The sequence below is a fragment of the Gymnoscopelus braueri genome, assembly GCF_963280865.1.
Source record: "Gymnoscopelus braueri genome assembly, chromosome: 8".
NCBI lineage: Eukaryota > Metazoa > Chordata > Actinopteri > Myctophiformes > Myctophidae > Gymnoscopelus > Gymnoscopelus braueri.
The window spans coordinates 4,002,186-4,146,364 of record NC_137609.1 but is presented as its reverse complement, the minus strand read 5'-3'; the positions used below and the strand labels follow the sequence as shown (position 1 = coordinate 4,146,364).

The window sequence follows — 144,179 nt, the reverse complement described above, 5'->3', positions numbered from 1 at the left end:
AGTAACATATTATAATACCAGCCTGTAGGGGGAGGTAGAGAGTAACATAGTATAATACCAGTCTGTAGGGGGAGGTAGAGAGTAACATATTATAATACCAGCCTGTAGAGGGAGGTAGAGCATAACATATTATAATACTAGCCTGTAGGGGGAGGTAGAGAGTAACATATTATAATACCAGCCTGTAGGGGGAGGTAGAGAGTCACATATTATAATACCAACCTGTAGGGGGAGGTAGAGAGTAACATATTATAATACCAGCCTGTAGGGGGAGGTAGAGAGTCACATATTATAATACCAGCCTGTAGGGGGAGGTAGAGAGTCACATATTATAATACCAGCCTGTAGGGGGAGGTAGAGAGTCACATATTATAATACCAGCCTGTAGGGGGAGGTAGAGAGTAACATATTATAATACCAGCCTGTAGGGGGAGGTAGAGTCACATATTATAATACCAGCCTGTAGGGGAGGTAGAGAGTAACATATTATAATACCAGCCTGTAGGGGGAGGTAGAGAGTAACAAATTATAATACCAGCCTGTAGGGGGAGGTACAGAGTAACATATTATAATACCAGCCTGTAGGGGGAGGTAGAGAGTAACATATTATAGTACCAGCCTGTAGGGGGAGGTAGAGAGTCACATATTATAATACCAGCCTGTAGGGGAGGTAGAGAGTAACCTATTATAATACCAGCCTGTAGGGGGAGGTAGAGAGTCACATTTTATAATACCAGCCTGTAGGGGAAAATGTCACCAAAGTGCTTATCTCAGCCCAAAAATGCTATTTTGAGCCACGATTTTTTAAAGAAAGTGGGTGTCAGTTTTGTCTGAAGGAAGGCATTAGGGCTCATGTATTTTGTGTTGGGCTCCTAAAACCCACTTTTAGAGACCTCACAAAGTCAGCAGCCACTTAGAATGTACTGGGAACAAGTTACAGGAAAATGTCACCAAAGTGATTATCTCAGTCTGAAAATGCTATTTTGACCCAAGATTTTTTAAAGAAAGTGGGTGTCAGTTTTGTCTGAAGGAAGGCATTAGGGCTCATGTATTTTGTGTTGGGCTCCTAAAACCCACTTTTACAGACCTCACAAAGTCAGCAGCCACTTAAAATGTACTGGGAACAAGTTACAGGAAAATGTCACCAAAGTGCTTATCTCAGCCCAAAAATGCTATTTTGAGCCACGATTTTTTAAGGAAAGTGGGTGTCAGTTTTGTCTGAAGGAAGGCATTAGGGCTCATGTATTTTGTGTTGGGCTCCTAAAACCCACTTTTAGAGACCTCACAAAGTCAGCAGCCACTTAGAATGTACTGGGAACAAGTTACAGGAAAATGTCACCAAAGTGCTTATCTCAGTCTAAAAATGCTATTTTGACCCAAGATTTTTTAAAGAAAGTGGGTGTCAGTTTTGTCTGAAAGAAGGCATTAGGGCTCATGTATTTTGTGTTGGGCTCCTAAAACCCACTTTTACAGACATCACAAAGTCAGCAGCCACTTAAAATGTACTGGGAACAAGTTACAGGAAAATGTCACCAAAGTGCTTATCTCAGCCCAAAAATGCTATTTTGAGCCACGATTTTTTAAAGAAAGTGGGTGTCAGTTTTGTCTGAAGGAAGGCATTAGGGCTCATGTATTTTGTGTTGGGCTCCTAAAACCCACTTTTAGAGACCTCACAAAGTCAGCAGCCACTTAGAATGTACTGGGAACAAGTTACAGGAAAATGTCACCAAAGTGCTTATCTCAGTCTAAAAATGCTATTTTGACCCAAGATTTTTTTAAGAAAGTGGGTGTCAGTTTTGTCTGAAAGAAGGCATTAGGGCTCATGTATTTTGTGTTGGGCTCCTAAAACCCACTTTTAGAGACCTCACAAAGTCAGCAGCCACTTAGAATGTACTGGGAACAAGTTACAGGAAAATGTCACCAAAGTGATTATCTCAGTCTAAAAATGCTATTTTGACCCAAGATTTTTTAAAGAAAGTGGGTGTCAGTTTTGTCTGAAGGAAGGCATTAGGGCTCATGTATTTTGTGTTGGGCTCCTAAAACCCAATTTTACAGACCTCACAAAGTCAGCAGCCACTTAAAATGTACTGGGAACAAGTTACAGGAAAATGTCACCAAAGTGCTTATCTCAGCCCAAAAATGCTATTTTGAACCACGATTTTTTAAAGAAAGTGGGTGTCAGTTTTGTCTGAAGGAAGGCATTAGGGCTCATGTATTTTGTGTTGGGCTCCTAAAACCCACTTTTAGAGACCTCACAAAGTCAGCAGCTACTTAGAATGTACTGGGAACAAGTTACAGGAAAATGTCACCAAAGTGCTTATCTCAGTCTAAAAATGCTATTTTGACCCAAGATTTTTTTAAGAAAGTGGGTGTCAGTTTTGTCTGAAGGAAGGCATTAGGGCTCATGTATTTTGTGTTGGGCTCCTAAAACCCACTTTACAGACCTCACAAAGTCAGCAGCCACTTAAAATGTACTGGGAACAAGTTACAGGAAAATGTGACCAAAGTGCTTATCTCAGCCCAAAAATGCCATTTTGAGCCACGATTTTTTAAAGAAAGTGGGTGTCAGTTTTGTCTGAAGGAAGGCATTGGGGCTCATGTATTTTGTGTTGGGCTCCTAAAACCCACTTTTAGAGACCTCACAAAGTCAGCAGCCACTTAGAATGTACTGGGAACAAGTTACAGGAAAATGTCAAAATAGCATTTTTAGGCTGAGATAAGCACTTTGGTGACACTTTCCTGTAACTTGTTCCCAGTACATTCTAAGTGGCTGCTGACTTTGTGAGGTCTCTAAAAGTGGGTTTTAGGAGCCCAACACAAAATACATGAGCCCTAATGCCTTCCTTCAGACAAAACTGACACCCACTTTCTTAAAAAAATCGTGGGTCAAAATAGAATTTCTAGGCTGAGATAAGCACTTTGGTGACATTTTCCCCTACAGGCTGGTATTATAATACGTGACTCTCTACCTCCCCCTACAGGCTGGTATTATAATATGTTACTCTCTACCTCCCCTTACAGGCTGGTATTATAATATGTGACTCTCTACCTCCCCCTACAGGCTGGTATTATAATATGTTACTCTCTACCTCCCCCTACAGGCTGGTATTATAATATGTGACTCTCTACCTCCCCCTACAGGCTGGTATTATAATATGTTACTCTCTACCTCCCCCTACAGGCTGGTATTATAATATGTTACTCTCTACCTCCCTCTACAGGCTGGTATTATAATATGTTACTCTCTACCTCCCCCTACAGGCTGGTATTATAATATGTGACTCTCTACCTCCCCCTACAGGCTGGTATTATACTATGTTACTTTCTACCTCCCCTACAGGCTGGTATTATAATATGTTACTCTCTACCTCCCCCTACAGGCTGGTATTATAATATGTTACTCTATACCTCCCCCTACAGGCTGGTATTATAATATGTTACTCTCTACCTCCCCCTACAGGCTGGTATTATACTATGTTACTCTCTACCTCCCCCTAAAGGCTGGTATTATAATATGTTACTCTCTACCTCCCCCTACAGGATGGTATAATAATATGTTACTCTCTACCAATCGATTGATCAATCGGTCGAACAATTAACCCCGGCCCCTCCCCCAGCCACTATGTGGGCGTGGCATATCACCTTGGGGGTGTGGTTTCGAGCCGGGGGTGTGGCCTATTGGTGAGGGGGGAGTGGTTTGGAGCTGTGGGCTTGGCCTATCACCAAGGGGGTGTGGTTTGGAGCTATGGGCGTGGCCTATCGCCAAGGGGGTGTGGTTTAAGGCTAGGGGCGTGGCCTATCGACATGGGGGCGTGGTTTGGAGCTGGGGGCGTGGCCTGTCGGCTTGGGGCGAAGGGCTGTGGTTTGAAGCTGGGGGCGTGGCCTATCGCCATCGGGGCGTGGTTTGGAGCGGGGGGCGTGGCCTGTCGGCTTGGGGGCGTGGTTTACAGCAGTGGGACTCAAAAATAGCAGATCTACAAGCTCGTAGATCATAGCTCTACGAGCTTGTAGATCTGATATCGGCTGGGGTTGGGCGTGGCCTATCACCCCGGGGGGTGGGGTCTGAAGCTGTGGGCGGGGCCTGTCGGCTTGGAGGCGTGGTTTGAAGCTGGGGGCGTGGCTTATCGGCTTGGGGGCGTGGTTTACAGCAGTGGGACTCAAAAATAGCGGATCTACAAGCTCGTAGATCATAGCTCTACGAGCTTGTAGATCTGATATCGGCTGGGGGTGGGCGTGGGCGTGGCCTATCACCCCGGGGGGTGGGGTCTGAAGCTGTGGGCGGGGCCTATACGCTTGGGGGCGTGGTTTCAAGCCGGGGGCGTGGCTTTTCCCCTTGGATTGGGGTCTTAAGCCGTGTGCTTGTCCTCTATCGGCGAGGGGTGTGTGGTTTGAAGCTGGGGGCGTGGCCTATCGCCATGGGGGCGTGGTTTGGAGCTGGGGGCGTGGCCTTTTGGCTTGGGGGCGTGGTATACAGCAGTGGGACTCAAAAATAGCAGATCTACAAGCTCGTAGAGCATAGCTCTACGAGCTTGTAGATCTGATATCGGCTGGGGTTGGGCGTGGCCTATCACCCCGGGGGGTGGGGTTTGAAGCTGTGGGATGGGGCCTGTCGGCTTGGAGGCGTGGTTTGAAGCTGGGGGCGTGGCTTATCGGCTTGGGGGCGTGGTTTACAGCAGTGGGACTCAAAAATAGCGGATCTACAAGCTCGTAGATCATAGCTCTACGAGCTTGTAGATCTGATATCGGCTGGGGGTGGGCGTGGCCTATCACCCCGGGGGGTGGGGTCTGAAGCTGTGGGCGGGGCCTATTGGCTTGGGGGCGTGGTTTCAAGCCGGGGGCGTGGCCTTTCCCCTTGGATTGGGGTTTTAAGCCGTGTGCTTGTCCTCTATCGGCGAGGGGGCTGTGGTTTGAAGCTGGGGGCGTGGCCTATCACCATGGGGGCGTGGTTTGGAGCTGGGGGCGTGGCCTGTTGGCTTGGGGGCGTGGTATAAAGCAGTGGGACTCAAAAATAGCAGATCTACAAGCTCGTAGAGCATAGCTCTACGAGCTTGTAGATCTGATATCGGCTGGGGGTGGGCGTGGTCTATCACCCCGGGGGGTGGGGTATGAAGGTGTGGGCGGGGGCCTGTCGGCTTGGAGGCGTGGTTTGAAGCTGGGGGCGTGGCTTATCGGCTTGGAGGCGTGGTTTACAGCAGTGGGACTCAAAAATAGCAGATCTACAAGCTCGTAGATCATAGCTCTACGAGCTTGTAGATCTGATATCGGCTGGGGGTGGGCGTGGCCTATCACCCCGGGGGGTGGGGTATGAAGCTGTGGGCGGGGCCTGTCGGCTTGGGGGCGTGGTTTCAAGCCGGGGGCGTGGCCTTTCCCTTTGGATTGGGGTTTTAAGCCGTGTGCTTGTCCTCTATCGGCGAGGGGGCTATGGTTTGAAGCTGGGGGCGTGGCCTATCGCCATGGGGGCGTGGTTTGGAGCGGGTGGCGGGGCGGGGCCTATCGGCTTGGGGGCGTGGCCTTTCCCCTTGGATTGGGGTCTTAAGCCGTGTGCTTTTCCTCTATCGGTGAGGGGGGTGTGGTTTGAAGCTGGGGGCGTGGCCTATCACCTTTTTTTTCTCTATTTCCTCAAAATGGTTAAAAATGAGGAACGCTTCACGAATTTGCGTGTCATCCTTGCGCCCTTGGCTAATTTGCATCTCCTCCGTGAACGGGCGAGGGGAGGGCTCCCTCCGCTGTAACGTTCCAATACCTCAACCTGACGTATCGTTCCATTATCCCGCGGGGATAATGGGGAAAAATACTCCCCGTGATCCCCCGGCCCCGCGGCGCCGGGGGTGGGCCCCGGGGGCCGGCGGCGCCAAAAGCACCGCCTGCCAAAAGCACCGGCCTGCGGTCGGGCGCGCGGGGTTTTATCCACACGCGGCGTGGAGAAGATTGGCCACCACCTTATTCCTATGGTGGGTCCCAATCTTCTCTGTATCGTTCCAATTTGTGTCCTATTTGTCCTATTTGCCTGATCTTCTCTGTATCGCTCCAATTTCCGCTCGCGCAAGGATGACACGCAAATTCGTGAAGCGTTCCTCATTTTTAACTATTTTGAGGAAATAGAGAAAAAAAAATATTTTAGATTTTTTAAAATTATTTTTCGACATTTTTTAATGCTTCAAAGTCCCCCCAAGTGGCCCCCGAGGTGATAGGCCACGCCCACAGCTCCAAACCACGCCCCCATGGTGATAGGCCACGCCCCCAGCTTCAAACCACACCCCCCTCGCCGATAGAGGACAAGCACACGGCTTTAAACCACAATCCAAGGTGATAGGCCACGCCCCCAGGCCGATAAGCCCCGCCCACAGCTCCACAACACGCCCCCATGGTGATAGGCCACGCCCCCAGCTTCAAACCACACCCCGCTCGCCGAGAGAGGACAAGCACACGGCTTTAAACCACAATCCAAGGTGATAGGCCACGCCCCCAGGCCGATAAGCCACGCCCACAGCTCCAAAACACGCCCCATGGTGATAGGCCACGCCCCCAGCTTCAAACCACACCCCCCTCGCCGAGAGAGGACAAGCACACGGCTTAAAACCACAATCCAAGGTGATAGGCCACGCCCCCAGGCTGATAAGCCACGCCCATGGCTCCAAAACACGCCCCCATGGTGATAGGCCACGCCCCCAGCTTCAAACCACACCCCCCTCGCCGAGAGAGGACAAGCACACGGCTTAAAACCCCAATCCAAGGTGATAGGCCACGCCCCCAGGCCGATAAGCCACGCCCACGGCTCCAAAACACGCCCCCATGGTGATAGGCCACGCCCCCAGCTTCAAACCACACCCCCCTCGCCGAGAGAGGACAAGCACACGGCTTAAAACCCCAGTCCAAGGTGATAGGCCACGCCCCCAGGCCGATAAGCCACGCCCACAGCTGCAAAACACGCCCCCATGGTGATAGGCCACGCCCCCAGCTTCAAACCACACCCCCCTCGCCGATAGAGGACAAGCACACGGCTTTAAACCACAATCCAAGGTGATAGGCCACGCCCCCAAGCCGAGAGGCCACGCCCACAGCTCCAAACCACCCCCCCCCCCGGGTGATAGGACACGCCCACAGCTCCAAACCACTCCCTCCTCACCGATAGGCCACGCCCCCGGCTTCAAACCACACCCCCCGAAGCGATAGGCCACGCCCACAGAGCGGGTAGGGGAGGGCCCGGGGGGCGGGGTTAAGTGTTCGACCGATCAAACCGATCAATCGATCGATCGATCGATCAGTGCAGCCTCTATGGCTTGGATTGTGGAAAAATCTCTCCAAATGACTATGTCCAGAAGTCAAAATCTGTGAAAATGACTATGTCCAGAAGTCAAAACGGCGAAAGATGGGGTTTTGCCCGGCTCTCCACGCGGCCCCGGGGAGCCTCCGGCCCCCACCGGGGTGCCCAGCCAGAGCCCAGCTAAGTCCTCTACCTGGCTCTCCATCCGAACCCGGGGACCCACTCTTAAGCACCCCCCCCGGAGTCTGGACCCACAGCCGCGGGCGCTAGTTGCCCGGGGACAGGGGAGTATAAGCCAATTTCGGCCCGGGGACAGGGGGGTACAAATCCATTTATATCCCTGAATTCTTCTAAGTCGAAACTGCAGAAGATGCAGTTTTGCGGGGGCCCCCACGCCAAACCGAGGCCCCTTAAGAGGACAGCACTCTGCCAGGTGTAACCAAAGTCATGCCTAGTTCCGTGTTCCGCAGCCCACCTGAGCTTTCTACGCTGTAGCGCCCCCTGGTGCTTCTCCAAAGTGTCCGATATTTCACTTTTTTTTTTTTTTTTTTTTTTTTAAGGATGCTTTCCTTAGGGGGGGGAAAAAAAAAAAAAAAAAAAAAACGGGTGAGATCACAACCAGATGCACATAAGAGCACTCACTTTGTGAACATTTGAACGAGGCCTGCTCCCCCTATTTCTAAGATAATGAATAACCTGACTCAGAGAGGGGGGGGATATTGCCATGTTGCCAGAAAGCTAAGAGCGTGCGCCGCTAAATGGTTGATCGGCGTGGCTGGCGCCTTTGCCGGCCACGGCGGTGAGAGGTCAGAATTACTCGGGTCTCTCTTCATGACGAATAAGCCTTTCGCCTTTTACTAAAGACTTCCGTGGAGAGGGACATTTATGAGTTATGCATATTTTTGGAGGGCCTTGCCCTTTGGACAAGGCCAACTCAGCTGTTGAAGGAAATGACAAGGAGAGCAGTGGGTATGTGGGCACGTTTGAGGTCAAGGTAGGCGTGAGCGCATTTGTGTCACTCTGTGGCCTTAACGTCTCGTTGTAGCTACTTTACAGTAGCTGACAAAGTATGATTTGCCGCAGGAAGGCAAGCAGGGAAGATATCAGATCTGCGAGCCACGCCCACAGCTTCGAACCACACTTATGTCTATGAAAATAATTCAAGGACCCCAACGGAAACAAGTCCGCAAGGACTTTTTTGGTCGGACCTTTTGGACAAAAGCATTATAAATGTAACTGTGTTGTTTTACATTCTTTTGCCTAATAAAAATGTCAATCAATCAATCAATCAAACACCCCTGGGTGATAGGCCACGCCCGCAGCTGTAAACCACGCCCCCGAGCCGATAGGCCACGCCCACAGCTTCATGAGGCCAAAAGGAGGGGACTAGTGGGTGTCAGGCCGGGTGAGGATGGAATCAGCGGAGATTGCGATCGTTCAGGCAGTCAGTTGAGGGGTTATCGCTTCTCGGCCTTTTGGCTAAGATCAAGTGGCCGAGTGGTGGATGTATCTGGAAGTTGAACAGAGTAAAATCAAGACGCGAAAATGTGGTCCCCGAAGAATGCAATAAAGGACACGGCGAGATTTATTTGGGTGAACAAAGAGGTACCGCTGATGGAGAGGAAAAAGTTTGGGGAGGATATACTGGTCAAGGCTCTCGGACTGAAAGTGGAAGAGATTTTTTGTCTGCAGGACAATCCGGTGGAGAATGGCTACGACGTCACTTTTTGTGCACCAGGAATGGTCCGGAAGGTGGATACGATTTGGAACCGGGCGAAAGGTGAGGAGCCCATGAAGAGCTTTTCTGTACAGAATTTGGACCAGATGGATTATAGGCTGGTGACTGTGCACTTGTACAATCCACACGTGTCTGTAGAGATGATTAAGGATTTTTTGGAAAGGTATGCAATTGTGTATGTGGACTCAGCCACAAAATTGTTGGACGTGTCTGGATATTGGACAGGAAAGAGGACTTTCCAAGTGCGTTTGAGGAAAGATGCGACAGGATATGACGGACTAGTCCACCCCCCTGCCTTCTTTGCAATAGGTGCTGATAGAGGCTATCTGCATTATTATCGGCAGCCACCTTTTTGCAAGAAGTGCAGGGGGAATGGGCACAAGGAGGAGACGTGTGATTACGGAACAAGGTGCAGATTCTGCCTGGCTAAAGATCACGTGGCAAAGAACTGTCCACGACCCAAGGCGTGCCACACCTGCGCGTCCAGGGACCACCTGTCCAAGGACTGCCCCGGGAGGGGTAAAGCAGGTGGTGGCGGGCCTGGGGGAGAAGGGAAAGGCCCACAGAAAGGTGGGGGGCAGGAGGCCTCACCAAAGGCCTCTGCGGATTTGGAAAAAGGAAAGGGAGGAGCGAGGACGGGCTCTGAAGCTTTCAACAGGGCAGGGGGCTTGACTCGGGTAGTCATTGAAAAGAAACAGAAGAAGGACGGAGTGCGAATGGAGGAGATGGACTCTCAAGGGAGTGGAAATTAAATGACTGGTGGGGGGATGGATCGGACAGAGGGGGAGGCGGTGGCGGCATTAAGTTTCGCCTCTGGCCTGCCCGTCTGCCTTTTCGGCCCTGTGGCGCCGGACTCTGAAAATCGGACGCCCACATGGGCAGAGAGAGTGGAGAATGGAGGTCCGAAATAATTAGTGTATGTGTATTGAAATGGACTCAAGTTTTTTTGACTGAAAAATGTATGATTTGACATGTTTTTTGAGGCATTTGTTATTGATGTTTTGAAGATCTATGTTTTTGAAGAAAGAATGTAAAATGTATTATTTCTGAAGTTTATAATAAAAAAATAAAAAAAAATCTGTTCTTATCAGTTTAATATCTGATATGTCCCCTATATATTAGGGATATTAAACGGATTTTTGAACTCGGGAGTTGAAACAGGGGCTTGCTCCGTTCACTCCACGCATTGACCCGGCACTGCAGTGCCGCCGGGAACGGTGCACCTATCGCCTTGTCGAAAGAACACGTGAGTAAATAACCACACTTTGCTCCTGGTATAGAGGTGGGTGACACATTGTTTTTCAAAGTGTTTCTTAAGTACAGGATTCCACTTCCAAAAAACAATGCATGTACAAGTCAAAATGTAGCCCATTTCCTCCAACCCAACAATCAACAGCTATCATCAACGAGGTTCATAAAATGTGTGTACGTTAACATAGTAGTGTGTGGTTGAGCGTGTGTTGTATGAACCGTCGAGTTGACGTGTACCTGTGTGGGTACTTGCCTCCACGCCACGCGATGGCGAGGCATACTTACCTGGCAGGGGAGACACCATGATCACGAAGGTGGTTCACCCACGGCGAGGCTCAGCCATTGCACTCCGTGCTTTGCTGACCCGTGCGAATTCCCCAAATGTGGGAATCTCGACTGCATAATTTCTTGTAGTGGGGGACTGCGTTCGCGCTCTCCCCCGATGAAGTGTTGAAAATCAAATACCTGCGAGTGAGTTTTGTACAAGCTGTGGCCTTAACGTGTTGTTGTAGCTACTTTACAGAAGCCGACATAGCATGATTTGGCGTGGCCTATTTGCCTGATCTTCTCTGTATCGCTCCAATTTCCGCTCATTCCTATGGTGGGTCCCAATCTTCTCTGTATCGTTCCAATTTGTGTCCTATTTGTCCTATTTGCCTGATCTTCTCTGTATCGCTCCAATTTCCGCTCATTCCTATGGTTGGTCCCAATCTCTTCTCCGGGAACCATCATCTTACCGTGGTGGAGAGGTTTGTGCGTCCCTATGACCCAGAGAGCTATGTTGTCTGGAGCCTTGTGCTCCTGGTAGGGTCTCCCATAGCAAACTGGTCTCTGGCGAGGGGCCAGACGAAGAATGGTTCAGAGCAGGTCAGCAGGCCCTAAGGGGGCAGCCCCCCCAGCTGGCTATCTGGCTGTGGGCTAACAACCCACTCCAGAGAAACCCTTTGTTACGAAACCAATTAGAAATAACCAGACTGACCCATGGAATCGACCCCCGCCCGCCCCTGACCAACGATCCATCAATCTCCAACATCCCTTCCGTGTTGCTGCATGGAATGTGCAAACACTTCGACGCACAGGACACGCCACTCTTCTATCTCGTGAACTGTCTCGATACAACATCTCGATTGCAGGAATCTGCGAATCACGCTGGCGCGCAAGTGGTGAGAAAGTAGAAGGCGACCACACCTACATCTGGAGCGGCCCAAATGACAACAGAGGGCTGTTTGGCGTCGCCCTGGCAATGCCATGCCATATTAGAAAATCTCTTATTGGATGGACCCCAGTCAGCGAACGACTGTTGACCGCCCGTTTCCACCATCAACACGGCAAACTGACAGTCGTTGTTGTACGCTCCAACAGAGGTCGCAGATGACCAGGCAAAGAACGCTTTCTATGATAAACTACATCTGGTCCTCCAGCAGATACCCCCGCATGACATCACTATTGTGCTGGCAGATTTCAACGCCACTGTCTCCCCCGCCTCTCGGGACGCGCAGACCAAAACCATCATTGGCCCAGAATCCCCAGATCCCATCACCAACAACAACGGAGACCGCCTCCTGCATTTATGTAATGCAGGGGGTCTATCTATGGTGGACACGTGGTTCCCCAGGAAGAACATACACAAATGGACATGGTACAGCAATGATGGCAAAACCCGTAAGGCCCTTGATCATATCATCATCTCCAGTCGCTGGAAATCCAGTGTTACCAACTGTCGTGTGTACCGTGGAGCCCAGCTAGGCAACACGGACCACCACTTACTGGTAGCCCAGCTGAGACTGAAATTAAAGGCTGTTCCATCACCACAGGCCCCACCTCGACTGAGATCTTCTCATCTCCAGGACCCCACCATCACCGCAGTGTTTACCCGCTCCATCTCCAACAGGTATAATGCCCTGGCGAAGGAAGAACTCGCCAATTGGAACCTTTTCGTGTCCGCAATAAACCAGGCAACTGCTGACTCCATCCGACGCACCCACCATACACCTAGGCGTCCCTGGATATCACCAAGAACGCTAGAAATCATAGAGCTCCGCAGAGCAGATTCTGGCAGATTCTGGCAAGCAGATTCTGGCAAGGAGAAGCAGAATACCTGGAGTCTGCCGCAGAGAACAATAACTTCACCCAAGTCTATAGAACACTGCGGCGACTAAAAACATGCCCCCACCAGAGGACAGCCCTGGTAAAGGACTCTCAGGGTAACATACTTAACTCCGAGGATGAATGTATCAGCCGCTGGAAGGAGCGCTTCAGTGAGCTATTGCATCATCCTCCACCACAAACAGACCCCACTCTCACCGTGTCATCTGAAAATGCCAGTGCAAATCCCAACTGCAGCGTAGACCCTGTGACTAAAGAAGAGGTCGTGAAAACCCTGTCTAAACTGCGAAATGACAGGGCCCCTGGTATCTGTAACATCACAGCAGAAATGATGAAATTGGGCGGTGACAATACCATCGAGTGGCTAACCCACATTATTAACCAGGCCTGGATAACTGAGTGCCCCCCGAAAGACTGGACCCGGGGTATCATCCTCCCCTTCTGGAAACAAAAGGGTGACAAATTGGTCTGCAATAACCACAGAGGAATCACACTCCTTTCCATCCAAGGAAAGATTTTTACCCGTATACTTCTCACCCGGGCCCTTCCGGCCATTAGAAGTAAAAGACGCCCCCAACAGGCTGGCTTCATGCCAAATCGATCCACAACGGACCAGATATCTGCCCTCCGCCTCATCATTGAGAAGGCACATGAGTTCCGCCGAGACAGACACCTCTATATTGCCTTTCTCGATCTCAAGGCTGCTTTTGACACTGTTGACCACGCATCTCTTTGGAAGATCCTAACCATCCTTGGAGCCCCAAGAAAAATCATCCATCTCTTTCAAAAGCTTTACAGCGATGCCGAAAGTTGTGTGCGGGTCAACAGCAAGAACTCCACCTGGTTCTCAATCAACAGCGGAGTGAGACAGGGATGCGTAGCGGCACCAGACCTGTTTAACTGCATCATCGACCATCTGATGGAACGGATCTGTGCTCGTATTTCCGGGGTTCAACTAGGCAGTTACCCACTCACAGATCTGGAATATGCAGATGACACCTCACTATTCTGCTCCACACTAGATCAGCTAAGATAAGCCTTGGAGATCTACGAAGAGGAAGCCAATAAACTGGGTCTAAAGGTCAGTTGGGCTAAAACCAAACTCATGCACATCGGAGGCGAAGCTACCCCCCCGCTGCACATCAGTGGGGAAGAAGTTGAGTTTGTGACCTCCTTTAATTACCTCGGGTCCATTGTCACTAACAACGGCAACATAGCAACCAAGATAAATCGGAGACGTGCCCTGGCAGCCAGTGCCATGAAAACTCTCTGGAGGCCGCTGTAGAGACACCATTCCATAACGAGATAGACCAAATTACGGATCTATAACACCTCAGTTCTCTCCATTCTTCTTTATGGAGCAGAAACTTGGCCTCTCAACAAGACCCTGGCGGACAGAATTGACGGCTTTGACACCAGAGCGCTGCGCACAATAGAGAGGATAAAATGGCAAGATCGAGTCTCCAACATCAGGCTGCGGGAACGTACCAAACAGCCCCCCGCATCCCGCCTGGCAGCACAGCGCCGGATGCGCTGGTACGGCCACGTCAAAAGACTCCCTCCTGAACACCCTACATCCGCTATCCTCCACTTCGATCCAAAATCCGCCGGCTGGAAACGCCCCCGCGGTGCGCCCCGCACACGCTGGATTGATGCCATCACCAGGGACTTACAACAAATGGGCTTGTCGCTAGCTGAAGCCGAGCCCCTAGCACAGGACCGACCCAAATGGAGAAGACTGGTGAAGCTGATTGGCTCTACGCATGGCGACGCCCCCGTCGTCGAGCAAGAGACCTGATGATGATGTTCCAATCTTCTCTGTATCGTTCCAATTTGTGTCCTATTTGTCCTATTTGCCTGATCTTCTCTGTATCGTTCCAATTTCCGCTCATACCTATGGTTGGTCCCAATCTTCTCTGTATCGTTCCAATTTGTGTCCTATTTGTCCTGGGTTATAGTGGTGGGAAAAACAGTTCATTTCGGTGAACGAACGATTTCGTTCACGTTCACGGCAAAGATTCGTTCAAATGATTCGTTCACGTTCTCGTTCAGTAGCGCTTCCGGTCCCGGCGGAGCGTATGCGATGCGCTACGCTAACTGCATGCAACTGTGTGCATCTGATCCCACTGATATGACTGCACAGTCTGTACAGAAACACAGCACTGTCATTCACGATCTAATTGCACCATCTTCTTTGTAATATGATGTTTAGAAGTAATACATTACTGCAATGTATAATGTAAAGTTATTTTTATTTGTCGATAATTATTTATAATAACAATAATAATTTTATACAAAGCAGCCCAAGTCAGTACACTCACATGACTATCGATTCCCAACCATGTCTTTAACTACTATTAACTTCATGAATAGTAGCTGTAGCATACTATTTGCATCTTCTACTCAAACTAAAACGTGTTAATTGACCTATCTGTCCTTTGTCTAGGAATATGCATATTTATTTATTTTGATACTTAAATGTGGTGCTAACACTATCTGTCTTTTGTCCAGGAACAACAGTAGGCTACCTTTTATTTCAATTCAAATAGCAATACGCATGCAGGTCTATACTGGAAAACTCTACAGCACAGCTTTCTGTCTGTCTGATGGTCTGTCTGTCGCGGGAGGAATAACAGCCCGCCCGTCGTGTGTGCGGTGTGCGGGGGAGGGGGAGGGGGGGCATGAACGAAATCGTGAACATAACAGTTTCGAGTCATGAACGTGTTCGTTCACGCTCACGGCAAAGAACTAGTTCTTATGAACGAATCGATCATGACCGACACATCACTACTGGGTTAGGGTTTAAGTCTCACGTTGTTGTGATGTTGTATATGCTGTTCTCCTGAAAGCTAGAAAGTAAAGTGAAGTTCTCTGGCAAACTGTGTCATGGCCTGATCATTCTCTAACACAACACCGTCCTTGGTTCTGGTGACTCACCCTGCCCTCCTAATACGTGAGGGGGCCGTGCTTTTTCGATTACTTTTTTTAAAAAAAAATTAAATTTTTTTATTGCATTTTTATTTATTTTTTTCCAAAAAAATATTCTAATAAATGAAAAAAGTAATTGAAAAAACACGGTCTCCTCATGTATTACACTCTTAAAAATGCAGGGTTAAAAACAACCCAATCTGGGTAGTTTCCCAACCCAGCGCTGGCTAAATATTGGACAGAACACATGCTGGGTTCACTTAACCCAATAATAGGTTGTTTATATAACCCAATTGGGTTGTTTATATAACCCAATTAAGGGTTCTTTAAACCCAGCAAGTTGGGTTGTTGGGTTGGTTCACTTAACCCAACAATAGGTTGTTTATATAAGCCAATTAAGAGTTCTTTAAACCCAGCAAGTCAGGTTGTTAATGTATTATTATTTATTATTACTAATTATAATGGGTTGTTCCCTTTTATAATTGACATTTCATTGGCACAACTGATGGTCATCAATTTAACAAATCACATTATCACAATTGTGTGATACATCTTTTTGGCATTTACTCACCTCTGATCCTTGTTTTCTTGATCAAATATATTCTCACACTAATATAACAATAATGATTTATTAAAATTCAAGTCACAGAATTCAACACATCAAAATATAAAATTCCCATAAAATGTCACATTTCTCCCCTTTTAAACAGCTTCAAAACATTAGCTTTCCATTTCACGGACATAAAATGTAATGACACTAAACGGTCACATAAAATTCCACAACATTTCTCCTCTTTGTAACAACTCCAAAACATCAGCTTTCACTGACGAAATGTATTAGAGATTAGAGAATGACCATTGGCGTTTGTAAACACTTATGTATGAACAACAACCGTTATGTATGAACAAATGAAAAACGTCTTATCTCTGAAAGGAGAAGACAGAGTGCACAGTGCTCTAGGTGAACGGAGCCTGCCATTCTTCACAATATGTAACTGGAATCATGGCAACTATAGTTGTAGCAATGTATCAAGCCTCGAATAATCAACAAGGTCTTGAATTAGGACTGCGCCAGACACATTTCTCATTTTTCTGCCACCAAATCACCACAGGAATTCACTGGCACTGGACAACATCTGGCTGATAAGTTAGCAATTCAAGTGGACCCTTTCTAAAGTTACCAAGGATGTGAAGCAGAGCAGCAACAATCTCCCAAGAACGTAATGTGCCTTTAAATAGATTTACCTTTATCAAAAAACATTGTTTTAATCCTTTCAAAATAAAGAATCATTTCAGAACGGGGGAAAAAACACAAGACCACTGCCCTGTTATTTATAGATGCAACCTTCCTTCTTCAAAAATCTGAAACAAGCTGACAGATATGAGAGAGAGTGATAGAAAGAACAAAAGGGAGAGGAGAGAGAAAGGAAGAGATGGTGGGGGGATCCAGGTCAGTCTACTTGCAAGCAAGTATTTGAGTTTTCAGGAACTTCACTGCTGGGGGAACAGTTCCCTCGAGTTCATAAACCACATCCTGGAAGAATTGCCAAGTAGGCAAACACTGACATGTATATTGTATGTCAAAGACATAAAAACTCTTGAAGCAGGTATCCACAGCTGCGAGAGCCGTCTCAGTCTCAATCGCCTTGCCTGAGATCACAACAAAGGCTTGAGAGCACAGCATCCCATCCGCAAGCAGTAGCACGAACGGGCACGACCTGGACGATTTGGCTTGCTCCAAATACTCCACCATGTTAGTTCCGACCAATGATGAGAAAGAAAAGAAAAAAGATAAGTATTTCTACCGGTGCAGAGCAATTGTCATCAGCTCTCTACTGAAGCTCTTTCAACCCCCTCCCACCCCCATCAGCTGATTTAATAGAGCTCTATAAGAAAGGCTGACGGCCCTAAATTCAATGGCGTGGTCTTAAAACAATTTATTCTGGGTGCGTGGCCAGTCTACTTATGTGTGGTCTGTGGTTTATAAATGAGTATTCTGACAAATGTTAAGCTGTGTCACTCATTCCACGAATACAATCTTTACAAGTTGCACCTCGTTGTAAAGCGGAATCAGGCTTTCCAACAGTGTAAAAGAACAATTGCAGTCATTTCACTATGAATTTATATTTTAATTTCTGTTCAAAGGTAAATTACTTACAGGCTTCTCTTTGATTCTTCCACACTGGCGCGGACCACTTTTCTGCCCTGTTTATAAACAGGCGGAGGGAGCATGACAGGCAGCAGCATCAGGGCCACTTCTCCCCTGGCATCTGTAGGAGGACAATTATGGGTGTCAATATAGACTCGAATAGCCATATAATACAATATACTAATATGTCCCCCTCTGTTGATGTTGCCCCGTGTCAGAAATCAGCCGCCCAGTTGCTCACTCACTCCCACTCCAGAGAACACATCACTCCAATGCTCTGTCAACTTAACTGGTTACCCAAACAGCAACGCATCAACTTCAAAATCACCCTCATCACCTACAAAGCCCTGAACAACCTTGCCCCCTTATACCTGACTGATCTCCACCGCCACTCCCTCATTCGCCGCCTCTGCAGACGCCAACCCACTCACCCCTACCACCAAGCAAGTACCACACCCTGGGGCACAAAGCCATCGCCAGCCATTGCCGTCCATAACTCTTGACTCCCCTCCTGCAAAAGTCAACTCAAATCCCATCAAGATAACCTACATCTGACAATCCTCCTCTGCCATCACCCTCTCTCCTCTTCTAATGTGTTTTCCTTTTGCAGTTTGCTTTACTTGACTTTCTTGTTTGAATGTTTTTTTTGTAAGTTAAGTTCTTATGTAAAGTGCATTTGAGTACCCAGAAAAGCATGATATAAAACCAAACTCATTATTAGTAAGGTATTCTTTACATTTGCTAAGTTTGTTATAAAATAACTATTTTACCCAGATTGATCTGTTCCTCTGGCACTGAGTTTCCCTTCGCGTTTCGCCAGACGAATGATCTTGTCAGCGTAAAGAGGAACCCACGTTTCGAAGAGTTTAGGTGCAGCCTATGCGAAGAGGATCGAAAAATCTTGTGCAATCTAAAAGATGGAGACAAATTGAGAAGCAAGGTCATTTAGACAATATACTCACATATTCCTACTGCATAATAAAAATATTACTAGTGCATAATTCAAAAGTACATTTTAATGACCATAAAGTGATTAAGTTTTAAATACAGGACAAATAAAGATATTAACATCATTTGGGCAAGTTGACAAGACCTATGATGGCTGAGCTCCAATAAAAGAAGCAAGGTTAATAAAAGGAAGGCTAGGATGCATGACCAAGATTTAGCCTGTAGGAATCCAAACTCACGAGTAGTGACAATGCATAAGATAATGTGCACAAGCTACTGTATGTGCACAAGAATTATATGCACCAACTCTACTACTTCTGAAAAGAAGTGGGCTTTATACAGCATGTCCTGTGTATACTATTGCCCAAAACGACTTTCTTACCTTTAAAAGTATTCCTCAGGTCCCCAAAAACATGGTCCAGGTTATTTTTTTTAAAAGAAGCAATATTCCATTTTGTGTCGTTCTGTCCTAATTCTCCTTTAAAGGGTAAGACCACTTGGTAGAGGTTTGGGTTGTGTAGTTACCTTGCCATGATGTAACTCCAAAGGTGGGCAAGAAATCTAAAATAATTGTTCCATTGATTAGAAATTGATAATTCAAAATATGCTCCTCATTGACTTACATTGTACGGTAAAACGGCTCTCAAAGTCACTCTTTTAGCCCATAAATGAACCCAAACATAGCTGATTCAGACAATATAGAGCATCACCAAAGCCAGTACTGTTTGTTTTTTTTATAAAAATGTCAACTTCCTGTTGATTTTACCATTTAAAGATCTGGATCCGGATCCGCGGATCCAGTCCAGGTTTTCTACTTATTAAAAATGGCAAAATCAACAGGAAGTTGACATTTTTATTTTAGCAATTATTTTTGATTTCTTGCCCACCTGTGGAGTTACATCATGGCAAGGTAACTACACAACCCAAACCTCTACCAAAGTGGTCTTGCCCTTTAAGCAATGAGGCCGTTTCCATTCTCACAAAATGGCTAAACGCGTCTCCTCCTGGAGGAGAGCCTGGCTTCTATTTACCAAACTGCTCTAGCAAACAGGCGCCAGGATACTATACATATATTTGAGTTTTGACATACCATGCCTGGAGTAGTAAGACGAGGGAACATGGCCAGAACTTCGGGAATGGACTTCGAGTTGTCGGCCCGTATCCATCCTGCCCTGTACTGGCAGCTGTCGCGCATATATGCCTCCACCTGGGCGAGGGGCTGCGAGTTATTCTTCAGCCATTCTGCAAACTGCACAGCTCGCTCTTCGGATACGGTGGCTGCTGTAAAATACAAAAGATCACACGGTTGTCAAATATAAATATTACATCAGGCCATGCGACCCCGGTGATCTCTCAATGTGCTATACACTATTTTCTTATGTCACTGATATGACAGGGTTCCACAAGTTTGAAGTGAGTGCCAACTTCCTGGTATATTTAAAAGTAGCGAAATCCTCTGAGACAACATTGATGCAGCAATTGAGGCAGTTTCACAGAAGAACACAATTAATGGAATAACAGCTCTAAAGCCAGAGCAGAATTCTGCACTGAGATTTAAGATGCAGCATTACAGGCTGCGTAACAAATGTGACGCCATAGAGAATACTTTGTTGCAGAGCTGTCTGTCAGATTACAAATACCACTCTAAACCAGAGGCAAATCTGGGACAGACATTATACCTGGTATGACTATCCTGCTGGGCACAGTCTCTTGTTCCCGCGCGAGCTTCTCCTCAACAGCTTCCTGATATTACGGAGTCTTTCTTCTAGGAACCCGATTGCTGGGTGGTGGGATCGCCCCTTGGCATACCATGAATCCTGACAAGATATTAAAATAATCCCCATATAAGCCCATGAGCCTAAAATGTCTACTTGACCCTGTGCATATACATTCCATTTTCACAAAAGATCAATCTTTTTTTAGATAGTATTTAGTTTCACAAAAAGTACTCACAAAACCACTGCCACTGTCATCGTTTAAGCAGGGGAATGCATTAACCAAAGCGGAAGCCAGAGCAATTTTCATCCCCGCGGTAGGTCTGAAAATGGCCAACACGTACAGATCATTAGACAATAAAACAGTCGTCATACTGTAAAAACACTCTAAATGTCAACAAGACAAGTAACAGTATTTGAGAATATTGTGGTCTTAGGCCAGGAGCCCATCTCCTGTGTATGTTGCGTCAGACAGCTTGATGTACAAGTACAATCTTAGGACATAGGTCTAATGCCGGTATGTCACAGGGAATTACCCTTGATACTGAAAGCCAAGCAGGGAGGCATCGGTTACCAATTTGAACAGCATTTGATATGACTTGGTTGGGGATCGAACTCATGACCTTTCAAAGTCAGGGCGGACAGTAATCTAAAAAATAAATCCTTCTGTACATTTTTACTCACGTTTCTCCACATTTTTCAATGAGGTGAGACACCAAAATCCGCACCATGGCCATTCTTTCCTTTCTTGTGATCAGTTGGTCTGTGTCCAGGCTCTCCACTATAGACCTGCCCTCAGGCACGGCAGAAAGAACAGCGCGGATATCCTGAAAGAATACATACAAAAAGGCAAATAAACTACATGCATTGCTGTTGTCCAGCTCCAGCACTTCTTGGAGAAAGCTCACACAAAGGTTTCCTGCCAAACACTATTGGATGATGTGATTGATAAGCTGTGCTGCAGCAAACCTGTGATTCACGCGAGAGCAAAAGCATTTTTTCAGAATGGAAGCGGGTCTGAGCCAGGCAAGCCTTGCGAATCTATGGGGCATATCACAACCGAGAGATGAGGCAATAACAACATGTTTGTAATTAGTGTTGGGGCACATCACAACCGAGAGAGGTGGTGCAGGGCTTAGTGGGGAAAAAATCCTATGCAAGAAACTTTTTAGAGGCTGACGGCAGGGACAGGAGTATAGTAGCCTCGATCTCCAGGCTTTTATTGTTTAGTTTTGCTAAAAAATAAAAGCCTGGACCAGCGCGTCGGTGTACCCGGTATCAAGATATATTTAAAGAAGGTAGGGTCATCTACGTCATTTTCGCTATCATGCAATTCCAGCCGGCAGATTCGTCGCACCATGGGAGCCAGACTGCAGCCGTGAGTTCAGTGGAATGCATTGGAGTTAATGAGAGCCCGGTGGATCAGCTCATGAACAAAATATATTTCTGAATGACTGAGACCTTTGTAAAGTAATTGCTTCTGGAAAATAAAAGAAGACATATCACACATTGTTTTCTGCTGTGTTGCTTTTCGATGTGTCCACTGCATAAGTTTATTGAGCTATCTAAAGAGCACAAAGTAGGCAATACTGCCGAGACAGAAACCAGTGTTGCCATGTCCACTTATTATAAGCGGCTTTGGGCTTATTTTTCTGTGAAGTTGCTTGTAAATATTGGTAGTTGCTCGGGTTGCGGTTTTATGGGCTTTTTTCTAAAGTGTAGTTGATTATTTGGACTTGGGCTTCACAATTTAAAAATTTATTTTAACCAGTGGTTCTTAATTATGTTTATGTCATGGACCCTCAAATTAATATGTAGGCTATTTGTCCTAAACCCCCATCTGAAATGTTTTGTGCCAGGGAGCCCCGTACCAGATTTGTGTTGTTAGTGTAAAAATCCTCAATATTTCACATTTTACTTCAAGATTTTTTTAAAATAGCATATCTACAAGCTCACAGCGCGTTGTGAGCTTGTAGATCGGCTATTTTCAATGTATACAGTAAAGGTTTAAAGTGCTCATAATGGCCTAGTGCAAGTCTTCAACAGGGGTCCGCAACGCCTAGGGGGTCCACGAGGTACTGCAAGGGGTCCGCGAAATTGTTGCTTGATTAGACAATAAAAATAAATTATATATAGATATATATACAAATATTTTATATATATATATATATATATATATATATGTTTTTAAATATCCATTTGTCTTCATATATTTTTTAAAAACATTTTCCACATTTATGTATTAAATAAATGATGATATCTATAAATGATTCTGTCCATTTTGAATAGCTTGTATACATGATTATTGTGCAATTGACAGATTGTTGTTCTCGGTTAATAAGGTATGTTTATAAATGGCAGTGCGGCCACCCTACTCACTGTACCCTGTACATGTATGTTTAAAATAAAAGCATGAATATATTAATCTGTCTATTATTTTTAATAGCTTAGTATTGATGCACAATAACATGTATGTTTATGAAACACAATTGTATACATAATTATACAATATATGGGGTCGAGGTAAGGTAGGGGGTCCCTGCTCCATCTCCCCATCAGTTTGGGGAAACGTTGAAGACCCCTGGCCCCCGGTGCTTCTTTTGGGCCTGTTTTCCTAGACCTGGTTGCTTATTTCTCTCACACAATCTGGCAACACTGCCAGAGACGATTTTTATACAGTCTATGGACGATACATGCCGCTGTTTAGATGCCTCAATAAAATTATACAGTGTGCTAAAAAAATCCGAATTGATTGGATAAAAACCTGTGATATGTCTTCTTTTATATTCCTGAACCGATTATCTGACAAAGGACACAATCGTTCAGAAATAGTGTTTGTTCACAAGCTGATCCGGATGGCTGCCATAGACTTCATAGTATTTCACCAAACTTCCTGTTCCAGTTTTGGATCCCATGAGCATCAATGGCGTCTGCTATGGAAGCAATGGCGTCGGCCAGCCCCCTAGGCTGTCCCTTCCTTGTTTTCTAATTTCCTTGCCCGGTATGAGGAAGTGTTCATTTCCCCAACCAACCAGAGTGCAGTGGGCGTCGCTCGTAATGTTGTGTTAACGGGGCGGGGGTTGACGGACAAGCTTCAATAGAGAGCTGTGTGAACTCTAAAGCAGCCCCCCACCCCAGGTCAAATCTAGTCTTGGGACTGTGGCATGTGGGCACAGTGTGTCCAACCTGTGCAGGGTATTGAAACTGGTTCAACTCTTAAACTGAGTTTAAGAGTTGAACAAGCTTCAATCCACAAGTTTCCTACGGCATTGTGGGCATCACTTCCTGTCAATTTTCTCCAATCAAATCCATTCCAATCCAATGGAAGTGATGCCCACAACCCCTAGTAAACTTGTGGATAGAGAGCTGTGTAAACTTTAAAGCAGCCCCCCACACCTAGTCTCCACTGAAACTCTTTACCCCCCCTACCCTAGCTCTACTTAATCTTTTTCACCCTCCATCAACTCCAGCTTGTACTAATCTAAAACTCTAATGCCCCCCCCCCTCCACCCTGTCAGCTGATTTATTCTAAAATACTCTATAGCGAAGGGAGATGTATAAACAGTCATCATGTTCTCTGTGTGATTTCACAGCATGTAATGAATGATGATCAAGTAGTTTACTTGGATCAACAGCTGCCAAAGTCTGAGTCTGGGTCACACTATATGCATGAAAGTGCCGTTCAAAACCTTTTGTTTCCCACTTCTGTATAGCAAACTTAGTTGTTGGTGTGTTTGTCATTTGACCCAGAAGTATGATGGATTTTATAAGCCCAAATTGGGGTTCACCATCTGGGTCGTAGGAGAGGAATACTGTCATGCCTGGTCTGTATTTAGTGCCCTTGAAGGTCACCCAGGCTGGCTCCAAAACCTCACTGAAAACAGGAAAATCTCTTAGATCCTTTTGGATTTCTTTAAATCCTTCTATGGAGGACAGAAAGGTGGTGGGCCCTGGGCCGACCTCCGTAGTGTGACTCAACACGGTGCCAGATAGAAAATTATAACATAGGTGCATCTGATGCCGATACGCCATTGTCTTGCAAATATTGCGGAAATTGCATGTGATGTGACTGACACGTTTGAAGAAGTTATGTTTTGCTTCAAACCGCATTGCCCAAAAGTGAATCAAGGGTCCCAGTTTTCTGATTGCTCGTGGGTAGTGAACCATGAAGTGGTGCTTTGGACGCAAATGTAATTGAGGAAAAAGTTCAAGGAAGAGGGAGTGATGCTCCTCAATGATCTTGGTCAAAAACAGTGTTGCAGCGATGGTAATAGAGGGAGAGAAGATGAACTCCATGCACAGTAGCAAGAGTAGGAGGAGTTCCCACTCCTCGTTTCCCTCGGGGATCAGGTCACCAATCATGGTGGGCAGTAGCCTAATAAGGAACCACGTTTGAGCTGCTGACTGCTGTCGTATATGATGAGGCATTAAACTGCATGTTAGCAGGCTTGTAGTTGTAATAATGAAGAGGAGGAGAAGAGACGTCAAGGTTTCCAGGTTCCAGAATCATTCAGTGTGTTTATTCAGCAAGAAACAGCATAACAGAGAACCAGGGAGCCAGGGGCAGAGCCCTGAGCTCCACACAGCCTCACGTCGTGTGAGACAGTACTAACTAATCATTTTAGAGTCACTGTTTTATACACTTGTAGGTAGCTTTACATTTGAATACAGACATGTGGGGTGTCAGAGAACCCCCCAACTCGTTTCATGTCTTTGATCAATTGGCCATCCTGCTGTCGAGGCATGTCCAGGAAGAGAAGACAAAGACCAGGCCAGTTGCCTCTCAGGTTATCAATAGAATATAAATCGCCGTTCACACCTGGCAGCAGGCTTCCTCTTAAACAACAGGTCAGCATTAACATCATATGAATAGCCCAGAATTGTAGACAGTCAGACTCCGTCTACAACACGGCTACTCCTGTGACTGTTGTAACATAACTTATCATTTATATATGGTGTTTACTTTAGCTTTAGTATATTTGTTCTAATAATAATCTGTTTTTACTTGCACACTGTCATATAAAATATAGCAAATAATACGACACTGCCGCATGGCCCCTTCCGGTCTGTTAAGATCATTTTTGCTAATCACAGAGGGCTTGTTAGCCTTGTCACAAAAGCCGTAATCGAAGCTTGTGAGTCTGAAGTTGATTTGGTCAAGTGTGACAAGTTTTTGCTCAATCAGAGTATTCAAGATGAGCTTGACCTCAAGGGGCCCTACTCCTTCTAAAATGTCATGCATAATGTCCGGTGCCACATTGTCAGTTACATGATAAAAAGAGAGATTGTTGAGATTGCTGTCTCTCTTCAACCCTGTGTCTGAAGGGCTTGCGAGTTCCAGATCTGCCTGATGGGTGTGTATTAGAGTCCTGCAGGCCCGCCAGAGCCCGCCCACGGCCCGGCCCGGCCCGCCAAAACGGGCCGGGCTTGGGCTGATTCTGTATTTGACACACGGGCCCAGGGCCGGGCTCGGGCTCACAGAACATTTTGCGCAGATAATTGATCATTGAAGCCCGGCCCGGCCCGGCCCGCCAAAACGGGCCGGGCTTGGGCTGATTCTGTATTTGACACACGGGCCCAGGGCCGGGCTCGGGCTGAATACCACGGGCCAGGGCCGGGCTCGGACTGTAAAATTGCGCCACCTATCGGGCCAGGGGCCGGGCCGGGCTGAATACCATGGGCCAGGGCCGGGCTTGGGCCCACATTCTCGGCCCGTGCAGGGCTCTAGTGTGTATATTACGCAGTTGTGCTGGATCTTCCAATGTCTGCTGCTCCGAGACACGTTTATGCACTCTGCACCACCGGCACATATGGTTAGTAGAGAAACTTTCGGTATAACCGAGGATGGCATTTAAGCCCAAGTTGTCCCCCACTACTTGGACAAGCGAGAACTTAACAACGCCTTGAAAAGTAGGGGTTTCAACGAGGATGCCTTCTTTCTCTAGAAACTGCAGCTCTGCAACAATGGGGCGCAGGACATCATCAAGATCATATGTTTTTGCATCATCTGATTTGTATACTGCACACAGGAAGTGCGACCGTAAACTTGAGAGCAGATCTGGTGGCAAGCTCTTGATCAGAAAGTAAATGAAGCCTAGCTTGTGTGTTCCAGTCTTTGATCCTGGAGGGTTGACTGTTTCACAGTCATCATTGTACATAATAAGTGGAATGGAAGTCTCTTTCAGGAAGAGTGGGTGTGTTTTGCAAAACTCCCCATCAAAGACATCCTGAAGGACTCCACCATCTCTTTGCTGCCAATCCAGCATTGCCTGTAAGATGCCAGGCATTTCAAGGACCTGTCCTAGAAGGTGTGTAAGTGGAACACGTTGAAACGTGTCAGGAACCGCGACTTGTTTCACAGTGCCGGTGGCAGAGTCCCTTCTCTGGACGTAGGAAACCTCGTCATGATGGAAAGTTTCCTCAACTGGTTCAATGAAGCCTCCTAATTTCACAAAATACTGCATCTGTTTATACTCAGTGTCTAGATCTCGGAAGGGCTCAGCACAGTCTTGGAACTCCACCATTAGCTGTTCTACCTCTGGGCTTTGATTATGTCCCAAACTACTGAAAACTGCCATGGTCCTTGATTGCAGTCTACCCACAATGTCAGAGATTAAACTAGAGGTCTGCTCAACAAACAAATGAATGCCAGACAATGTTTGCGAAGGCACAGACCTCAAATGAGCTAAAAAATGAGCTACCCGATCAGTAATGCCCTCTGGCTCAATCTCATCCCACTCCTCAACTCCCTCTCCTGGCTGGCCTTCAGCATTAAGGAACTCAGGCTGGACTGGATCTTGAGCGGGTACACTAAGCACTTCCTCAACATTTTCATGCTGCTGTAAGTGTCTTCGGAAAGATCGCATGTAGTTAAATGCTCTACCGCAGCCAATTTCACAACACTGGAAATAGTCTGCAGCATAATTAACATGATGTACCGCACGTAAATGGATAAAAAGACTTCTCCCATCCCCAGGAATTCGAGTTTTACATCCAAAGCAAACGTATCCCATGACTCATCTGAATTCTGAACTAAAAGGGCAAGCAGTGAAGGGTAACGTCTGTTTGTCAGTCCGTCCGTCTGAATTTTAATTTAGAACACGGTGACCGTGTATGCAACCGTATTACTTACAAATTCATTATGTCTCTTAATGAATTTTATCCTCTCGCCTATTCTAGGGATCAAGGTGGTGATGGTGTGAAGATCCAGGTACCCGAAGCTCTCTTCATCAATAGCCTCATCTGAAAGACAGAACACAAAATATTACTACAGTGACCATCCATATAAACCACAAGCTTTATAGAGGTCTAGGACTAAAACTGCAACTCATGAATAGATATTAGGGTCTGGGTGCCATAACAATGGATAATAAATTAATCCTATAGTATTAGACAAGGAATATTCAAGCCCACATCCTTTCTGGAAGTAGTGCAGCTGAACACCCAGTTCAGTTAATCAATTAATCCAATAGTAGTAGACCATACATGGGCAACTGCATGCCAGCACCTTAATTTAACGTGGCCCGCAGGTTGATTTGATTTCAGCTGTTACACTTGATTTCAGCTGCTTTAATTACTTCAGTCTGTACTAGTAGCTTAATGATTTGTACTAAAATTGTATTGTCTTTTTTTATGTCAAATGTATTTCATAAAGTTAGCATAAGTATTACTAAATGCATTTGAAATTATTAAATGCATTTGAAAATAAAGTAAAAATCTTACTTTTCAGGATTCAAAATTAGCAAAAGATGTAGAATTCTAATTTAAAAATAGCAGATCTACAAGCTCAAAACGTGTCACACTGCGACGCTTTTTGAGCTTGTAGATCTGCTATTTTTGCTACAGTATATATATATATATATATATATATATATATGCAATGTGGCTCTCTAGAGAGACTGGAAATATAGTGGCCCTCTCCATCATCAAAGTTGCCCACCCCTGTAGTAGACAGTAAACTACAGTAAACTACTACAGTTGAACTACAGTAAAGATATTTGAATCACAAGATGGATCACCCAGTGTTAAAAACTGAGGCATTGACAGCAAGCTACAGTGGCAAAATGGTCCCATTCATTTCCTATGCACAGAGCATATAGCAGGCACATAATGATGACAGGGGCTGAACCATAACACCAGTACAGTACCCATAAAATGAAGGCATGGAGATGACTTATAAATTAGCTTACCCCTGAACCTTTCTATCAGCCCTGGAAGCTGCCACTCGATCAACTTTGAGGTCACAAAATCGTCCATCCGGCCCAAAATCGTTGTTCGTATCAACCTGAAACATCAACACAAACAGAGTCCATTAAGAAAAAAACATACAACAACATGAAATAAGATTCAGTAGTGCAAACGTCTTTTCACTGTTTTAACATAACGGTTAGGTCTCAGTGGTGGAAAGTAACTAAGTACATTTACTTAAGTACTGTAATTAAGTAACATTTTGAGGTATTTGTACTTTACTTGAGTATTTCCAATTTCCAATACTTTTACTTCTACTCCACTACATCTCAGAGACAAATATTGTACTTTTACTCCACTACAATTATTTGAGAACTTTAGTTACTAGTTACTTTTCAGATATAAATTATTATATTATGAAACATACTTTAATCACTTTAGCCCTATTTTATACCTAGGCTATTTGAAAATAGCCGATCTACAAGCTCACAACGTGTCGCGCTGCTATTTTCAAATATTTTAGTGCTTTTACTTTTGGTACTTGAAGTACATTTTGATGCCAATACTTTTGTACTTTTACTCAAGTACATTTTTAATTCTGGACTTTTACTTGTAACAAAGTATTTCTATAATGCAGTATTGATACTTTTACTTAAGTAAAACATTTGAGTACTTTTTCCACCACTGGGTCTAACGTTAACGTTACCAAAGTTTTAGCCGACTTGGCGTCGGGAACAACAACGTCGAATTCGCACCGTAGCTAGCCCAAACTAGTCAGTATGTAGACTGGGATGAAGTTGCTTTGCAGGTTGCTGATCCGGTCTGGGTCTATACCGGATACGGAAACGTTTCAAGCATGCATGTGTGCGTGCAAATGACCGGATACAGTAGGCAGGCTCTAGACCGGAGCACACTCTTGATTGACGATAGAAACCAGGCTTCCCACGGGTGCTGTGGAAAGCCTGGTGAGCTAGCTAGCTGAGGCCTGCTAGCATGCAGAGGCTGGCTGATTCACAACCGCGCTTTCCCCTCCATAACACTCACTTGTGTGATATTGCATTAAAAGCCAAATTGACGAGTTAACTAACGTTGTCCTCCTAGCTACAATACATGACGCATTTCTCAAGTCATTTCGAGAAACTGGAGGCCTAAAGAGGAGCTAGTACCAGTTTCCCTGTAGAAAGACGACCCCCCCCTCCCCTTTTTTTGTACATATTTTTATTTTCTAATGCTTTTTTTGTGTATAATTTTTTATTTTCTCATGCCTTTTTTGTACATAGTGGTATATATTTTTTCCTCTGTATTCTTATGTTGATTTTTGAACTGTTTGGTTGCTACTATATATTATGTCTATCTTAACAATATGACGCTTTATATAATAATATCAAGTCAACTACATGGCAAAACAATGTATATTTAATGTATGTAATAAACCTTGCTTTGTACTGAATCGCGTCTCCTCACAGGAAATCTCTATGGGGGGGGGAAAGGGCTTTCTATCTGTGGAACCACAAAATGGCTGCCACTGCGATGCATCTGGTCTGCTGCCCCCTAGCGTTGATCCACAGAAAGACACCAGTAGTACACAGACTGTTGAGTTTTATTGGTCACAGTTAGATTAAAGCATCACTTATAAACACTACATCTACACATCAAATGAAATGATTGTCAACCAACCCAACATGAGACGTTATCATTATCAAACACATTCACTCATTATGGATCTGATTTTATGTTATAGTCTGAAACACAAAGGTCAAAATATGAATTCATTATATGTGCATTAATTATGAATGCATTATGTTTGTAAATACTATTAAACATGTTTACAATCTGAGTCATCAGAACTTAGTGGACAGTAACAAAGCACATTTAGTTGAGTACTGTACTTAAGTACTGTACTTAAGTACAGTATCTGTACTTTACTAGTATTTGTTTTATTTCAAATACAAATATTATACTTTTGACTCCACTACAATTTTAGGAGACTCCTGCCACCCAAACGCACAATCATGAATTACCAATTAATATAGTTTTGACATTTTAAGGGGATTATTTCAAAATTTCAAATTACGTTATATAGTTTTGAATACTTAAATATCAACTTTCACTTGTAGTGGAGTAATATTTGACCAGGAAATTTGACCAGGAATATCTGTACTTTGACTCAAGTACTGGAGTTGAGTACTTTGTCCACCACCGTTCAAAACCAACCAATAGAACAAGGACCTACAGACAGACAGACAGACAGACAGACAAGACAGGTTCAGTAACTATTTGGATAATTAAGTAACAAAAAGTGATTTTTTTACTCTTCTTCATTAAGGACCTTTGACCCCATCCAGTGGGGTCCTACAGGCATCAAAACGGACCACCGTGGAAATGTCATAACGCAGCAGTGCACTGTGGTCTGTGCGTGATGATGTCATAATGCAGCAGTGCATTGTGGTCCGTGCGTGATGATGTCAAAATGCAGGATTGCATTGTGGTCTATGGTGATGACATAAGGCAGCAGTGCATTGTGGTCTGTGGAGATGTCATCAGGCAGCAGTGCATTGTGGTCCAGAGCCATACTTCTAAACTTTAAACTCATTCATGACTGTCCCTCCTAATTGGCTGACAGAAGGGACATTCAGATGAAATGTCACAATCAGTAAAACCATGCGCTGCTGTGATCTAAACAAATACAAGTACATTACTAAAACATAAATACAAATATCTACGTCAAATGATTTGATGTAAATAAAGGGAAAAACTAAACAAATACAAACAGTCAAACTACAAAATCATTAAAAAAAATAAGTAGTGCAATAATATGCAACAAGAAGGTAAGTCCATACATTTGGTCCAAGGAGGCTAAGCTAACCAGTTAGCCTCCAGTTAGCAACACTGTACATATGAGCTGAACACGGTACTGTTGAACCTCAATCGCCCTCTAGTGTCGAACCTCTAGTGTTTAATCTTTAGTGAGGAACTTCAAACATTCTCTGGGTTTTAGGTTTTAGAAACGTAAGAACTGAAACATAAGAACTGAACATTTCAGCCACATGCCATGTTTTTTTTTAATCTTCTGTAGTTTTTAAACTGAACTGGAAAACAAAACCGCATGAAAGAGTTTCATTATGTTTTCATGTTGTGACCATTTTGACCAATCAGGATGCAGATTGTAGATTTTGACATGGAAGCGTTTAGGAGGAGCTTTAACATTTGTGGCTGAAATGTCATTGGTGATCCAAACTACCAATCACATCTAGCAGATAGGAGTTAAGAGATACAATCCTTCACCTACATTTACACTGTGTGTGTGTGTGTGTGTGTGTGTGTGTGTGTGTGTGTGTGTGTGTGTGTGTGTGTGTGTGTGTGAGTGTGTGTGCGCGTGCGAACGCGTGCGCGTGGTCTTCAGGATGACCTTCACCTGACCTCAAGGTCACAGAGGTCAGATGAGGATCTCCACCATGTCATTGTCCACTTCCTGTTGGGTGGGCGGAGCCTGTTGGGGATGGGATTGAACGGGAGCCCGCCTCTCCAGAGTACTGCTGTGGAACCCTGGGACATCTAAAAGAACACATGCACACACACAGACACAGACACACAGACACGCACACACAAGAACTAGTTAAACATCACTAGTGGCCTTTGGGGGGCACAAAAGGCCAAATGCCAGGTCAACAAGGCCATCGGATAAAACAATTATTTTTTATTAATTGAATTTAAGGGGTTACGAATGATTTAATTGTTAAATAGATAGTATAACTGTCAGCAAAATAAATAAACACAGCTTTTCAATATTTCTGAATTCAGAATGTCAGCAAGACACAGGTGTCTAAAAAACACATTGACAGGAAAGAAGCAAAGGAGAAAAGGGTGAAATCAGCTGGCACATCGGGATAGGGCATCAAGGCCACTGTGGCCTTAGGGTATATCGCTTAAAAAATTTTAGATCATTTTTTTAAGAGCATGAGGCCAAAACGAGGGGCAACGAGTCAACGACGGCCATGGCCTTCATGGCCGTCGTTGCCGTTGAGGTACTGGCTGGAAAGACGAGGTAAGCGCTTCTATCACTTCCTTGTTTACATTTTGTGGTGAGGCCGTCGGCGAGTCGCAGACAGTGTGAACACTCAAATCTCGTTGAGCGTTGTGAGGCACTGCGACGGGTCGCTCCAAGCATAAAATAAAGGCATTAAAACATTCTGAGCTGCTCCTTTGTAAATGTTTAAAGGATGGCTTCACCCATTTTCAACCTATCTTCATAATAGATCCTCACTAATGCTCCTGATAAAATTGTGTCATTTTTTTATACTTGGTCTGTCTCATAGGAGAGTTGTGTACACTTCAGACACCCGTCTACCAGTGACATCAAAGTTAGTTAGTTTTCTTCAATATTTCAATTTTTTTTTTATTAACGCGAGAACAATGGCTTCCATTAAAGCATGCCAACTTTCCAGGAATAGAAAGCCTGCAGTTTCTATTAGCTTGGATTCCCCATCGATGATGTCACTGGTAGACAGGTTTCTGAACGGTCCACAACCCTCCTCTGAGACACAGAGTGAGTAGACAAAAATGGTACCATATTATCATGAGCATTAGTGAGGACCAGTTCTGACAGGAGATGACAGGTTGAAAATGGGTGAAGTCGTCCTTTAACGTTTAATATTTAGTATTTAATGCTTAATGACCTGCGAGGCGGTCAGGGACGTAGACGGGACTGGGAGACGAGAGGCGAGCGGGCAGCGTCATGCTGCTCTGTTTGCTGCAGTCTGGGTTCTGATGTTGGTTCTGCTGCTGGTTCTTGTCCGTCTGGGTGCAGCTGTCTCGGCTGCCCGTCTTGGAGTGTCCAGATGTCATGGGAGTGGACGACAGGACGGACGCCATGGCGGTGGACATCGGCGTGGACGGCAGGACCGGAGACGGAGACGAAGAGATGGACCCTGTCCTCAGAGAGTCTGTACGGAACTCTGGACCCAACAGAACCCCTGAAGTAGAACCAGCATAATGAATTAAACACTGGACCCAAAAGAACCCCTGAAGTAGAACCAGCACAATGAATTAAAAACTGGACCTATAGAACCCCTGAAGTAGAACCAGCATAATGAATTAAACACTGGACACAACTTTTGAAACAATATATATAGAGTCAGCAACCCGAACGTGGGTTTGATCCACTGTTTGGGAAACAGTGAGCTAGAGTCTTATTTAACCCATTAGGACCTGAGATCGATTCTACAAATGCCTTATAAATCAGTAGTTCTCAAACTTTTTTGTTCCAAGGACCCCCAAAATGTATTTGGTCGCGGACCCCCACCTGAAAATGTTTTGTGCCAGGGACCCCCAGAAGAGAAGATTTGTGTAAAAAAAAATCAAAGTTATTTAAAAAAATCAAACATGTACGCGCTGTGAGCTTGTATATATTTGAGAACCGCTATATATATAACTAAAATCTAAAATGACACAGATGATTTCCCGGTTTGAATGGGTTAAAGTAACTAGCAGTAGAGTAACTCACCCAGACTACCTTTCCAACTGGAATCTCTGCGTTCCTCAGTGATGGGTGAGCTGCTCAGACCCAGGTTGTGCGACAGCAGCCCAGAGCTCCCTGTGCTCCCCGTGTTGGAGATAGACATGAGGGATTTGGACGGGCGCATGGCGGAGGTGGCGCTGTCACCCTTGTTGGGGTCCTTCCTGGAGCGCTGGTGGAGCACCTTGATCATCGCATCTTTCTCTATGATCTGAGCATGAAGATTCTTTATTCTAGAGGGAGAGAGACATAGAGAGAGAGGGAGAGAGAGACAGACAGAGAGAGGGTTCATCACATTTACTCCGATCTTGATCCGTGTGGGACAAAGTACTCAAATCCAGTACTTGAGTGTAAGTATAGATACTCCTGGTCAAATATTACTCAAATAGAGGGCGCCGCTGGCTTAGCGGTTAAGGTGCATACCACATATAGGCTCTAATGCAACTTGACAGCGAGTCGTGGGTTTGAGTCCCGAGCCCGGCAACCTTTGCTGCGTGTCACTCCCCATCTATCTCTCTCCCAGTTTCCTGTCTATTTCTACTGTGTACTATCAAAGGCAGAAAAGCCCCCAAAAATATATTTACTCTCTACTACAAGTGAAAGCTGCTCTGACACATTTGTGCTTGCTTTTTTTTTTTTTTGGCTAAAAGGAAACACAAAAAAGTCCTAGGGTTTCCATTGTGGTCCTATGAATACATGTCATCAACAAATACAAATAGCTATATTTACAGAGGAGAAAAAGGAAAATCGGGACGGCAGTTTCAAGGGGATTTAATATCTATCTCCCTTGTAGTTTTCTGACAGATGCTTTTTCAGGCCAGTTTAGAAAGAAACCAGTGATTCACATCCTGTAATGGATGGTGTCAGGGCATTCCACATTGGTGGGAGAGTAGTAAAATACATGTTAAATGTGGGGGGTACCAGATCGTAAGCACTCCCTCTGGTGTTGTGACTGTTGGTGTCACTCACTCTGGAGAAGTAGTTAACCCATTAAGACCTGAGAAGATTCTAGAAATATCTTCTAAATCCTAATTTTTTTTTGAAAAAAATAAACAATTTTTATTCCCCTCGATTTTTCAAAAATAGCAGATCTACAAGCTCATAGCGCGGCACTCGGTGCCGCGCTATGAGCTTGTATATCTGCTATTTTTGAATAGCCTAAAGAAATCTAAAAGTGACACAGATGCGTTCCAGGTATCAATGGGTTAAGACAGGTATGAGGGAATTGATCCTCTGACTATCTTAAATACCAATCCCATTGATATTTGCTTAAAGGGCAAGACCACTTTGGTAGAGGCTTGGGTTGTGTAGTTACCTTGCCATGATGTAACAACAAAGGTGGACAAGAAATCAAAAATAATTTCTTCATTGACTAGAAATTGATAATTTAAAATATGCTCCACATTGACTTACATTGTACAGTGAAGAGGCTCAGGAGGAGATCTTTTAGCCTGTAAACGAACTAAATCACTAAACCTAGTACTGTTTTTTTATATATATAAATGTCAACTTCCTATTGATTTTGCTATTTTTATTAGGAAGACAACCCGGACTGGATCTGCGGATCTGGATCTTCAAATAGTAAAATCAATAGGAAGTTGAGAGAAATTTCTTGTCCACCTTTGGAGTTACATCATGGCAAGGTAACTACAGTACACAACCCAAACCTCTACCAGGTTTGGTCTTGCCCTTTAACACCGTCTTCTACCCTGAGCCATCCTAAACTATCAAAGTGAGTTGGAATTAGGCTAGTAATGGGCTTTAGGCTGATTAGTAGTTGTATCAGTTTGTTTTGGGAGGTCTGAAGTTTAGTTTTTAGTAACATTGAGTCATAAGTTTAGTTCTGTGTGTGTGTGTGTGTGTGTGTGTGTGTGTGTGTGTGTGTGTGTGTGTGTGTGTGTGTGTGTGTGTGTGTGTGTGTGTGCGTGTGCGTGCTTTACCTGCTCTCCATGTCCAGACATCTCCTATTGGCCATCAGGATTTCTTCTTCTTCTTTCTGAATTCTGGCCTCCACTGAGGTGTCATAACTGCTACTGGTGGAGTGGCATATCATCGAGGAAATAGACGTATCCCTGGAGACCAAACAGGAAGTGAGTGTATTGATCCATTAAAATGTTCCGTCTAATAATAGGACATGACCCCCCAAAATAATCATATATGAACTGGAGACCCCCAACCCTGACAAGCACTTGGAATTGTAGGAGTTGAGGCATTACATTTAGTTTGACTCGGTTCCACAGATAAATATTGAGAAAATAGCAGATGTACAAGCTCACAACGCCTCACAACACAAGGCGCTGTGAGCTTGTATATCTGCTATTTTAACAATATTTATTTATTTCTTAGGTAATTTGACAATTTGGGCTTTTTTTTTAATAGTATAGTTTGATGGTTACTTTTCACACAGTAACCTAATGGTCTTCTTTTTTTCTCCTCTTCATTGTAGAGGTATTAACACATTGACTGCCAGCATTAAAACATCGCTTTTCATCCCCATGCCAGAGTTTTTTTTACCTTATATTTACGATCCACGGAGAGTCGACCCACGGGCGCCGCGGTGTGTAAACAGATGTAAACAATGGGTGTCTGGGGGGGAGGGTCTCCTCTATCCACCAGAACAAAAAATGTGTAACCGCGATCGGCCATTTTGTTGCCACCGGCCGTTGAATAAGGCTTGTTTTCACAAAAAAATTGTTTTCCTACAACTTTTAACATAGGAGTGGAACATAGGAAGTGTCATTTTTTGGTATGATGTTATACATCCGTCCATTCCTTCTTTCAGAGTCTAGGGATCACCGACCCACAGGTTGAGAACCACTGGGTTAAGTGGTTCATATGATTATTATTATGTTCATGATTACCTCTGTGTGGCTACAGAAGCAGCGGCGTCCAGTGCAAACTGCCTCATGACGCTCTCCTCCAGGTACTTCTGCTCCCACTTGGTCATGTCGGCCTCCAGAGCCAGGATCCTCTCCTCCTTCTCCCGGACGTGCTCCATCAGCGCCGTGGCCGAGTACTCTGTGGCTGCACCCCCCGCCTGACTGACCCCCCGCTGCACATGCACACGCACACACACACACACGTTTGTATTGCTGCACTTGTGAGGAAGTCAACATTTTAGGACAGCAATTTTATGTATGCCATTTTGAAAAATATCGGGTATTTTTAACTGTATAAGCCTGCAATTTTTTCTGTGTGTGACGTCTGCGCAGTACAGGGCCGGTTCTGATCCAATTGCCGTCCAAGGCAAGCTTTCTGTGTGTGTGCATGTGTGTGTGTGTGTACCTGCTGGTTGCGTAGGCTCTCCAGCTCTCTCTCCAGCCTGGTCCGCAGTCTGTGCTCCAGCTGTTCTCTCTTCTCACAGGCAGCCTGCAGCTGAGCCAGAGCCTGCTGCATGCGCTCCACCTTCTCTACGTACACCTGCTTCTTCTTCAGCTGCACACACACACACACACACACACACACACACACACACACACACACACACACAGGTTTGTATAAGTATTCTCAACATTTTAAGACAGTGATTTTGTGAATGCCATTTTTTATTTGGTATTTTTAACCATAAGCCTGAAGCTGAAAAATAGCAGAACTACAAGCCCACAAGGCGTCACGCTACAACGTGTTGTTAGCTTGTACATCAGCTATCTTTTGGTGCACGACACAGGCACGCAACCAAGTATAAATCGGGTATAACTCTAATCCCTAAACCTGTAAACGTAAAACAAAAACTAAAAGTTAAACCATAAAACACATGTTTTTCTTGTGAGGACCACAATCCTCACAATGTCTATTTCTCACATTCTACTATGCTTGTGGGGATATTTGGTCCTCTCTCTCTCTCTCTCTCACACACACACACACACACACACACACACACACACACACACACACACACACACACACACACACACACACACACACACACACACACACACACACACACACACACACACACACACACACACACACACACTAATTACTTCATAAAAGTAGCTCAGAAAACCACAGTGGACCTGAAGCTGAACAGTTCTTATCTACCACCACCAGGGGGCAGAATGGCACAAACATTTGAAATAAACTCATTTTATACTGAATCTACTGTAATGCTTAGCTCCCAGTACAACAGTATTACAATGTGGTAGTATTTAATCTAAGTAAAACACATAGTGGTTCTCAAAGTGAGGTCCGAGGATCCTCTGGGTTACTTGAGGGGGTTCCAAATGGACCCCTTACAGGTCTGTAACTCTGACAGTGTACAAATGGAACCAAATGGGTCCATTTGGTGCACTGTTATGGTGGTCCTTGAAATTAAAAAAAAGTTTGAGAAGTTTGAGACATATAGAATCCTCTTCCTCCAGTTCGGCTACTCTGGTCTGGGATCTTCTTACCTCTTCTTCCAGTTTGACTACTTTGGCCTGAGCGTTGTTCAGGGCCTGGTCTCGGATCTCGATGTGTCTCCTCTGGTCCTCAGTCTGAGAGCGAAGAGCGTTGAGTTCCATCTCTACCTTCTCCTTCTCCCTGACCACCTCTTTATCTGCACGCACGCGCATGCACCCACACACACACACACACACACACACACACACACACACACACACACACACATACACACGCACAATACACAGACATAATGCAGGCTTACAGATTAGGAGGGGACATTTAAATAGTTGACCACTAATTGTAAACTACTGTTTAGGTGGGACTAATTCACCCCAAACTAAATACAACTCATTTAAATATAAGATTAATATTGTAAATAATAATTATAACATACAGAACTCTAGTTGTGTTTTCCAGCAGTTCTTACACTAGATTTAGCACATTCATAACACATTAATTGATTCATTAATTAGTTCTACAACTTGCGTTTCATTCTAACGTTGGACGTCCCTGCTTTGATGTGACATCTGAACTGTCTTCTATATGCAGAACTAATGACATCTGAACGATGATACTACCATCCATGATACTAACATCAAAACAAGCAGCAGTGTAAGGCTTTGTGAACTCCATGTAGCCTGCAGTAAGTCTCATTTTCTAGGAAAACACACAGAAAACATTTCCACAAAGAGAGATAACACTGTTTCACTTTATTTGAACTCTCTTGCAGTCAGTCTGTCTGTCTGTGAGACGACTGCTGGCTTCACTGTGTTCAAGTAGTTAACTCATTCAGTGCCAAACTTATTTCTGGCTTTATCACCCCTGTGCCAAGGCCAAAAATACATTGTAAAAAAAAAGTGCTTAGGAGCCGAGATACAGCCTTTTTCAGTAAGAAGTTAAACAAGAAGTGAATGGAGCAGCAAATCTTCAAATCATCATATCTTGGGTTCTGCAAAAAAAAAATTAAAAAAAAAAATTAAAAATTAAAAAAAATTATGACGTCGGCGACGTCATTGGCACTCTGGGCTTATAAAAACGTGACGTCGGCGACGTCATTGGCACTGAATGAGTTAAGATATTGGCTGCAATAAATAAAAAATCCTTCCGGGCACTACACGTGTACATCTACAAAAACATCTTAATACACACAATGTAAACGTGTGTGTGTGTGTGTGTGTGTGTGTGTGTGTGTGTGTGTGTGTGTGTGTGTGTGTGTGTGTGTGTGTGTGCGCGCGTGCGCGTGTGCGTGTGTGTGTGTGTGTGTGTGTGTTACTCACTCTGTGTGAGCAGTTGTGAGATGGTTTTGCGGTTGTCTTCAGATCCGTCACATTCTTTAATAGCCAGTTGCTTATTGGCTGTTTCCATCCGCTCTGTAATGACATCACAATGACATCACAACTACTGTCATGACATTACATTACATTACAGTCATTTAGCAGACGCTTTTATCCAAAGCGACTTACAATAAGTGTATTCAACATAGGTAGGGAACGAAAACTACTAATCACCAGAAGTCTTTAGTGCATTTTCTGCAAAAACAAGCAACCAAGAGTACACCTAGCGCTAAGGTAAAAGTGCAATATATCAGCTGACATCACAATCATCGCATCACAACTACATCAAATAAAACTGACATACATTCAGTCGACTAACCCGACCGTTCAACCTTGCCAAATATCGCTGACCAATTTCATCCAATCAGGAGAGAGAACTCAGGGGTGTACTGGAGGTGGGGCGAGGTGGAGCCTCCACTAGTTGCCCGCACATGCATGTACATGCACGTGCGCACCTCGCGCATCGATCAAAAACAACCATTCACACCTCTTACAAAAGCTGCAGAGTGTAAACAGTGTGAATGAACATAGGAATGACCCTGTCTGGATGCATATCAATGGTCCATTGTGTGACCTGCTAAGTACTGCATTACATTGCTGGTTCCTGGGGGGTCATTAGCTGATTTTGTTTGTAACTGCATTACATTGCTGGTTCCTGGGGGTCATTAGCTGATTTTGTTTGTAATTATATCATCAAAATCTGTTTCACCACATAAACCCTAATTTATACTAAAAAGTAGGCGATCCACAAGGTTGTTGAAAATTTGTGAAATTGTTGAATACTTTTGAACATTTTGAACATAAAGCAGTGACAGACAGACAGACAGACAGATACAGTAGATAGATTTAGATTAACAGTCTTGAATGAAGTGTTGTGAACAAACACAGCAATATGATTTGTTCAATAGTTGTAACAATTTACAAAGCACGAAACCAAAAAGTGATTTTTGTGGAGCTGACGGATACGAATCCATTCCATCTGGACCAAATCCAAGATGTTTTCCTTCTTTCTTCCTCTCTGTCTGTTTCTCTCTCCCCCTCTCTCTCTCTCTCTCTCTCTCTCTCTCTCTCTCTCTCTCTCTCTCTCTCTCTCTCTCTCTCTCTCTCTCTCTCTCTCTCTCTCTCTCTCTCTCTCTCTCTCTCTCTCTCTCTCTCTCTCTCTCTCTCTCTCTCTCTCTCTCTTCCTGTGGGAGACGGTTGCCGGGCAGAATCTCCACAACAGAAAGTAAACACATTTTTTTTTAAAGTGTTTAAAACACCAGAACCTTTGGATGAAAAACAGAGATTACACCCAAAACATTCTTCTGTGTGTGTGACATTCTTCTGTGTGTGTGTCATTCTTCTGTGTGTGTGTGTGTGTGTGTGTGTGTGTGTGTGTGTGTGTGTGTGTGTGTGTGTGTGTGTGTGTGTGTGTGTGTGTACTACTTGTATAACTATACTTGTGAGGGCCAAACTTCTCCACAACTATAGTAGAATTTGACAAATAGACATTGCAAGGACACATTTCCTGGTCCTCACAAGACAGTGGTTGTTTTATGGCAAAAACAATGATTTGGGGAGTTAAGGTCGTTTCAGACGGGGAGCGGTTCTTGAGGCGTTCTCGCTCAGATCAGCGGGGATCGTGCCGCGATCATTGTTTTGTCCTCCTGTGCGTAGAGGGGGAAAAAAAGCTGACCACTATCCAGCTCTTGCCGCCCGTAAAGCCTGTAAAGCAATTAAGTCAATTTAAGTACAAGAATTTCTAGGTATGTTTACTTTGCTGAAGTATTTCCAATTTTCAGTACTTTTACTTCTACTCCACTACATCTATAAAATGAGGCAAATATTGTACTTTTACTCCACTCCAATTATTTGAAAACTTTAGTTACTAGTTACTTTGTAGATTTTGATAATTAGTTATTACAAAACATACATTAACCACTTCAGCCTTTTATACATTTCGGCCATTTGAAAATAGCCGATCTACAAGCTCACAATGCGTAGCGATGCGACGCATTGTGAGCTTGTGGATCTGCTATTTTCAAAGGATTTTTATGCATTTTATACAATATTTTAAACATATATTTGAAAACTTGTGAAACGGGACATTCTGCACAACGAGTACTCTTCCTTTTGATAATTTAAATACATTTTGATACCATTACTTTTGTACTTTTACTCAAGTAAATTTTGAATTCCGGACTTTTACTTGTAACAGAGTATTTCTACATTGCAGTATTGATACTTTTACTTAAGTAAAAAATGTGAGTACTTTTTCCACCACTGCCCGCGGGCGTGTGCACAAACGAGCACGAGCGTGAGAATTTCACGGGACCGCGGCCCTCAACTTCTCTGCGCGTCCCAAATAATTGCCCGCCTCTCATTGAAAATTAATTACTATGGCGCGTCAATCGCTCCCCGTCTGAAACGACCTTTAGGCTTACAAGGCTGGGCTGGGTTAGAGGTCAGGGGTTAGGTCTAGGGGTCGGATAGATACGTTTTGAACCTGGAATTACATCGAACTGAAAATAGACGATCTTACAAGCTCACAACGAGTTGCAGCGCACAATCTCAGTATAGCAACACAAACGTGTTTGCGTGAGTGTGTGTGTGTGTGTTTGGTTTGTGTGTTTTACCTCGGAGGTCTCTGTTGAAGTCATGTAATCTCCTGACTTCCAGCTCCAGTTTGTTTCTCATGGTTTTCTCCAAAGCTTCTCTCTTAGTCGACGACTTGGCCAAGTTCTCATAGGCCTCCGACACCAACTGGATCTCTGTCTCCAACTGGAGGGGAGGGGAGGGGAGGGGAGGAGAGGAGAGGAGAGGAGAGGAGAGGAGAGGAGAGGAGAGGAGAGGAGAGGAGAGGAGAGGAGAGGAGAGGAGAGGAGAGGAGATCAATGTAAACATTTTTTATCAATTATTTCTTGTGCTTCACTTAACCCATTAAGACCTGAGACTGATTCTACAAATGTCTTCTAAATCCCAACAGTTTAAAAAAAGAAAACGTATGTTGCTATATATCAGTGGTTCTCAAACTTTTTCATAATAGTCAAGGACCCCCAAAATTATATGTATTTGGCCGCGGACCCCCATCTCAAAATATTTTGTTCCAGGGACCCCAATAAGCAAAGATTTGAGTAAAAAAAAATCGCTTTAAAATAATATATTATTCAAAGATTTGTACTCGTTTTCAAGATTTTTCTAAAATAGCAGATCTACAAGCTCGCCGCGCTACAAGCTTGTATATCTGCTATATCTGCGACAAAACATCAGTTCAGGAACATAAAATAAGACATATCACAGGTATTATCACATGTTTTGTGATCACTGTTTTTTTTATGTGCACAGTAGTTTTAGTGGGGCATCTACAAAGGTATCGTTTCAGGCTCAGCAGTATCGCAAGATTTGGTTGTCAGACTGGAAAAGACGGACAGTCTCGCAATACTTTGGCACGTTCATAAACGTACTTTGTGCTCTTTAGATACCTCTATAAAATTATACAGTGTACACATCGAAAAGCAACAGAGCAGAAAACAATGTGTGATATGTCCTCTCTTTGTGCTCCTCCATTCATAGAGTAGGTTAGGCGCCCGTGCACTGCACCACCCAAGCACCTCGTGCTTAAAAAAAATCCCTCTGGGACTCTTTGACAGTGTGAGCCAGTGACACACAGTGTTGTGTCCACTGCAGAGTGGGCAGCTGTCGCTGGCCGCTGGGCAGTGGAACGTTTCCACGCGCTGTGTGGAAGGTAGTGAATATTAGCTATATATATATAATCTAATATGATGATTTATGGTGGTGTTATGGGGACTTTAAACTACACAAGGTATTGTGTAGTTCATATAGAATCATATTACACCTTGTGTAGTTTATATAGAATCATATTAAACCTTGTGTAGTTTATATATAATCATATTTAATACCTTATGTAGTTTATATAGAATCATATTACACCTTGTGTAGTTTATATAGAATCATATTACACCTTGTGTAGTTTATATAGAATCATATTTAATACCTTGTGTAGTTTATATAGAATCATATTTAATACCTTGTGTAGTTTATTGACTTTCTCTCGACACGTCTCCATCTCCTGTCGGAGCATCTTGTTCTCCTCGGTCAGCATGTCGACCATCTGGTGAGCGCGGGCCATCATGGCGAACGGCTCCCCCTGCAGGTGGGGGTGGTGAGGATGCGGGAAGTGTCCCATTGGGGGCAGAGCCTGATGCTGGACGGGGGGAGGAGCTTGGAACTGTTGTTGTTGTTGTTGTTGTTGTTGTTGCTGTAGTTGTTGTTGTTGCTGTTGATGTTGCTGCAGAAACGGCTGGTGGTGTTGCTGCTGTTGCTGTTGGTGGTGATGGTGCATTCTGGGGGTGGAGCCATAGTGGTCGTGGGGGAGGAAGCCCCCGTGAGCTCCTCCCCTTTGGGGCGGAGCAGCGGGATGGAGGAGGGGCTCGTGGTGGGAGGCGCTGCGGGGAGGCGGGCCCAGCGTGTGGTAATGATGGTGAGTCTCCGCCCCTGGCGGGTGGGGGTGGTGATGGGAGGGGTAGGAGGGGTGGGAGGAGTGGGAGGCGGAGCTAAGCATGCTGCTGAGGGCGTGGCTCTGGGCGCGAGACAGAGAGCCCACCGAGGTCACCGAGGAGGAGGGGCTATGATGCAGCAAAGACCTCTGGGAAATGAGAGAGCCGCCATCTTTACTGGACCTGATAGAGAGAGACAGAGAGAGAGAGAGAGAGAGAGAGAGAGAGAGAGAGAGAGAGAGAGAGAGACCGTAAAATACAAAACTTTTTTTTCCACGTCCTATTTCTCTAAACAACATGTCTTTGTTTCCTCTCTCCTCTCCTCTCCTCCATGCATCCTCTGTGGGAGGAGGGACTCAGACGCAAGGAAAGGACGCAAGTGAGGGGAGCAAGGATTTAATTTTGAGACTTGGCACGCGGCCATATCGATGAATCAAATTCTCAGAGAACTGGACAGACAGGATATAAGTTACACCCGTCTGCCTTAGGGTATGTGTGTGTGTGTGTGTGTGTGTGTGTGTGTGTGTGTGTGTGTGTGTGTGTGTGTGTGTGTGTGTGTGTGTTAATCATGCATTAACCAGGTGTGTAATGGGGGGTGTTGTCTAGACCTGTGCTCTCCACACTCCTTGGTTACAAAGTCAATTCAGTTCACTTTCATGATATGATATTTTAACATCTATGTTGGGTTGGTTTATATTAGATACTATATTTTAACACAAGGTTTCCCAAACCTTTCAGGCCGCGACCACCCAAAATAATCATATTCGAACTGGTGACCCCCCACCCTGACAAGCACTTGGAATTGTAGGAGTTGAGGCATTACATTTAGTTTGACTCGGTTCCACCAGGGCCGGATACGGAAAAAAAATAGGCGTTTTTTGGCGTTTTTTCCGGCTGTTTGTGTAATACTGCTTCCTATTGTTTAGGAGTAGTACTGCATGTGTGTGTGTGACTGTGTGTGTGGAAAATCAGGGCAGAGGATTATTTGAATTGTGCAATGATACATGATGGAATATGATTAAGGATTATTTTGATTATGGTAAGCTCACATTTCATATCATGACATAAATGTAACTTTCACAAGCACCCCCACCCAAAAAAAAAGGGGGCAGTCAGGGCATTTGGGGGGGCATTGCCCCAGCTTGCAGATTGGCCATTTTCACAATGTTTGCCTCTTTCTTAAGTTATATTTGACAATTTGACCAAATTGGTGTTAAAAAAAGTCTTAAAAGGTCTTTAAATTGTCACTTTATAAAATGTGCAGATACCCTGTATACACTTATACTGTATGTTGGTTTGTTTACTGTTGAGTGATAAAACAATGTTGCACATTAAGCTAATCATTTGGGGACCCCTAGTTTGGGAACAACTGTTGTAACACATACATGTCGTTCTGGTTCAGCAGCCTGTGTGTAAGTTGTCTATTTAAGTCAGGGTGCAAAGTCCAAACTAAACGATACATTGAAACTAGTTAGTTTGATAGTTAAGTTGTGTGTTTGTTTGGATGCATCACAGATATAAGATCAATCTTATTTACACTGGCATAAAGTCCACACTAACTTCCTAAATATTGTCACAAAAAATTACATTTTTACTTCATATGGCCAATCAGTGAAAAGCTGTTTATAACCGTGTTGTCAAAAGACAAACAGAATGTAAACAGGAGAATATTGCTGCCTATCGTGGCTTTATATTTAAATTATAACACTTATTCATATTTCAATCAAATGATAACACTATTCATATTTCAATCAAGTGATAACACTATTCATATTTCAATCAAATGATAACGCTATTGAGGTATAGGGCTGTTTGGTTACATTTGTGGTGAGTACTCTTCATGGTTAGGGCGTGGTTATGGGTGAGGTTCTAACCTGAAGGATCCGTACTCGGGTGGAGGCTGGTATCGGACCTGTGGCAGCTCTCGGTGGCTCCCCCTTGAGGCCTCCTGGTAGAAGTCACAGTGCTGCTGCTTGGGCGGTGACCCCATGACCTTGTACGGGTAGTCGGGCGGGGGTCCGCGGTGCTGCTGCAGGGGCTGGGGTTTGTAGTAGTCCCCCGTGGGTCCCTGGGGTGGGGGGGGTCCGGGCAGCTGGGGGCTCAGGGGGGCAGAGGTGACGGGGGCGTGGGCTTTAACCCCGCTGGTGGCCAGGGACAGCTGCATGAGGCGCTCGCTCAGCGACCTGACGTGACCCTGCTTCAGGTCCTTCAAACCATCGTCCTGGTGCACCTTCCCAGCTCCGCCCACTCTCTGCACACTGGGCCGGCCCTCCGTACGCACCTGAGAATAATCACCATTATTACCATCATTGCCTCCGTACGCACCTGAGATTAATCACCATTATTACTATTATTCCCTCTGTACGCACCTGAGAATAATCACCATTATTCCCTTGTGTAAACAAATCATTGGTCAATGTTTTAAGGAAAACTGGCAGAAAAAGACTCGCTCTTTACATAAAACTTTTAAGGAAGACTCCTTAGACAGAGACTAAGAAAATAGTTTTTCTTCATAAAGTGAAAGGTGCAAAACAGTTGCAAAGTTGCCACTTTGCTCAATGTTTGTTAACAAATCATTGGTCAATGTTTGTAAAAAAAAAAAAGGTAAAAAAGGAATTGTTGGTCAATATTTGTAAACAAATCATAGGTCAGTGCACAGTACACCATAGCTCAATGTTTGTAAACAAATAATTGGTCAATGTTTGTAAACAAATCATCGGTCTATACACACCTTAGCTCAATGTTTGTAAACAAATCATTGGTCAATCATTGGTCCATACACACCTTAGCTCCGCCCGTGCCTGCTCCCGTCACCGTGGCAACGTAGAACGCTGTTCCCACATTGGAGGAGGAGGAGGGAGGGCTTTGAGGAGGAGGGGCATGCTGGGGGGTGTTCTGGTTCTGGATGGGCGGATGGGGAGGGGGGTGACCTCCTCTGAAGTACTGAGACTGGACCTTGGCCTCCTCGTATGTGGGGAGGTCCTCTGGACCGGGGCCTCCTCCTCCTCCCTGGCCTCCTTGACTCCCTCCTCGCCCCCTGGAGGAGACAGAGCAGGAAGAGCTCATCTTCTCCAAGCCTCCATCAGTCTGCAGCTCCTGGCCCTGCGGCTCCTGCAGGAGCAGAGAGAGAGAGACAGGTCTGCCACCATCAATTCATTTCGTCGACTAAAACTATGACGAACTAAACAAAAATCAATGATGGCTAAAACTAAGACTAAATATATTGTCAATTTTGTCAAAAATAGAGGGACTAAGAGAAGAGATCCAGTAGAACTAATAGACTAGTCATTTTATGTTTGGTTGCGCTCTGGTGTTACGCTCTGAAAATAGCAGATCTACACTTGTAGATCGGCTATTTTTAGCATGCAACCAAGTGTAAAATCTGCCGTTTCGACGCCATCACGGCTGGCCAAAATATTTTTTGGTCGTCAAAATCAACTGTAGATTTAGTCGACTAAAATCTTATTATATTTAGTCGACTAAAACTAGACAAAAACTTTACAGATGACTAAAATATTCAAAAGACTATGACTAAACGCAACTAAAATTTTCTGTCAAAATTAACGCCGTTTTACACACAGAGAGACAGACAGCTCTGTCACCATCAATGTTCCTTGTTCCTTGCGTGCACGCTTGAGCGGACACGCACGCACGCGTCTGGACGTTCACACTCATGTCTGAAGTATAAGGCCAGGAGGATGATTTTTTCAAAACACAGTTTTTGATATTACTCCTACAGATTGTATCCAAACATCACACAAATCGGTACACATTATCTCTATAGTCACGTGATCAAGATGTATTTTTCAGATCCCATTCCAAGTGGCTATGACTGCCTTCTAAAGTGTGCGGCCTGGCAGAGACCTGTGCTCCGAGGAGCACACTCTTCTAGTCATTATTATGTAATAACTGGGATGTTGGCGTACCTGCCGGGCGATGTGCGGGCTCATGTTGGAGTGGGCGGAGTCATCTCCGGCCCCCCCTCCTTGCTGCTGCTGCAGCAAATAGTTCCTGTTGATGCTGGAGTGGGCGGAGTCTGCATTTAAATAGTTCCTGTTCATGTTGGAGTGGGAGGAGTCTAAATAGTTCCTGTTCATTTGCTCCTGTAGGAGGCGCTGCAGCACCGTGCTGCCGCCGGCCACGGCCCCGACGCCGCCTCCTGCGCCGCTATTGGACGACTCCTCGGCCGCCCTCATCTCTGCCCCGCCCCGCTGATGACCTCTGACCTCATGGAACGACAAGCTGCGACCCCGGTCTATACTCCCTGAGAGAGACAGACAGACAGACAGACAGACAGACAGAGAGACAGACAGTGTTTAAGTTAAAAGGAGAACAAACACATTGTCATGAACCTCCACCAACTCCTCCACCACCTCCTCCACCACAATGCATGCTGGGATGTTGACAACAAACCTCGCAACCCTTCACACAGCCCAAAACACTGACCAATCACACATCAATCCAAGTGACTGACACACACACACACACACACACACACACACACACACACACACACACACACACACACACACACACACACACACACACACACACACACACACACACACACACACACACACACACACACACACACACACACGTGAATTTTCCATTAAACCGCTCAGTTCATCAAAGCTGAAACCAACCCCACAATGCACTGGGCTCAACCTCTGCGGTGTCAAACCGTTTCTCAATTATTGGACAATAACATTTTTATATTTAATTTAATGGACGTATAGAAGAGACATCTGGAACATTTAAAACGTTTATGTTAAAAGGTTAAAGTTCTAAATATCTCTTTATTGTGATAATCATTGCTATAGTGTTTGTTCAGTAACAGTGTTAAATAGCTCTATATTGTGATAGTAATCATTACTTTAGAGTGTTTGTTCAGTAACAGTGTTAAATAGCTCTATATTGTGATAGAAATCATTGCTATAGTGTTTGTTCAGTAACAGTGTTAAATATCTCTATATTGTGATAGTAATCATTACTATAGAGTGTTTGTTCAGTAACAGGGGTCTCCCTGTCTCTCCAGCTCTTTAATAAACAGAAAATAACATTTCAGGTCAGGATACCAGTTTCAGGAGAGAGAACCGAATTATACGTATCAGCTTAAATGTTATAGTGTTCCAATTCCAATTTTGTCAGCTCACTTCTTTGTTTCATCACTTCAAATTTATTTTGTTTATCCTGTATCCTGTTCCCTCTCCTGATTAGATGTATAGCCTGGTGTTTTATTTATTTGTAGTTGTACTGTGTAATTGTTAGCCATTTATATATTGGCTAACAATACCTGTATTTCTCAGGTATCAAATCCCTACCCCCTAGTGTGGAAGGCATAGCAATACATTTCCCACAATGACATTTTCCTGCACCTACAGTATGTATGTCATTTGTGCCATAAACGCAGATTTACGTATTTTTTTTCAAATAAAGAGGGCGCTCTAATGCAACTTAGGAATGATCCTAGGACGATGTAAAAAGGAATGGATGGATGTGACGTCACCCCCAAAAACGTGACGTTCGTCCGCCCCAATGATAGGATCTTGAGAAAAACACTTATAACTCCATATCTTTTTTTGGGGTGAAAACCAGCCATTTTCAATGGCCGATCGCTCTAAAATGGCAGATTGCGGTAGAAATGTTATTGTTCCAGTCGATAAACGGGTCCCTACCCCATCGCCCGGATACTTTTTTTTACATCAGGGTCCACGTTGTGGCTTCTGCAGCCGTCTAAAGATCACCAAGACACGGTAAGAACGCTGGCACTCTGAGGATGATTTGGGTGCATAGTACCTGGCACTGTTATTGAACAAACACTCTATAGCAATGAATGCCATCACAATATAGAGCTATTTAACATGTATTTGAAGCACATTAAAATGTCACCTATTACATAATGTATGTTTGTATTTCTAAGATATTTCTCCATGGGGGTGGTTTCATTTTGATGAGCTTGTAGGGTGAAAACTGTGCAATTAAAATAAAAGAATTCAAAGCATTTTAGACAGACAGACAGACAGACAGACAGACAGACAGACAGACAGACAGACAGACAGACAGACATTACATCTAGAGGTTTCTGTTATCCTTCTCATTCTCAAGGAAGACGAAGCTTTTTTCCGAAACATCTGTCAGTAAATAAAAACCATGAAATATTGTTAGGTCCACATGTTTGAAGACATGACATAAAGATACATTTATACTCCATCATACGATGACATCACAGGACGAAAACAACTGTCTTTTAGACAACGATGTCATGGTTGTCCGGAGTATAAATCAGACATTAGTAATAGATGAATGACACATTAAATCAGACATTAGTAATAGATGAATGATACATAAACATCAGAATGGAACACATGATGCTCTGCTAGCGTGCCTTGCTCATAGACACACATGTATTCATAATGTATGTTGTTTAAACCACTTTAAACTGATTTCTATTTGGAACGTAATGTTTAAACCACTTTACACTTGTAGTTCTATTCATAATTATTAATATTCCTTTAATAGTGGTTTGTAACAGACATACCGTAAATTTCGGACTATAAGCCGCGACTTTTCCCCAATTTTTCGACCCTGCGGCTTATATAATGGTGCGGCTTATCTATGGGTTTTTACAGCTAACGGCCACTAGGGGACCTCCTAAATCTATGGATTTTACACCCGCGGCTTATAGTCCAGTGCGGCTTATATATGTACAAATCATTCAATTTAGCTGCTGCGGCTTATATTCAGGTGCGGCTTATAGTGCGAAAATTACGGTACTTCTACTGTCATGGCCTGAAGTTCATCTCCCTCTGGACAGACAGCTGGCAGAGAGACAGACAGACCAGTTAGACAGACGGACAGAGAGGGAGACAGACAGACAGACAGACAGACAGACAGACAGGATGTGATAGAAGACAGGTGAACAGTGGTTGAGAAAGAAGTGAAAGTGTTGTTGTTGAGGAATTATAAAGACTTAATGAGAGGAGAAATATGTTTTTCACACTTTTAGAGCCTATCCATATGATATGTAGACATTTATTAACAATAGATTCCATACCACAGGGTGGGTGGGAGGGTTTGTTTATGTTGAAAGTCTTACTGACTTTCTGTCAAACACAAACACGCTGTGTGAATCCATCATAAAGTCCTTATGAATAATTAGGACTCACGATTCCACCCATCTGTGTGATTCGTATAGCTCATGTTCCTCCACACACACAGCTGATTGTCATTAGGGAGACACTATTGGGCTGCTACGTTCTTTATCTGCACCCTATCCTGATTTCATTTTATCATTTTATCATTGTGTTTCCTTTGCTTGCTCATTGAGGAATGATCCTAGGACCCTGTAAAATGGAATGGACGGATATGAATCCAGTCCAAAAAACGTCCCTTTTGTCCGCTCCAATGATAGGATCTTGAGAAAAAGGTCCATATCTCCATATCTTTTTACGGTAGTGAAAACAAGCCATTTCCGACGCGCTCTGCAATGGCGGATTGCGTTAGAAATATTATTGTTCCAGTCATTAGACGGGACCCTCGGCCATCGCCCAGACACCCTTTGTTTACATCCGGGTCGTCGTGGAGGCTTCTCCAGCTCTAAAAACATCGCCGTAAACGTTATGAAACGCTGGCACCGGATGTACCCAGTTTAAAAAAAAACTCTGGCACCCGATGTGTTAAACAGTACAATAGGCGATGCTGTAACATAAACGTGCCTCAGCACTGCCTCTCTCTCTCTCTCTCTGCCTTACTGCGATGTGTAGTTCTGATCATTCCCATAGCCCAAGGGGATGGGACGATCGGCTGAGACTGTGATTGGTTGAGGCACAACACGCCTCCGTTTCAGAAGAGAGCTTAGGAAAAAAAGCCATTTCATGACGTCTTTAATGGCACATCTCGTGTATTCTAATTCCCTGTAATGCATTTCTTACATTGTGGGTGATTATGGGACGTGTAGTTTTCTCTTTACACAGTGGGTGGTTATGAGACCTGTAGTTTTTTCTTTACATTGTGGGTGGTTATGGGACTTGTAGTTTTCTCTTTACATTTTTGTGCCATCCCTCCTAACCCCGCCTACCTTTATGGAGATGACCTTCGACCTCTCCACTGGACAGAGGGGTCAGTGAGAGGTCATGTCTCTGAGCATCCGCTGGTGATGTGGGTTCCTGGCAGCCAGGTGGCGATATGGGTGCTACGCTAGGCTGCTGGTGGTTGTTGCTAGGTGATGCTGGATGGAGTTCTAGGTGGTGGTTGCTAGGTGATGCTGGGTGGAGTTCTAGGTAGTGGTTGCTAGGTGATGCTGGGTGGAGTTCTATGTGGTGGTTGCTAGGTGATGCTGGGTGTAGTTCTAGGTGGTGGTTGCTAGGTGATACTGGGTGTAGTTCTAGGTGGTGGTTTCTAGGTGGTGTTGGTTGTAGTTCTGGGTGGTGGTTGCTAGATGGTGCTGGGTGCAGTTCTAGGTGGTGGATGCTAGGTGGTGTTAGCTGTATTTCTAGGTGGGGGTTGAGGTTCAGTAGATCCTCCAGACGATCCAACACGTACAGACGCTGATCCACATCAGACACTCCTAACCACTCTGAAATACACAAATAGAACACAGAGAATGTAACATTTATCTTCTATTCATCACTATTTAACATTTATCATCTATTCATCATAGGAGGGGAGCTTCCCCCCCCTTCCAAGAAATACATGAGAGATGATGTGTGGCTAAGGCTGAAAAGATCATCAGGGCATTTACCACCCCAGCCATCAGTGTTCACACCGCTGTTGCATCCACTCCAGGCAAACGGAGAACAAAACATTTTGAGATGGGGGTCCGCAGCCAAATAAATGTTTTCTAAATCCTAACAGCATGTTGCTATATCAGTGGTGCTCCAACTTTTCCATGTCAAGAAACCCCAAAATGATGTATTTGGCCGCGGACCCCTATCTTAAAATAAATGTTCCAGGGACCCCCAGAAGCAAAGATTTGAGATAAAAAATATTCGCTTTAAAAAAAAGATATTCAAAGATTTGCACACATTTGCACGATTTAAAAAAAATAGCAGATCTACAAGCTTATAGCGGGGCACTCGTGCCGTGCTATGAGCTTGTATATCTGCTATTTTTGAATAGCCAAAGTATAAAATATGGATAAAGTGGTTACAGAGATGCCTTACTGGTCTTAATGGGTTAACACAAAGGAGAGAAATGATGTGTGATAAATAACTTGACTACTGTAATTCCCTCCTTTACTGGCCTCCCAGCATGCATTGCTCACTGAAGCCCCTCCAAATGAGAAGGCGGCTTCCGTAAGAGTTCTACAAAATCTCATATATTTTGCGTGTGAAGTTTTCACTTCACTGGCTTCCAGTTGCTGCCTGAACCCAGTATGATGACCTACACCATGGGTTCTCAAAGTGGGGTCCCCAGCAAATGTTAATGTTAATATAGCGTCATAATCATTTTTTAAACCATATTTTATACTTTGGCTATTCAAAAATAGCAGATAAGCTCATAGCGCGGCACCAAGTGCTGCGCTATGAGCTTGTAGATCTGCTATTTTGGAAAAATCCTGAACATTGTGCAAAAGAAAAGCAGCCAAATACATATATAAATACAATAGTTTGAGATCCACATGACCTACAAGGCAACCAAGGCTAGTTAAGTTAAATGAATAGATAACAGTTTAAGCTTAGTTTCGACAGGGTCACAAACTCTCCGGGTATTTTCTCTCAGATTCTCATTCAGGCTTTAAAGGGATAGTTCACCCCCAAAATGACTTTTCTTCCTGTCGATTAGTCACCCCATGGAGACTTGAATTCATGGATATTTTTTAGTTTTTGTCGCATTCCTAAGCCAATAATTTGATGACCGGCAGCGGTTCCGGTACGAGACACAAAGAGTCTTCTTTGTGTCTCCAACCGGAACCGCTGGTCATCAAATAAAAAATATCCATGAATTCAAGTCTCCATGGGGTGACTAATCAATAGAGAGAAAAAAGTCATTTTGGGGGTGAACTATCCCCTTTAAGAAAGACAAAACTAATTCAAACCTTTCGTTTTTCTCCTTGAAATGTCTCTCCCCACGGATCCAAAACAATCCAAGTTCCTGTTCAGTGTGTGAATAATAGTCTGTGTGTGCTAAACTTTCCCTGAGCCAGTGTGTGTGTGTGTGTGTGTGTGTGTGTGTGTGTGTGTGTGTGTGTGTGTGTGTGTGTGTGTGTGTGTGTGTGTGTGTGTGTGTGTGTGTTTGGTTTCTCTGTACACCTGCTTGGTGCTTTGGGTGGGGCACTCCCCCCCCCCACCTCCACCCAGAGACAGGTGTAAACCCAGCCAGTGTGATTCATAGTGTGTGTGTGTGTGTGTGTGTGTGTGTGTGTGTGTGTGTGTGTGTGTGTGTGTGTGTGTGTGTGTGTGTGTGCGCGCGCGTTAGCAGGTCTCTGCTTGTCTGATTGCAACATGAACATCTGCTTCCAGCTACAGGTTGAACCCCCCCCCCCCCCCCACTGTCTGTCTCTCTGTCTGTCTCTCTCCACTGCACTCTTTTCTCTTTTCTCACAGACACGCATAGACACAGACAGACAGACATAGAAGTGAGGGATCAATGAGGGAGATAAAGAAAGACTCCTGACCAATCACCTGACTGTTAGGTTGATGACATCATCAGCATGAGACCACCCACACACCCACCCTCAGGCTACAACGGTCTTTATCTCCTTCCCCCACACACACACACACACACACACACACACACACACACACACACACACACACACACACACACACACACACACACACACACACACACACACACACACACACACACACACACACACACACACACACACACACACAGAGCTGTGGAATGCAGTCAAAGCTTGGCTGTGAACTTTTTAATTAATTATTCATCTTCATAGTCTTTATTGTTAGTTAGAACATGCCTAAAACCTAAAATGAAAATTATACTGTAATTGCTAAATAAGTGCCATAATCCGATTAATCGTTTAAATAATTATTCGATTATGGAAATAAGCAGATTTATGTGCTGTTGTATCCCACTGACTCACCTGCCAGTGAGGAGTCCCCACCGGGAGGACGTAGAGCCTTAAGCGTTAAACCTAAGTTAAGCGTTAAGCGTTAATCCTAAATTAATAATAGTGCAACTAATATTGACATGCGTTTTAATTTAATTTAATTTAAATGTTATCCCTGTAACTTTACAACACTTGCCAAAACATAGACATTGCTATCTCTCTCCGTCTCCCTCTGTCTCTCTGTGTGTCTCTCTCTCTCTCTCTACCTCTCTCTCTCTCTCTGTCTCTCTTCTATTCGTTTATTACTCTCTCTATCTTTACTGTCATCACTGTCCAAACTTTCAGTGTGTGTGTGTGTGTGTGCGCGTGTGTGTGTTGGGGGGGGGACCTACATTATCGTAGCTGTGGGGCAGAAACCTCCTTTTTTCATACATAAACTTCCTGTGACATACGAGACATACGCCATGATATGACACCACCTGTCTGTCTGAAGAACCAATCACAAATCACTTCCGTCAGACAGACAGCAGGACAGCTGAGAGAGAGACACAGTGTAGGAGAGACAGACAGTAGGACAGCTGAGAGAGAGAGACAGTGTAAGAGAGATAGGCAGTAGTACAGCTGAGAGAGAGACATTGTAGGAGAGACATGGATCAGGATTTTGGTCAATAAAAAACATCAATACGACCTACTGTCCTGTCAAATAAGGCATAAAAGCCCAAAAATAAATCTTTAAAAAAAACATAAATACATCTTTTGGGGAATTAAAAAAGCTACCTGATACGCTGGAAATAATCAACTCAAAACCAGTGTAAATTGGAATTTGACCCTAAACAGCGAATACAAAGAACGCCTGAGCCCTGTGCCTGATCCAACACTAAGGAAAGCCTTCACTATGTATTAATAATAATCTTTATTGTAGAGACTCGGTGAACACAGATTTGCGATAGAGAAAGCTATTAGGCAGACCTGGCATCCCAAGAGAAGACAGACTGTGAACCCACTGCAACAGACACATACTGACAACCTGCCCACTGTTCCAAGACATCATACATACATACTGACCATCTGCCCACTGTACCAAGACATCACAGACACATACTGATCACCTTCCCACTGTACCAAGACATCACAGACACATACTGATCACCTTCCCACTGTACCAAGACATCACAGACACATACTGATCACCTTTCCACTGTACCAAGACATCACAGACACATACTGATCACCTTCCCACTGTACTAAGACATCACAGACACATACTGATCACCTTCCCACTGTACCAAGACATCACAGACACATACTGATCACCTTTCCACTGTACCAAGACATCACAGACACATACTGATCACCTTCCCACTGTACCAAGACATCACAGACACATACTGATCACCTTCCCACTGTTCCAAGACATCATACATACATACTGACCACCTGCCCACTGCACCAAGACATCACAGACACATACTACTGACCACCTGCCCACTGCACCAAGACATCACAGACACATACAGACTGAAAAGAGCCTGAAAACATGACTAACTAGAAAAAGTGCTCCTCGGATCAGGTCAGGTAGGTTGTTGTGGGGCAGCAATATTAAAAATTTGCCAATCAGGATGGAATTGGAAAACATAGTCCCAGTCATGCCTTCGGCCTGGCGGAGACAATAACCACAACCTCTTATATCTGCTGGGTGAAGTACAACAATTTTCAAAAACTGCAGCAAGATTAGTGAGCTGTTGTGACAGGAGAAGAATGTCTAATGGAATTCAAGCACCTCATGTACTACCAATCATTAGTTCCTGTGTATTTTATTTGTTTATTATTTGTGTCTAGTACCTTTTAAAATACTGTACTTCTGTGGTTCTCAAAGTGATGTTTGGGGACCCCCAGCAGTCCTTAAGGGGGTTTCAGGGGGTCCCCAACTAAATGTGTTAATATTAGCATACTGCATACATCTACAAGCTCACAACGCACCATGGCGTTACAAGTTGTGAGCTTGTAGATCGGCTATTTCCCAAAAAACATGACAAAAATTTACAATTTGGGAATATTTATGAAACATTTTAACAACAAACATCTTGTATGGGGTGGGGTCCTCCCTGGCACAAAATATTTTCAGATGGAGGTTCTGCGGCCAAATATGCATTTTGGGGATTCATTTGAGTCCTTGACATGAGAATGTTAGAGAACCACTGAATGTACTTGACAGTGAAGTGGGAATGTTAGTGTTTCCTTATTGAAGTAGGGCTCTAAGTATAGTTTGTTTTATTTGACACTTGCTTTGGCAATGTAACGTAAGGTCACCCTGAACTGAAATGAAGTGAGACAGAAAGAAAGAGAGAGAGACAGACAGACAGACAGCGAGAGTTGGTTTCAGTTGTAGTTTTCATTGTGTTAAGTTTCCTTGTGGGGGTTGGAACAAGGAAATTGGTTTCAAATGCAATGTTTTCATTGTGTGTTTGTGAGTGTGAGTGTGTGAGTGTGAGTGTGAGTGTGAGTGTGAGTGTGTGTGTGTGTGTGTGTGTGTGTGTGAGACTGTGTGTGTGTGTGTGTGTGTGTGTGTGTGTGTGTGTGTGTGTGTGTGTGTGTGTGTGTGTGTGTGTGTGTGTGTGTGTGTGTGTGTGTGTGGGGGGAGTAAGAGAGAGAGAGTTGAATTGAATTGAGAGCTACTGTCAATCTAGCCTGGTAAACCCTCCCTCCGGAAATCTCAATTCCATTTCATTTCAGGAGTGAGTCTGGCCTGATCCGCCTGTCTGCAATATTGGCTGTGCTGGAGTTGGGCGGGAGTAATACCGTTGACTGACAACCCCTTCAGCCAATGATAATTTTCCCCCTTCAGCCAATCAGCAGTTCACCAGTCTTAATGTGACGCGACGGGACTTTTGAGACAGCCATACCCAAAATGGGTTGCCTTTTTCGGGTACAATGGTGTCACTGCCCGCCCCTACCGGTTCTCTAATTATTATTTTTTAAATAGGCTTTGTCATGATTAATTGACCACATATATGAAGTTAAACAACTAAATTCTATCCAAACGATATCTTATAAGTAAATTCCGTGCCTCAAAATAGAAGTTAGAGAGCTTTTTGAAGTAAAAAAATAGCGGAGAATTGGCCGCACAAGAAAAAGATGGCTGCCGTTCGTGTTTTGGGCTCACTCGAACTCGCCACCTGATTGGCCAACGTAAGCTGTCAATCACAGAACAATGAGCGACGACGCTGATAGGCGCGGCCGTTTGGCATACACAGCCAATATTGCAGAGAGGCGGTTCATGCCAGACTCACTCCTGAAATGAAATGGAATTGAGATTTCCGGAGGGAGGGTTTACCAGGCTACTGTCAATCATCGTCATAGAACACATTAAACAGAGGTGAGACAGTGAAATGTCAAAGGAGTTAAAATAATGTTTGTTTTCATTTCAACACTAATATTATTACTGTTCTTATTATTCCATCTCTATTGTAACCATTCATCCAATGAATATTGATGCTTATTTCATACTAATCCACATTCCATTAAAAAAGTCAGAGTGCTCACTGAAAATTGTTATAAACTCATATAAATATATAATAATGTAATATAAAAATATTTAACATAATAAACAATATAAATTATGCCGGGGGAGACCAGCAACCTGAACAGGCTGGTCAAGAAAGCTAGCTCCATCGTTGAAGGTGCGTGTTAGCGAGGAAGCTGGATGCTATCATGGACTACCACTCTAATCCCCTTCACTTGGAGATTGTGGGAAGGGCTCAGCAGCAGGGGGAATGATAGATTCCCTTACGTGTCCATTTGGTTCCATTTGTACACTCTCACTCACACCCGTAAGGGGCCATTTGGAACCCCCTCAAGGAACCATGAGGGTCCCTGGACCACACTGTGAGACCCACTGGTGTTTCCAGTGAGCCAATATGCACAATATCAGCCCCCTGACTCTGTCTGACCAGAATGGAACAGAGCCTTAATTAGTATTGGTAACACCTGTTAAGGAAGTAAGAAGAGGCCCAATTTCTTTCCAATATGGCCACTGTGCATAGAGAATATTGCTGGATAAGTACGGTACGCTTCTGTGTGTTCTCTTGTACTGTTACCTATAGGGCTGTCACGATTACAAATTTAAGTTGACGATTAATTGTCACACAAATAATTAATTAAGTAATCATTTAAATGTGTTCTTGGCATTGAACATTGGAACATATAAATAGAAAAATAATGGTAACACTTTACTTAAAGGTCGGGTCTATAATGCATTATAATCGCATGGTTATAACGCATTATAGACCCGACCTTAATATAAAGTCTTACCTTATGTGGTAACTGCTGTACTGTCTTTGTAATATGTTTTAACTGCTGTTTTTGGCGCCTGAATTTTCCCCACAGGATCGATAAAGTTCTTATCTTATTTAAATATATCATAAGCTCTATGCACAGCAGCAATATTGGAAAGAAATTGGGCCTCTTCCTTACTTCCAATGATACTAATGAAGGCTCTGTTCCATTCTGGTCAGCCAGAGTCAGGATTCTGATATTGTGCATGTTGGCTCACTGGAAAGTTACACTCTGCTACACCAGTGGGTCTCAAAGTGTGGTCCAGGGACCCTCATGGTTCCTTAGTTCCTTGAGAGGGTGTGTAAAATGTTGGACCACCTCCAAACAACCCTGTGATCTCTGGCACACCATCTGTACCACAAGTTGGGAAACTCTGAAGTTCACTACTCAAGTGATCTGTGGTTATGATTCTAGCCTCCTCTCTCTCTCTCTTTCTCTCTCAATCTCTCCGTCGCTCTCTCCCTCCCTTCCAGTATAATCTCATGATAAAATGTTTTTTTTCTTAAGGCTTTGAAGTAATTATTTCAACAACAAATAACCAGTGTTTTCTAAGGTATAAATACATTCATCAATGGAATATGCATAGTCTCCGATTTGTTCATGTTTGTGTTAAAAAACGGTAGCAATATATATATATATCCTGATATGATATATATCCTTCAAACTGTCACTTAGTAATAATAATAATAATAATAATAAATTGTATTTGTAATGCACTTTTCATTCACAAGGAATCTCAGCGTGCCACATGGTAAAACATCATCAATCATATAAAGTTAAAAAGCAGGATTTAAAAACAGATGTGACTAAACAACAATTCAACACGAAAATGCCCTCTGAAACAAAAACGTTTTCAGGCCTATTTTAAAAGAGTCCAGGGTCTGTGGTGCTCTCAGGTCAATAGGAAGGCTGTTCCACAGGCGCGGCGCTGCCGAGCAGAAGGCCCGGTCACCCATAGTACGTAGATTTGTACCAGGGACATCGAGGAGGAATCTGCTCGTAGATCTGAGGGTGCGGGTGGAATTTTGTGGGGGCCTAATAAATTTCTGTAGGTAGGGAGGGGCATGTCCATTTATGCAGTTGTGGGTGATCAGCAGGACCTTGTAGTCGATCCTAGCTAAAACTGGGAGCCAGTGCAGTGAAAATAGGACCGGTGTTATGTGATCATATTTACATACATATATACAGTACATATATACAGTATATATATATATATACACACACACACACACACACACACACACACACACACACACACACGCGCGCACAGCAGCTCAACTAATTGTTGTTCATGATGAGAGAAGATCTCTGAACTGAAGTCACATGATTATAAACTGATGACTAAGCAATACAGAGAGAGAGAGAGAGAGAGAGAGAGACAGACAGATGAACAGAGAGAGAGACAGAGAGACACAGAGAGAGAGAGAGAGAGAGAGAGAGAGAGAGAGAGAGAGAGAGAGAGAGAGAGAGAGAGAGAGAGAGAGAGAGAGAGACACACAGAGACAGAGAGACATTGACATTGAATACATATGACCACAATGGTCCCCAGGACATTGTTGTGTTATCCTTATAGCATAAATGCCCATTTCAAAGTTTTCAAACTGTATACAAATGTTTTGAAAATAGCAGATCTACAAGCACACAACAAGTCGCATCGCCATGTGTTGTGTGCTTGTAGATCTGCTATTTTCAAATAGCCAAAGTTTCAATAGGGCTTAAGTGGTTAATGTATGTTTTGTAATAATAATCCAAATCTACAAAGTAACTAAAGTTTTCAAATAATTGTAGTGGAGTAAAAGTACAATATTTGTCTCTGAGATGTAGTGGAGTAGAAGTAAAAGTATAGAAAATTGGAAATACTCCAAAAATAAAAGTACTTCCTGGTCCTTACAAGAGAAATTGTTGTTTTATGGTTAATTTTTTTTTCCAGATATAGGTTTACAGTTAGAAAAACATTCAGGTTGAGGTTAGGATTAGGATCAGATATTTAGAGGTTAGGTGTGGGGGGTTGGAATTAGAGTTAAACATGATTTACACATGCCAGTGTCATGCACCGAAAAAATAGCTGATCTATAAGCTCACAACGTAAAAAATGGCATTCATGAAATTGTCGTCCTGAAATGTTGATATCCTCACATCCTACAAAAATGTGTATGTGTGTACTTTTTCCACCACTGGAACCAATGAAAAGTATTATAAGAGTTTGTGACTAAATAAGAACTACATTGGATCCATTGGAACACAAGCTCTCTTGTTGTTTTTTTTCCTCCTGAAAAGTAACAGTTTTGGACATACAAGGTTACCACCTGACGGCCCTGATAATGTTTATAATGTAGAACATACACAAACCTAATGGTTTATACAGAGAGCGGCGTGTGTGTGTCGTGGGGAGGAAGGGTCTGTCTATTGTCACTCTAAACAATGGGCAGGGGTCCAAGTGACTCAACACTAACTGTCAGTCACCCCCACACACACACACACACACACACACACACACACACACACACACACACACACACACACACACACACACACACACACACACACACACACACACACACACACACACACACACACACACACACACACAGAGAGTGACACTGATAGCCTCCAATCAACAAAATAACTGTGATAAGAAAACAGAGGAGAAAACTATTCACAGACTATTAACATACTATTAACACTGATAAACAATATTACATGATTAGTATTGGTATTATTTAATGTAGTATTATTTTATGTAGTTGATTCTATTGTCTCTCTTTCACTATTATGAGAATAAGCATAAGTCTATTTTCCATCTCACTCTATTAATAATAATAATAATAATTATTATTATTATTATTATTATTATTAATGTAATAATAATAATAATTCTAAGTCGGTAGCCATGTTGAAAACTAGACAGGAAACAACTTTTAACCATTTAAACCGTATACGGTCCTGGGGTTCCGCAGGGCTGCGTACCAGAGACCCCTCTACTTATTTCCCTCTACACCAAACCCCTTCAGTTCGGGCCCCGAAAACAACCGATCTACAAGCTCAAAACGCGGGGCGCGTTGTGAGCTTGTTTTCCGGCAGGATGTTGGGCCGTCCAGACCAAGGACCAAAGTGGGTTAAAAGTCTCCCCTGATGGAGTCGACAGATGTTTGAACACTTTTAAACTTTCATCTCCGTAACGGTTTGCCATTAGTTTAATTTTTACCTTTTCAGAAGAGGTTTGAGATGCTCCAACGCTCACTCTAGATCCTCCGCTAGGAATATTCATCGTTTCACACATTTCACCAATTCCATAAACTAAACAAGATCAAAAGCCCCCAAATTCCTCCTCAAACAAACCAGAGAACAGAAAAAAAAAGTCTCAGTATTCTGTAGTTGGAAGCAAAGCCTGAGAGAGAGGGGTCTCCCCCGTTTCTGAGGAAGTTTTAGAATCCCTTCCAAAACAACACAAACTATTCCACAAGTCTTCAAAAGTATCCAAAAGTATCCAAAAAGTATCCGTTTACGCCTTGTAAACAAACAAGATGAACCAAAAAGAATCCCTACTCCAAAAAAAGAAGAAAGAGAAGAAAAAAAAAAGGTCTCAGTATACTTCTTCGTTCTCTGGGTCTGTTTGTGATGAATCGTTGAATCGGCTCAAACGACAGCTTGGTATGCGGCAGAGTGTGTTTTCACAGCTTTGAAACATTACATGATTCAATCATAATCATCATGATAAAGTGATCAGACTGTGGTGGAACCAGAGAGAGGATCAGATCACAGCAGAGAAAAGCCCTTTGAGTCTAAAACTGTGTGAAAAGATTGGAATGTTGGAAGTCCCGCCCCCAACTCCTCTGACCGCCTCCCCCCCTCCTCCCCTCACCTCCTCTGACACCCCCCACACCCTCCTCCTCCTCCTCCTCCTCTTCAGTGGGAAACTGGAAGAGTTTTTCTGAAGTCTGCTGTTTTTTTTAGGGGGGGGGGGGGGTTAAAGAAGGGGAACCCCCTCCCTCCCCTCATCTCTCCTCTCCTCTCTGCTCTGGGAGGGAGCAAGGAGTATGTAAAGAAGGAGAGGGCAGATAGCATGAACCATAGACCACCAGGGCTTCTCAAAGTGGGGACTGGGGACCCCCAGGGGTCCTTGAGAGGGTTCCAGGGGGTCCCCAGTAGAATGAGGAATCGTTAAGCCCTAAACTTGAGCCTTGTTTTATATTTTCTGAAATATCTTTGGCTTATATGGGGGCCTGTGGCCAAGATACAAATTTGTGTGGGGGTCCTCCATTTGAAAAAGTTTGTAGAAACAGCGGTGAACACAATAATTATATTGATGTATGTCTTACTAACTGTCTTAACTATCTGTCTAACTGTCTTAACCCATTAAGACCGAGAACGCATCTGTGTCATTTTAAGATTTCTTTGGCTATTCAAAAATAGCAGATATACAAGCTCATAGCACGGCACGAGTGCCGCACTATGAGCTTGTAGATCTGTACTTTTTTGAAACATCGTGAAAATGCATTCAAATCTTTGAATATATATATATATATATATATATATTTTTTTTAAAGCGAATTCGTAACTCAAATCTTTGCTTCTGGGGTCTCTGGAACGAAATATTTTGAGATGGGGGTCTGCGGCCAAATACATATCATTTTGGGGGTCCTTGACATGAAAAAGTTTGAGAACCACTGATTATAGCAACCCTAACATTAACCCTAACTGTTAGGATTTAGAAGACATTTGTAGAATCCCCAGATGCTAAGATTTGAGTTAAAATGTTCGCATTATGAAATATATATATATATATATATATATTTAAAGATTTGCAAAAACAATAAACAAACAATAGCAGATCTACAAAATCATCTGCTATTTCTTGAATAGCCAAAGAAATCTAAAAATGACACAGATGTGTCCCGGTCTTAATGGGTTAACTAACTACTGTCTAACTAACTGTCTAACTGTTTAACTAACTGTCTAACTAACTGTCTAACTGTCTAACTGTCTAACTAACTGTCTAACTCAGTGGTTCTCAACCTGTGGTACAACCTGAGCCTCCCTCTGGTGGTACGCAGAGAAATCTCCCAAAAAATAAGAAGAAAGTGGAGTGAAATTTGTAATATTATACAACAGATAGTTCTGACCAAGCAATTGGTTGAAATAGGCTCTCCAGCCGTGCTGAATTGAGCATGACAGCATGACAGCATGACAGCATGACAGCACACCCAGACGTTTATTGAAGATTCGAGAACGGATTGATCACGTTAGAAATATCATCATCATCAGCTGTGCTGAGCCTGATCAGACAGAGTCCCGGCAGAGCAGCAGCGCTGTTGCAACTGGCCAGTGGTGGAAAAAGTACTCAAATTTTTCAGTCGAGTAAAAGTATCAATACTGCAATGTTACAAGTAAAAGTCTGGAATTCTAAATTTACTTGAGCAAAAGTACAAAAGTATTGGTATCAAAATCTACTTTGTGCAGAATGTCCCATTTCAGAAGTTTTCAAATGCATAAAAATGTTTTGAAAATATCAGACCTACAAGCTGCATTGTGAGTTTGTAGATCGGCTATTTTCAAAAGGCCGAAATGTATATAGGGCTGAAGAGGTTAATGTATGTTTTGTAATAATAATCAAAATCTACTAGTAACTAGTAACTAAAGTTTTCAAATAAATGTAGTGGAGTAAAAGTACAATATTTGGATCCGAGATGTAGTGGAGTAGAAGTAAAAGACAATTATTGGAAATTGGAAATACTAAAAAAAAAACAGTACTTAAGTCAATGTAATTAGTTACTTTCCACCACTGCTGAGAACCGCTGGTCTAACTGTCTAACCCAGAAACCTGAAGAATATAGTCCAGTTAGAAACTGACTGACTGACTGACTTCAAATGCATCAATATAATGATACAGTGTTCACATCTAAAAACAAAACAGCTATTCCAAAACAAGCCCACGCGTGTCACGATGCTTGTAGATCTGCCATTTTCAAACGTTTTTTGGAAATGTTTTAAAATGTTTTTTTCTATTTATTATATTTTGATATATTTATATTGTGGTATTGCTACTTTTACTTAAAGGAGCACTTCACCCATTTTCAACCTACAGTATCTTCATATAATTGGTCCTCACTATTGCTCATTATAAGATGACACCCTTTATGTCTATTCTCTCTGTCTCATTGGTGGACTGTGGACAGTTCAGAAATCTGCCTACCAGTGACATCATCGATGGGGAATCCAAGCTAATAGAAAATGCAGGTTTTCTCATCCTGGAAAGTTAGCATGCATTACTCCTTGTTGCCAGACCCAAGGGGTAGGGCTTACATGAGGCTTTGTACCTGTTTCGTCCATACATGGGCATGGTCACTTTGTCCTCCGGCCCCAGCCAAAAAAAAGTCTGTCACTTTGTCCTCCGGCCCCAGCCAAAAAAAATTCTGTCCCCCAAAAAAGTCTGTCCATACATGGGCATAGACACAGGCTGACACGTCATGTGAAGTCTGGGTCTGGCAGAACCAGGTCTCCTGGTCTTGTTTATAACATCTGTCCTCTCCTTATTTTATATTCCTTGTTCATAACATCTGTGTCTTATCCTTGTTTAATACTCCTTGTTTATAACATCTGTCTTATCCTTGTTTTATACTCCTTGGGAGGAAGGAGGAAGTCACACTGGGTTTGGTCTCAGAGACGCCAGCTTTGGGAGTGTGCTGCATTTGTGTAGAGCTGGTTAAGTCCCGGGAAAGACGCACTGTGATTGGCCAGTAGTCACTTTGAGTGGCAGTTGGGGCAAACGCAGTCAGTGGGGAAAACGCAGACCCCACCAATATTATTTACGATTCTGTGCCTATCGGTACATAACTCGGACGGCGCTTAGTCGACTAGCAGACCATCGGCCGGTCGTCGCGGGCACTCGCGCCTGGAGGCGCTCGGGCGCGACTCCTCGGCCTCAAGGTCTGCTGAGTCGGCGCGCCTCCGTCATGGTCCAAAACTATACTTTATCGGCGAAAAAAAGTAGTTGAGGATTGAAAAAGTTTTCTCCCAAGCGGGAGTCGATCCCAGACTCCCAATGGTAGTGGATTGGGAGTCTAATGATTAGCGAGGTGCGCCACTGAGGCCGGTGCTGAAATGTGGTATTTGGGCTGTATTAGAATGTGACGTCCTAACTCTTATTGTAGAAGAAAGAAGTCCCCGCCCCCGCCCAAAAGGGGGAGCCTCGCCGTGCACTTACATATATCGCCTCAGAGACGGTAGGAAGAGGTAAATAAACATATGTTTTTGTTGTCTTCGCCAGGCCGAAAGGCATGGCGAGAGAGTATGTCTTGTTATAGTTGTTATAGTTATAGCTCTATATTATAATAATAATCATTGATAAGTCAACTATTCCAGATCCGTAAGGTTCAATTTAGCCCCTACTGTATCTAACAATCACACAGCTGCCCCCCCCCCCATATGTAAAGTGTGTGTGGGGGGGGGGCTGGTCAGAGGCTGCATGCCTCCAGGCATTTCACCATTGTGAGTGAATGAACACCAAACAAACAATGATTTAAAAAAACAAAAACAATCATGGCATTAAGCTCAATCAACTGGCTGCAGTGAATAGAATAGAATGAATGGAATGCTATTTATCCCTAAACAGAGACTACACAGTAGCAGAATACCTGAGCACTGTGACTGTTCCAACACGAAGGAAAGCCTTGACTATGTACAGACTCAGTGAACACACACTAGCTGCGTTTACATGGACCTTTCTAATCGGGTTAAAACAAGATTTAAAATCAACCAGATTTAAAATCTCCATGTATACACCTAAATAAACTCGATCAAGCCAAACCCGATTAAAATTCTAATCGGGTGCAGAGGGGTGGTCACAACCCGATCAAAAGGACATTTCTTCCATGTATACACCTTAACCCGATTAGTATCTGATTACGTTCTTTCTGCGCATGCTTCCTGGCCATTTATTGGGGCACTTTTTATTTTTGCAACTACATTTGTGATGTTTCACTACATTATTTATTTTATATAGGCAATTTGTTTATCTATCTATAAATGCACGGAATATATGTGTACGTGAGCGTGTGTGTGTGTGTGTGCGCGCGCGTGCGTCTTGATTGAGTTCCATCCGTCCGACCGATCAACTATAAACTCGGGATGCATAATTGCTGAGGACCCAAGGGAGCGATGTTTTAATTGCGTTTAATTCATGGAATACATGGGCATATAGTCTTATCAGTCAAATGATTTGTGGGATAAAATGCACTGCCTTGAATCTCCTGATTTCTGATGCCTCCTCAGGGCCTCTTCATTTTAATAGCATCTAGATCTGATCAAGATCAGATATTTGATGATTGGCCCCTGCTTTTGTTAATGCTGAATAATTGGAGAGAAGGCAGTATTCTGTAGTCTGACGTCTGTATAAAATAATCGCAGACTCACTCAATCCTCAGGAACAATCCCATAGTGCGTTCACGCACACCAGGTCAGGCTCACAACGGGATCAAGTGTGCGGAGAGAGAGAGAGTGAGAGAGAGAGAGAGAGATGTGCGGGTGCGATACGATTCTACTGTGTCCGCGACTGGACTTGACGTTACCCTGTCCTGACTACACTTTATTTCCTGCAGTGGTGGGAAAAGTACTTAAATTGTTTACTTAAGTAAAAGTATCAATAGTGCAATGCAGAAATACTCTGTTACAAGCAAAAGTCCAGTAATCAAAATCGACTTGAGTAAAAGTCAAAAAGTATTGGCATCTAAATATTCTTAAAGTACCAAAAGTTAAAGAAGCTGGTTATGCAGAATGTCCTGTCTAAAATGTGTAAAGGTTTTTTGAAAATAGCAGATCTACAAGCTCACAACACTTGTGAGCTTGTAGATCAGCTATTTTCAAATAACCCAAGTTTAAATAGGGCTGAAGTGGTAAATGTATCTTTTTTGTAATAATAATCAAAATCTACAAAGTAACTAGTAACTGAAGTTTTCAAATAATTGTAGTGGAGTAAAAGTACAATATTTGCCTCTGAGATGTAGTGGAGTAGAAGTAAAAGTATAGAAAAATGGAAATACACCTGTAAAGTAAAAAATACCTCAGATTTGTACTTAAAGGGATATTTCACTTTCAAAAAATGTTTGGGTGATTTTATCATCTACTCAAGCCTTTGTGAGCCCCCAGACAGTTTTTAAGTTGCTCGATTCAGTATTTAGATATTTGATATTCATTTTATTGCCCCCTTCCTACAAACCCATTGTAAATTCAAACTCCATTTTAACCATGTTAGATTCATCAAAAACACCCGTCCTTGGTTCAGGTGACTCACCCTGCCCTCCTAATGCGTGAGGGGGCCGTGTTTTTCAGAGTTTTTTTTTCATTTTTTATATTTTATTTTGTTATTGTATTTTATTGTTTTCATTTTCAAAAAAAAATATTTAAAATAAATGAAAAAATTAATTGAAAAAACACGGCCCCCTCGCGTATTATAGTATGAGTCACCAGAAGCAAGGACGGGTGTTTTTGATAGGGTTGTAGTACTCGAGACCGGTCTCGGTCTCGAGACCGGTCTCGAGACCGCTTTTTGATTTACTCGGTCTTGTCTCGGTCTCGCCCATAATTTGACTCGGTCTTGTCTCGGTCTCGCCCATAATTTCACTCGGTCTTGACTCGGACTCGGACTAAGGGACTCGGGACTCTGCCCCCACCGAGTCCACTCGAGTCCAAGACCAAGTCACTACAATGCAATGAAATAATTTTATTATACCCATATTATGAGGAGCCTATTCACATTAACATTCTAAGAGAGCTGTCTGGCACTTATGGACAGCTGTCTTGGAGCGCATCATCTCGTGGTTGACAGCGCAGCAGCAGCAGCAGAACACACTCTGCCATGTCCCTCTAGTTTATATTATTTTTAAATTATTTCCACTAACAGCGCAAGCTTTCCAGGTGTTTATTTATTTATTTGTTGTGTGTTCACTGTGTAGCCTGTGGTTGTTTTAATAAACGAGGTTCTCTAAAGATGATTAGAGACGGCTTTCAGTAAGGTTTCCTTGCGCACATTATTGATTGCCAGTGGCTGACAGCGCGTGTGCGCATCTAATCACAAAACCCGAGGCTTGATCAACAGAAAAATATAGATTAATACATTCGACAAAATACAGCAAAATCCCAAAATTATTAGTCTTAATATCCAGTAAGCAATAGAAATGAACTGCAAACAAATTCAAAGTTATAGGCTATCAATATCACACAAAAGTAGAGAGAAGCTGTGATCTCACCTCACAAACAAATGGACAAGAAATAAATAATCCTTTTGCAAACAACATCCATGTTCTGTTTGTTTGTCAACAATGATCTAAATGGAAAGTTTATTTCAGCTATGTGACAGTTTGACATAGTTTGAGCAATTTTTGCTGTGCAGTACAGTCCTTGTTTAAGTTCATTGCCTTCACCTGTTGTTCTGCTGTGCGCAACAGGGAAAATCTCCGCCAGGCCAGGTTTACCTACCCAGGCCATGAAATTCATAGGCAGTCATCGTAGCCAATTAGAATGAAATATGCTAAAACTGACTCATGTACTGATACAGAACCGTCGCTGTTGGGTGGAAACCTTGTATGTTCCTTTTTTTTATTGTGCAGGGCTGACACTCGCCCCTGTGACAGTTAAGGAACAGGAGGTCATTTCAATCTTCCAGCAGGTTAACCCTCACAAAGCCACCGGTCCAGATGGGCTCAAGGGGAGGGCCCTGAAAGAATGTGCCATCCAATTGGGACCCGTATTTACCAAACTATTCCAAATGTTTCTCAATATCAGCTTTGTCCCCCAGGCCTGGAAAACGGCAACCATTGTCCCTGTGCCAAAAACAGCACGAGCAAAAGTGCTAAATGATTTTAGACCGATCGCCCTCACTCCTCTATTAAGCAAATGCATGGAGCGTGTAGTGAGTAAGGAGCTCTCACTGCAAACAGCTAAGTGCATGGACCCCATGCAGTTTGCTTATAGAGCCAGTCGAGGTGTAGAGGATGCCACTCTTACTTTATTGGACAAAATACATAGTCATTTAGATAAACCCAAAACATATGTCCGTGTCCTTTTTATGGACTTCTCCTCTGCTTTTAATACGGTCCAACCCCATCTTCTCCTAAAACGCCTGTGTGACCTGAACGTCAGTAGCAATCTCATTTTGTGGATTAGGGAGTTCCTGAGAGAGAGACCCCAGCGAGTCTGTATTAATAACACTCTGTCTGACTGCCTTGTCCTAAACACTGGCGTGCCGCAGGGGTGCGTTTTATCTCCTCTGTTCTCCCTATACACAAATGAGTTGAAATACAACAACAAAGACTTCTCTCTCATAAAGTACGCGGACGACATGGCCCTGGTTGCCTGCCTGCAGGACGTTTTCAGTCCCTCTTACTCCCAGCACATCGACCGTATTGCCACCTGGTTTGACAGCAGCTTCCTTGACCTTAATGTCACTAAGACCAAGGAACTGTGCTTGGGAGGGGGGTCAAGAGCAGAGGGCTCAGGGTCCATCTTTAGGCCTGTTACTATGAGTGGGGGGGAAGTGGAGCAGGTCAGTGACTTTAAATATCTGGGAACGACCATAGACAATAAACTCACCTTTCAGACCAATGCAGACAACATCTACAAAAAGGCAAGGCAGCGGCTTTATCTTCTCAGGAAACTGAGAAGTTTTAATGCCAGTAAACACACCCTGACCATGGTCTATAGATCACTCACTGAGAGTGTTCTCACTTTTAACATCGTGTCCTGGTTTGGGAACCTCTCAGTTAGAGATAAAAACAAGCTCACCCAGGTAGTCAACCAGGCAAGTAAGATCATTGGAGACAAACAATTGCAACTTCAGGTCATATACAATCGCTCCATAACCAAAAAAGCAATTCAGATTTACAATGATTCTACCCATCCTCTTTACTCTGAATTTGACTTGTTGCCATCAGGCAGGAGGCTTAGGGCAAAACTAGCAAGAAAGAAGGGTTACAAAACGTCGTTTGTGCCAACGGCTGTGGACATTTTAAATAAGAAAATGTTTAGATAGTCTAATCGCCACTGTTCATGACCACTGTTGCTGTGTTAATGTGATTGCATTTTTATATAGTATTTTAATGCACCTGTGTATTTTTGTAATGTTTTATTGTTGTAACTGACTGCTGGTGTGCCAAAGACAAATTTCCATTTCATGTCAATTTAATGGACAATAAAGTTTCTTTATTATTTATTCTTTATTATTATTATTATTTAAAAACTGGTGAAAATAGCCAATCTACAAGCTTCAATTATTAATAATTAAGAAATATTATATTTTAAATAGTGCAAAATCAACTAAAGTCATTGTTAGTGCAAGTTCAATCACATTTAATTTGAATGAAAATAATTTGTGGGGAAAATACATAAAATCTGTGAATCTAATGTGATTCATATGACCCCTACTTCAGTCAGTGAAGTCCAGGGCTGAATGTGACAAATATTGAGACCAATACAAATATTGGTCATTTGCCAATATGGGTTATATTACACAGATAGTTATACTATTCTTGTACTATATTAAAATAAAATCATCCTTAACCTTCAAATTAAATTCATTATGTCCGTGGACTTTAAAAAAAATGCCCTGGCATTTGGCCTTTGTGCCCTAGAAAATGACAAAAGGCCAAGTGGCCTTGCCCCTGGCCTAAAATGATGAAATTCCAGGCCTGGTCACAATGCGTCATGGGACGCATTGTGAGCTTGTAGATCTGCTTTTAAAAAAAATATATATATAACTACTGTAGCCTGTTATTATGACGTTTACATATTTTAAAACTGAAGATGCAAACGCATATTGAATGACAGTGCGTTTAAATCGAATGTCTCACCAGTGTTTGAAACACTGATTCATTGCTGGGGTGTGAGACTTGGTTGGTCAATAACTTTACCATTCACATGTAATTCAGTCATTAAAGTAGCACATATCGATGTGCTATGTAATGATGGCTCCTTGTCATTAAAGGGGAGTAGTTTTCATTGTTCTGTCTGTAAGGAACATTAATGTGTAATGATGATAATGGCTCATTGGTCAATTTGGTCATTGTTGTTTGGTCTAGGTTTACCATTGAGATGTAATTAATTCAGTAAAAATAACTAAATAGCTAATTGCTCTGCCATTCATTAAAAGATGCAAAGAATGTTTTAAATGTCAAACTAAAAACAAAACAAAACTAGAAAAAGTGCTCCTCGGAGCACAGGTCTCCGCCAGGTCAGGTAGGTTATTGTTGCTTGGCACTATAACAGGCCAATGTGAAAAGGGCGGCATTTCTTCCTCTCTAGTGGGAATGTGTGTGGAAAATTTCACGGAAATCGCATGCTGCGTTCATGATTTGAGGCATTTTGTTCCAAACTGATCTATCCTGCAAACTTTGGAAGCTAATGTTAGCAAATTAGGATGCAATATGAAATATCGGACACATCCGTCTTGATCACATGACTATAGAGATACTGTGTACTGATTTGCGTGATTTTTGGATAGAATCTGAAGGAGTAATAGCAACAAATTTGTTTTACAAAAGTCAGCCTCCTGGTGGCGCTCTAACAGGCAGATGTGAAAAATGCAGGGCAAGGGTTTTTCCTTGGCCTCTAGGGAGTGTGCAAAGTTTCCTGTGGCCTGTCATAGCGCCACCATGAGGCTGATTTGAACATTTTCTATAAAAAATAAAAAAAAATCTGGTCTCGGTCTCGCCTCCGGTCGGTCTCGGCCTCGACTCGGTCTCGCCTCCCGTCGGACTCGGTCTTGACTTGGACTCGACCCCCTCCCTGGCCTCTCGGACTCGGTCTTGACTCGGACTCGCCCCCCCTCGGACTTGGTACTGACTTGGACTCGCTTTAGGTGGTCTCGACTACAACCCTAGTTTTTGATGAATCTAACATGTTAAAAATGGAGTTTGAAGTTACAATGGGTTTGTATAGGAAGGGGGCGTGTCTGATAAAATGCATATCTAATATCTAAATATTGAATCAAGAAACTTAAAAACTGTCTGCGGGGCTCACAAAAGCCTGAGTAGACGATAAAATCACCAAAAGTTTTTTTGAAAGTGAAATATCCCTTTAAGGTAAATTACCTATCCACTTCATGCCTCGTAAGGCCTTTCTTAATAAGGTAAGTGGTAAGTGATTTTCTTTGGTTAAAGTAAGTGTTAAATAGCTGTATATTCTGATAGTACTCATTGCTATAGAGTGAGTAACAGTCTCTCCAGCTGTCTCTCCAGCTCTTTATTAAACAGAAAATGCATGTTCAGGTCAGGATACCAATTTTATCCAATCAGGATAGAGAACTCAGACAGGATACAGATTAAACAAGTGAAATTAGGACTGATAACAAGAAATGAGCATGCAAAATTGGAACTGGAACACTATTACAATTAAGCTGTACTCTCTTCTGATTGGCTGAAATGTTGTCACCTACCTGAAAATGTATTTTCTGTTTATTACAGAGCTGGAGACATGGAGACTCATGTTACTGAACATACACATATTGCAATGATTAGGTACCATCAGAATATTGTGCTGTAACCTTTCAACAAAAACGTTTTTCTTTTTAAGCAAAACATATCACTTACCCTACCTTTAAGTACAGTACTTGAGTAAATGTACTTAGTTACTTTACACCACTGCTTTCCTGTGCGTCTTTGACCAACCAACCACAGTACCACACACACCCCTCTGGGTAGACCTGTATGTTATAGGGCATAGCAGTGGCGGCCATTTTCTGGTTCCACTTCAAAATACTCAATGCATTTTTCCCATTGACATTTCCAAAAATATTTATATCAATTCATTTAAGCCTAGAATCAAGCCATCCAGGGTCCTGGTGAATCATGACCATAAACCATTTTTTTCTGTGATTTTTTTTTTATTTCATATTTAATTATATGATATACTATATTTAATAAATACCCTTTGTTTTGCCGTTTTCAAAAAAGTTTTTTCACAGAATCAAACGTTTTATGGTCATGATTCACCAGGAGACAGACCCTGGATGGCTTGATTCTAGCCTTAAATGAATTGATATAAATATTTTTGGAAATGTCAATGGGAAAAATGCATTGAGTATTTTGAAGTGGAACCAGAAAATGGCTGCCACTGCTATGCCCTATTGAGCTGGGGTCTATTTCACGAAAGCGGAATTAAATTATCCTGGTTTTAAAGGCAAATCCAGGTTTGACAAGCCTGCGCTGTTCAGCCTGGTTTATTCAGTTCCACGAACGCCAAGCCGGGCTGAGAAGGAGCGGCTTTGTCGAGCCAGGATCGTTAAACCAGGCTGAATGTGCGTTCACGTATTCCTATAAAAGACCATGAAAGTCGATAGCAGAATCCTTGAACTTGACCAATCATGGAGCCCAAAACCAGAGCGGCGTTCTTCTCTGTGGCTGAACAGCAGCACTGCAGCAGCTCATGGAATCATACAAGGAAGTAAAATGTATAATAAGCAAGAAATGGAAATATAGATCCAGGGAGAAAGCGTTGACCCCCGACAGGGGTCTGGGGTACACGGGGGGCTGGGGGTCCGGGGGTCCACGGGGGGCGGGGGTCCACGGGCGCCATAAGATTTTTTTTTTCGGGCTTGTAGATCTTCGATTTTCGCATAAGAATTGAATAAGTGTGGAAAAACTCATTGGTTTACGATTGGAGTCATTGGACTAACAGCTATTTCACAAAACTTGAAGAACAAGACACTGGATTAATAAAGCTTGGCTGTTCACAGCTAAATTGCCATGTTAACTAAGGCAGGATTGCTTAAATTTTCTTTCGTGAAACCGGATCATGGATAAACATATCCAGGTTTACTGGCTAAGTTTTCGTGAAACCGATTCATGGCTGATCCTGGATAATTTAAGCCAGGATAGCCGATTAAACCCGGTTTATCCCTAATCCAGGTTTCTTGAAACGGGCCCCAGGCCAGTAACTTTTTGAAAACGCCACCTTTTTGAAAACGCCATCATAAATAGCCTAAGAAACCACCAGCACAATATCCCATATCCTTCATCAGATAAATAATAATGGGACTGGGGTATGGGAATATAAGAAAATAGGCCATTTTATAAGTAGCCTAAATATTAATTAACTACAGCCTTTTTGTTATTATCGTGAATTCACTTGTCCATGGACCATGACATGTAGGCTATTATATTCTTATGGGCTGCCAGGTGCAAATATGTATTGTTTATAGGCTAGGGCTGGCTATGTGCATTTGCATTATATATTATTATTATTATTATTATTATCATTATTATTATTATTATATAAAGTTACTAATGGATACAGGGAAATGCAATGTATTTCATAATTTGCACAACAGCAAATCCGATTGAAAACAGGTCTACGTATACACCAGATCGGATTAGATCACATCCCATGTAAACACTTGATCCAAAACCTTCAATCGGGTTTATTTTAATCAGATTGGAAGAAAAGTGTCCATGTAAACGTGGCTACAGTCTTGCGATCTTCCCAAGAGAAGATAGACTGTGCACTCAATGCACACAAAATCAACTTTCTAACCAGCTGCCCACTGTACCAAGACATCAGAGACACATACTTCCTACAGATTACAATCACCCAAGAAGAGTTTGAAAACATGACCACCTAGAAAAAGTGCTCCTCAGTCAATATAGAGGTGAGAGGAATCTGTAGAAGTTGAGCGATGCATGTTGATGAAGTTATTGCACAGACACGATATGTTGATTTGTGGGATAGCCAATCAGGATGGACCGTAACAAATCGGACAGATCTGTCTTGATCACATGACCATAGAGATCAACGGAGCGTATAAACCAGCGTATATTTTTCCATATATTCGGCCGTACGCCAACGTCGAAGTCACATTTATCAACGAATCCTACACAGCCGATCCGAGCGTACATTTGGTCCCAGCCTTGATAAATCTCACGTGAGCGTCATTTAAATAACACCCCCTTAAATATTCTGGAAACACCACGATTTTACGACATGAAGAACCAAAAAGAAAGAGTTTCGCCGGCTCGCCTCGCTGCCTGTCAAGTCACACACACGCCTCTCTCTCTCACACACACACACACACACACACACACACACACACACACACACACACACACACACACACACACACACACACACACACACACACACACACACACACACACACACACACACACACACACACACACACACACACACACACACACACACACACACCCCTGTGTCTTTCATGTAATCCGTAGCGGTACAATCTTTGTCACGTAGGCTTGTAGCCTACATGAATGACATATTATGATAACAATCACATCACCATGAATGGAATACGTTTGCATATTAATTTATTTACCCCCATACCGAGCAGTGCGCGTTCGAGTTACACTAAAATAAAGCAGTCAGACTCGGACAGGCTGCAGTGATTCCGTGCCGCCACGTTAATAAGAGATTGGAGCGTCGGGTTTATATCCTTAACCCAGCCAGGTTGTAGTCTCTCTATGACATAACTCCATAACATAGGACAAGCTACTGTAAGTTTGAACACCTCACTGTCCATGAAAAGATCGTCGGGAGTCCCGAAAATGCGCTCGCAGAAGCGCTGTATATTTTGAAAATAGCAGATCTACAAGCTCACAACGCGTCGCGATGCGACCCGTTGTGAGCTTGCAGATCTGCTATTTTAAAATAGCCAATGCAACCGAATGACTGTTAAAGCAGTTTGTTTAAATTACTTTATAAAATGTTATTTTTTCACAGGGATTATTTATTAGTGTAGATATACATTTAGGAGTGGATTATGTGTCCAGATGCCTGTCAGACAGTCAGACAATGTTGCTCCGCAGGTCTAGAATGGAATAAACGGGCGCAGCCAAAGTCAACAACTGCTCTCTACCAGGCGTGAGATTTCAGCTTACGGTAGGATGAAGCCCACGTCAGGATATATTGATAAATGCCGAAAGGTGCGGTGATCTCGCCGTACGCCCATTATTTGGGCTGCACCGCGTTGATAAATGAGGGCCACTGTGTACCGATTTACGTGATGTTTGGACAAAATCAGAGGTTTTTCCTTGGCCTCGCGTCCATCGGTCCAGTTATAGGTAAAAATGTGAGTCGGCCTGTTATAGAGCCACCATGGGGCCGATTTGAAAAAAATTAGGGGGGGGGGGGCATTTCTTCCTTGGCCTAGTGGGAATGTGTGTGCAAAGTTGCACGGCAACGCATGCTGCCTTCATGATTTGAGGCATTTTGTTCAAGACGGACAGATCCATCCTAAATCTGTAGGAGTAACATCAAACAATGTGTTTTGAAAAAAGTCGGTCTCCTGGTGGTGCTATAACAGGCTGATCTGACAAAGTTAGGGCAGAGGTTCTGCTCTGGCATCCAGGGAGACAGTTTCACATCGATCAGGCCAACGGTGCTGGAGCTTAGCTGTTCACAGACGGACGGACACGCGGACAGGGGGCAAAACATAGTCTCGGCCACGCCTTCGGCCTGGCGGAGACCATGACAAAAAAACTCCCATATCTGCAGGGTGAAGTACAACTATGTGCAAACACAGCAGCAAGATTAGTGAGCTGTTGTGACATTAGAAGGATGTCTAATGGAATACAAGCGCCTTAAAGACTACTGATCATTGTGTGTTTTCCTGCGCTGTCTGCACAGAGTTGATCTCCAGATAGAAATGCTTGACATACAGAGCAACTAACTTTAAACACATTTGAAAAATTGCTGCTTTTTGTCCCAATACTTTTAGACAGAGTGACTGCAAAAGCCAGAACAAATTGCTGCCATTTGTTTCATATGGCTTGACAGTTACACCAGGTTAGCCTTGCCAACATGTACACGCATAAACATTTCTAACAACATTAACATTTTGTGGTTTTGTAAGCTACTTTTTGCCAGTTGCAATGTGACACGGCTCCGTTTACACATTACTGCATTCCCTTACATATACACATTTTTTTAAATCTCTTTTCTTGTGTTTTACTTGAGACTCACCCAACATGGAGTCGCTCACTTCCAAGAGATCCAACCCTGTTACACTGTTCTCTGTGAAATATAAGAATAAGAATAATTAGGATTATTATTATGATTTATTAAGTCTACTTCTCTGACAGAAATTCGGTACAGTACAACACAGTCACACACACACACACACACACACACACACACACACACACACACACACACACACACACACACACACACACACACACACACACACACACACACACACAGTCTCCTTTGTGTCTCCTACCGGAACCGCTTCCTACCGGTTCACTGGTCATCAAATTATTGGCTTAGGAATACGACAAAAACTAAAAAATGTCCATGAATTCAAGTCTCCATGGGGTGACTAAACGATAGGGAATTTGGGTGAACTATCCCTTTATGTGACGTCAGCTGGTAAGGGCTTGAGGGTGAGAGGCTGCAAGGGCTCCAAATTGTATAAAAAGGAATGGAATGGGACAGCACTTTGTAGATGAGTCCTTCATTCATTACACTTTACATCACTTTTAAAACTCTTACTGTCCTTATTTACAGTCATTGCTTTAAAGACTGTGATTGTTGATCATATTATTATATTTATTTACGTTATTCTGTTCGTTTTCATTTGTGTTTGATTACGGGTTGTACTATTTAAATATTCATTTTAAATTGTATTTCCATATTCTGAATTTACTTTTCTCATTTCTTATCTTGTGTCCCTTATTTGTACTAAATATGTATTGTAATGTAATGTATGTGTGTGTGTGTGTGTGTGTGTGTGTGTGTGTGTGTGTGTGTGTGTGTGTGTGTGTGTGTGTGTGTGTATTTCTACATTCTAAGCGTGTGTTTCATGTCAGACTACACCACCTAGTGGTCAGAACTGAGATACTTTTTTTATTTTGTCCAAATCAGTTAAAATGTGAGCTTAATTATTGTTATGAAATCATTATGACCTCACTATGACATCACAGCACAGGAAGAGCTGTAGTTGAGTTGAAGTTCATCATCATCATCATCATCATTATCAGTGTCTCTGTCACTCTCATTTCATAGAATGTCTTCCAGGTTTCTTTCAAAGACAAACTGAACATTTGTACGGTAACTTTAAGACTGTGTTCCACACGTGGTGTTACTGTCCAAACAGAACAGATTTACAAGCTCATCAGATCATAGTCCTAGAATGGCTGTGATATTACGGTACATACATTTCATATACAAAGCCCTAGAATAACTGATATTACATACATTTCGTGTATTCCATATACACAGCCATAAATCATGGGTAGCAGAATAATGGCGGCGGCATTGAAAGTTGTAACTGTGTGTGTACTCACTACTCACCCTATAAACTCACCCTATAATTAATTACTGTGACTTGGGGTCAGATATTGTCCTATAGGATTCATATCCATTTGAAAGTTCTGACAGAAAACGTGTGTTTAGTCAAATATCTCCACTTTCCCATGAGCTGCACACGGAGCACAATCTCTGCACTTCCTTTAGTCTAGGGGCAGCACATACAGTACGGGGCACACACATTGACTAGGTCAGTTGTGTGTCCGTTTTTTTGTGTTGGCTGTTTTCACAATATTTATCTGTGGAACCGAGTCAAACTATATGCCTCAACTCCTACAATTCCAAGTGCTAGTCAGGGTGGGGGGGTAAGGATAAGGATAATTCCTTTTAACAGGTCTGTTCATGAAAGTCCTTGCGGTCTTGTTTCCAATGAGGGCCTGTGAGCAATTAGGGGTTAAGAGTCTTGCTCAGGGACAAATTTCATTTCATCGACACATTTGCTGGCCTGGCCTGGAATCGTACCTGGGGCAACCAGGGCCTCTGGCTCCCTAGGCGGGCTCACTAACCACCCAGTTCAAATAGGATTATTTTGGGGGGTCCCCAGTTAAATGTTTGGGGGGTTGAGAACCACTGCCATACCGTACACTGGAGGAAGTGTTCATATGTTCAGTCCTGAACACTGTTTCTGTCAGAACTTTCAAATGGACGTGAAACTAGAGGATCTGACCCCAAGTTGCAGTAATTCATTATTGTGTGAGCAGTGAGTGAACTGAGTACACACACAGCTACAACTTGTAACACTTTTCACCGACATGAGGGCATGGGAATGATTTATGGCTGTGTATATGGAATACATGAAATGTATGTAATATTACAACCATTCTATTGTGTATATGGTATATATCAGTGTGTGTGTGGCACAGCTTGGCTCAGTGTGTGTGTGTGTGTGTTTGTGTGGCACAGCTTGGCTCAGTGTGTGTGTGCGTGCGGTTCTTACCCAGGAAGGTGTTGGCACAGCCTGGCATCCCGATGTGACACAACCATCCTGCCACCTGCTCCGGTCCCCACTGGTCCAACGACACCATGCTGGTTCTATGCTGGTTCCACTGGTTTCATAGTGGTTCTGTCTACTGGAACATCAACAAACAGGATACAGATCGAGTGGGCATCAACAATAATAATAATCATAATAATTGATTGACTGATTGAATACTTTAATAGTCAAACATGTTAACAGCATGTGGTACAGTCAAGACGTTAAGGCTAAAAGGATAACACAAAAAAGTTTCCATTGTGGTCCTATGTATCCATTCATCAACATCATAAAAATAACACACATAAACACTATATCTACAAAGGATAAAAAAGGAAAAACGTCAGCAGTGAATGTCACCTCCTTTCTATGGGAAATTGCATTGATCTCCCCTTATGGTCTCCTGATAGGTGATTTTTCAGGCCAATTTTGAAAGAATATTAGTAATAATAAATAAACATTATAGTTCAGCTAATTGTCATCTAGTTTCATATCCATTTAAAAATTCTGTTAAATATCTCCACTCCACACATTCCATTGAGTTAGTGTTTGGTTTGTCAATGTTTCTATCCCCCAAAATGTGTATATTGAATTTGTAAAATGGTCTGAATTTGAAATAATGTTAAGTATACATGCACAGCTACATTTACTCTTCAACTTCTGCTTTATGCCCCAAAATGACTGGCTAGACACTAGGTTTGTATGGATTTGTAGCATTTGTAGAATTATTTTAATGTTCAAGCATGTTTACATCATGTATACTTAGTTTAGCAGCAATATAGTAACATCAAGATAACACTATGTGCAAGTTAGCTTGTAAAAAAAATAAAATAGCAATACCACAATATAGAAATACTTTGTTACAAGTAAAAGTGTCAGTAGTCAAAAGTACAAAATTATTAGCATCAAAATCATCATCATATGTTTAAAGTCCGCTTTCCAGGCTCCGCTGGGTTGGACTGGGTTCTCGCTATGGCTTTCTTCCACCGGGAACGGTCCATGGCCATCTCGTGATTGATGCCGAGTGCTTTCATGTCAGCTAATACGGTCATCTGCCAGGTCTTCTTAGGCCGGCCACTGGGTCTTGTCCCCTCCAAGTTGATCGACATTACTTTCTTCACCCAATCATTCTCCTCCTTCCTTACAACGTGTCCGTACCATCGCAGTCTGCCTCTCCTCACCACATCCACTATGGCCTCCACTCCCATCTTCTGTCTCAGCTCTGCACTGGTCTTTCTCTCCCTCAGTGATACACCGCACATCCATCTGATCATCCTCATCTCTGCTCTGTTCAGCTTCTCTTCATGCTCCACCCTCATGGCCCATGTCTCACTTCCATATGTCATGCCACTTCTGACGCAGGCTGAGTACACTTGCCCTTTCATCTTCAGGGATGGGGCCTTGGATGTTAGGAAGGGCATGAGTTCCCTGAACTTCTTCCATCCACTTCTCACCCTTGTGGTCACCGCTAGGTCCATCCCCCCCATCAGCGTTAAGCATGTATCCCAGGTAGCAGAAACTGTCCACCACCTCATACGTCTCCCCGTCTACTACAAGCCCCTCTTGCTCGGCTGCATCTACCTGTGCGACTTCTCCCCTGCACCGCTTACACTGGAATGTTTCGCTGGCCACTTGCAGGCTACCTTTTACTCCACTGCATCTCCTGTGGACCCATTTTTGGCAGCCCTTACACTGGAGAGAGTTAGCTCTCCAATAGCTCCAAAATATACTTAAGTACTAAAAGTAAAAGTACTCATTATGCAGAATGTCCCATTTCACAAGTTCAATGTGTATGAAAAGTATTTCGAAAATAGCCAAAGTATATAGAGGGCTAGTTGATGTATGTTTTACTTACTAGTTGCTTCAAAGTAACTAGTAACTTAAGTTTTCAAAGAATTGTAGTGGAGTAAAAAGTACAATATTTGCCTCTGAGATGTAGTGGAGTAGAAGTAAACGTATTGAAAAATTGATATACTCAAGTAAAGTAAAAAAAAAACTCAAAATTGCACTTAAGTACAGTACTTGAGTAAATTGACTTAGTTACTTTCCACCACTGGCTTCTATAAACGTTCAAAAAGAAACAAAACAAAACACAGGAGTGAAAGCTGAAACTAGACAGGATGGCTAAACTTTTGTCACATGATAAGAGAAACTTCTATCATCTGTTTTTAATGCGTTTCATTAATTAATGTTTTAATGACTTTAACAGCAGCCACAGCCACAGCTTTATGAATGAATGAATGACGTCATAGCCTCAAAGCCTTTAAAGTATTTCATGTGGAGTAACAGTAACTTTAAATCCAGTGTAAATGTTGCAGTGGTGGAACTTGGAAGAAGTACTCAGATATCTTAATTATTAAGTAGCAACACCACAATGTATTGGCATCAAAATATAATTAAGTTTTCATATAATTGTAGTGGAGAAAAAGTACAATATTTGCCTCTGAGATGTATGGAGTAGAAGTAAAAGTAGTGAAAATAAGAAATGCTCCAGTAAAGTACAAAATACCTCAAAATCGTAGCCAAGTACAGTACTTGAGTAAATGTACTTAGTTACTTTACATCCGTGAAATGTCGTTACAGTAACTTTATACGCCCCCCCCCTCTCTGTTTCGGGAAGCGCTACTGTTGTTTAAAAAAAAAACACGTGGTTCAAATCCAAACACAAACAAACACACGTTGTGACACACACACTAACTACACACTCTTAACACACACTCACTTTACAAATGTACACAACTTACCACACACTGATCAGAACACTTTAAATCCATATCTCCGTCACGCGGCGTTTCTTCACAGAAGAAAGTGAACACACACACACACACACACTCTACAGGTGTGGGCGGAGCCACGTGGGCTTTCCAGTGCATTGTGGGTAATGGTGTTTACGGTGGACACGTTGGGACTACAAACCGTCTCAGTGGATTGTGGGTAATGGGGGTTTTACAGTAGACACGTTGGGACCGTTGGACTATGGTTGGGACTGCAAACCATCCATATTTCTTTTCACTGAATCATGTTGTGCGCCATCTAGTGGACACAGAGTGAAACTAATTCCTGCCTGAGATGTTTTTTTTGGCAAAGCTTTGTGTTGAAACCATAGTGTTTGTTCAGTAACAGTGTTAAATAGCTCTATATTGTGATAGTAATCATTGCTATAGCTATAGAGTGTTTGTTCAGTAACAGGGGTCTCCCCAGCTCTTTAATAAACAGAAAAGTATTCATTTTGATAGTGTTCCAGTTCCAATATTGTCTGCTCATTTCTTTGAACAAACTCCTGTTACTGAACAAACACTCAATAGCAATAAGTACTATCACAATATAGAGCTATTTATCACAAGGAAATCACTTACTTAAGCTTTCACATGCCTGTGTTTTTAGTCCAGAATGCATCCAGAGATGACTGCTTCCTTTCATATCTAACTAAAACAGTAACTCAACCTTTTCTGGATCAGGGCACACTTATAAAATCTCAGAAGTGTCCGTGGCCCACCGATCTGAGATGGGTGGGCCGCGTGCATATTCAGAGCATGTTTATTTGTGTTCTGGATTGGATCAATGGAACGAACATTTAAGTTCCTATTCATTGGTATCACAATGATAACAACATTTTCAAAGCTGTAAAGAACAAATATATCATGACGGGGAGGGTGATATTTGTCACTTTATGTACTACGGGCTGAGGGCGAATCCCGTCAGCAGGGAGTGTTGAGCGGGAGGAGTAGGACGAAGGCATCCTCCCGGTGGGGGCTCCTCACTGGCAGGTGAGTCAGTAGGATACAACAGCAGTGACAACACACAGATATGCGTGAGGGGAGGAATTATTTGGCATAACGACTAAATTGGGGAGAAGGGGTAAAAAACAAAACAATGAATAACGAACATCACGGCTCGTCTCCTTTTAACAGAAACTGCTTTATTTTGTCTGAACAAAATGAACTGTAATTCAACCGTTAACATAACGTTAAGGTCTACATTAGCATTATATTAACATATATTAACATATAGCATACCATATGTTATTATATTTTAACCGTCAGGTTCTAACCTTCACAACTACTGTATCTTACACAATAGTTTCACTGCAAGTCAGACTGAAGCAGGACTTCCAGAAAACACAACTTTAGGATAAAGTTACGTTCACATTGTTTACATAAAGCAGGATTTATAGAAAACATTAAACGACTAGGCAGATACAGTAGAGAGACAATATTAATATCACATGATGTAATACCACACAGCATGTATACAGGGAGTACAGCAGTGCAACACATCCAAGTACACACAGTTGAATTACCATACTTGTGGGGTCACATTTGGCCCTCACAAGTATAGTAAAACAAGTACAAACAAACACACACACACAGAGCTACAGAAGGGAGTAGGTTTACAACACGGCTGTAGGAAGGTCCCTTTCATATCACACCGCAGGATGAACATCTCAGATCCCAGAGTGTGTGCGTGAGTGCATGTGTCTGTCTGTGTGTGCTGGTTATGTGAGTTAGTGTGTGTGTGTGTGTGTGTGTGTGTGTGTGTGTGTTTAAGCGCTGCTCAGGGCGTCGACTCCAGGCAGGACTTTACCTGAGGACAAAGAGACAATGCATTTGAAAAAATGTGCTGCCAATTGTCCCAATTGGTTTTAATACCAAGTGAATGCAAAACACAGAAATGCTGCTGTCTTTCGTTTCAAAAGTTTATCCCAAGCTAACCTGGATGTACAGTAGCTCTGATTCATAGCCTAGAAGGAGTTCTCCTTAAGGCTATGGGACTTTCGATTCTTTGCGCACGGACCACAGGCTGCATAGCCTCTCGTCTGTAGCCCTCTACAGTTCTTGTCAATAGAAAAATTCCATTGACCAGATCTGTAGAGGGCACAGCGGAGTAACTAAATAATGTTTTCTTTACGGTGAAATATTTAACATTTTGTCCAAAAAGTGTATTTTAGACGTGAGGTGGGGGGCCTGGGCTCAGAGTGTTCCCACTTAGTAGAGTTGGCTTTCAACTCCATAAAACCCTCTTTGTTTTGGTGAGTAGCGAAAGTGTATTTTTTATATTTACTGCAGGCTATGCAGCCTGTGGTGTGTGCGCGAAGAATCGAAAGTCCCATAGCCTTAAGGTGAACTCCTTATAGGCTATGAATCCGCGCTAGATGTACAGTATAACCGTTTCTGACAGCAAATGCACAATTCTTATGGTTTTTTCTATGAATGCGTTCCATTGGTCGTTGAATCTATAGAACCATCAACAACCATCACCACATCCACACAGACACTTCTTTGTGGTTTGGCTTTATAAAGTTTAATATGAGTTTATAAAGTTTAATATGAGTTTATACTTTAATATGAGTTTCAATATGAGTTTATACATACAGTTAATGAATGTGTTAATGAACATGTCTCACCCTCCAGCAGCTCCAGTGAAGCGCCGCCTCCCGTACTAACATGGCTGACCTTGTCCTCTGTGTCCCACTTAGCACAGCATGTGGCTGTGTCGCCCCCACCTGGGAGGAGACGGGTAGCACACACACACACAGAAAGAGAGAGAGACCGTCAGTCAGTGGTGTTTAGAGCATCGCAGTTCCCGCCCACTTCCTGGTTTTTCGTGGTGCCGGAAGGAACAACTCAATGCATTTTTCCCATTGACATTTCCAAAAATATTTTTATCTATTAATTTAAGCCTCGAATCAAGCCATCATGACATGACATGAATCATGACCATAAAACGTTTGATTCTGTGATTTTTTGATTTTTTGAAAACGGCAAAACAAAGGGTATTTATTAAATATAGTATATCATATAATTAAATATAAAATAAAAAAAAATCCATCATCTATAGATTCATCAGAGATACCTGAAATCTATAGATGATGAAACTATTAGATGATGAAGGTCAGTTAGACTGAAACATTCTGTATTCAGTAAAACTACTTTTGTAATTGAGTACAGTGTGCAAGACTTCTCCCTCTTTTCATGCTGAATCTTTCCTAAGCAAACTGGCAAAGTAGGTGTGTAAGAGGACACTTTCTATTAAAAACTTAAGGGATAGTTCACCCCAAAAAATACTTATTTTCTATCAATTACACACCCAATGAAGCATTGAATTCAATTGTTTTTGTCACATTCCTGAGCCAATAATTTGATGATAATAATAAAGATGCTAATGTATCCGGTAGGAGACACAAAGGAGACTCTTTGTCTCTCCTACCGGAGAGACCGCCGGTCATCAAATGATTAGCTTAGGAATGCGATAAAAAACAAACAAATCTCCATGAATTCAATGCTTCATGGGGAGTGTAATTGATAGAAGATGAGTAATGTTTTTGGGTGAACTACTCCTTTAAGATTTGAATTTAAAATGCAATATATGAAAAGAACATTTGACTGTACGTATGAACAAATCGATACAAAATGAACATGCTGGCTTCTATGGTATCCAAATGACTGAAATCAGTCATGGCGACTTGAGAACTTAAATCCATGCGGTCATGGTGATACGTTAAGACATGTGTTGGTTAGAGTTAGGGTTCAGGGTTCTAGAGTGAAGGTAGAGTGGGCTAGTAATGTTTGGTACAGGGTCATTAGGGTTGGGGGCAGTGGCGGAAAAAGTACACAAATGTTTTACTTAAGTATCAATACTGCATTGTAGAAATATTCCGTTACAAGTAAAAGTCCGGAATTTAATATTTACTTGAGTAAAAGTACAAAAGTGATGGTATCAAATGTACTTAAAGCACCAGAGGTAAAAGTACTCATTATACAGAATGTCCGATTTCAAGTTTTCAAATGTATAAATATCTTTTGAAAATAGCAGATCTACAAGCTCACAATGTGTCGCGACGCATTGTGAGCTTGTATATCTGCTATTTTCAAATGGCCAAAATATATATATATATATATATATATATATATATATATATATATATATATATATATATATATATATATATATATATATATATATATATATATAGGGCTGAAGTGGTTAATGTATGTTTTGTAAAAATAATCTAAATCTACAAAGTAACTAAAGTTTTCAAATAATTGTAGTGGAGTAAAAGTACAATATTTGCCTTTGAGATGTAGTGGAGTAGAAGTCAAAGTATTGGAGATTGGAAATACTCAAGCATTTTATCAGAATTTTACTTAAGTACACTACTTAGTTACTTTCCACCACTGGTTAGGGCTGAAGCTACAGGGTCATTAGGGTTAGGGGTGAAGGTACAGGGTCATTAGGGTCAGGGTTTTTACCGATGATGGTGACACATCCGGTCTTGGTGACCTCCACCACTTTGTCCATCAGGCTCTTGGTTCCGATGGCGAAGGTGTCCCACTCAAACACGCCGACTGGCCCGTTCCACACGATCTGCTTGGCTCTCAACACCGCGTCCGCAAACGCCTTGTTACTCTCTGGACCACAGTCCAAGCCCTGAGGAACACCACAATATATGTTTAGACCCAGTCTAATCCCTGTGGAACACCACAATATATGTTTAGACCCAGTCTAATCCCTGTGGAACACCACAATATATGTTTAGACCCAGTCTAATCCCTGTGGAACACCAAATATATGTTAGACTCAGTCTAATCCCTGTGGAACACCACAATATATTTTAGACTCAGTCTAATCCTTGTGGAACACCACAATATATGGTAGACCCAGTCTAATCCCTGTGGAACACCACAATATATAGGTTAGACCCAGTCTAATCCCTGTGGAACACCACAATATATAGGTTAGACCCAGTCTAATCCTTGTGGAACACCACAATATATGTTTAGACCCAGTCTAATCCCTGTGGAACACCACAATATATGTTAGACTCAGTCTAATCCCTGTGGAACACCACAATATATGTTAGACTCAGTCTAATCCTTGTGGAACACCACAATATATGGTAGACCCAGTCTAATCCCTGTGGAACACCACAATATATGGTAGACCCAGTCTAATCCCTGTGGAACACCACAATATATGTTAGACCCAGTCTAATCCCTGTGGAACACCACAATATATGGTAGACCCAGTCTAATCCCTGTGGAACACCACAATATATGTTAGACCCAGTCTAATCACTGTGGAACACCACAATATATGGTAGACCCAGTCTAATCCCTGTGGAACACCACAATATATGTTAGACTCAGTCAAGCCCTGAAGAGAACCATGCTCAGTACTTCCAAAACATCACTTTGAAGCAGTGGTCGGAAAAGTACTCAAATGTTTTACTTTAAAAGTATCAATACTGCAATGTAGAAGTACTCCGTTTTTCAAAATGTACTTGAGTAAAAGTACAAAAGTATTGGTATCAAAATGTACTTAAAAGTACCAAAAGTAAAAGTACTAAAATGTTTGAAAATAGCAGATCTACGCGATGTGACGCGTTGTGAGCTTGTAGATCGGCTATTTTCAAACATTTTAGTACTGTATAAAATAGGGCAAAAGTGGTTAATGTATTACGTTATAATGTAATAATTTATATCTGCAAAGTAACTAAAGTTTTCAAATAATTGTAGTGGAGTTAAAGTACAAAATTTGCCTCTGAGATGTAGTTGAGTAGAAGTAAAAGTATAGACAATTGGAAATACTCCAGTAAAGTAAAAGTACCTCAAAATTGTACTTAAGTACAGTAATTGAGTAAATGTACTTAGTTACTTTACAACTCTGCTTTTAAGCTTATTTTTAATTCACGTCCAGTATAAAGTGTCTCATGCAGGAAGTTGCGCTGTCCATAGGCTTCAACAGGAACTCAGTTCGCACACACGCACGCGTGTGCGACGTCATCCGTGCATGAGACAATTTGGCTCCCAAGAGTTTTAAACAAGAAAGGCAATGTTTTGTAAATACTGAGGAAACAGACTGGCGACAAGGCACTGTGAGTGTGGTTCTGTTCTGAGTTTATCAATGGACTTTTGATAGTATTGCTCTTCTTAATCCTGGGCCCCAATTCTTTGCAGTTCTTTCTTTTTCAAACTCCATTCTCTTGGTTTTTTTTATTCTTTATTCACCATAAAGCAGTGGTTCTCAACCAGTAGTCCGGGGACCACCAGTGGTCCCCACTGGGGGGACCACCTGGGGTTCCAGGTGGTCCCCAGCTAAATGATGGAGTTGGTAACCAAATGGACCCTTATAGATCTTTAGCGTAAAATGAAACTAAATGGACCGTTACCGGTCCATTTGGTATCATTATATGCTCTCACGAGTTAAATTATTATTAAACATCTGCATTACTTAAAGAATTGTTAGTTTGATCAACATTTGCCTGTTATCTCTCTCTTTTATGGTACCAACATCAACACAGCATGGAATTGTGGACAAAATCTCATCCAACAACAACAAAATATTCTAAGTCTTGGGTCTGAGAGTCTATATCTCATCAAACGGTGGTCCGTGGCTCAAATGCCAAATAAATAATGGACTTTGATATGAAAAAGGTTGAAAACTACTGCCATATAGGAATGTTAAACACATTTAAGTTCCATCACCCAGTGATGGACTAAGTACTCCAGTACTTGAGTCCTAATGTACGTATATTAAACTGGAGGTTGAGTATGACATGCATGCAGTACCTCTTGTCAACCAGTAGGTGTCCTACCAGACCACAGAGTGAGGTAGGACAGACAGAGAGGGATACCACCTCCACCAATAAAATGATGTTCTATTCACTAAATAAAGTTATATCCTGCACCTCCACCAATGAAATCGTGTTTTACTCACAACATTACCACTTTCATTTTGGCGTCACCATTTTGGGCACGTCAATAGGTTGGTGACGGCCGGTTTAAAGTGGTTAAAAATCAGGACACAATTGGTGATACTGATCTGCTAAGTTTAGATATAAGGATAATTCCTTTTAACAGGACGTTCATGGAAGTCCTTGCGGGCTTGTTTCCAATGAGGGCCTGTGAGCAATTAGGGGTTAAGAGTCTTGCTCAGGGACAAATTTCATTTCATCGACACATATGCTGGCGTGGCCTGAAATCGTACCTGGGGCAACCAGGGCCTCTGGCTCCCTAGGCGGGCTCACTAACCACTCAGCTATGGCCGCCCCATATAAAGTTTGGTTGTTTAGACATTAGTTTACAGATGGTAATGTTTAGATATAAGTTACAATATAAATTATGTATAGACATTAGTTTGGGTTTGTGGATAAGACAAATTATGTATATATATATATATATATTAGCCAATGAAACAGCGTCAACTCATTAAAGGACCACTTCACCCATTTTCAATCTCATCTTCATATAACTGGTCCTCACTAATGCTCATTTATAAGATGACACCATTTCTGTCTACTCACTGCGTCTCATTGGTGGACTGTGGACAGTTTAGAAACCTTTTTTTAAGTTTTGTTTTTATTAATGTGAAAACAATGGCTTCCATTTCAGCATGCTAACTTTCCAGTAAGAGAAAGGCTGTAGTTTCTATTAGTTTAGATTACCCATCGATAATGTCACACTCGTCAAACGTATCGCAACGTTGACTCACCATCCATCCAGCGGGGATACCAGCCGCAACAGTAGCGGAACCAACAGCAGCTTTCTCATCAAACTTATCGGCGGTGATGAAGTCGACAGGGAGGTTGATCTTCACGCCGTTCTTCTCGGCCTTCGCCATCAGGTCCTTGACGATCTTCGCTCCTTCGTCATCGTACAGCGAGGTACCGATCTAAGAGCAGGGGAGAGGAACGCCTCGTTAAGACCTCATTAAAACCTTGAAACTATTTCACTCTCCTTAGCCACATGAGCCCTAGCGTCCATTGTGCGGCCAACATTTGACTAAAACAGCACAACACGTCGTGGATGAATCTGGATCAGTGGTGTCATGGGGCCACACGGAGTACCACAGTGTTCCACCGCTAAATTTTCTCACACGCAAGGTACGGCACGGTACAGTGCCCCCCACCGTCGAAGAAGAGAAAGATACTCGTTCAAAGCAAACTTTTAGTTTCAGCTCTATAATTCATAGCATTCCTTGAATCTGTATTAGTTTAAAAAGACAAACTATACAAACATGTTTCCTACTTTAAGGTAAAATAAAATAAGCGCGGTGTCCGCGTGCCATCATTAAAATACCGTTCCGCCGGGAAAAAAAGAAATCACCAATACACCCCTGATCTGGACGACATTGGTATTCTGACTTGAACAGGTTTGTAGCGTTTATTGAAGAGCTGGAGAGACAGGCAGACCCCTGTTACTGAACAAACGCTCTATAGCAATGCTTACTGTTGTAATCTCATTACTCGGGTAGGGGAAGTTCACAATATTTTCACCAGAGCTAGTGTAGCAAATGTGCCCAGTTTTAAATGTAAAAACTATGTTGGGGACAGGGATCATTTACTTACATACTAGGAGTCACACAGTGGAACAGTCTGGATACCACGGTGTCAAACTGACCACCAATCTGAGGTATTTTAAGCAGCAGACTAAAGCTTGGCTGTTAGTCATTCTTTGATTTGAGCTAAAAAGCATTATTTTACACTTTGGCTATTGAAAAATAGCAGATATACAAGCTCATAGCGGAGTGCCGCGCTACAAGCTTGTAGATCTGCTATTTTTGAAAAATCGTGAAAATGTGTGCGAATCTTTGAATATATATTCTTTTAAGGCAAACATTTTTAACTCAAATCTTTGCTTCTGGGGGATTCTACAAATGTCTTCTCAATACTAACAGTTTAAAAAAAAAAATGTTGCTATAATCAGTGGTTCTCAAACCTTTTCATGTCAAGGACACCCAAAATGATATGTATTTGGCCGTGGACCCCCATCTCAAAATATATTGTTCCAGGGACCCCCAGAAGCAAAGAACACACACACACACACACACACACACACACACACACACACACACAGTCTTGGGTTAAGGCACAACACTGTCTCACTGCATTATATGTAAGTGATTATTTACCTTGCTTATTGAAAGTCTCTCTGGATAAGAGCGTAAAATGCCTACATTGTAATCACTAACACAACATAGAGCGTTAACTTTTTAACAAATAAACCTCAACTTACTCTACTTTTAAATGAATAACTTTCAGTGGAGACTTTCTGCAGCACATCCCCTTCCAGCAACCATTTAGCATGGAAACACATTTAATCAAAACCTTTCAACAACCCTATATGATGGAAACACTTTTTATCAGAAGCCTGGAATAATTTCCTGACTTTAACACGTTTTTAAAGTTTGACAATCATCTCAGCTGCATTGTGGGAACATTTCTTGTTTGTTCCTGGAGGTCAACTGGAGGTCACATTACTTTTTGCTTCCTAACGTGATAAAAACGACATATTTTCACAAAGCTGTCTAGACCAGTGGGTTATAACTCCCGTTATCACTCTGTCAACATTTATTTTTAATTATTGATGCCAAATAATAAGTTGACCCACTAAGCTTTTCTTACATTCACAAAAATAGCCGATATACTGTACAAGCTCACAATATGTCACACAATAACAGGTTATATTTAAATAGGCCAATACACGCTCCTTTCAACTTTGGAAAAAGAAAGAAAAAAAACATGCCGTTCGGACAGGCTTTCTGAACTATTAGTGAGGGAAATATGTAACAAAAAAAGGCTCAGTTGTTCACTTCCGGCAGAAAGTGTGAAAATTTGCATATGGCATGTTTGAAGTATGCCGATTTCAAATTTTGCCGGATCCAAGCACTTTTCCCATGGGATCTGGTCGTAAAATGAGAATTAAAGATGGCCGCCAACGTTTTTGGTTCAATTAGGTTTTGTATTCCAATCTTTGACACCTCATCACTTTTGAATGTGAAACAAGTTTGTTTTGATGAAATCCAAATTGTAATGCAGCAATACTTTGACATTTTCAGTTTCTGTAGATTAATTTAGCAGATAACGGTCTGTTTTTATGGCAAATTTGATTGAAACCAGTGTTACTCCAAAGTGCTTCATCTGAGCCTCATGATGTTGGTGTCTCTACCTATGTTTTCAGGGGTATTCTTTCACATGAGATCATATTACTGGGTTCACACTTATTTAATATTTTTGTAGCAAAACTCATTCTTCAAAAATAGCATATTAGATGGTTGACAGTGCATGTAACGGACCATCAGGAACTTCCAAATGATTCCCCAGATACCCATCGTGAATTTGTCAAGGGGAACTTTGTCATTGCACAAGTTCTCTGCTTTGGCACACGATCAGATGCATGAACAGCAGAACGCTATTGTGAAAGGTGATGGCGGAATTGTTGTAATTACTGAGAACTAGACCATACCCGGTGAAGGTTATTGCACGTCCTGTAGCGCGGTCCCCCCGCGGGTCCCCCCGCGGTCACCCCCCCCCACGGGCAACCCCCCACACACCCCCCGTCGCGGAACCCCCCGGGTCCCGTCGCAAACACACACACACACACACACACACGCAACGTTTAGCGCGAGTCGTCTCTTGCGCGCACACACAGAGCCAGCGTGTGCGCACACACACGGGCGCATGCGCAGTTCGTACTGTACTGTACTGTACGGTACGGTACTGTACTGTACGTACTGTACGTACTGTACTGTACGGTCTGGACTGTACGGTCTGTACGGTACTCTACTGTACTGTACTCTACTCTACTGTACGGTCTGTACTGTACTCTACTCTACGGTACTGTACGGTACTGTACGGTCTGTACTGTACTCTACTGTACTCTACCGTACCGTACCGTACCGTACCGTACCGTACCGTAGACGTTCCTTGCAACACACAAACAGTTCCTTCCGTACATTGCACGAAAGTTGAATGAGGAGTCTGTGATGCGTGTTGATGTGGTGTGGGACACGTAAGGAAGGAACCAGGCTTGGTCGTGGCATCGGCATACCACTCCATGTGACTGAACAGACATCCGTGCCACGAAACTGGAGTAGCTTCCTTCGAGTAGATTCCAACAAAAAGACATTATTCTGCTGCTCTAGAAACAATGGTTGTTCCAGATGGGAAAACACTTCTCACAACCTATGAAGAAGCCCCCCTTCTGATGTTTCTCAACTTCAACCATGTACATACACATGAAGAGGCTGATTCGCGAATGTTGCTACATGCCTGGCACGCCTACCAGCGGGGGAAGAAAGTGAACGAGGCACGCAAGCAGCTATTTGCTCATGGAAATCGCAAAGTGGAAAATATTCCACCCACAAAGGAGGCACTTCGTCATGTGAAGAGAGCAGTATTTCAAGCTGGTCACATCTGGGGACAGTCCCAAATTGCCAACCCAGAGATTCCTTCACCTGCAGATTGGGGATGGGTGAAAAGTTAGGACGATGGCTGGTGTCCATTTTGGACGGTGATGGCAGAGGTGGCGTCTAAAGGGTGTCGAGAGCTGATCAAATGCATGTGTAAAAAACGGTGTGCTGGAAAATGCAAATGTTTTGCGGCTAATCTACCATGCACAGAACTTTGTGTTTCTGTTCAGGACAATGCTTCCAAGAAGAACAGAGTAGGACAGATTAAATAAACAAGTTAATGAGAAATAAATGTAACGTCCTCCCAGTGGGGGCTCCTCACTGGCAGGTGAGTCAGTAGAATACAACAGCAGTGACAACACACTGTGTGTGGGGAGGAATCAATTGGCATAATGATATATATAACAATTCGATAAAAGGGTGTACCAAACTTTTCTCAGTTGATTCTTATGTGTTTTTTCCCGTAGAATCCATTTCTGCCATGTACATTTTTGTATTGTGCATAATTAATTAGATAATTAGCATATTTGCAGCAAATATGCTAATTATCTAATTAATAAGTCAGACGCTTTGGTCTGACTTCTTGGATCCGGCAATTTTTGAATTCAGCGCCCAAAAATACCCCTAGGTGCAAAATTTCACACTTTCTGCCGGAAGTGAAAACTTTTTCACATATTTCTCCCACTATATAGTTTGGAGAGTCAGGACATCTGGGGGTGCAGGAGTTCTGTGACCTCCAGACCGCCCATCAGAAGTTCTGAATGACATCAATGTGTAGTTACATCACCCCCCTTTACTAAAAACTTCAGAAGGAGCCAGAGCATGTGAGCGGAGCGGGACAATATAACGTAGCGGGGAGTGTTCAAATGTATAAAAATCTTTTGAAAATAGCAGATCTACAAGCTCACAATGGCCACAGTTACATGGACATCATGTATTCATTCAGAATGAACTCATTCAGAATGAACTCATTCCGAATAGAGGAATCTGTTCCACTCACCTGTTTACATGGGACCTGAATAAAAGTATTCCTCGTTTACATGACCAAAGCATTCATTCGGAATATAACTTTTGACATGCGTAAAGTGGTTCCCGCCTACGCCCGGGCATGGACCAGGGGCCACTACCCGGAGCAGAGCTTCCCCTGGTGGGCATGGGAGGAGGCAATAGCCCCCTTGTGCCTCCGCGGCGGAGGTCTGTCGGTCGTAGACAGGCCGGTAAGCAACGCACCGACTCCTGGCCAGGCAGCGTTGTATGCGGTACAAGCCTGTGTTCCTTTGTTATCGCCGTTTTAATGCAAAAGTAGCAGATCTACAAGTTTTAGGCTAGCCTATACTATTTGTCACATTTCTCATGTAGGTACGATGACGTCATCGCGCATTCGCACATGGTCATTATAATAATAAATAATAATACATAAACACCGGACCGCTCATGGTCATTATAATAATAAATGGAGAGAGAGAGTCTATGAAACAAGGCACGCTCATTTACGGCAAAAGTACAAAAGTATTGGCATCAAAATATACTTAAGTAGAAAGTATAAGCTACTCATTATACCGAGTGTCACGTTTTTCTTGTATTATGAAAAAGCTTTGAAACATGCTGTAACTCATTCACTGTGACGAAAACCCTCTTTCTGCGCCGAGTAGCGCGCGGTGCGCACACGGGTTGAATGCGGGGTCTGTCGCCCTAAAACACAATCGCCCCGGGTCAAAATCCAGCGACCATGGAGCGGCCGTGGATGGCCCGCTCAAAAGGTGCGTGGGGTTTTGGGACGACCGTTCCGGCTGCCCATGTAATGAATTGATTAAGTAAAACTCATCTGTTTTCGCTGCAGCTGCGCCCTAATAATGTTGTTTTCATTTATTTTTGTTCACGTATGCTATTAAAACAATGCAGCTATTGCAGTATTGGGCCTTAACATGTGATTAAAAATGTATACGTATTTGGCCCCTCATATATAAATAAATGTAAAAACTGATTTAAAATTGAAACTTGCAGCTGATCAATGCGTTTCTGCGTTTACGTGTGGACAGGGATTTAAAAAAAATAATCTTTGTCATGCGGCCAGGGATTCTTTTTAAAAACTGAGGACTAAAATACCCGTTTAGAAAAATATCCATATAAGTGTAGCCTAGGCCAGCAATCCTCGGAGCGTCCGTTCTCCTGGACAAGTCTGGGCTTAACCATTACAGGCTTATTAAATGACGCTATAGAATAGAATCATTCATTTTATCCCGCAGGAGCGACCGTGGCCGAATTAGAGATTTGATAGGTCATTTTTGGACAATTCTGACAGCACTACTAAGCACGGACATGCGCAAAGTAATGCATGTATTCCAAACAGAGAGGATTGTTTGGAATAAAGTGTTTACATGGTCAATTCCGATTGGTATATCCCGATTCAAACGGTCTATACCACCCCTCCTAACCCGAATGAAAATTCATTCGGGTCAGACTGGAATGGAATATTCTATTCCAATTGAGGTGTTTACATGAGCATTTCTATTCTGAATGAATTCATCCATTCATTCATTCCGAATAGAAGTGTATTCATTCCGAATAAAACTGTCCATGTAACAGCAGCCATTGTGAGCTTGTAGGTCAATCAACATGAACCAACATGAACGGATAGCGAGCGTGACAACAGCCCCCGAGAGCGTGGAGCGGCATTTCCCCTGGCTCAGCTCCGCTCACATGCTCTGAAACATACATGGGCAACTGGCGGCTCGGGGACCAAATGAGACCCCCACCTTCACTTAATGCGGCCCGCAGGTTAATATCGGAATACTGATATATTATTGATTTCAGCTGTTACAATTGCAAACATGCAAACATGACCCGCTTTAATTACTTCAGTCTATATTAGTAGCTTAAATGACTTTTTTTTAATGTCCAATGTATTTGTATTTAAGTTCATAAAGTTAACTTAATCATATGCATAATGAAATGCATAATGCATTTGCAAAAATAATTCAGGATTCCAATTCCAAAGTAGCAAAAATAGCAGATCTGCAAGCTCAAAACACGTTGCGACACGTTTTGAGCTTGTAGATCTGCTATTTTTGCTACTTTTTTGTGACATACTACTGCTCTGGAAGGAGCAAATACTGCGCTTTAAGGTCACTTGTGTGCTTCATAAGCGTCACAGCCAAGTGTCAGACACCTCAGTTTCCCATGTTGCCTTGTGGGTTCTTGTGGGCAGTGTGGGTTTTGTAGTTCATTTCATTTACGTTGGAATGTTGGCTACAAGACAAAAGGGGCTCGTAGAATGGCTTGTTGAAACTGGGGCCAATGCATGGTACTTCTTTCCTATTGGTTGATGCCCGGTCAAAGTACATCAAGGTTGAACTGCACTCTTCACACTGTTTACATGCGTTGGATGTGTGTGAACGGTGCGAGTGTGACTAATGCACCGTGTTGTGAAGAGTGTGTGTGTGTGTGTGTGTGTGTGTGTGTGTGTGTGTGTGTGTGTGTGTGTGTGTGTGTGTGTGTGTGTGTGTGTGTGTGTGTGTGTATTGTTGTGTGTGTGTGTGATCATACCTCCATGTTGTTGAGGACCTTCAGGAAGGTGAAAGCCATTCCTCCTCCGATGATCATCTCGTTCACCTGGTCCAACATGTTGTTGATCAACTGGATCTTGTCTTTCACCTTCGCTCTGATAGAGACAGGAGGGAGAGAGTGAGACAGGCAGACAGGTTCAGTTATAAACTCCTGAAACGAGAAGTTTTTTTTTAAATCGCCACAAACAAAAATATATTAAATGTATTCTATTGTCTTTACTCTTTAATCATTCATTATTAGTCTCTGTCTGTCTCTTAATCTGTCTGTCTGTCTGTATCTGTCTGCCTGTTCAGAACAGACAGACAGACAGGGTGGGCGGTGGTGTCTATGAAAGCATGAATGGAGGGATTTGATTGGCTGCTTTCCAGACGTTAAAATGCTGTGACAATTGCACAATAGAACCTGGACCCTGACCCAGTGTGTGTGTGTGTGTGTGTGTGTGTGTGTGTGTGTGTGTGTGTGTGTGTGTGTGAGTGTGAGAGAGAGCTTTCAGGACAACCATTGAATATAAAATGGCTCTGGTATATAGTGTCGGAGTCCTGACGTCAAACCTGTTAAAATTACATAATTTAAGAACTGTGCTCCAACAATAAAAGATAAATGAGTCCAGACATTCAGTCCCTGTGTCGTTTATGATATTTAGTTATAATTTCATACAATATTAATTATTATTTAATACAGTCTGTGTTTGGAGAAAGTGTAATCAATTCTGTGGCGGTCGCTGGAAGCAGCGTCGAGACTACATTAGGAAATCACGCCAAAACATTCCTGACATCAGTGTTCATTTTGTTGAGAAAAAATATGAGAAAAAAAAATGTTGGTCAACTACCTTTTTTCACTGACAACAAAATAAAAACTATATAAAATCTAATCTGTGATGACTAAATAGATTGACAATTTCGTCAACAAATACAAACTAGACTAAAATGTTAGGCAGGGACTAGTGGAAATGAGATCCAGTAGAACTAAGACAAGTCATTTTATAATTGGCTACGTGTGGGTGTCACGCTCCAAACATAGTCGATCTACAAGCTCGCAGACACGTTGTGAGCTTGTAGATCGACTATGTTCGGCACAGGACAGGAGTATAAATCAGGCATTACGACGCCATCAAGGCCCGCCAAAATACAATTTAGTCGACTAAATCAACTCTAGATTTAGTTGACTAAACCATGGGTTCCCAAACTTTTCAGCCCGCGACCCCAAAATAATGCGGCCATTGACTCGCGACCCCACCTAACCCTGGAGGTAATTTATGCACATAAACTTGCACGTTTGGTGCACATTTGTAATGTATTAAAATGGTAAAATGTACTACTTGTACGGTAATCATTTTTAGATTGTATTTCATCCATTCTGTTGAATTTCAAGAAGAAAAAAAATATATATTTTTTTTTATGACCCAAAATAATTTTGCGACCCCACCGTCAGTGTCCCGCGACCCCAAGTGTGGTCGCGACCCCAACATTGGGAACCCCTGGACTAAACTAGACTAAAACATTTCAAATTACTAAAATTGTATTCAAAAGTCTAAAAAAAAATAAAAAAAAGTAAATATATGTGGTCAAAATGAACACTTTTCATGCCACGCTACGTCAAAAACATTTCTGAGATTTAGTTTGTTTGATGAAACAACATAGAACTCTGACAACGCTACTCTGTCTCTCCTACAAACAGTAAACATCCAATGCAACGACGTGACGCTAATTGTAAGCGCCGTGGAGCCGGGAGCGGCCACATGTGTAGGCTAATGGGAGATGTAGTCTTTAGGTCATTTCTAAGCCTGGGAATTGTAGTCCATTTGTAGGTGGCCTCTAATTTTCTCCCTCTTGTCAGTTGATGCTTCTAAACCAAATGAGTAATATTGCTGGACTCTTTCAGTCACCGTGGTGACCTGTCAGTGGCCTAGATTCTGGTGTATTGATGACCAGTCAGTAGCCTATATATTCTGATGTATTGATCACCTGTTAGTAGCCTATTGTAATGGCTATTTCAGAATGCCAACCTGTTCTTCTATATTTCTGTACTATTTAACTCTATCTGAACCAAGGAGGTTTAAACTCACAGCAGGGGTTTTTAGTCAACTCAGTTACAGCTGTCAATCTAACAGCTGATCTGAATCCTTCATGCTATTCTCACTGTGTCAGCTATGTGTATTTGTGTAACTGTGCTTGTGTCGCTTTTATCTTTAGTACATACCTTATATGGCTATTTAGAATTGCATCTGTGGTAAATGGTCTACTATAAGAACTGTGTGAGATGGGTGTTTGAGAGGCTTGTGCCCCGAATGGGCTGTTGGTCAGGCCAGGAGGCCTGGCTCTACCGATCTGTGTATGCTGTTGCGCTCTGCTGACATCTTCCTAATAAATGATCTAAAACTTCACCTGAATGGAATATTATTATTAATATTGCTATAACATTTGGCGACGAGGATGGGATCAATATTTCATCATCATAAACATGATTATGATTATGGATACTTGATCAAAAGAACTTAAGGGTGAAGGACTTTTTGGGAAGAAGACTTTCTCAAAGCAGATCCGGACCAGATCCAGACGATGGAGGACAAAGAGGAGACGACTACAGAAGCAAGCTATGCAGAATCAACTTTTGATGATCTTCTGCAACAAGGTCTACACGATTGGAACCTCGCAGACCGATCTATTCTGTCTGTGATGACAACAAGGAAACCACAAGCTTCAAGTGCCAGAGGGAAGGAGCAGAGCATGCGTTTTCCACAGCAGAGCGTGCGTGGTCACCAGCCATGAGAGCAGCACCAACAATCTCACCATGTAACATCGAAGGTGAGGAAATCGACACCATGTCAAACAAACAACAAGAGACTTTGCCACAGCAGGAGGACAAGGCACAGAGAGCCACAGAGAGCATTTGAGAGCCACTGAACAGGGGAACCACCAGCCCAGTGGAGACCACTCAAAATGGACGTGAGCCACTGAACACTGGGACCCACCAGCCCAGTGGAGATCACTGTCAGAAATGCAAACCAAATGCACCCGTATGCCAAGTGAAGATGGAGGAAAGAGCCATGAAGACTGGAAAACTATATTCGATAACTAATGTGAACATATTTGTTCTTACTGCCTAATCTCTGGCATATCAACGTCTAGAAGGGTGAGATACAAGTAATCGGTGAAAGGCCATCCGTGGAATATCGGTAAATGAATCTGTGCTTAATTGTACAAAGTGGTGTGAGGCCATCCGGGAAAAAACGGTAAATAACTGTACGAACTGTACAAAGTCCTTAGAAGGAAACGTGTCAAAATCAATCCGTGAAAGGCGGTCCGAATTGGTAAATGAATCTGTATGGAGCCCTCAGTCTTGAGAAACAGAGATTTAACATACTAACAGATATAGATTTGACATTATGAGTGAGAGGCTTTCAAACCTAAAACAACCAGGTCTATTATTCTCTAATATGTTTCATGTGATATGTTTGATATTTATCTGAATTAATTAATATAGGAATTTTAGATAAAAGCTGATATCTAAAAAAAACAATTTGTCAACTGGGCATTGGCCATAAATGTGGAAATGTTTGTTTTGACTGCATAGTCTCTGGCCTTTTAACGTTTAGAAGGGAGAGAAGTATTGATACGCGTATCCACCCAAAACAATTAGCCGGCGTGCTAAGGGCCCTTTGCCTTGAAAAACAGAGATTTAACGTCCAACCAGATAAAAGATTTCACATATACTAAATTCTAGAAAATGAGATTGAGAGAGAGCTCTCAAATCCAAACAAGATCTACTTTGGATATTATTATTAGGTTAACGGCAGAGTCAGTGATGCCTTCTGTGTCAGTCAATTATGCATCAGTTATAAGTCGCACGTCCTGTCTCCTGATATTTTTGTCTGATTGATCATACAGTAAATGGTTGAGTAAATATATAGCTATATCAACATGTAGGTAGGAAAATGTCTATTGATTTGGCATTCTATAAATCACCTGTCGTATGTACATGAATATGATTATTCATGTACAAAAACAAAAAACTCTGGAATGTAATGGCTATTTCAGAATGCCAACCTGTTCTTCTATATTTCTGTACTATCTAACTCTATCTGAACCAAGGAGGTTTAAACTCACAGCAGGGGTTTTTAGTCAACTCAGTTACAGCTGTCAATCTAACAGCTGATCTGAATCCTTCATGCTATTCTCACTGTGTCAGCTATGTGTATTTGTGTAACTATGCTTGTGTCGCTTTTATCTTTAGTACATACCTTATATGGCTATTTAGAATTGCATCTGTGGTAAATGGTCTACTATAAGAACTGTGTGAGATGGGTGTTTGAGAGGCTTGTGCCCCGAATGGGCTGTTGGTCAGGCCAGGAGGCCTGGCTCTACCGATCTGTGTATGCTGTTGCGCTCTGCTGACATCTTCCTAATAAATGATCTAAAACTTCACCTGAATGGAATATTATTATTAATATTGCTATAACACTATGTATTGCTAGTCAAGCTGAACCTGTGATTGAACCTGTGATGTTTCAGTGACGGTCCGTTCTTACCCTCCCAGGATGGCCAGGAAGGGCCTGGCGGGTTTCTCCAGAGCCATGGCGAAGTAATCCAACTCCTTCTTCATCAGGAAGCCTGCTGCCTTCTGGGGAAGATTCACTCCTACCATGGAACTGAGGAGAGGAGAGATATAACTATGTGACTATGGATATCTCGGAGACAGGGGCTTCCAAAAGGAGTAGGGGGTCTGGTGGTTGGAGTTCAACACACCACGGAGAAACTAGGACCAACTAGCACCATACCACTCGCTCGTTGGTGTTTGTTCAATTATTTATTAAGTGCTACTACATGAAGTGTTACTTAGCGTGCGGTTTGCTGCACAAACACTCCTGTCCCTGATAATGATGTTAATGTAGCTGATTGATAATATATGCTGTAGATCCATCTCTTTAGTAGTGATTGTTTTTTTATTGGAATAGCAATTTTTCCAGTGCATACTGCAGGCTTTGTTGACGAGATTAGGCTCCACACATCATCCATAATTTAACGATATTATAATTATTTTAACATAATTTATTGATATTTTCATTCAAGCTCTCAGAATGTCTAATATAGGGAGGTGGCACTGCAGGGTAGAGCTTAGTGATCAGTCTATTATGACAACAGTGAAAGTTAATCGATGTAACATAACGCTGTGTGTGTGTGTGTGTGTGCGTGTGTGTACCTGTGTGCTCTGTGGGCGGTGCCGAAGGCATCGTTGACGTAAACGTCTCCCAGCTTAGAGAGAGACGCCCTGAAGGAGTCTATCTGCTCCTGGGATGCCTTGGTCTGATGGGAGAGAGACAGGCAGAGAGAGAGAGAGAGAAACTGTATTTAGAATTTAACAGCTAGAATTTCTCTTGCTCTTCGGAGAGTGAAAGACAGAAAGAAAGAAAGAACAGTAGTTTGTCTAACCTTTGACCTTTGGACCGCAGCCATCATTGTGTTTATAAAGTGTTAATATTGACCTGATTAACGTTATCAGTCTGCTGCAGGTTTACAACACTGAGTGTGTGTGTGTGTGTGTGTGTGTGTGTGTGTGTGTGTGTGTGTGTGTGTGTGTGTGTGTGTGTGTGTGTGTGTGTGTGTGTGTGTGTGTGTGTGTGTGTGTGGAGAGAATGTGCAGTCACGCAGTAGGAGAATGTTCATTTGTTTCACACACACGTTCTCACACAACGGTAAGTACTCCGTTTGATTAGGCGAGGGGCAATTTCAGTAACTCTGCGTTTTATATAACAGCCAGACCTGTGTTGCAAAATGCGGCTGTGTCCGTTTTTCTAAGATTATTTACAGATATTTTGTTGATAACGTAGGATAAACTAGGAAGCTTCCCATGGGATGCATCAACGGTGAGTTACTGATGAATTGAGTACAGTGGACCACAATTGAAACAAGTTATCAAACCTGCTAATAAAGTATTCAATCAAGTTGAATGTGTCTTTTCTCAATATACGTCAGGTTCAACATCTCTGACTTTGTGGTGGTCTGACTGCCACATTACACCGCTGGATCTGGTTCATGTTGACCTTTATAAGGCAAAATGTCACAGCTCTCTGGCTGGAGGTCACTGAAAGGTCAAGACAGATATTTAATGTCCTGAAATACCAGAGTCCAGTAAGGTTCAAAGGTCAATACTATTACTGTACAATTACTATTATTAGTACACTTACACCAGTACAACAGTATCAGAGTGAGGTTGTACTGGTCAGCTCCCAGCACAATAGTATCAGACTGTGGTTGTACAGGTCAGCTCCCAGTACAACAGTATCAGACTGTGGTTGTACCGGTCAGCTCCCAGTACAACAGTATCAGACTGTGGTTGTGCCAGTCAGCTCCCATTACAACAGTATCAGACTGTGGTTGTACTGGTCAGCTCCCAGTACAACAGTATCAGACTATGTGTACTGGTCAGTTTTAAAGTAAAAACAGGGAGTGGATTTGAGGTCAGATCGACTGTGTGAATGGTTCACTGCAGTCCTGCAGACATCATCATCATCAAAGTGTGACTCTGCATTCTGCGGGGACACTGCAATGACGTCATTAAAGTGTGACTCAGCATTCTGTGGGGAGACTGCAGCTGGCCTTTAAAAAAAAGGGACAATTGCTGAGTCACTGTCGCGTGATTATGAATCCCACCAATGTTATAGGATAGACCCGCCTTACCTGATTGGCTCCCTGGCAGGCATAGTTTTACTGAGGTTAGGGTTAAGTTTAGGTTTAGGCATAGTTGCAAAAACGAGAACTGTCAATCACAGCGACTACTGGCCAATCACAGCGGGTTCTGCCTAGAACTGTGGTGGGATCCATAATAACGTGCCACGTCACTGTCCTTCACAGTGAGGACAGGATTTCAAGGATACCAATTTTATCCAATCAGGACAGAGAACTCACACAGGATACACAAGTGAAATTGGAAGTGATGGCTCAAAGAAGTGAGCAGACAAAATTGGAACTGGAACTCTTATATAAATGGAAGCTGATAAATGGGTTCTCTCACCTGATTGGATAAAATTGGTATCCTGGTAAACTGAAGATGTATTTTCTGAAAATGTATTTTCTGTTTACTAAAGAGCTGGAGAGAGTTACTGAACAAACACTCTACAGCAATGATTACTATCACAATATAGAGCCATTTAACTCTTAATTTAACAAAAAAAAGATCACATCATCTTTCCTTTCCGTTGTGTGGATTGTTCCACTATGAGAACTGCTTTTCCTTTGTGGATCTCTCTCATTCATTCATTCATTCATTCAATCATTCATTCATTCTCACACACACACACACACATATAATCCTGATCCCCCCCACCCCCACCACACACACAGTCATGACAACGTACCTTGTTACCGGCAGCGTCCTTGCCCTTGCCCTCCTCGGCAACGTGGAACCTCAGGTTCTCCAACAGGATGACACTGCCGGTGGCGGGGCTAGCGCACGCCGCCTCCACGTCTGGACCGACGCAGTCCTTCAGGAAGGTGATATCCCTACCGGACACGGACACAAATATTGAATCATTTCAGAATTGCGATTACAACACCAAAGTTACCAAATCCGTTCTTGGTCAAATTATGTTCCATAATGCAACCAAATTATATTATAACGCCCAGATCTAAAATCGCCCCTAGCACCTGATGTAAAGAGTTGTGTGGTTTGGTTGTGAGGGGAAAACAATCGAGCGTACAGGAATAATAAATCAAACGCACCCTTTCCAAGCACGTGTGATCTGATCCTGTGTAGATTAAGGTTGGACCAAAATATTCCTAAGGGTACCGTGTTTTGTAGCCTAGACTCGTCGGAAATAAGCGCAGCAAGAGCCTTATGATCATTATTAGAATAGAATGGCCCAAATTGATTAACATTTCACGCACGCTTTGTATTGCGCTTTTCATAAAATTTGGATGCATTTGAAGAGAACAGCGCAGAATCTTTTAGTGGAACGCCGTACCGGTCCGAACCCTACCGGCCCACTTTCAGCCCTGGTGTTACCTGCCCAGCAGTGTTTTGAGTATAAAACAATAAGAATAGTAATAGTGCTCTACTCAGGTACCTGCCCAGCAGTGTTTTGAGTATACAAACAATAATAATAGTAATAGTACTCTACTCAGGTACCTGCCCAGCAGTGTTTTGAGTATACAAACAATAATAATAGTACTAGTACTCTACTCAGGTACCTGCCCAGCAGTGTTTTGAGCTCAGCAGCCACTGGTTCCAGGGAGTATTTGTCAGGCATGGGGCTTCCATCAGGACGACCCAGATGGGACATCAGAACCACAGCTTTCGCCCCGTTGTCCAAACAGTGTTTAATGGTTGGAACCGCTGCCTTGATCCTGATGACACACACGCACACATTATCATCTTCTTTCATTTAATCTGTGTAAACACTTTAACACTTTTTATTTAATTGTTTATTTACCTCTGGTTGTTGGTGATGTGTTGGTCCTTCATTGGAACGTTGAAATCAACCCTGTTAACACAAACACACTATTAAACAAACTAGTAAACTAACAACTAAACAAACTAGTAAACAAACAAACTTGTAAACAAACAAAACTCTTTAGTAAATAGAGAAATAAGACAGATTGACAGCAGTCTGCTCCTTCAGCCATTTACAACCTTATCTTCATATAATTGGTCCTCACAAATGCTCAGTATAAGATGACACCATTTATGTCTACTCACTCTGTGTCTCATTGGTGGACTGTGGACCAGTGACATCATCGGTAGGCAGGTTTGGTCATTTAAAAAAAAGATTTCAAACTACTTTTTATGAATGCAAGAACAATGGCTTCTATTCCAGCATGCTAACTTTCCAAGAATAGAAAGGCTGTAGTTTCTATCAGCTTAGAATCCCCGTCGATGATGTCACTGGTAGGCAGGTTTCTGAACTGTCCACAGTCCACCAATGAGACACAGAGTGAGTAGACAGGAATGGTGCCATCTCATAAAGAGCATTAGTGAGGACCAATTATATGAACATAAGGTTGAAAATTTGTGATGTGCTCCTTTAAGTCATTTAAGGTCAGCTGACATTAGTCCTGCCCCCCCGCTGTCCCTGGTTGGCAGTTAGACAATGATGGATCCTAATCCTCATTACAGTGGATTATTATGAACAGATCAGATTACAAACATTGTTCAATAAATAACTATCATATCTATGTATAATCCTGTATGTATAGTAAACAACAAACATTTCTCAATTGCTGTCAGAGCACTAGATGAGGATTTATACTGTACAGTATATATGCTCCTTGCACATTCCTCTGCTATTGATTAGATATGAGCTGACACACACACACACACACACACAGAACACCACTAAATGTAACCATATAGAATCCACAATAGATTAGCTATCAGCAGCGAATATGAACATGTTTGTTACATAACAGACCCCCCCCCCCCCCACACACACACAGTCTATTGTCGGTGTCTAGTCTTGACTATGGAGTATGTGAGTTTCATTGATTCAGTGCCAGAGGAATTCTATCCGGGCGTGATCTGAAATATCAACGGTGTCCACCGGCAGAACCAGAATAAAACCAGGATAAATCCAGTATAGAACCAGTATAAAACTAGTGTAAATTCAGCATAAAACCAAGCCAGTACCAGTGCCATCTCACCAACACAGCACATACAGTAATACTAATAATAAAAGTCCGGAATTCAAAATGTACTTGAGTAAAAGTACAAAAGTATTGGCATAAAAAAATATATACTTAAAAGTACCAAAAGTAAAAGTACTCATTATGCAGAATGTCCCAATTCAAGTTTTCAAATGTATAAATATATTTTGAAAATAGCCGATCTACAAGCTGAGGCATTGTGAGCTTGTAGATCGGCCATTTTCAAATGGCCGAAATATATATAGGGCTGAAGTGGTTAATGTGTGTTTTGTAATGATAATAAAAATCTACAAACTAGTAACTATAGTTTTGAAATAATTGTAGTGGAGTAAAAGTACAATATTTGCCTCTGAGATGCAGTGGAGTAGAAGTAAAAGTATTGGAAATACTCAAGTAAAGTACAAAAACCTCAGACGCAGACCAGTGATCCTGCCTGCCCCCAGGCAGGCAGAGAGGATCAATAAAAGGTCTATCTATGTTTTTTATCTCAGCAGAATGAATGGAGGGAGGAAGAGCAACAATGAAGTTGCACAATCAGGAAGTGAATCATGAATTAAAAGTTACAGATGTCTGCTTTGTATTGTGCAGATTGACAGTTATAGTGCTGCAACATGCAAAGATATCCTGTCTGTTCAGACACACTTCTCCACACAACATCAGTTTATCCTGCTACAACAGCAGCAAACACACATCCTTTACACTCAGTGTTCATTTCGTCGATTAAAACTACGACGAACATTCAATGTTCGTCGACTACCTTTTTTCACAGACCAAAAATAAATAAAAATCTAAGCTATGACGACTAAAACTATGACTATATATATATATATATATATTGACAATTTTGTCAACAAGTAAAAACTAGACAAAAATTTAGGGAGGGAGTAGTCTAGAAGAGATCCAGTAGAACTAAGACAAGTAATTTATGCTTGGTCGGGTGTTGCGCCCTGAAAATAGCCGATCTACAAGTTCACAACACGGGTGTGATGCATTGTGAACTTGTAGATCGGCAGGCAGATAAGAATAAATCAGGAATTACAACGCCATTATGGCCCGCCAACATACATTTTAGTCGACTAAAGAATACTGTAGATTTAGTTGACTAACAAAAAACATTTCAGATGACTAAAACTAAATAGAATTTCATTCAAAAGACTGAAGACTAAATCAAAATGTGCTCTCAAAATGAACACTGATCCTGTCTGACACTTCTCCACAGCATGTGCATCCTGCTACAACAGTAGGAAATTGCACTCGAGCTTAAAGTCCATCCAGTTAAAAGTGAACTTGGTGCTCTATTAACCTTCAAACCTTTCTCGGTAAAGAGCAAGAACCAACGGAGTCACGTGAACCTTGACCTTTCCCCACCGGCCCCCCTGAGCCTGTCGGACAGCAGCAGACCGACCCATGACAACCAGCTGAACCTTGACCTTTCCCCGTCGGCCCCCTGAATGTCGGACGGCAGACTGACCCCTGATATTTACAACAGTTTCAACAGTGTGCACATTAGCTGACCACTGCCGTGTGTATGTGTACAGTATATTATTATATTACAATATACAGTAAGATAACCAAGCACCACAACTAGAACTATCATTATGTGGCCTTCACAGTGGATGCTGTTCTGACATCCTTGACTTATAAATGTAACTATAAATATATCATTAAAAAATGTTTCTAAGTAAGTAATCCGTGGGGACCAATGGTTCCCAGTGGTAAAAAGTTACTAAGTACATAAGTACTGTACTTAAGTACAATTTTGAGGTATTTTTACTTTACTGGAGTATTTCCAATTAGTACTTTTACTTCTACTCCACTACATGTCAGAGGCAAATATTGTACTTTTACTCCACTACAATGACTTGAAAACTTGAGTTACTAGTTACTGTAGATTTTGATTATTATTACAAAACATACACTAACCACTTCAGCCCTATATGCATTTTGGCCATTTGATCAAGCTCGCGACGCATTGTGAGCTTGTAGATCTGCTATTTTCAAAAGATTTATTTTTGAAAACTTGTGAAATGGGACATTCTGCACAATGAGTACTTTTCCTTATGGTACTTTAAGTACCTTTTTTGCCAATACTTTTGTACTTTTACTCAAGTAAATGTTTAATTCCAGACTTTTAGTATTTCTACTTGCAGTATTGATACTTTTACTTAAGTAAAACATTTGAGTACTTTTTCCACCACTGTTCCTGAGCCATGTCTATCTCCTGTTTCTGTAGAGTGAGGCAGCTTGATGCACAAGTACATCCCCTGGACATGACGTTAGTACTGTATGTTCCCATTTTACAGCCCATAAACCATAAAGGGCACAAATCTTCATCAAATATTAAAGTTCCCATGTCATTTATACTTAATTCTAGGATACGTGACCATATCACAAGTCACAACCATCTTAGCTTTTCTCTCCTGCTTATCTGTTAAGTTTCAGAATGGATTTGAGCATTTTAGCGATGACTTAAATTCCTGCAAGGCCCCAGTGTCTGATAAACGCAGCTACATTTCAGACATTCTGGTCCCATGTGAGCCTATATGCAGCCTTACATCCTACTAAAACTGCCCTCATTACCCGAGGGCCTCTAGGCTTTGGAACAGCCTACCTGAGGGCCCTTATAGGCTTTGGAACACCCTACCTGAGGGCCCTTATAGGCTTTGGAACACCCTACCTGAGGGCCCCTAGGCTTTGGAACAGCCTACCTGAGGGCCCTTATAGGCTTTGGAACACCCTACCTGAGGGCCCCTAGGCTTTGGGAGGCCCTACCCGAGGGCCCCTAGGCTTTGGAAGGCCCTACCTGAGTGCCATAGGCTTTGGAACGCCCTACCTGAGTGCCATAGGCTTTGGAACGCCTTCCCTGAGTGCCATAGGCTTTGGAACGCCTTCCCTGAGTGCCATAGGCTTTGGAACGCCCTACCTGAATGCCATAGGCTTTGGAACGCCCTACCTGAGCGCCTTCCTGAGTGCCATAGGCTTTGGAACGCCCTACCTGAATGCCATAGGCTTTGGAACGCCCTACCTGAATGCCATAGGCTTTGGAACGCCCTACCTGAGTGCCATAGGCTTTGCAACACCCTACGTGAGGGCCCTTATAGGCTTCCGTAGGCCCTATCTGAGGGCCCTTATAGGCTTTGGTAGGCCCTACCTGAGGGCCCTAATAGGCTTTGGTAGGCCGTACCTGAGAGCCCCCCTATGCTTTGAAACACCCTCCCTGAGGGCCCCAAGGAGTTTGAGTGGACTCCGGTAGGGCATATTACATTATATTACTGTATGCCGTCTCTTACCACTGCCATTCTCATGAATATTTTGTATTATCTGTCCTGGTTGTATATGTGATGTAATGCATCCGATATATTTCCACACTCCTTTTGTTTTCCTTACTATTCCTTGCATCTCTAAAAAAACTACAAATGGATGCTTGTGTGAAAAATAATTTCAGCTACTGTGTTACGCCTGTAAACCTGTGATGACAATAAAGCTGCATTTATGAATCTAAGATTACAGTACATCATGTACAGAGTAGGGTGAGGATACTGCACTTCCATCCATCCATGCATCATCTGGCTGGAAGCACGTAGCAGCAGCACAACGTGACTGAAATCAAACACACTTCCTGTGTGTGTGTGTTAAGCAACACAACGACCACTATGATGTAACATTAACTCATCTAACTAGAACTGTCAATGTAACTCATGTATTATAACACTAATGTTAACTCTATGGTAGACATGGAACAGTAACTGTATCATCAATCATGTCTACCGTTGCATTTCATTTGACAAGATGCTAGCCACGGTTCACGTGACGCTGGTCTGTCACAAGCGTCATGAAACCACTTGTCCCTGGTTTTTGAATGGTCTCAATTTACAACCCGTGCTAACCCCACGGCCACGGAAGTTACAAGTTAAAACGCCCGGGTCTAAGTACCAGTATCAGCCGTATTATTCAATAAAAAGCATTTCAATTCGATCGGTGGCCATTTTCTCATAATGTTCCACATATGCGTTCAACTACGCGACCCTATCGGTTGGGAGGTGTATTGCAATCTGATACATTATAACTCTATGAGAAAATGGCCACCGATCGGATTAAAATGTTTTTTATTGAACGATACAGAAAATTCGGGTACTTAGACCAGGGCACTTTAACTAAAGTACATCCGTAACTTTGGGGTCAGCACTTTATATTTGAAATCTGAACGTATATGTAGATGTATGGGTTATAAATGGAGACCATACAAAAACCAGGAACAAGTGGTTTTCATGTTTCAGGGCTAACAAGATGTCCACTTCATCTGCATCTCATGTTTGTATTTGATAAATCCACACATTAAAAAAAGAATTCTCAACTTAATATTCATGAAACAATTAATGATAAAACTATTACCAAAAAAAAGGAAAAAAAGACTAAAACAATCAAACTATACGTTACATCATGCATGTTTAATATTGAATGAAACGTTACCTCATGATGACTCGTTTTCCGTTGACATTCACCTTGTCCAGGGTCAGTTTGGTGGACAGAGACATAGTGGCAGGTCCTGCTAGGTAGTATTACTAGTTATAAACTGGGTTTTTAGTGGTATTACTGTGAGATCCTGCTGATCCTGAACAGAGTGAGGTGACCTCCACTCTGACGGGGAAACATACTGCAGGGGGCGGGGCTTAGACAGCGTTGCCATGTCCGCTTTTTTTGTACTATCGCTTGTTATTTTTTTAGGCTTGTTGGTAAATATAGTTTTTTTGGGGGGTGGTAAATATGTTTTTTTTTGGGGGCTTGCTGATAAATATAGTTTTTTTGGTGGGGGGCTTGTTTTTTTTTTTGACTTGTTTCTAAAGTGTAGTTGCTTTTTTGGGCTTGTTTCCTTCTGTCGTTTTAACCAAACATTTTTATGTCAAGGACCCCAAATGAATATGTATTTGTCTGAAAATATTTTATGGCAGGGGACCCCCATACAAATATTTGTGTTGTTAAAATGATTTTTAAATCACATTTTCTCCAAAATTTCTTTGAAAATAGCATATCTACAAGCTCACAACGCGTTGCATCACGACGCGTTGTGAGCTTGTAGATCGGCTATTTTCAAATAGCCACTGCGGCTTTATAGTCACTTCTTTTGGGCTTGTTTTCCCAGACCTGGATGCTTATTTCTCTCGCCAGATCTGGCAACACTGGCCTTCGAGGCTCTACCCCGCCTGCTGGTTGGTGGAGAGAGTGGGCCGGGCGATTGACGCAGACGCGCAGCAATTGGCTGAGTTTGGTGTCATTTATGACTTAAGAGTATTTATGGAAAAAGCACATGGGGTATTTTTATGCCTTGAAAATGAAAAGCATTTTACAACCTAGTGTGGAGTAGAGACACCTACTGGTTGACAAGTAGTACTGCCTGAAACTCACTATCTCAGTTACAGTAAAGACATTATTATCATTAGACATTATTATAGTTGCAGTTACAGTCAGTGGTGGAAAGTAAGTAAGTACATTTACTCAAGTACTGTAGGCCTACTTAAGTACAATTTTGAGGTAGGCCTACTTTTACTTTACTGGAGGATTTCCAATTAGTAATAGTGTACTCCACTACAATTATTTGACAAGTTTAGTTACTAGTTACTTTGTAGATTTGGATTACTATTACAAAACATACATTAACCACTTCAGCCCTATATACATCTACAAGCTCACAATGCGTCGCATTGTGAGCTTGTAGATCTGCTTTTTTCAAAAGATTTTATATATATTTTATACATTTGAAAACCTGTGAATTGGGGGACCTTCTGCGTAATGAGTACTTTCTACTTTTGGTACATTTTGATACCAATACTTTTGTAATTTTGATCAAGTACATTTTTAATTCCGGACTTTCACTTGAAAGAGTATTTCTACATTGCAGTATTGATACTTTTACTTAAGTAAAACAATTTAGTACTTTTTCCACCACTGGTTAGTTACATTATCAGACACTATTAACCAGCCAGGTCAACTATCTTGCCCTAGCCTTGATGACCATGCAGTCTTATGCTATGGTAAAATGTAATTTAGATAGCATGTTATTTAGACAGATGTCAGGTTCATTTGTTTACCTGGCATCCTAGTTTCTACACTTTCAATGTACAGATTATTTATTTTTAGATTGTATATTATTTAGACTGATGCTAGGTTCTTGGTTTACCTGTGATCCTAGATTACTGAGGCACTATCTCTCTGCATTCTATGTATGTGTTTACCTTGTTCATTGTACAGTAAGTCACTCTGGATAAGTGTCTGATAAATGCCTACATTGTAAATTGTAACCAGAGTGACATAAGGCCAGGCACCAATAGTCACAACTCCTTGCAACAAAACAGTTTTAAAGCCATTCCACACCAATGCAACTCCTTGCAACTGCCATTAGGGATAATGGTTGCACTTAGAACATGTTGCAAGAAGTTGCATTGGTGTGGAATGGCCTTACAAGTATAAGATCAGAGTAAACATGAAACAGGGTAAACGGTCATGTAAACTGTGCAAAGAAAATAATAAAATGATAAAAACAAGGTAAACAATGACCCTAACATCTCTCTGAACAACAAATAACACATCTGTGTAACTCTCATCCATCAAAAGATAAGCAACAAGAAGTCATACAAGGAGAGGTGAGTGCTAGGGGGTTACAGGTTCACCTTACACCTGTAATCCTGTGACGTGATCAAGTAGATTCCGAGTCTGAAGGTGAGTTTTCCCCACCGGCTGGTGTGCTACATTTTCTCTCTACTCCTATCAGGAATATTTGACATATTTCTATCCTTATTTTCTCTACACTTGTGACGTGACAATAAAAGTGATTGTGATTCAAACATGAGGACATTAGTATTATTAGGACATTGCCAGTATGACCTACGACCAGCGTTGTCTGCAGACATCAAAACTTAACTGTAACACTTAACTCAATACAGTGCTATATTTAACAACAAACCAATATCAGTGCACTTTAAATGCTAGGTCCATTTATGATGCAAGTTAAACACATGGTAAATCTATCAGATGTCTATCAGATGTTTTTACTTTTAGTACAGTTTGGATCCTTTCTAGTTAAACTTTAAATGAAGTTATGTCAACAGCGAATAGAAGAGAATAATCCAGGCTGGTCTACTCAATTTGACATATTGGGTTGAAACTTTATAAGCTAAAAAAGAAATTAGTCAAGAATAGTTAATGCTAATGATATTGTGGCACTCTTTGATGTTTCATTATGCCCAGGCCCTTTGCATTTCATTTGAGTTGTGGAAGTAACACAAAAGTAAGGCAAATGTAATAATTAATGTTATTACATTTAGCTCTATATTATAGCTATTTAACACTTACTGAACAAACACTCTATAGCACTCTATAGCAATGATTACTATCACAAGATAGTGCTTTAACCTGTTTGAACCACAACAATAACTTACCCTACCTTTAATAATAACTAGAATTGTGTGCATACTTCAGGGCCTCAGTGATAACTAGTATTGACACAGAGGTACCTTTTTTATTAATTGTATATTAGACGAACATGTAAACAGCACGACGGTACAATAAAACAGTGGTTCTCAACCTTTTGCGTCTCAGGTCCTTATTCTATCCTCACTCCTACAGGATATGTAAAGGAAAGTACATCTATATTAGCCTAGATATGTTGAGCGTGTGGATTTGATTTGAGCTCTATAACTCTTTGAAATTTGAACCTATAATCCACACATGTATTCTGAATTTGAAAAAAAGTTAAGTCAGAGAAAAAACATCCACATACGTGTCCATCGGCAGTTGCCTTCTTTGACTTCAAATGTCAATCACATGTATGAATATTTTATGCAGTTACAATGGTCAATGCACACACGTGTACTGTAGATCGCATTTAACGAGTGCAGCCTATTTACGGTTGCAATGACCTCTCGGTCAGAACATAACACTGTACCTTTAATCCTGATAATTCACACGAGAAGCAAACATCTCAATTAAAGTTTAATTATTATGATACAGTAACATGACATTCTTCTGTACAACCACAATGTTTTATGAAGGTGTCAGAATGTTTTATATGATAAAACATCACAATAAGGTTTTATGTGTTATTATAGAGGACAGCAGGGACAGGGGGTCTTGGTCTAGTCATGTGGGGTGGTCCAGAGGTTAGGGGTCATCACTCCTCGGCCTCAGGCTCCCTCCAGGGTTTGGGCATGACCTTACCGACCGGTGACAAGTTCCACGTGATGCCCGTCTGTGTGATCACCTGCCAATCACACAAACAATACATTTAGAGCCTGTGACTAAATAATAATCACATTGGATTCATTGGAAGGTTCTTCTAGCTTTTGGACACACAAGGTTTCCACCGACAATCTGTGTGGGTGTGTGTGTGTGTTAAAGGTTGGGCGATATGCCAAAATATTCCTATCAGTCACCGTCAGCCCAAAGAACGCAGATTGCCGATATATTGGCGCAAGAAAATTAATTAATGTCTTTTAAAGCTCAATTTATACTTCGCCGTACGCTGTACGACAAAGTATAAATTTGGCTGTAACACTTGCCGTGTCAGTATTGGGTTACTATAGTAACGTGGTGTGACTGCGCACTGTCAATGAACTGAGACTAGACCACTGTATTTCTTCTCTTTGACCAAAACTAGTTTAGACAATGAACATGAAACTAATCACTTCCATAGGATATTACTTTCAGGACTAAGCTAAGATCCCAGGCTAGGAGATGAAGTGAAGTTGAAGCAGAGAAGCCGACCGCAGTTTGCACCATGGACAGCAACGTATATAGGCATAACACACATCCAAGTTTCCTTTGTTGTCTTTTTAATCAGACGGACATAATAATAAATCGTGCCGCTGCGGGATAATCGGCCGGTCCGATCGCCCCCAGTTGTAGCCTAGGTTCATCGGAAATCGGTGCAACAAGAACGTGCCTTATAATCGTTATTAGAACCCAAATTGATTAGCATTTCGTGCACGCTTTGTATTGCACTTAACATTTAATGTGGCTATATCTTAAGATTTGAATTCTCGAGGAGGCAGACCATTACATTTGCAAAATAACATGACAAACATCACCCCCCAAAAAAGTTGCCAATATATTCGCCTTATTGTCCAACCTTAGTGTGTGTATTCAGCCTCCCTCCCCTGAGCAATTAACGGTTACAAAAAGATCAAAATTATAGATGTATAATATAATGATGTTAAATATGACCATGTACATTATTATATACATTAATATCCTGTATAGATCAGTATGTGTAAATGATATAATCATCATCAAAACATGGTACATTGTACTTTTAACTCACATAACTCCAGACACCCACACAGAACGCCAGTCCTCCAACCAGCAGTCCATTGCCATACTTGTGGTGGAAGTTGGTGGGCGCTGTGGAGCCGTGCCTCACCTGGCGCACAGCCTGACCTGTAAACACACAAATCACCATCATAAAAACATCTCCTGGAACACTCTTCCAACCAAAGAGCAGATATATGGTGAACTGACGGCAATAACATCGACCGTAGCACATCGAAGAGCAATGTTTGCTGGTCACTGCTACCGTTCCAAGGATCAAGTAATATCGGATATAGAGCAGTGGTTCTCAACCAGTGGTCCTTGAGGGGGTTCCAGGTGGTCCCCAGCTAAATGATGGGAGAGTTGGTAACCAAATGGACCCTTATAGATCTTTAACTCTTGGGAGTGTAAAATGAAACCAAATGGACCCGTACATCTGCATTGCTTAATTAAATAATTGTTATTTTGATCAACGTTTGCCTGTTATCTCTCCTATGGTACCACATCAATACAGCATGGAATTGTGGACAAAATCGTATCCAACGACAACAAAATATTCGAAGTCTTGGGTCTGAGAGTCTAAATTTCATCAAATGGTGAATCCGTGGCTCAAATGCCGAATAAATAATGGACCTTGATATGAGAAGGGTTGAAAACCACTGATCTAGAGGAACCAGGCCTCATACATATCCTGATTCAATCTCCAGGGACACAGCCAGGACTTGCATTCCAAGAACTGGGAGCAGCAATGGCCGACAGGACCCGGCAGAAAGATGTGGCATCTAGGATCTCGACGACAGTCGAAGGATGATGATATATTATATGAAAAATGTATATAGGCATATATTTTGAATACAAGAACGGTCTCCCCAGGTCAAATCCGGGGGGGGGGGGATTTACGATTCTGACGAAGCTGAGTCGGCTGAAGCAGACTTTACCAACGTTCGGCACAGTGACTCACTCGCCTGAGCTCGCTCGGCGGTGCCTCTCGTGGCGTTTTCGCCCCTAAACACGCTCGCCCCGTTTCTTTATGAACTTAACAATGTTAGGGGCTGTAGTCTGTTCTCACCAAGCGAGGCGAGCGTTCCACACCGGCGGGGCGTGCGGTCCGCTGAACAAATGTGGGCGAGCGTGTTTTGGGGACGAGCGTACCGGTTACCTATATTTTCACTCTACTCATCAGGAATATTTGACCCATTTCTATCGTTATTTTCTCTTCTCTGAAAACTACAAATGATGGAGTTTTGTGCAAAAATTATTTGACCCACTTCTTTACACTTGTAAACCTGTGATGTGACAATAAAAGTGATTGTGATTCAAAAATTTCAAGAGGACATTATTATTACTACTATGCCAGTATGAGCTACGATCAGCGCTATTTAACACTAACAAACCAATATCACTGCACTTTAAATGCCATTTATGATGCCAGTTAAACACATAGTAAATCTGTCAGACATTTAGTACAGTTTGGATCTTTTCTAGTTAAACTTTAAATGAGTTCTGTCAACAGTAGCCTCGATCTCCAGGCTTTTATTGTTTAGTTTTGCTAAAAAATGTCAACAGTGAATAGAAGAGAATAATCCAGGCTGGTACACTCAAACTTGACATATTGGGTCGAAACTTTATAAACTAGAAATTTGCAACCAAAAATAAACATGAAATGAAAAGTGCAAGACTAACTAATCTAATATGCAATACTGTCAATGAAGCTAGCAGAACGTGTTTTCTGTATTCCAGAATCTAAACCTAGAAAGTAACAAAAGTTTTCAAATAATTGTAGGAGTAAAAGTACAATATTTGCCTCTGGGATGTAGTGGAGTAGAAGTAAAAGTATTGAAACATTGGAAATACTCAAGTCAAAATACCTCAACATTTTACTTAAGTACAGAACTTGAGTAAATGTACTTGGTTACTTTACACCACTCATTAAATACAAATTTATATCATTTTAGATGAATAGTATTAATATTACTACTTAATAATAGTCTTAGTATGCAAGACTTTCCCATTATGACCAGTCAGGTTCCAAAGCTGCATAACAAGGTGCCAGGTTATCTGAGGACAACACTCACTGATATGCCTGTATCTTCTACAGTCAACACTAACACTCCATTTACCTGTTCAACTAAAACACACTGACAGCAATAATTCAACAATTACATCAATTAACGGCTTCATGAATCCATTTAAATGACTTGTTGGCGTGTTATTGTCCAGTTTTAGTTTGGAGGAGGCTACATGCTAACGGGCTAACCTTGTGGTCAAGGGGAGACACGCTTATGACGCATATATGTTAAAACAAACACTACTGACATTAAAACAATGTTTAATTAGTTTAATAAGGTTTAATTCATGGGTTTTCTCACCAGAAAGGTTCCCTGCTGCTTTAACCAAACGGAACATGATGAAGAGCGTTCTGATACCCTTGAAACCAGCGGAAGAGATAATATGGCCGACAGGAAAATGCGTCACATACATATATAGAGTGGTGGGAAGTAACTAAGTACATTTACTCAAGTACTGTACTTGAGTCATACCTCTATGACTTGAGTACAATTTTGGGGTATTTTTTTTTACTTTACTGGAGTATTTCCCAATTTTCTGTACTTTTACTTCTACTCCCACTACATTTCAGAGGCAAATATTGTATTTTTTACTCCACTACAATCATTTGACAACTTTATTTTATTTAGTTACTTTAACCACTTCAGACCTACTTTAACCACTTCAGCCCTATATATATTTCGGCCATTTGAAAATAGCAGATCTACAAGCTCACAATGCGTCGTGATGCAACGCATTGTGAGCTTGTAGATCTGCTATTTTCAAAAGATTTCTTTTGGAAAACTTGTGAAATGGGACATTCTGCACAATGAGAACTTTTACTTTTGGTACTTTAAGTACTTTTATGCTTTTACTCAAGTACATTTAGAACTCCGGACTTTTACCTATGACTTTTACTTATTAACGATGTTTCTACGTTGCAGTATTGATACTTTTACTTAAGTAAAACATTTGAGTACTTTTTCCAACACTGCGTCCGGAGTATGCGCACAAAAAAAAGAACAGATCTACAAGCTATGGACGCGTCAAGCAGCAATGCGTCCATAGCTTGTAGATCTGTTCCTTTTTTTGGCGGAGCGATGGGAATATGACCGGGGATCAAATCTGGCATATCCGGCCTAGAACGGATACGGAAACGCTAAAGTGGTGTGAGCCCAAATAACCGGATACAGTAGGCGGTATCTAGACCGGATGTGACCACTACCACAGATACTGAAAGTAAACTTAATGTTTATAATGAATGTTTAAAATGATGATGTCATATGTAACAAATAATATATATTATTACATTGTATAAAAGAATAATATATATAATTATATTATAATAAATATAATATGTAAATCTTTAGTATGAGGTTCTTTAGGCGGAGTGGTCTAAGGCGCCAGACTCAAGGATTCTCTCCTTCTGGTAAACCGGGACTTCTGGTCTCCGATTGGAGGCGTGGGTTCAAATCCCACTTCTGACAAAGATATTTTATTGTGTTTACAAATAAACACTTCTGACATACATGTTTTTATTGTGTTTACAAATAAACACTTCTGACATACATGTTTTTATTGTGTTTACAAATAAACACTTCTGACATAGCCTACATGTTTCTATTGTGTTTGCAAATAAACATTTCTGACATACTGTATGTTTTGAACTCTTAAAGAGTGGTTCATAATGGTTTAACTTCTATCTAGACCAGGGAGGGATCTTCAACATTTTCAGTCTAACCCCATCCCTCAAAAAATGCAGTTCGCTAGGCTCATTCAAAACAGCCCTAAAAACTCATCTTTCTGGAGGCCAAAAGAGTAGCTAGTACCAGTTTCCCTGTAGACAGACGACCCCCCCCCCTCCCCTTTTTTTGTATACATTTTTTATTTTTCATGCTTTTTTTTTGTACATAGTGGTATTTTTTTCTCTGTATTTTTATGTTGATTTTTGAACTGTTTGGTTGCTACTATATATGTCTATGAAATTAATTCAAGGACCCCAACGGAAACAAGTCCGCAAGGACTTTTTTGGTCGGACCTTTTAGACAAAAGTATTATAAATGTAATGTGTTGTTTTACATTCTTTTGCCTAATAAAAATGTCAATCAATCAATCAATCAATCAAGTGCTGTCATAGACTTGTTTGACAGCACTATCATCAGTATATGTTGGATTCATGTCAATGTGTATTTTCAGACATTTAACGACTTAAACCAATAGGCCTACTTGGTAAACTTGACCTTTCACTCTGTACTTTCCCCCTACACCAAACCTTTTTGCCGAAAATAGCCGATCTACAAGCTCACAACGCCTTGCGCTGCGAGGCGTTGTGAGCTTGTAGATCTGCTATGTTTGGCTAAAGTTCCACTCAGAATAAGGATGCTCAAGTGGGTTCAAGTGGTTAATGTAAAAAAAATAAAAAATCCTATCACACAAAGATTTGGCCTTTGGCGGCCCCCTGTAGTAACTCTGAGGACCCCGTGTCCCCGGGTCCCAGACCCCCTGTTGAAGACCTCTGAACTAGACTATGAACTATGAAGCATCAACAGTGAAACTTAAAACTTGTGTTTGATCTGTAAATCTGCACCAGTCTATTAAAATCTAACATTCTGCTTAGTTTGACAGTAAATTGTTGAATTAATGTTATGTTTTATGCTGTGGCTCAGGAGGTAGAGCAGGTCGTCCAATGATCCGTGGGTCAGTGGTTCGAATCCCGGCTCCTCCTGTCCACATGTCGAAGTGTCCTTGCTTGGGCAAAACACTGAACCCTACATGCCTCCAATGATTCGGTCGGCGCTAGCGTGCCACCATTGGTGTGTGATTGTGGGAAAAGTGGGGACGCTGGCGTCGACTGTTCGCCGCTCCACCTCTCAATGCCCCCCCCTATATGAATGAATGAACCATTGTAAAGCGCTTTGAGTAAGTTTGAGTACTTAGAAAAGCGCCATAACAATGCTATTCATCATTATTATTAGTATGTTTTCAAACGTTTGTTAAACCCTAGAGGATTCAAACCACACATTGTCACGTGTAATTCCTGAGATTGCCACTTGGGGCCAGTAAAAACTAACGTATTTTTTTCTTTTTGCATTTTATTTATCCTTTTTATGTAGGTTAACTAATCTTAATGGATACTGCTATTTTCGGAACGGCATTTTAGTAATTTTTGTAACAGTGAAATGTTGTGATGCTGCTCTGTACTGCTCTCCACACTAAAATAGTTTATATAAAGCATCCAACTATAATCTTTAATATCTCTTGAGTCATTACATTGGCTATGCAATAAAAAATGTCATGAATTATTTCATAAAAGATGACGAGAAGCAGCAATAATTAGAATCACAACAACTGACTCCATTATAAGATTTATTTATCAATTTTATCAAAATATTAAACAATACAATGACATTTATAGTTTAATGGATGTAAAATGCATTTTACTTCTGGAATGTTCAAAACTGTTGGATCTGTTTGTTTGTTTCTATCCAACATAGATGCTTGAATTATAATCTGACCTTTAACCTCTAAACGTTTAGTCTGAGATTATTAACCATAAACAATCAAGCAGCATAACTATTCATATGAACAATAATTAAAACAATAAACAATCACCATCATTGTTCATTTGAACAATAATTAAACCCTCAAGAGCTTTTTTTTGCCTTAGTGTTTTTGACAATTATTTATTTGGGGTCCCTCTTGCAATAATACCCTCACGGCCCATGAGTGGGCCACAGGTTGGGAAGCGCTGCATGTTTGTTGATGGACAGGAAATGTGTTTGTTTACCAACTAGGTCGTCATGGAAACATCAAGTTTGAGTCAATTCACTCTCAAGTTCAAACAGGTTGTCATGGAAACATCAAGTTTGAGTCAATTCACTCTCAAGTTCAAACAGGTTGTCGTAGGCCTGTCCTCGACTAAGGATTTGTTTAGTCGACTCTAATTGGCGACTAATTGCCAATAGTCGACTGGCAGTCGACTAATAAAAATTAAAAAATTATTATTTTTTTGGGCCAAAATACATTTTATTTCAAAGGGCCAAGTCTACACAGTTTGTTTTGTCTCCAGCAGAGTTTCTAGTGTCTATATCTCTCTCTGGAAGAGGTTGCACATGAACTCTGCAGCCGCACTGAGGCGCTCCAACACAAACAATACCAATACAAAGACGAGGAATAAGAAGAATAAAGTGGAAGTTACGTGTGGTTGCAGGTGTAGACTTGGCCAAAAAACAATTTAAAACATTTTTGGCCCTTTGGCCTCTTAGTCGACTAGAGTCGACTAAGAGACACTTAGTCGACTCGGACCCCCCGCAACTAACCAGTCGACTAGTCGACTTAGTCGAGGTCAGGCCTACGTGGAAACATCAAGTTTGAGTCAATTCACTCTCAAGTTCAAAACATTTTAACAGTTAAACTAAATGCTAAAAGTAATATGTGTGGAAATAACACATTAATATTATTACATCATATTTCAATTTATTTTACATTCTGAATGTGATTGTAACTGGTGTGAAAGGACAGAAATGTGGCTATAAAAGAACATTCGGTAACCCTTTGCTTAAAGCTCGGGTCTATAATGCATTAATCACATTTATAACGCATTATAACACTCCTTGCAAATATATATAACCATGCATAACTTATAAACATGGTTTATGAAGTATTATAAGTGCTGGACATAATATAATGCATTATAAGCTCAGTCAGTTTGTTAGTTTATGCTCAGTTCAGTTATGTCTTTATAAGATGGTAGTTATAAAGTGCTGTTCTGCGGAGGTTATAATGCATTATGACCAGCACTTATGTCATATTATGTCATTGTTATGCACAACAATATAAACATTTATAATGAGTTATGAGGCCTTATCAGTGCATTATAATGCATTATAAATGCGATTTAAATGCATTATAGCCCCGACCTTGAAGTAAAGTGTTACCCAATGTTCACTATTTACAGTGATATGAACCGTTCGATACACATTAACAATAATAATAACCCAGTGGTACTTAATGCAGGGTCCGCGGACCCCCAGGGGTCCTTGAGGGGGTTCCAGGGGGGGTCCCCAGCTACAGTAAATGATTGATAGTTAGCAACGAAAATGACCCCTTACAGGTCTCTATAACAGTCAAGAGTTAAATTAACACTGAGGATTTTACAGTGTAGACTGGGTCCCAGAGATAAAAAATGAGGGTCTGTGGTTCAATACAGTGGTTCTCAAACTTTTCAGGCCGCGCCCGCGACCCCCCAAAATAATCATATTTGAACTGGGGACCCCCCCACACCCCGACAAGCACTTGGAATTGCACTTGGCATTACATTTATAGTTGCACTCGGTTCCACAGATAAATATTGTGAAAATAGCAGATCTACAAGCTCACAACACCTCGCTGTCTTATTTTTCTGTTTTGTTTCTTTAGAGGTATAGAGTTACCAAAGTCCTGACGTCACACGTTCATCCCCTGGCTCACGGAAGTATTTTCACTATGGAAAATAACATTGGGTCATCTTTTTTTGTGGTCCAAAAAAAAAAACTGTCTCTGCGATATTGTCAGGGAGGTGGCTCTGTATCGTTTATGATAGTCAGTCACTCATATTTGATACAGTCTGTTTCTGGCGAACATTTAATTAATTTGTCGGTATTAGCATTTTCTCGCCGTCAGCTGATGCTTCATATCCATATGAGTCAAACCGCCAGGATTATTTGTTTATTTTTGGAACACAGTTCTTATATGACGTGATATTAAACACGTCTATGGGAATTGAGAATGGGGGGGAAAACCCAGGTGACCCAGGTAGGATGCGTAAATTACGTAAAGACTTCGGTTCTCTTTTAAAAAGGTCTTAAAAGTCCTTAAATTGTCAAATGTGCAGATACCCTGTATACACTTATACTGTATGTTTACTGCTGAGTGTTGCACATGAATCATCTGGGGACAGTTTTAGAACCACTGGTGGAATACATAGCACATTGGGTGGGGGTCCTTGAAATCCAAAAGGCAGAGAATGACCAGCCTCCTAATGAACAGAAGGCATGTAGGCGATTCCAAACAGCCTGCCTGCGCCTGTCTGTGTGATGTCACTGTGACATTGTGTGTGTGTGATGTCATAGTGACATCATGGTCTGATAAGGGCTCGCTCTCCCTCTATAAAGCCACATTTATTCTTTGTCGTGTCTTGCGCCGAAAACTGCCGATCGACATGCATAGTTATTCTCTGTTCTCGGCGCGAGACGGAGCAGAAATCAAACTTTATAGACACCAGCTGGTCCACTGTGAAGTACACAACTACACACAACTACACAAAACTACACAACTACTGGCTGCTGGTTGTTGTTGAAGACAAATGGAATAACATGGTCAACACACACACACACACACACACAAAGGCATTAACAGGTATCGGATTAAGGCGTGTGGATGTGTGTGTGTGTGTGTGTGTGTGTGTGTGTGTGTGTGCTGGGGTGGTGTTTCTACTCCGTCTTCTTCTCCTCCTCCTTCTTGCTCTCCTTGAGGTCTTCGTCGTCGGTGTATTCCGTGGGCTCCTCTCCCGGCTTCAGCAGTTTGCCCACGTAGTCGTACTTCTCTGTGGCACAAAGAGACGCAAAGTTAAGAAATACATTCACGCACATAATTCATGTTGTAAACAAGTTCAAGGTTCAAGTTTATTAATGTCCCAGAAGGGCAATTGGGTTTACAGCCAGAGTAGTGGTTTAAAACATACAGAGACAGTACAGGACAACAGCAGACATGAAACACCATAGCATAAAAACATAGGTCTGGGCGCATCTAGTGCAAGAGATAAAAAAGGAATTATAAACTGCCGGCATAAAGTGCTTGTTTCATCATCATCATCATCACAGTAAAGTGCAAGAGATAAAGAGATAAAGTGCTTGTTTCATCATCATCATTATCATCATCACAAGAGATAAAAATCACACCCTGTGTGAAGTGGGCGGTGTCTTGCTAGCTAATCACAATACTGAATGGAGTCAACCAATCATGTACAAAAGATAAATACATTTATTGAAACACTCTTTATGATGGACGAAACCATAACTTGAAAAAAACAAATTTTTGGTTTTTTTCAAGTTATGGTTTCTTATATAGGGCTATGCACATGTGTCATGTGACACTGGCCAATCACAGTCCTGAATAGACTGTGATTGGCCAATCACAGCGCAGGATAATTGTACAAATTTCCTGGGCCCAGATCACAGCGCAGGAAAATGTACATTTTTCCAAATCTCACTTATAGGGGCGGTTTCACCGCCCAAAAAAGGAATTATAAAGTGCCGGCATAAAGTGCTTGTTTCATCATCATCATCATCATCACAGCAAAGTGCAAGAGATAAAGAGATAAAGTGCTTGTTTGTTCCATTGCTTCCAAGTAAATAAATACTCAATAATCACGCCTAGGGGCGCATGTCTACGTCTAGTTTACAATAATATTCACTCCATCATATATTATAATATATTATCATTACATTCACTCCTTTTCATCCTGGTTATGTGAAACTTTTATAAATCACTTTAAAACAAGACACTTGTATAAATCACTATAACTCATTCAATCCGGGAACGCCTTAATAATAAGTTAGAATTAAGAAGACATTTGTAGAATCCCCAGAAGCAAAGATTTTAGTAAAAAATCTGATGCCATGGGGCGTCCTCTGGCCTAGCGGTCCAGGCGCATACCACATATGCTGGACAGCGTGTCGCGGGTTCGACTCCCGATCCCGACGACCTTTGCTGTATGTCATCCCCCCATCTCTCTCCCCATTTCCTGTCAGCCTACTATCCTATCAATAAAGGCAGAAAAAGCCCCAAAAAATATCTTAAAAAATAAAATAAAAATCTGATGCCAGGAGGAGAATGGCCAGACTGGTTGGAGCTGATAGAAAGGCAACAGTTAACTCAAATAACTACTGGTTACAACTGGGGTATGCTGAAGACCATCTCTCTGGCCTTGTGGTTAGAGTGTCCGCCCTGAGATTGGGAGGTCGGAGTTCAATTCCCCTGCCAATAATTTGATGACCGGCAGTGGTTCCGGTAGGAGACACAAAGAGTCTCTTTTGTATCTCCTACTGGAACCGCTGCCTACCGGTCCGCTGGTCATCAAATTATTGGCTTAGGAATGAGACAAAAACAAAAAAATATCCATGAATTCAAGTCTCCATGGGGTGACTAATCCATAGAAAAATTGTATTTTTTTGGATGAACTAGCCCTTTAAGATCAGTTTCCAAATATTTTGTTTTTTCATTTTGGACCAAATAGCCAATTTTACATCGAGGTGCCCACTCTTCCTGTTAGCCACTATACTATAGTATATAAGTGTACTTAAAGTATATAAATGTTCTTATAAGTACAGTACTCAAGTAAATATACTTTGTCATTGTCCACCACTGACTATAAGCCAGCAAAAGCTGAAGTGAAGAGTGTTGTAAAGGCTTAATGAAACCTGATGGGACTTTATAAAACAGCTTCATAATCATGTAGCACAGTGTGTTTTCATCATCATGGGGTCAGGATTTCACTGTTTGCATCTTTCAACACTTAGTAATGCTGCAGAAGAGGAAATTGTGACAGTGTCATGGTGTTCTATGTCAGTGGTTCTCAAACCTTTTAGAGAAATTTGATGTCACCCAAACTAGTGAAAATAGCCGATCTACAAGCTCACGTGTTGTGAGCTTGTAGATGGGCTATTTTCACAAATTCTTACAAGATATTTTTCCCACTAATTAATGGATTTATTTGTATTTTTATGGAATTCTTTTGAAAAGAAACGTTTGAAGTTGTTTTGAAATATTTAGCATTTTTGGGGAATTCTTTGAAAAACTTTTGAAATAATAATAAAAGGTATTTACTCGCGACCCATAGAAATTGGTCCGCGACCCAGGCAGGCAGGCAGGCAGACAGAGACAGAGACAGAGAGACAGACAAGCAGGCAGACATACGGGTGAACTGCGTCTCCCATTCGGTCAGACTGTCTTGCTGCATGGTGTTGAGGTCAGACAGGTCATCGTGCGCGTCCGTCAGTGCCTCCTGCTCCAGACAGAACGTGGCCAGACCCCTGGAGGCGTCCCGCCCTGCGAAGACCCCATACGGACCATCTGTAACACACACACGCATAGACACTCATTATAAACATACTGCATACACACATAACCGCACTGCGACACACACACATACACAGACACTCATTATGAACATACACACACACAGACACTCATTACACACACACACACACACACACACACACACACACACACACACACACACACACACACACACACACACACACACACACACACACACACACACACACACACACACACACACACACACACACACACACACACACACACACACACACACACACACACACACACACACACACACACACACACACACACACACACACAGTGGGTCCCCAGATGATTAGCTTAATGTGCAATGTTCTCACTCAACAGTAAACAAAGCAACATACAGTATAAGTGTATACAGGGTATCTGCACATTTATAGAGTACAGAAGTCCTGACGTCACTAGTCCATCCCCTGGTTCGTAAAGTAATTTCGAATAACATTGGGTCATCTTAGAATCGTCTCATATAGAGCACCGAAGTCCTGACGTCACTCGTTCATCCCCAGGTTTGCGGAAGTAATTTCTCTATGGAGAATAACATTGGGTCATCTTAGAATCGTCTCATATAAGAATTGTGGTCCAAAAATAAACACTGCGTGTCGGCGTTATTGTCAGGGAGGAGGTTCTGTATCGTTTATGATAGTCAGTCACTTATATTTGATACAGTCTGTTTCTGGCGAAAATGTAACTAATTCGGCGGAAGTAACATTAGCGTTTTCTCACCGTCAGTTGATGCTTCATATCCATAAGAGTCAACCCGCCGTGGTCATTTGTTTATTTTTGGAACACAGTTCTTATTTGACGCGATATTAAATACGTCTATGGGATTCAGAACGGGGGTGGAAAACTGCGAACCAGGTAGACAAACAAAGGATGTGTAAATGACGTCAGACTTCGGCGTTCTATAAGAATTGTGGTCCAAAAATAAACAAACTGTCTCTGCGATATTGTCAGGGAGGAGGCTCTGTATCGTTTATGATAGTCAGTCACTCATATTTGAAACAGTATGTTTCTGGCGAAAATTTAACTAATACGTCGGAAGTAACATTAGCGTTTTCTCACCGTCAGTTCATGGTTCATATCCATAAGAGTAAAACCGATCTACAAGCTCACAATGCCTTGCAGTGGAAACGAGTCATACTAAATGTAATGCATACAATTATAAGTGCTTTTCAGGTTGGGGGGTCCCCAGTTCAAATATGATTATTTTGAGGGGACCTCAGTTTAGATATGATTATTTTGTGGGGGGTCGTGGCCTGAAAAGTTTGGGAACCCTTGCCATAGAGTCTAGAAGTTTTTTCAAGCTTTTTCCAGGCCAAGGACCCCTGAGAGCTGAGAGAGAGATGAAGCAGGGACGAACCCACTACTACATATTGAATAAAATAGTGCTTCAAATTAAACTTTTTCATAGATTTCATTGTGTACCTGCTATCCTAATTTATTTGTAGAATTTAAAAGTTTCTTTGCACAACAAGGTACAAAACCATTTACCTTGTTGTCTAGAGTTCTAGCAGATCTACAAGCTCGAAACACGTCACTTTGCGCTTGTAGCGTTTCGAGCTTGTAGATCTGCTAGGTTTGATGCTTTTGAATTTAAATCCTGAAAAGTAACTGTTTTGGACATACAGTATGAGGTTTCCCCAGTGGTGGAAAGTAACTAAGTACATTTACTCAAGTACTGTACTTAAGTATAATTTTGAGGTATTTTTTACTTTACTGGAGTAGTGTATTTCCAATTTTCAATACTTTTACTTCTACTCCACTACACCACAGAGAAAAATAATGTACTTTTACGCCACTACAATTAATTGAAAACTTGAGTTACTAGTTACTTTGCAGATATAGATTATTATATTATAAAACACACATTAAACACTTCAGCCTTATTTTATACATAGGCTGTTTGAAAATAGCCGATCTACAAGCTCACAACGCGTCTTTTACTTTTACATTGTGGTATTGAGGTAAGTAAAAGATGTTTTTCCACCACTGGGTTTCCCACCCGACAGAGACGATATAATAGATAAAATAATAACAATAAATACAAAAATATATATAATAGAGCGGCTGTTAAATCATACAGTCTAAATAGTAAATAGTTTGTCTTCAAAGTCTTGCAGTTTATTGGACCAGAAGGGTGTGTTCCGCAGAAGAATGTTAGGAATGGTTTTCTGCCTCATGTTTGATAACGAACCAGCTGGTTCTGGTTTCTGCTGCTTCGGTCTGGACTTTACCCGTCACTGTGGTCTGATACACACAGTATTCACCGCTAGAGAGACGCACTATGTATTAATGTACACTGTTTAATGTACAGTATCAACCCATTAAAGGAGTAGTTCACCCAAAGAATGACTTATTTTCTATCAATTACACACTCCATGAAGCCTTGCTTTGATGTAGATTTTTTTGTTTTTGTCACATTACTTAGCCAATAATTTGATGACAGGCGGAGTCTGACTCAATGGAGACTCTTTGAGTCTCCTCTCCGGTCATCAAATTATTGGCTCAGGAAAGTGACAAAAACTTTGGGGGTGAACCCTCCCTTTCACCCATTAAGACCTGAAGCCAATTCTACAAATGTCTACTAAATCCAAACAGTTTTCTAAATAAATTATGTTGCTATATCAGTGGTTCTCAAACATATTCATAATTGCCAAGGACCCCCAAAATTATATGTATTTGGCGGCAGACCCCCATCTCAAAATATTTGGTTCCAGGGACCCCCCAGATGCAAAGATTTGAGTTAAAAATGTTCTCTTTAAAAGAATACATACATTCACAGATTTGCACACACAAATTTTTAAAAATAGCAGATCTATAAGCTCATAGCGCGGCAGCTTGAGCTTGTATATCTGCTATTTTTGAATAGCCAAAGTGTAAAATAATGTTTTTTTAGCTCAAATCTAAAAATGACACAGATGCGTCCCAGGTCTTAATGGGTTAAGACCTTGAGGCCGATTCTACAAATGTCTTCTAAATCCTAACAGTTTTCTGCTATAGCAGTGGTGCTCAAAACTTTTTCATGTCAAGGACTCCCAAATGTATATGCATTACTACATATAACCTCTGTAGTAATTCTGAGGACCCCCTAAGGGGCCCGGACCCCCTGTTGAAGACCCCTGCTTTAGACTTTTGTATGAAAGACCTTCGCATTGAAAAAGAAAACAAAAACTATGTTTCACATGCCTTCAACAACACACTGTTTATCTATGTTTTAACCCTTTAAGACCGGGAACGCATCCGTGTCATTTTTTAGACTTCTTTGGCTATTCAAAAAGAGCAAATCTATTTTTGAAAAATCATGAAAATTTGCGCAAACCTTTGAATATAGATTTTTGTTTAAGTGAACATTTTTAACTCATGTTACAACTTCTGGGGGTCCCTGGAACAAAATATTTTGAGATGGGGGTCCACGGCCAAATACATATCATTTTGGGGGTCCTTGACATGAATAAAGTTTGAGAACCATTGCTTATAGCAACATTTTTTTTTATCTGTTAGGATTTAGAAGACATTTTGTAGAATCCCCAGAAGCAAAGATTTTAGTTCAAAATGTTTGCTTTAAAAAAATATATATATATTCAAAGATTTGCACAAATTTTCACGATTTTTGAAAAACAATTCTACTTGTAAGCCCGCGCTATTTTTGAATAGCCAAAGAAATCTTAAAATGACAGAGATGTGTTCCCGCCCGGCTTCAATGGGTTAAGAGGAGACCTTGAAACATGAAAGAGTTCTAGTTCAAAAAGGATGATGACTTTCTTTCTCCAGATAAAATTAACTAAATACCCTCCAAGTCAGTGGTTCTCAAAGTGGGGTCCGGGCCGGGGAACCCCAGGGGTCCTTGGGGGGGTTCCAGGGGGTCCCCAGCAAAAGTAGTTAACATAGCATCACACTCACTTCAGCCACTTTATCCATGTATACGTTGGCTATTCAAAAATAGCAGATCTACAAGCTTGTACATCTGCTATTTTTGAACATTTTTGAAAAATCTTGAAAGTGTTTGAAAAATCTTGAAAGTGAATTTTCATTTTTTTTGATTGATTGATTGAATATTTTATTAGGCAAAAAAATGCAAAACAGCACAGTTACATTTAAAATACTTTGTCTAACAGGTCCGTTCATAAAAGTCCTTGTGGACTTGTTTCCAATGAGGGCCTTGGTATTCAATTCATAGGCATATATAGTGGCACCACAGTTCAAATATCATTACAAAATAAACAGCAAAAAAAATAACACTATGTACAACAACAAAAAATAAAAAAGAGGGGGAAAAAAAATATGTACAAGAACAGGGGGGGGGAGGGTCTGCTGTTTAACGGGAAAAATGGTACTACCTCCTCCTTTGGCCTCCTGAAAGGTGATTTTTTAAGGCTCTTTTAAATGAGCCCAGCGAACTGCATTTTTTGAGGGATGGGGTTAGACTATTCCAATCCTTGGTGGCAGTGCTGTAGAAGGAGAATTTTTGCATATTTTAAACACAAATCTTCACTTCGTGCACAAAACATTTTCAGATGGGGGTCCGCGGCCATACAGATATAATTTTGGGGGTCCTTGGGACAAAAAAGATTGAGAACCACTGGTCAAAGTGCCTCATTCAAGGGGGCCTGTACCTGTAACATTTAATTAGACACATTTCTATCAGTAGTTATACCACACGCACACACACACATATCTATGTATTAACTTTTATAACAATATAGTTACTAATGTACATTAGGTTGTTTGTGGCATGTTCCAGTTAAATTAATCATTGATAATGTTCCGTCCCACCATCTATTGGCTTAGAAAGGATTTGGCCTCGTTGCTGACCCCTGCTAGTGTTTGTTAGGTAACATGGGTCTCCCCGTCTCTCCAGCTCTTTAGTAAACAGAAAATACTTTTTTCAGGTCAGGATGACAATTTCATCCTATCAGGAGAGAGAACTCATACACGATACAGGATAAACAAGTGACATCTGAAGTGATGAAACAAAACATGAGCAGACAAAATTGGAACTGGAACACTATACATTTTAAGCTTACAAATGGGTTCCATTTCCTGATTAGATGAAATTGGTGGCTCACCTGAGAATGTTATCTTCTGTTTATTAAAGAGCTGGAGAGATTAGTAGACTCCTGTTACTGAAAAAACACTATAAATTGACAATGATGATTACTATCACAATATAGAGCTTTAACTTTAAAAAAACACAACCTACAAGGCTAACACAGGAAAGCTGTCTGAACCTTCCCTAAAACACCCTGGACAACGCTCCACACGTCCTAGACTCTTCTCCCTTCTCTAAAACACCCTGGACAACGCTACACAAGTGCTAGACTCTTCTCCCTTCTCTAAAACACCCTGGACAACGCTACACACGTCCTAGACTCTTCTCTAAAACACCCTGGACAACGCTCCACATGTCCCGACTTTTCTCCCTTCTCTAAAACACCCTGGACAACGCTCCACACGTCCTAGACTCTTCTCCCTTCCCTAAAACACCCTGGACATATCCTACAGTTTCAATGTACAGATTATTATTTTGATAGCATATTGTTTAGACTGATGCTAGATTAATGGTTTAGCTGGGATCCTAGATTACTGAGGCACTACACTGTCTTTCTGCATTCTATGTAAGTGAGCGTCTGCTAAATGCCTACATTGTCCATGTATTGTAACCAAAACTTACAGCACCTTTAAGGTACAGTATTAATATTTGGTTATTGTTTTGCTAATATTGTTATTATCTATGTGTTCGTAGCTGTAGTGTAGTAGTGGAGTCAGTACTGCTGTAAGGGGCTGAGACATGGACCCTCACAGTGGAGTCAGTACTGCTGTATGGAGCTGAGACATGGACCCTCACAGTGGAGTCAGTACTGCTGTATGGAGCTGAGACATAGACCCTCACAGTGGAGTCAGTACTGCTGTAAGGGGCTGAGACATGGACCCTCACAGTGGAGTCAGTACTGCTGTATGGAGCTGAGACATGGACCCTCACAGTGGAGTCAGTACAGCTGTATGGAGCTGAGACATAGACCCTCACAGTGGAGTCAGTACTGCTGTATGGAGCTGAGACATGGACCCTCACAGTGGAGTCAGTACTGCTGTATGGGGCTGAGACATGGACCCTCACAGCACAACAGGAAAGGGTGCTGGATGGAGTCTACACAAGAATTCTATGAATGGCACTAGGTGTCACATGGACGGATCACATCAGAAACATGGACCTCTACGGGGACCTACCACGGGTCACAGACAAGGTCAGAGAGAGAAGGATGAGGCTGGCAGGGCACTGCGTCCAACAAATGGAACCAAAAGGATCCGTAAGGGTCATTTTGTATACAGTCAGAGTTCTGTCCCGGCCCACAGGTTGAGAACCACTGACCTAGTCCCTAAAACATCTTTCCTCGGGTGACATCAAACACCTTTCCATTTAATAATAAAATGTTTTAATATGATAATAGGTTTATTATTATGATAATGACAGTGCTTGTGGATGGTACCTGGGCCGTAGAACTTCTTTCCCCTGGTCACGTCAAACACCTTTCCGTTGACGGCCATGAGGATGCGAGGGTTCTGGGTTCCATCGTACGGACGCAGGTCAGCCAGGCTGAAATCTCTCTTCTTCATCCTGGGGAGAGGAGCCTCCTGCTCCCCTTCTAGCAGACCTGAGGGCTGGTCCCCTCTGAAGATCTGAACATTATGAAATATATGATATTATATTAATGTTCCCCTTCTAGCAGACCTGAGGGCTGGTCCCCTCTGAAGATCTGGACATTATGAAATATATATTATATTATATTAACGTTCCCCTTCTAGCAGACCTGAGGGCTGGTCCCCTCTGAAGATCTGAACATTATGAAATATACGATATTATATTAATGTTCCCCTTCTAGCAGACCTGAGGGCTGGTCTCCTCTGAAGATCTGGACATTATGAAATATATATTATATTATATTAATGTTCCCCTTCTAGCAGACCTGAGGGCTGGTCCCCTCTGAAGATCTGAACATTATGAAATATATGATATTATATTAATGTTCCCCTTCTAGCAGACCTGAGGGCTGGTCCCCTCTGAAGATCTGAACATTATGAAATCTATGATATTATATTAATGTTCTCCTTCTAGGACTAGGCCCGTCACAATTATTACATCATCGTCTAATCGCAATTATTTTATATAATCGCAATTATTTTTGCATAATCTTCATAATCAATGTTAAAAAATGTCATATATTAAAAAAAAAAAAATAAGAAAGTGGAAATAGCAGATCTATAAGCGCAAAACACGTCGCGATGCGACACGTTTTGAGGTTATAGTTCGGCTATTTCCACTATTAATGTTTATTTTTAAGTATAAAGTAATTAAATATGTGTTATTTGTCATATCTGCCCTGTGCAACTTTTGTTTCCGAAAGCTAAAAGCCAAACAGAAATGTCATTTTTATTCATATTGTTCCATTAATTTTCATCGACCGAAACACAACTAAATCGGTGATAATTAATCGTCAACTTAAATTTGTAATCGTGACAGCCCTATCTAGGACACCTGAGGGCTGGTCCCCTCTGAAGATCTGAACATTATGAAATATATGATATTAAATTAATGTTCCCCTTCTAGGAGACCTGAGGGCTGGTCTCCTCTGAAGATCTGGACATTATGAAATATATATTATATTATATTAATGTTCCCCTTCTGGAAGACCTGAGGGCTGGTCTCCTCTGAAGATCTGGACATTATGAAATATATGATATTATATTAATGTTCCCCTTCTAGAAGACCTGAGGACTGGTCCCCTATGAAGATCTGGACATTATGAAATATATGATATTACATGAATGTTCTCCTTCTAGTAGACCTGAGGGCTGGTCCCCTCTGAAGATCTGAACATTATAAAATATATGATATATTATAAAATATCATATCATATTATAATATATCATATTACATTATATTATAACCCTAACCTGCTCTGCGTCTAGCATACCTGAGGGCTGGTCCCCTCTGAAGATGTGAACATTATAAAATATATTATTTTATAATAATAGGGACTCGGGAGACTCCTGCTACTGGAAAAAACACTCTAGTCTATAGCAATGATTTGATAGATTGAATTGACTGATTGATTGAATACTTTATTTAGAAGTTTGCAGAGAAAAGGCACATGGAAGTCAAATACAAGGTCAACTAAATAGGATTAAAAAGCCAAAGAAAGCCTATGGCTTGTTTCAATTGGGTTCCTTTTGTACTCAATTCATAGTGACATTAAATGACAGACAGATGTATGCAGAACATCATATAAACAGTTTAGAAATGAAAAATAAGAAAAACTAAAAATATGTTCAGTATTACTCTCACAATATAGAGCTATTTAACACCGTTACTGAACAATCACTCTATAGTAATCACTTAATGACCTCTACACACTGCCCGACATTTGATCCGAGGGTTAGGGTTAGGGTTAGGGCAACTTTAAATACTAACAAAAACTAAACTAAAGAACGAAACCAACTTTATACTAATTAAAACTCAACTGAGATGGAAAACAAAAAGTCTAAACGAAATTAATAAACATAAAAACAACTAAACTAACCTTATAGAAGAACAGAAATAGACATAAGTCCAGTAAAACTGAAGTAAATATTCAATTTTGATCCAACACTGTTTAAATTAAACTAATTAAAAGTAAAATACAAATCCATTGGTGTGAAGTAACTAAGCATTTACTCAACTACTGTACTTAAAGGGATATTTAACTTTCAAAAAAACTTTTGGTAATTTTATCGTCTACTCAGGCTTTTGTGAGCCCCCCAGACCGTTTTTAAGTTGCTTGATTCAGTATTTAGATATTTGATATACATTTGATCAGACACGCCCGCTTCCTATACAAACCCATTATAACTACAAACTCCATTTTTAACATGTTAGATTAATCAAAAACACCCGTCCTTGGTTCTGGTGACTCACCCTGCCCTCCTAATACGCGAGGGGGCCGTGTTTTTTCGATAACTTTTTTCATTTATTTTAAATATCTTTTTTGGAAAATGAAAAAAATGTAATACAATAAAAAAATTAAATAAAATAAATGAAAAAAGTTATCGAAAAAACACGGCCCCCTCACGTATTAGGAGGGCAGGGTGAGTCAGCAGAACCAAGGACGGGTGTTTTTGATGAATCTAACAGGTTAAAAATGGAGTTTGAATTTATAATGGGTTTGTATAGGAAGAGGGCGTGTCTGATAAAATGATTATCAAATATCTAATACTAAATCAAGCAACTTAAAAACGGTGTGGGGGGCTCAAAAAAGCCTGAGTAGACCATAAAATGACCCAAAGTTTTTTTGAAAGTGAAATATCCCTTTAAGTACAATGTTGAGGTATTTTTTACTTTACTGGAGTATTTCCAGTTTTCTATACTTTTACCTCTACCCCACTACATTACTTTAGTTACTAGTTACTTTGTAGATTTGGATTATTACTACAAAACCACTTCAGCCTTATAGTATACTTAGGCTATTTTCAAAAGATGTTTTATGAATGTTTTATACATTTGAAAACTTGTGAAATGGGACATTCTGCATAATGAGTACTTTCTACTTTTGATACTTTAAGTCATTGGTTCTCAAAGTGGGGTCCGGGGACACCCAGGGGTCCTTGAGGGGTGGGGGGTCCCCAGCAAAATTAGTTAATATGGCGTCAAAATCATTTGAACCACTTTAACCATTATTTTATACTTTGGCTATTCAAAAATAGCAGATCTACAAGTTTAAGAGATTGTAGATCTGCTATTCTATCTGCTATTTTTGAAAAATCCCTGGCACAAAATATTTTTGAGATGGGGGTCCGCAGCCAAATACATATCATTTTGGGGGTCCTTGACATGAAAAAGTTTGAGAACCACTGCTTTAAGTACATTTTGATACCAATACTTTTGAAGGCTACTTTTAATTTAGGTACATTTAGAATTCTGGACTTTTACTTGTAACTTTAGCCATTGTTCACATGACGCTCATCGTCTGTCACAAGCGTCATGGAACCACTTGTTCCTGGTTTGAGAATGTTTTACATTTACAACCCTTTCATCTACATAAACGTTCAGATTTCAAATATAAAGTGCTTACCCCACGGCCACGGATGTAGCAAGTTAACGCGCCCAGGTCTAAGTACCCGTATCTTCCGTATTGTTCAATAAAAAGCTTTTTAATCCAATCGCCAGCCATTTTTTTTCCCAATACACCTCCAAACCGATAAGGGCGCGTAGTTGAAAGCATATAGAGAAAATTCGGAGAAAATGGCCACCGATCGGATCAAAATGCTTTTTATTGAACAATACCGAAGATACGGGTACTTAGACCCAGGCGTTTTAGCTTGTTACATCCGTGGCCGTGGGGTCAGCACTTTATATTTGAAATCTGAACGTTTATGTAAATTTAGAGGTTGTAAGTGTAAAATATTCTCAAACCAGAAAATAGTGGTTCCATGACTGTCATGATATGACAGTCATGTTTCAGGGCTACTTTTACTTAAGTACAAAATGTGAGTACTTTTTCCAGTAAATGTTAATGAAAGTGTTTAAAAGTAATCTGACCTTGTAGAGCAGGAACAGACACAAGGCCAGCAGGCTGAGGTTCAGAGGAGAGGTGAAGATCTCTGTGAGGACAGAGGAAGAACTTTGATCCACCAAGGTTTCCTCTGCCATGTCCGCCATGTTGTTGTGGCTGGCTAGCAACGTCACGCTGCGTCATGAGGTCACCGGCGTTGGCGTGCGTGCTGCGTCATGACGTCGCCAGCGTACGCGTTGCCAGGTGTTGAGAGAGAAACAAGCAAGCAGGTCTATGGAAACAAGCCCAAAAGAAGCAACTATAGGCTACACTTTAAACTTATGATACGATACGGCCAGTGGTGTAAAGTAACTAAGTACATTTACTCAAGTACTGTACTTAAGTAAAATTTTGAGGTACTTTTACTTTACTGGAGTATTTACAATTGTCTATACTTTTACTTCTACTCCACTACATCTCTGAGGCAAATATTGTACTTTTACTCCACTACAATTATTTGAAAACTTATTCTAGTTACTTTGCAGATATACATTATTACATTAACATACATTAACCACTTTAACCCTATTTTATACCTAGGCTATTTGAAAATAGCAGATCTACAAGCTCACAACATGTCGCATCGCCACGAGTTGTGAGCTTGTAGATCTACTATTTTCAAACATTGTAGTACTTTTACTTTTGGTGCATTTTGATACCAATACTTTTGTACCTTTACTCAAGTAAATGTGGAATTCCAGACTTTTACTTGTAACTGAGTACTTCTACATTGCAGTATTGATACTTTTACTTAAGTAAAACATTTGAGTACTTTTTCCACCACTGGATACGGCCGAATTTCGGCTGAGTATTAACTACTTACTTACTCTTCACATTTTGTGAATAAAGCCTCATTTTGTAACTATCTTTTTGTTTAACAAGGTTTGGCCTTATAGATGGAAATGTGTCTTTTTTCTGTGCGTTTTCAAATTTTTAGACTAGTCATGTAGTCTGTTACAAAATATTAGTTTTGTCCAAAATAGGACCGTATTTCTTAGCTTGTGGCCCCTGAGCCATCATAAGTTGAGTAGCCCTAGACCATAGAGTTATAAAGAGCTCTAAATCATAGGCCATATTGATTGATTGATTGATTGATTGATTGATTGATTGATTGATTGATTGATTGATTGATTGATTGATTGATGTACTTTATTTAGTAAGACATGAGAAACAGTACATTGAAGTACAATTCAAAATACAAGGTCTACTAAACTGGAAGGCTCATAAAGCACTAAGCTTGTTTAAAATGAGATTCCCACGCACACAAATCATGATGACATATAAGAGACAGACACACAGATATACACACTACTATACAGAACGGCATATCAGCTTACACAGGCTAAGACTTTGACAGGGGCCAGTCTGGAATTGCAGCCAGAAGGTGTTTCTTTAGGGCAGTATAAGAGAGTTATAAAGATCTGTAAATCATAGACCATAGAGTTATATAGACATAGACCATGTGTATAGACCAAACAGTTATACAGACTGTGCCACACAGAGTTCCAGAGCCAGCTGGCTGAGGGTCTCTAGAGCAGGGGTTGGCACCCTGGGCACGGCCCAGGGTGCCAACATTAACACAATGGCATAAGTAAGTGTGAGAGTGAGTGTGATTTTTTTTAATACCCTCATACCTATTTATTATGCACTTTAGTCACATACGTAGGAGGCATTCCATTAATTTGTTATGCAGATTAGTCATATATTATGCACTTTATGCCTACCCCTCCCCCCTCTCTCTTTTATGATGACACTCTATCTATCTAACTGCAAGCCTGCGCAATGATGTGACAATAAAGATTGATTCAGATTATGAGAATGATTCTCATAAACAGAAAATAAATTTTCAGGTTGGGATACCAATTTTATCCAATCAGGAGAGGGAACCCATTCATCAGCTTACATGTTTGTTCCATTTCCATGCTCATTTATTTCTCTTCCTGTATCCTATGAGTTCTCTCTACTGATTGGATAATTATATTGTGTACAAGAGTTTAGAAACAAATTAATTGTATTTTATTGCACATGTCTGTGTGACTTCAGACTTCAATGGAGATTAAAAACTATACCCTAGCATACATGGGCAACTGGCGGCCTGGGGGCGACATGCGGCCCCCACCTTCACTTAATGTGGCCCACCGGTTAATATCAGAATACTGATATATTATTGATTTCAGCTGTTACAATTCCAAACATGCAAACATGACCCACTTTAATTACTTCAGACTATGTTAGTAGCTTAATGACTAGTATTAAAATGATATTGTCTTTTTTTATGTCCAATGTATTTGTATTTAAGTTCATAAAGTTAACGTAAGTATATAACTAAATGCATTTGAAATAAATTAAAAAAATGTAGGATTCAGGATTCCAATGAAAAAATAGCAAAAAATAATAATCAGGATTCCAATAAAAAAACATCCATTATACAATAACCCTTATGTTTGTATGTATATTGTTGTACTTGATCTAAGAAGTATTCTCTGTTATAAGTAAAGTATTGCTGTCTTCTGTTTTAGTGTATTTTAATTTGTCTTTAGCTGTCATTACATCTTTGCCTTTACTAACCATTACTGTTGAAAATGAGCCAAGATGCATAAAACTGTCACTTTCAATGATAATAATAACAATAATAATACCTCGGATGTCAGATTTACATTTTCTATATAAATCAATACAAATATGAACTGGAATATGTGCTGTAGGCCTACCCGCTGTCAGTGGAGTACAACATCCACACGCACACGCACACGCACACGCACACGCACACGCACACGCACACACACACACACACACACACACACACACACACACACACACACAGGGACAAGTGTTAATATTTAAACACCGATATCTATCTAGATAAGTTCAGCTAAAGTTCAGCTAAAAAAAGACACATCAGCTTTTCCACTGCTGCTCTTGTGAACACACACACACACACACACACACACACACACACACACACACACACACACACACACACACACACACACACACACACACACACACACACACACACACACACACACACACACACACACACACACACACACACACACACACACAGAGCATCAGCAGCGGGTGATTAATAAATTTGACCATTTGTATTAATTTTTATTAATTTCTCAATGTTATAAAATAATATACCTTTTACTATATCATCTCTGTCGCGTGGAAACCTTGTAGCTCCATATTTCATCTTTTTATGTTTTTTTCATAAACAGTCATTACAGAAATAATAATAAATGCCCTATTTTATACCTAGTCATAATGACATTGCAAGTAATCAAAATAGCTGATCTACAAGCTCACAAGGCGCCGCATCTTGTAGATCTTGTGGATCGGCTATTTTTACTACTGTAAGCTTGTAGATCAGGTTGAAGATTTACTACAGTGAGCTTGTAGATCGGTTTGAAGATTGACTACTGTGAGCTTGTAGATCGGCTATTTTGACTATAGAGTATGTAGATCAACTATTTTGACTACTGTGAGTATGTAGATCGGCTATTTTAACTACTGTGAGCAGTGAGCTTGTAGATTGGCTTGAAGATTGACTACTGAGAGTTTGTAGGTCGGCTATTTTAGTTACATTCAAACGTTTAGTTACATTCAAGAGTCTCCTTTGTGTCTCCTACCGGAACCGCTGCCTACCGGCAGGCAGCGGTTCCGGTAGGAGACACAAAGAGTCTCCTTTGTGTCTCCTACCGGAACCGCTGCCTGCCGTTCTGCTGGTCATCACATTATTGGCTTAGGAATGCGAGAAAAAAAAATATGAAAAAAAACATGAATTCAAGTCTCCATGGGGTGACTAATCGATAGAAAAAAAGTCATTTTGGGGGTGAACTATCCCTTTAACATACGTGATGTACTCAAGAAAGACGCAGGAGTGCAAAGCACCAACGAGCTGGCCAGATGTATGGATAACCGGGATGACTGGAAGGACGACCTAAAGAGAGAGAGAGATGCTCATGCACATATTAGTTTAAACAATGTAAAAGTAGTATTTTTATTTATCATATTTCCAACTTGTTGATGCCTTTAAAAGCTTCTCCATAAAATGCTGATTGAAAAGGCTTTTTAAATATTATAAAATAAAATATAGGATAAAACCAATATATTATTTTCATAAAGTTTTTGGACATACTGTACAAGGTTTCTATCTATACAGTGATGACATTTTAATCAACAGTATGAAATAGTGGAGACATGGGATTTAAAATATGAAAATTTGAAGTCATTACTTGCTCTATAAGCAGGCCGTGTGTGTGTGTGTGTGTGTGTGTGTGTGTGTGTGTGTGTGTGTGCGTGTGCGTGTGCGTGTGCGTGTGCGTGTGTGTGTGTGTGTGTGTTGTAGATAAGCAGGCTCTTTTTGGTCTGCCGGTAAACAGGCCTATAACCACACACACACACACACACACACACACACACACACACACACACACACACACACACACACACACACACACACACACACACACACACACACACACACACACACACACACACACACACACACACACACACACACACACACACAGAGACACACACACACACACACACACACACACACACACACACATAATAATAAGCTTAAGAACTTAAGATGCAACAAGATGCAACTTTTACACCGTCTGACAATATTTGTTCTTAGATCAGTGGAAATAATAAATGCTGGACTTTACATGAACACCTTTGGACAGAGAAAATGTGCAGGAACAGAAAATATATGTGGTTTATGTCTATTACGTTTATTACAATAGCTGATTACATTAAAAAATCTTCACAGCCGCTCTTTTCAGAGCCAGGACATCTTATCATGAACCACATGTTGGAGTTCTCAGACCGTCCTTGACTTTATTTAGTGTCCAGCTTGTAGATTAACTTTCCACTGGGCACAATGACGTGTCCAATGCAAGTCTATGAGGAGGGAGAGTATAAAAGACGACTGCACCGCCTCCCTACAGTATCTTCAGTCACTCTGTTCCAGAATGAAGGCTGCTGGAGCTTTGCTTGTTCTTCTGTTGTGTCTCTCTGAGGCTGGAGCTCAGGGAGA

At 41.8% G+C, this 144,179-nt stretch overlaps 4 protein-coding genes across 8 annotated transcripts; all 4 read right to left on the bottom strand.

Annotated features, from left to right (window-relative positions):
* Positions 1-29,868: 29,868 nt before the first annotated feature.
* Positions 29,869-83,477, bottom strand: amot (angiomotin). 5 transcript variants are annotated; one of them, XM_080435818.1, is made up of 19 exons: positions 83,403-83,477; positions 80,623-80,755; positions 78,339-78,389; positions 52,095-52,592; positions 50,792-50,835; positions 50,088-50,148; positions 47,941-48,278; positions 46,799-47,125; positions 45,889-46,295; positions 43,546-44,197; positions 42,134-42,278; positions 39,462-39,554; positions 38,193-38,338; positions 37,087-37,236; positions 36,663-36,853; positions 35,742-35,873; positions 33,790-34,034; positions 32,963-33,259; positions 29,869-31,832 (listed from the first exon to the last, which is right to left on the bottom strand). In XM_080435818.1, exons 2-19 carry the CDS (start codon positions 80,708-80,710, stop codon positions 31,723-31,725), a joined length of 3,975 nt encoding a protein of 1,324 aa, XP_080291944.1. In that variant the 5' UTR covers positions 80,711-80,755; positions 83,403-83,477; the 3' UTR covers positions 29,869-31,722. The 5 variants fall into 5 exon arrangements, with proteins under 5 accessions (XP_080291944.1, XP_080291945.1, XP_080291943.1 ...); XM_080435819.1 differs by having other exon boundaries at positions 29,869-31,841; positions 33,799-34,034; XM_080435817.1 differs by having other exon boundaries at positions 29,869-31,841; positions 83,403-83,476.
* Positions 83,478-84,557: 1,080 nt separating this feature from the next.
* pgk1 (phosphoglycerate kinase 1) lies at positions 84,558-112,690 on the bottom strand. The gene is made up of 11 exons (XM_080435248.1): positions 112,524-112,690; positions 106,844-106,894; positions 106,602-106,757; positions 105,770-105,914; positions 103,615-103,718; positions 102,944-103,063; positions 98,395-98,509; positions 91,150-91,329; positions 87,909-88,086; positions 86,063-86,161; positions 84,558-85,242 (listed from the first exon to the last, which is right to left on the bottom strand). The coding sequence occupies exons 1-11, from the start codon at positions 112,586-112,588 to the stop codon at positions 85,202-85,204; spliced, it is 1,254 nt and encodes a 417-aa protein (XP_080291374.1). The 5' UTR covers positions 112,589-112,690; the 3' UTR covers positions 84,558-85,201.
* Positions 112,691-116,026: 3,336 nt separating this feature from the next.
* Positions 116,027-119,828, bottom strand: cox7b (cytochrome c oxidase subunit 7B). The gene is made up of 3 exons (XM_080435269.1): positions 119,723-119,828; positions 117,367-117,482; positions 116,027-116,307 (listed from the first exon to the last, which is right to left on the bottom strand). The coding sequence occupies exons 1-3, from the start codon at positions 119,757-119,759 to the stop codon at positions 116,218-116,220; spliced, it is 243 nt and encodes an 80-aa protein (XP_080291395.1). The 5' UTR covers positions 119,760-119,828; the 3' UTR covers positions 116,027-116,217.
* A 5,910-nt stretch (positions 119,829-125,738) lies between these two features.
* pgrmc1 (progesterone receptor membrane component 1) lies at positions 125,739-139,242 on the bottom strand. The gene is made up of 4 exons (XM_080434567.1): positions 139,114-139,242; positions 135,029-135,218; positions 128,355-128,510; positions 125,739-125,982 (listed from the first exon to the last, which is right to left on the bottom strand). Exons 1-4 carry the CDS (start codon positions 139,231-139,233, stop codon positions 125,870-125,872), a joined length of 579 nt encoding a protein of 192 aa, XP_080290693.1. The 5' UTR covers positions 139,234-139,242; the 3' UTR covers positions 125,739-125,869.
* Between the last annotated feature and the right edge of the window lie 4,937 nt (positions 139,243-144,179).

What these genes read in the sequence shown, in the direction of transcription:
- amot (XM_080435817.1), bottom strand. Translation starts at nt 80,710, where the DNA reads ATGGTGTCGTTGGACCAGTGGGGACCGGAGCAGGTGGCAGGATGGTTG. An exon ending in CCCGAGTACGGATCCTTCAG is followed by an intron (nt 44,198 to 45,888) that starts GTTAGAACCTCA and finishes TCTCTCTATCAG; the next exon opens with GTCCAGTAAAGATGGCGGCT. An exon ending in TGTCTGGACATGGAGAGCAG is followed by an intron (nt 34,035 to 35,741) that starts GTAAAGCACGCA and finishes CTCTCCCTCTAG; the next exon opens with AATAAAGAATCTTCATGCTC.
- pgk1 (XM_080435248.1), bottom strand. Translation starts at nt 112,588, where the DNA reads ATGTCTCTGTCCACCAAACTGACCCTGGACAAGGTGAATGTCAACGGA. An exon ending in ACCGCCCACAGAGCACACAG is followed by an intron (nt 103,064 to 103,614) that starts GTACACACACGC and finishes TCCTCTCCTCAG; the next exon opens with TTCCATGGTAGGAGTGAATC. An exon ending in TTCACTGGAGCTGCTGGAGG is followed by an intron (nt 85,243 to 86,062) that starts GTGAGACATGTT and finishes CTTTGTCCTCAG; the next exon opens with GTAAAGTCCTGCCTGGAGTC.
- cox7b (XM_080435269.1), bottom strand. Translation starts at nt 119,759, where the DNA reads ATGTTCCGTTTGGTTAAAGCAGCAGGGAACCTTTCTG. An exon ending in AGCAGCAGGGAACCTTTCTG is followed by an intron (nt 117,483 to 119,722) that starts GTGAGAAAACCC and finishes GTGTGTTTACAG; the next exon opens with GTCAGGCTGTGCGCCAGGTG. An exon ending in GTGTGGGTGTCTGGAGTTAT is followed by an intron (nt 116,308 to 117,366) that starts GTGAGTTAAAAG and finishes TGTGATTGGCAG; the next exon opens with GTGATCACACAGACGGGCAT.
- pgrmc1 (XM_080434567.1), bottom strand. Translation starts at nt 139,233, where the DNA reads ATGGCGGACATGGCAGAGGAAACCTTGGTGGATCAAAGTTCTTCCTCT. An exon ending in AAAGAAGTTCTACGGCCCAG is followed by an intron (nt 128,511 to 135,028) that starts GTACCATCCACA and finishes TGTGTGTTACAG; the next exon opens with ATGGTCCGTATGGGGTCTTC. An exon ending in ATGGGAGACGCAGTTCACCC is followed by an intron (nt 125,983 to 128,354) that starts GTATGTCTGCCT and finishes TTTGTGCCACAG; the next exon opens with AGAAGTACGACTACGTGGGC.